Source organism: Patella vulgata, chromosome 6, assembly GCF_932274485.2.
Source record: "Patella vulgata chromosome 6, xgPatVulg1.2, whole genome shotgun sequence".
Taxonomy (NCBI): domain Eukaryota; kingdom Metazoa; phylum Mollusca; class Gastropoda; family Patellidae; genus Patella; species Patella vulgata.
Genome location: NC_065884.2, coordinates 26,162,121 through 26,284,016, shown reverse-complemented (window position 1 = coordinate 26,284,016; position 121,896 = coordinate 26,162,121). Strand labels below are relative to the sequence as shown.

Here is a 121,896-nt window from a genome sequence, read left to right as displayed (position 1 = left end):
GACATACTACGAGATAATATTCTAGAGAAAGCCAAATAACATTGAAAAAATGCATTTTAGCGTCCATTATGTCCGCCATTTTGAAAATCAAGATGGCGGAATTATGTCAGAACAAACAGAAAACCACATTTTTGGATTCAGCATCCCAGAAAACCTATAAATGGACATATTACACGACAACATCATAGAATAAATTAAAAAAACTTGGAAAAATTGTATTTTGACGGCCATTTTGTCCGCCATTTTGGAAATGGCCCGGTCCCTGACCGAAAAAGCGGCTTTTTGTTCCAGCCCCGACCGGATTCTCAAAGTACAATGTATTTCGCCTCTGAAAACACCGGTCACTTAAATTCGACATTATTTTCCCAACCTTAATAAAAATATATAATATAATATCATATATTGATTTATCTGCCCTTTCAATTTTGTATGGTAGCCCAAAGATAAAACGATGAAATAAGACTTAATGTGTATTTAAAGAGATCAGGTAAGGTTGAACATAGTTTTAATATCTGCCACACACAACCGATGGAAAGAAACAGTCTTTATGCCCAAATAAAATAATATTCAACAGCCAATTTTTTTGGTTTCTAAAGAAAGGGAATGGGGTGTACCGTGTAACGTGCTTCTTTTTCAGCCAACCCTTCTTGGAATTACAATTGACAAGGACTATTCTTTTACATACTTTAAGAATAAAATGACTTTATTTGATTTGTAGGACTACCAGAATCAACTACAACTGTCGTTTAATATTTGATTAATTAAAAGTAAGTAATGTACGGACATTTTACTATTTTGCTCGCTTTATCTAATCTCGTGTCAGTCAAGTCTTTTGAAGAATAGTTACAAATATTATCATATAATTACTCTAAATTGTCTTCTCCAGATTTATCAGTGAGCTGAAAATTCACTGTGCGGCTGTTACCGCTCTATATCCTACTTTAGTCGGTAACGGTAACTGCGTTGCTTTATTTGCGTCACTTCCGGATCCTTCAAATCTTTGTTACGGACCAGCGAGATCAAACATTGCCCTGTTAATATTATATCTGAATTTGTTTTTAACCAATGTTATAACACATGTGCTGCTTGCTTGAGACAAATTGACTGAGCACAGGGAACTACTAAAACAACGAAAAGAAACGTAATTTTGAAAACCCTCCAAAATACTTAAAATAACAATGATATCTGGTTTTAAATAATAAGTATTGTAAACATCCCTCGACGGTCATTGACTGAATTATCGCAGAAGAATTATTTATCCACCAAGCTCATCTTTCCTCAATTTATTTAATTGTGTACTGCAGGTTATGCCAGTGCAATGGCCACTCTCTATATTTAAATGTTATACAAATAAAAGGCAATAGTTGTGATGTTCAATATTATATTGATTCAGATTACGTTGGTTATGTGATAATTGTTACCATATGAAAGTGTTGGGTGATTTGAATTTATAGAAAATCTGTTTGGTTGCTGAAAAATGGACTCTGTAAAAGGGAAGATGCAGACACGAAGAGAAAAGTTAAAGTTATCAATTCGTTTACCTAATATCTCTTCAAATTCAGGTACATGCTTTTACTTAGATGAAATACAGCTATTTCAGGCACATGTAGTTCAAATTCAGATTTGTCAAATTGAAGCTAGGCAGGTATTTCTATTTAGTTTAAATAGTAATAAATACAGACAGTTATTTCGTTTAAATTCGAATTGAAAAGAAATAAATGGGATATAACGTCCTACTTTTCTGCAATATAAATTTTCCGGACAAATTTAGACAGCCACGAGTCATGCAATCTGCTACCGTTTAATGTTGAAAAAATTACCTATATATAGTCAGACCCAATACCTGGATCGCAGCCATTATTGATTCTGTATCCAGTCGAACGCCTCGGTTTAAATCAGAAATGAAAACATAAATATGTCCGTATGGTTAGCACGTGCGTGCTGTATCATAAAGTCTGTCATTGAATCAGCTGGCATGGTTTCGATTCCCCGGTTGTACATGACAAGGAATAGGGTCGCCTGTCCAACCTCGTGAGTTTTCCCCGGGTCCTCTAGTTTCTTCCCACTGCTAAAGACCCCTACGCGCAAGCAAATTTTTGAAATAAAATCGAACCATATGTTAGTCCCGAAATGACCTAGTTTGTGTCGATAGGGCGTTAAACCCCATCTCTCTCTCTGTCTCTCTCTATAGTGGATAGTCGCGTCAGAGGTCATACGAGCGGCTTTTTCTATGGGCTTTTGACTCTATGACGTCAGACATTTGATTAACCAATCAGCGTTGATGTTTCTAGTAGGTCACCCACAGTTCCGTGACCCTCACGCCAAAAATTCGCCGTAACAGACCGTTTCATTGGCTAATACCTCACATCATCCAGAACGCGGGCTATATAACAACTCTTCCAGATCCTACTGTAGTAAAGACAAGAACATAGAAATTTTGAACTATAAAAAACGAAACGAAATAGGACCTGTGTTTTAATCAGATTGTATTTTTAACTATCATAGGATTCATAGCGAGAACTATCAGCTCTTTGGGACGCTAAGACGCTGGCTCGCTAGCCTGGAGGTCGGGTGTTCGATCCCTGCATTGGCCGAGAAAGTTCATCCAGATTTTCCGGCGTGGTTCTCCCTTGTCAGTAATGCAGGACGGAGGGGCTGACAAGGAAAGCTGTCTAGTCGTTCGGATGGGACGAAAAACTGAGGTCCCGTGTACACATTTGCGTGCACGTAAAAGATCCCTTGACAGTTGGAATTCGATATAAGAGTAGGCCGTAGTGCCGCTGTCCGGGCAAAATTTCCCTCATAGCACACTGTGTGGCATATGCCCGTCTTCATTAGCCCAGTTCGGAGCAGAACAGTAGGACGTTAAACACCATTTCATTTCATTTCATATCAGCTCTTTATCTAATATTACCTAATGCCACTTTAATCTAACCATGAAAACAATAAAATCCATGTTAAAATATAATAATCCGGCTGACCAAATACTATTTCAGGCGGCAGCCCTAGTATATCAGTATGTAGCAGTCCTATAGGTCTGTATACTAGACAAGAGGTGGGTTATATATACTTTATCATTTCCTAGGATGTAATTCTGCCGTATTATTCTAATAACTATATTAGATATAAATGCTTGTCCAATCACTGGTGACCATATTAGATATAAATGCTTGTCCGAAGACTGATGATGATATCATATTATTACGCATTAAATATGGTTATGTGAATTATTAATATCTAAACAAGCTTTAACGTCCTTCTTTTCTGTTACATAAAAACATGGTCATTAGATGGTATATTATTTTAAATAACAAAAAGTCATGTGATAAAATTATTTTAGATAATAAGATATTCATATGCTGTGATATAGACATTTATATTATATAAATACAGAGAGGGTCTGATAAAAGATCTGGCAAGTTTTGTCATGCTACTTTTGAGGATATTAGTTTTAACACGAAAACAGTCATGATCTATGTTCTTATTTTAGATCATGAAATGGTCAGGTGATGAAGTTATTAAATGGTTGGCCAGTAAACATTTGTATAAATTTATTCCTTTATTTCAAGGTAATACTTATCTACAAGTATGTATCAATTTTTCTGCCAATTTGTATGTTAATAGCACCAATTTGTATATTCAACATAGCCAGTTGTATTTGAATTACTGTGAATATCACTAATGGCGGCATTATTTATTTCTCTTCGTGTTCGTTTGATTAAATGTGCGAGCCAAGATGATAAGTTGTATCTTACTGCAATGAACTATTTCCAAATAGGTTTTTCGATGTATAGCAATAGTCTATCTTGGGAATTTCACGGTGGGGATTTTCAGTTTTTCATTTGCAAGGCAGGGATTGACATATCATATCGTAACTAATAAATAAAATTGACTTCCTGCTGACCCGCGACCTTTTAATACTAAATCTGCTCGGAGAGGGTTGCGGGGCTTGAGTGGTACCCTCTCATTTCGCATACGTCCCATTTCGACTACAGATAAAACAACAGATTATATGGTCTGGTGGTTGTATTATCCCTACTTATATACCCTCTCTATAGCTGAAATAGATTCTTCCATAAAACATCCCATTTAGGCTACAAAAATTATAAACAAATACTTCTATTTTCAAATTCCCGAATCTGAAAATAAACACAATATTTGTTATAAAGGAATTCTATTAAGATAACAAAAATTTTGACTGAATGATAGTGAACTTGATGAATAGATGTACAAAATTTCGTTCGTTCGTTTCTAGAGTTTTACGTCCACTTCCACCTAGGGTGAAACAATTCATCTTATATAGATACGCAAGTATTGAACTCAATGTATTGTAATCTCCAAATATTAAAAATATTTGTCAAAACAAAAATGTACTCTTGAGTTGGTATTTTTGCTTTGATGCTAAAGAATACGAGCTATTATATATAAGGAACTAGCAGGATACCGGCTTCGCTCGGGGGTCATAACTCCGAAACCGGAAGTGGTAGACTAACGCCACCTGGCCTATGTTACTCCCCGGTCCGAGCTACCCCTATACCCCAAATTTCAGACTCGGGGCAGATGTAGCCGCCAACCCTGAACAGACAGACTTCGCTCGGGAGTCATAACTCCGAAACCGGAAGTGGTAGACTAACGCCACCTGGCATATGCTACTCCCCGGTCCGAGCTACCCCTATACCCCAAATTTCAGACTCGGGGCAGACCTAGTGTAGCCGCCAACCCCGAACAGACCGGCTTCGCTCGGGGGTCATAACTCCGAAACCGGAAGTGGTAGACTAACGCCACCTGGCCTATGTTACTCCCCGGTCCGAGCTAACCCTATACATCAAATTTCAGACTCGGGGCAGACCTAGTGTAGCCGCCAACCGCGAACAGACAGACAGACAAACGACAGTCACAAATATATATATAGATAAGCTATTTTAACAATAATCATTAGATTAATTACATCTCTTAATCAGTGGAACAGTTCAATGCTGATTGTTTGCGACCACTCAGAATCTAAGGCTATTCGCTCTCTGTCCGCATGTCAACATGTTTATGAAGTGAAATATTTAAAATTCTAAAATCTTCTCGTTATGAATCTTTCAGAAAAGGAAATAAACGGACAGCGTTTGGCAGAGGTCGGGCTAGGATTTTTAGGTAAGTATCAGTCAAAACTCGATAATACGAACGTCAGATCGTGTCATTTGTTTTTGAAGAATTTTCAACAGATCAAGCGGGAATGTATTACTAGCAGTTTTCTTGCAATTATACATAAAATTCTTTTTTTTTTCAGAACAGGACGGAATATCTGTTGACGAACGAGAAGAATTATTATCCGAAGTATATAATTTATTAGAGTTAGACTTTACACAAGACACTGGCAACGATGCTCTTGTTAGACTTGATGACGAATTAAAACGAGAAAAGTTCATCGCGGCTGTCCAGTTATCAAGGACTCGTGATTCGAGGAGTCGCTCGCCTTCCATTGTTTCATTTTCATCTCCCCTAGCAATCAGAAAAAAGGCACCCCTTGTAAAGCAAAGGTCAAGGTCAGAATCTGGAATAGAAGTACCAAAGGTCACATCATTTCATGTTGACAAAAAGTAAGCTTAATCTGAATCTTTTAATTTGGGTTTAACGTCCTATTTTTCTGCGCAAGATATACACTTTGCCGACCACCTGTTAAAACTGGTCGAGAGCGCCAACCCATCTGCATCCGACTGGGTTCTCGCATCACTGCAGACGGTGCTAATGAAGGCGGGCAGGAATTTGAATTGTTAAGGGTTCTTTTACGTGCACGTCAAAGTTCATGGGTCCTCGTCCTATCCAGGTTCACGTTTATTACCACTGATAAGGACCCACACAGTAAAGTTCGACGATCTTTCTCGGCCAGCACCGGTATCGAACCTCCTGGCTAGTGAGCATGCGCCTGACTGACTAAGCCACCGCGGCTCCCAGTTATAATTTTTCGACCTAAATAGCATTCAACAAAACGTGTTGCATGCTCTTGGGAAGTTGTGGTAATATATTTTGAAAGACATACAAACGGTCAACTTTCATGTAGGTCATTTAATTGTATCTGGAAAAATATGTTCAAAAGCTTCCCCTTGTTGGGGCGCCGCGGTGGCTCAGTGAGTAAGAGCTGGCTACCTAACCTGGAGGTCCCGTGTTCTATTTCATTATTAGCCTAGAAAGTTTATCGGGTTTTCCGGCGTGGTCTCCTTTGCAGTAATGCAGTACAAAGATATTCGGTTTGGACAAAAAAAAACGAGATCTCGTGTACACATTGACGTGCACGTAAAAGAACCATAGGCAGTTGGAGTTTGAAATAAGAGTAAGTCGTAGCGCTGTTGTCAGCACACCGTGTGACGTATGCCCGTCTTTCATGAGCCTAGTCGGAGCAGAATTAGCAGACCGTTAAACCACATTTCATTTTATTTCATACAGTCGCATTTATATGGTCGCTCAATAAAGAAAATGTAGATAATTCCTTATCTAATGATATTAAACTGTTAGTCATCAATGTTTACAATCAATGTTTGGAATACTATAAACAAAATTTAACGCACAGAAAATGTTATTTTTTCAGTAAATATATTTTATGGAAAATAATTTATCCCGTTGCCCCCGTAACCGTACATTGCGTACAGATCTGTTGTCACGACTACCAAGGTCAAGCCGGGTTTAATTTAAAAACGAATAAAGAGGGAATAACAAAAGTTAAAGAAATACAAGATTCAACCATCGGACTGCAAGAAAATGATATGTAACTATTTTTATATTTTATACTTCTACGAAACAATTCAATTTTATGTAAAAATGCCTTTTCCATTCTCTATGTGAATAGAACATTTAAACTCAGATACATCCAAGTTCTGTTTTTGTAATCTCAAAACTTCATCATATCTCGACACCATCGATTTTTTAAAAAAAAAATATTTAGTTCAACGAAAGTAATCTATACTTTTGTAAAACTTTTGTTATTTCTTATTTCATTTCTCAAAATTTCGTTACAATTTACGGTTGTATGGTTTTGGTGTGATTTTTATTTTTTTTAAATTATCTTTTTATATAACAAAATATTTCTTTGGTTTTCAAGAGTTTTAGAGTTAAATGGTCACCAGTTACACAGTGATGAAATGGTTCAAAAACATGTAAACAAAATTTTAAAAACAACGAGAGAAATCAAAATGGTTATATGTCGAAAATATTCCGCGTAAGTTTGAAAATTTCTGATGCCATTTTACCCGCTACTACACGCTACTATGTAAGCAAAGTAAGCAAAATTAAAATATCAATATTAGATGATCAACCTACTTGGATTCAATCGGATTAAAATCACGTCTATCAATTAAATTTCCGGAAAACATAAAGATGACGATGGGCTCTCGTGCTGTGTCAATATATTTATTACTTAATGCTTCACTCTAAACCCGCGGACGCCTACTAGTCCATGTGACAGACCTGGGATTTTGGAACATCATTACCAATTTGATGAATAAATTCAACCATTGTGGCTCACAATGTTCACAAGAAAATGCTTCTTCTGGTGCTATATGATACTTGTTGTTGAATGAATCATATATTTTCCAAATCAACAGATTATTCTGGAAAAAGCAATCTTTTGGCATTTTTATTTTCCCAGGTTTTCATGATTTATTTTATAAGTTTACTACCAAATCCTGTTCAGAGTAATTTTAGCCAAATTATGTGTGTGGTCTTCTTAAGTTATTCAATTAGCATAAATAAATACGCCCAGTGGTCCTCCCTATACAGCTGCGGTGGCCGCAAACTCAACAAAAGTCGTAAGTAGACTGTCAAATTTAAAATGTTGAACGTCGGCGAGGCAGAGCACAAACTTAGTGAACTTTTAGCTAGTGTGTCACAATCGAAACGATATTTGGGGACGGGTTGTTTCTGTGTCAAAATTTGTCCCTAAAGACAATTTTGAGATTATGTCACTTCTGTGACGTCATTTTCGGTTGGGGTTCTGTCCGATGTCCAAAATGACCGCAAGGGAGCTAAAGATGATCCGAACAATTATAGGCCAATCTCAATTCTCCCCACAATTTCAAAGATATTCGAAAGGCACTTGAGCACTCAAATTCAAACTTATTTGGAAACCTTCAATGTTCTTTATGCTTACCAATCTGGATTTAGATCAAATCATTCATGTGCTACTGCACCGATCCGAATGACAGATAACTGGCTTGATACTATCGATAATGGTGCGATGAGTGGTATAGTGTATCTTGATTTTAGCAAAGCATTTGATCTCATTGATCATAAGCTTATTATTGAAAAACTACATCTTTATCGATTTGATAATAATTCACAAATTTTGATTGAATCATATCTTGACTAACGGAAGCAAAAAGTATGTTTAGGATCAATTACCTCCTCAATTACTACAGTCAAATGCGGGGTTCCACAAGGGTCGATCGTGGGTCCTCTCCTATTCCTTATTTTTATAAATGATTTCCCACTCAATATAGATTTGTTTGCTGATGACAGTACCCTGCATTGTTCACACAAAGATATTTAATCCATCGCCAATAATCTCCAAAATTATCTCTATTTGGTTGCTAAATGGTGTGAAAACAATGGGATGGTAATCAATCCTTCGAAAACAAAATCAATGCTGATTTCATCAAAACACAAAAGAAATCAGAAAAACCTAACTTTATCACTCCATGGTGAGAAAATTGAGACGGTTACTACCGCAAAATTACTTGGAATTCAAATTGACCAAGACCTTAATTGGGAAGCACAGATAGCAGATATGTCTAAAAAACTTGCATCAAAAATATTTCTCCTAAATAAGATAAAAGATCATTTATCTTACGAGACAGGAATTTTGTTTTATAACAGTTACATACTACCAATATTTGATTATTGCTCTATTATTTGGGGAAATGCTACCAAAAGTAGATTAGACATTCTTTTAAAATTACAAAAGAGGGCAGCAAGAACTATTCTTGATGCACCGATTGAAACTTCGTCCACCTCTTTATTTACTAAACTCGGTTGGCTTACCCTTACACAGAGGATTCTTTACAATAAAATTGTCTTAGCATTCAAAATTATTACATTTAATACTCCACTTTATCTAAATTTCTATTTTATTGAAAAATCTCTTGTTTCCAAAACGGATATCTTGCTCCGTTCACAGACCAGTAAATCTCCTTTTCTTCAAAATTGCAAAACGGAATCCATGAAACGTACTTTTTATTATTCTGCATGTCTTTTATGGAACAATCTGCCTTTTGATATAAAGATGTGTAAAAATGTTGAAAATTTTAAGATTAAACTGAAAGGTCATTTATTTTGCACACTGAAGGAACCATAATATTCAACTGATGACATACTTATTATTTTTAACTTGAAAATGCGATGGCGGCTCCGAGGAACCTAAACCGGTATTTTTTCCGCGATTTCAGTTTTGCCCCCGCTCCCCCTCGCCCAAATATGGAATTCAAGTCGAGACAGATAAATAAGGCTCTTTTAGGCTATACTTTCTAGTTACAGTTGGCGGGCTGGAATGGCAGGAAAACGCGATTGCGGCCGTCTAATTTTCGGTTTACCACCGTGTTAAAACAACTCATCGGGCTCGTGCACCTACGGACTACCGTATGTGATGCTGACCGGGAAAGCGTGACTAAAGGTTTTGATGGGACGAAAAAATGCGCTAACCCGGTGTGCATATTGGGCGTTTGGGACAGTTTAAATTCTAGGACGTGTGGCAGAAAAGCCGTTATCTTGGAACAATAATTTGACACAGGCAATTAACTACTGTAGTTGTAATTGCAAAATGACCGATATTGTGTCGACGAAATGTTAACTCATATTCCTTTCTATATAGGAGACAATAGTATTACTAACCTCTCGTCCATTTAAGTTTTGTTTTTGATTTCCCTTCTCCAATTTACTCTTTCTTCTTTTACTCAGGGTTTCAAGCTGGGTGTCCTTCTGGTAGTGCTGGATTGACATGAAGGATTTCAAAGCTGAAACCAGCCGATGTTTGTGTTCCTGGTCGGCTGACTAAAGAAGCGCCGATATGATCTCCAGTTATTTCTCTTCTGTTTCTTACTATCTCTGACTTATTGTGTTTTTCTTTCAATCTATCTCTTAATTTTTTTAATATCATCTCTCTATTTTTTTCGGCGGCAACCATTTTGTCTTTTTGAAATTCTTGTTTTTCTATAATCTTTTTTTGTGCGACTTTTTCAAATACTGCAGTCTTTTCTCCGCATTCATTATGTAACCTCTCGATCATATGTTCTTTTATTTCCTGTTGAAAAAAAATATTTCAATGACGGGTTGTGCTTAATTCAACATTCATAAACTGTTCATAATTTTTGCTTACTGTTCGTGCTTTCCGGGGGCGAATCCAATCTTTTCGAAAAGAGGGTAGTGGGTGATTATTTAACAGCCCGTTGTCAAGTCATTATTTACTGGAAATAGCGCAGACCGAGTTAATATTTGAAAATCGTATCTAGATAAACTTGAGGCAAGAAGGGAGGAATATCGTCCGCACTTTTTTTTTCTTTAGCGACTCTCTCACAATGGCGAATATCCTTGCATGCGAATATGAAACTTTGAAATTCGTTGCAAAAACACCGGAAATGATAAGATTGGCATGAAGAAATATTGAAAAACAATGAGGCATTTCGGTAAATTTGCCACGAATTTCAAATTTTTCATAAAATGATATCCACAAAATTATGTCTTATGATCGCTGCTAGTTAAATCCTTACAAATGTATTACGATCATCACAAATACCTTACCGTCAATCATAATAGCTTGTGATTGCTTACGAAAGTGTTGCAGAAGCAACCAGAATATTATATCCTGGCGAGTGCCCAAGAACATCCACAAAGGTCTCTGCGAATTGGTGGCGGATTGTATTCGTAATCCCATTCGCCACTCTCTTTTATTGCAGTAGATGGGCCAGGTGGATTATATAGTTTGGTTGTTCTGGGGTTAAGATATTTCTTTATGACTAACCTTTCGCCTTTTCTCTGCTTTTTCTAACTTGGCTTTTATCTGTAATTCTGTGAGACCTTTAACCTCTCTTCTCTGTATAACTTTTGCTGGGGTTGTTTTCCTGGGATTAGCCTCCACTACCTCAAAACTTATACCGCCAGATGCTCCAAACTTTAGGTCGGCTAATCCACTCCTGTTGGTTTCTTGCTAGAGTTGGTGAAGAAGAGGTCTCCATTCTTCTATTTCTGGTTACAAGAAAGAGCTCTGATTTATCTGTAGGTCTATCTTTTCCCGGATTTTCTGTATTTTTATCTAATATTGGTGCAACTCCGTTGATAGGGTTAGAATAAATACATCCCATTTTTATGATTTTATCAAAGTTTTGATAAATCCGTAAAAAGCGCGCAACTCTATCTAGGCATAGATAAGACGTTACTGGGTTACCTATAGTGCATCATGGGATTGGACACAATAGTGTGACGTTATTTTGAATTTCGGGGTTGCGCGCTTCTCTATAAACTTCGCGTCTTATAGATCTTACGGTCATAATAAGAATTTATCGCGGGGTGTATTACTTGTCCAATACCAAGGCATATTTATGTTTTATTGAAGGATTACACTTGTATGACAAATAACAGGAGGTTCACACTATGGTCATTTATATTGTAAGAAATCCAACAGAAATCCAATAACTTTTATATAGTTTATGTTGAGTTATCAAGATCGTCCGCCTTTTTCTCTTTATTTGTCTGTTAATTCTTTAAATATTTTTCTCTTTTTGAATTTCCCCGTCTTCATTAGCCCAGTCGGAGCAGAACAGTAGGTCGTTAGACCCAATTTCATGTCATTTCCTCACGCCCACATTTTTCTAAAAATTATATTGTCGCCATCATTATCCGTTCGCGTGTCTGTCTGTCCGCTCACAATTTTGTAAACACTTTCGTGTCACTGCCTTAAACCAGCGAATGAAATAAAATGAAAACTAGGGCGTTAAACCTACTAAATCTGTTATGTTCACTTTGAATATAAATCTTTGTTGGATATTTATTTCAAAAATATATTTTTTTTTCAGGACAGAAACAGACCCAGCTATATTAGAAAAAATACAAAACCTCCAGAATCAGGTAGGTCGGTATGTATGTACTAACTGTTGTTTTGTCTTGGATATTTTGGGGGGGTTCATAATCCATGCAGACAACTGTGTCGCTTTAAAAGTTATTATTGATCATGTGTAGTGCATGTATATTATTTTTATAGCTTTAAAAGTAATTATTGACGATGTGTAGTATATATTCCGCAATGGAGTATAGTGACGGTGCATTAGGCGCTGTATGCTCATTCTTTTCTAGCGCGCCCAATACCACGTAGCTAACAAACTACTAATGAATATATTATATACTTTTAGTTATTTCTAGCTGAATCCAGGTGGTTAGAAATAAGACAACGTCTCTCTTTTATGAAAATCAACGATGGGTGGTTAGAACCTCAGTCTGTAGAGAAGAATCAGAAAACGCCCAACATTGGTCAGTATAAATATGGATCTTTAATTATTCTGTAATATAATATCTGAAATACAAGGCGGTAGGTAGTAATCTGAAACGATAAAAACCCTAACAATTTTAAAGTTAAATTCAGTAAATGTAAAGAGTTTCACACTTTTTAAAGCTTGTCCCTGGCATGTATGACAAAAACAATCCACTGAAGGAAAACTGCCACCCGGTCAGAAGAAAACATAATGGAGAGGTAACTATGTATATATATCTAAATAATATTGCTCTTGGCCTACCTCATTAGAATTTGAGTATAATTATACCCCTTTATATACCTTTATATATGATACTTACAGTTGAAAATCGAAACACAGAAAGTGGCTCGGAAGAAAATATAGAACTATTGAAAACAGACCAATTCCTCAAGGTACGTTATTATTAATTATATGAAATACATTGATTTAGAGTTTAAATAAGATATTGTTGTTGAATTAATTTCCTAATATACCATTATATTATTGTTATTATAGGATGACGTATTAAAGGTTTTAGTACAAAAAATGAGGGAAGCCAGGCAACAAAAAGAGTACCTGGATCGTTTACTAACAGTAGTAATTGACAAGGCACCCTGGTTACTGGCCAAGATGGAAGAAAAATTAGACACATCTATTATTGATACTGATAGAGAGGAATGGTGTTAGTTAATTGTGATAATAAATTATTAATACAACTAAAATAGAGCTTTTGCGTGTATTCAATAACTTCCTCATAATAGTCCAGGATTAGGTGAATGAAATGGTTTCAATTTAAGTCAACCAGATTATTGAGATTGATCATTGGCTGAGGCACTTTGGTTTGGTATTACATTTAAGATGACACTTTAAATTTCATTGATCTACAAAGCCATAGATTATGACAAGTGTCATGCATGAAGCAGTATATATGTTTCCCCCTACTGCAGGGCTTTTTTTTTATCAAGAAATGTATATTAGCATACTAACAAATCTAGCATCTAGATGATATCAGCATATTTTTTTCAGATTATATGCATACTCAGATGCAACAAATTTTTACGAGCATTTAAAAGACTGTTGTCAAAAATATATTATCTGTTTGGTTTACCTGTAAATATACGAAATAACTGAAATTCTTTGTTGTTTAGTAAATAAAAATAGTTTATTTAAAAATATTTATAACAACATTGCATAAACTTTCACTGTTTATGTTATACACAGACAAGTAAAACAATAACTACAAAAAGATTCTGAGCAATTGTTATGTCAAGATGTTGAGATATTAATAATGAGATCTTAAATGTTCTTTATAAAATACAATGAATGTACAAGTGTATAATTAATATGATTAAAATTTAAATATATATTATATTAATATTATTGTGCACAGTTATATATGTCTAAATTGTATATTCATTTTTATCAATTAATATGAGGAAATACTTTCAGTTTAATTTACAGTGGATTGAATCAGCTGGGAAAAGAACAAGATACAGCTGTAGAATCACAATCAGGATAAACTTTTAAACTAGGATTATTCAAAAGCTTCTCATTAACACAGGCACATCGTGGTGTAGTCTTTCCTGCCTTTAAATATTGCCTTGGTACACCCACCCATTTACGCTTTATACCTCCACTAAAAAAAACCAGAAAACATGATATCAGTCGATTTTATTTATCCAACTGACCTAATGTCTGTTTGATCTACAAAGGAATGGATAATCAGTTATCTTCATAATTTGAATGGAAGGATGATTCTTGAAGGCCGAAAATTTTTATTACAACAATTGTATGAACTGTACTATTGTTATATATTTATAAGAGAGACCACAGAATATCAGAACTTGAATAGCAGCCAGCTGTTAAAGTCTGTGAAACCTTCTTGGGATAAAAATCATCGCAGGGAAATTTTTAACATTCAAGCGTAATAATATATATAATTGATGTATATGATTCTGTAATATAAGGATTTAACTTTCTTATACACATAATTTAAAATAATCATCTATTTTAGTGAGAGTTTTACTATGTTATAAATAACTCTGTCTGAAATCACACTTGAACTGTGTAAACTATTGATTCTAGTTTGAACTGTATAATATTAACAGAAACACATGCACAAAGATATTAAAACTTGAGTTGAGCTAAAGTTGAAGAACTCACCTCCATTCAGTGCACCATAATCTCTTGCCTGCTTGTTCACTCCATTCTGAGTTACACGGTGGGAATATTTTCATATCATCAGCTTCTGCTTGTTTCTCTTTATATGCTTCTTTAAGGTGTTTATTAAAGGTTTCTAAGGTTTCTGTTGGTTTGCCTTTTTCATCATAAAATTCACCAATAACTTTACCTACAAAATACAAATCACATAACAAAAGGTTATCACTAACCAAGTGTTCCCAGGTTTGATCAAGTGTTGGCAGAGGCAGTTGCTTGTGATTTTCAAGCTTAGCTTCCCTTGGTCTGTGGTACAGAACAGAGGGCCTGACAAGGAAATAATATGTCTAGTCATTTGAATGAGTCAAAAAAATCCTCTGACGCATGGGAATTGAAATAAGAGTAGGCCATATTACTGCTGACCATCATTAACCTAGTTGGAGCAGAAATGTAAGACATAAAATCCATTTCATTTTATTTATAAAACTTAACTACTATCGTAACAACATTCAATATACATGTAAATATATTTAAAATGTTTTAAGAGGTATTCCCAGATCTGACAGCTTAAAGGATAACTGGGTTGGCATATCCAACTGAACACCAACATGTAAGGAAAGGGCTAACCCATTAACCATGTTGCGATACTTAAAGGAGCTAAATCGCTAACATTTGGGGCCTCGAAATTGACAAAAGTGGGTCGCAACACATATAATACTGTAATATGAATGCATATAAACTGATTTACATTCAATAGTTTCCGTTTTTACTCCAATTTCAAATCAGTTATGTTCTGCGAAATAAGCCAGCAGTCTCAAGCGAGTACAAATTTCTAGCGTCTGGTTAGTCCAGTCTACATACGCTGTTTGATTTGGTGCAATGTGTCTTCCCTCGAGTCTCTTGATACAACTGGGGCTGAAGCTCATTATGGTACACGATTCGTGTACCAATGGTAAAATGTTTATTTTGTCTTAAATATTGGATATCAAAAGCCCATCTTTTTCCGGTAAGATCACAACATGAATGTTGATTTAATTTGACAAATAAATCGTGTTTTCAATGTTGAAGATTTTGGATGATATTGAGTTAGAGACTTACCTACTTTAAGTCAGTCTAAGTATATATTTTGAACTGTTACCAATTTTTTTTTCTATTGGTATCTAAAATAGTTCTATACTTGCTATATGAATATACCTACCTCAGCATTCCATATGTATACTATTATTCATCATGATTGACTTACCAATGTACTTATAGTCTCTTTCATATAACTGTTGCCATTCATTAAGTCCTAAAAATTCTTGTAATGTAAAACCACGTATATCTTCAATCAAACCAGCTTCATCAAATTCTCCGGTAATAAACGCTCTTGTACCATCTTTTCCTGAAATTACAATCAATCAAAAAAATATTGTCTCGTAAAAGAAAATACACTATAGAAAAAGATGGGGATCATACTATAGAAATTTCTATTGATTTATTACTAATATTGCCATTAAAGATTTTGTCCTAATAATTGGATTCCTCAGAAGCTTAGTGACAGGCCATATGGCCGGAAATGGATAGTCTGAAAGTTATTATTAGATACCGGTACCTCTTAAAAAATCCTAGCATAGTAGGCCCTACATGTAGGTCAAGCCTATGCTTGTTAACAACCTTGTTACTTATAGGGCTACACAATATCCACATTGCTTGATAAGATTTTTGAGGGACAAGCAGTTTACTATAAAATTCTACTGTCTCTAGAAAGAGGCCCGGATTCAAACCAGAGCAAAATAGTTGAACTTTTTTTTAACTCACATAAATAGCCTACAGTAGGCATAGGCCAAGGACAAACACAAAGGATATTTATTGATGATAAATATGATAAACCGAGGTTGGGTATGTTGTATATATAAATATAGTGCTATAAATATCAACAGAATTTGAAATTTAATTCAGTCTGTTCTGCCCTAGTGCACGACACAGCCGTACACATACCCTTTCTCAGTTCCCACTTTTTATCAATCTCAAATTATGTATTTATATTTATCTTGAAAAATAAACATCAAACTACTCTTACCTGCAAACCCTTCATAAGAGCCACCTTTACCATAATGTCTCTTCCCTTTGGTGACATCATATACTTTTCCCAGTATTGCTAAATATACAGGTTCTTCAATATATTGAGCTAATTCAGCTTTTGTTAAAATTTTCTCTTTAAAGGTAAAAATAAAATAGTTTTTCAGTTTATCATTTAAACGAAAAAGTACTTTTGATAATCCTAAATTGTCCATATATTTTAAAAGTGTTTCTTTATACGGTTTAAAACTGTCAACAGTAAATAAAACTGCTATTCCTACAACAAGAATTGATAAAAATAACAGACATTTCGCCATTTTGTGATCGTTCCTCGATAGAATAATAGCACTTCGGACAAAGGGTGTTTTCGTTGTAATAACAGGTGTTTAATTTCACTCTATATAACCGCAGGTTACCCACTTTATCTAGAAAAAAAATTGCATTTGTTTACAATGATCAATCTAAGTTCCGGTTCATGGGCGCAGACATCTTGGTTTTTGTCAAATTCGCTGCTAGGATAGACAAACGAAATAGGATTGGCAGGAAAGCTATGATTTACTGGAAAAGAACTGACCAAATCTTTATTTCAAGATGTTTTTCTTCAAATGAACATAAACGTTTCATCAATTTCATTGAAAATCTTAATGATGTTTTAAATAGTCACAGACTGTAATAACTTAAAGATACATTATGGGAGATTAGATAAAGAGCTGGCAGATACCACTATATATTATTTAGAAACTAGATAAAGTAAAGGCAATTTGCTGAAAATTTCAGTCAAATTGATCCACTATGAACCGAGATTTTAGCGATTGAATTTTCGGCCTAGTCTCGATCAGCATTACTAAAGTCCGTACGATAAAAAACATAGTCTCGATTATCTAAAACCATTTTCAAAAGTATTGACATCTATACTAACGGCAGTTAAAAGGGTATTCAAAAATACTGTGACAAAATATACTCTCGTAGTGGTATTAATCAAATGTGGATATTAAAAGATTCCAAAGAATTACTTGATGGTTTGCAATCTAATAGATCACTTGCTTACAAACGTTTGGCTTTTCTACTTTGTACACTAAAATTCCCCATGGTAAATTAAATGCTCGGTTAAAAGATATTATTCACAGTGTCTTTTCATCTAAATCGGGAACTAGTTAGACATCAATATTTAGTTGTTAATTACAATTGCACATATTTCGTTAAGAACCAGTGATTCCAAAAATAAATTCACGGCCAACAAGATAATTCAGATGTTGGATTTTTTAATTGATAACATCTTTGTTACTCTTCCGGACACCTGTTACCACTGTTTGTCGTGTATTTTGTACACGGTGAACAGTCCATCTACTGATTACACTATTTTTCCTATACCGTTTTTTTAGGACTTCGAGTTTTGTCTAATGGTTTGGATTGTTGGTACTTGGTTTTATTTTATTTCATGATTAAATTATGAATGGAAGTCGAAAAGGAAATCGGAACCCAATCCAAGAAACATCGCAGGCTAGCGATGCCATCGAGAGTTGATTATGGTCTGGATAAGTTAATTAATGTCTAATTAATAATTTAGATAACATTTCAGGCCTAAAGAAAGACCTGCAATAGGCAGATTTAGCTCTTGCATAATGTAAGTTTAGATTGAAAATTACCCTGCTCGGCAATTTGGGTGTGTGGGAAGGGGGGGGGGGGCAAAATGGTATCAACAGTCCCAGTTAACATTGATCGTTAGAATTATGTAAAGCTTACATCATTTTGGTTCCATTCTTTCAAATTTTATGGGGTGGACCACTCAGTCACTACAACACTTTTTGGACACCACCCCTGCAATAAGGGGCGAGTCTCTATTGTTGATTCAATAGGTTCTGGGGTGCTGCACCGAAAAAGTTTTTAAAGGAGAGTCGGCATCACTGAAAGGGCTGCAGAGAAATTTGGTGGATGGGGCCAGTGTATGTGTGTGTATGAATATATCAATACATAAACACTGAAATCTATTAATAGTTCGGGCACATGGAATGCAAGATGTCTCCCACAAATTGATGAGAACAAAACCTTGTTCAGGTTGAACTATTTTTTAATATACATGTATATATATTGCTTTCAAAGCACAATGATACAATGTTCAATAATGTATATATTTACATGATTATTGTTTACAATACTTCATATAACAACAACACTATTTACATATAGCTCACAAAACAATAAATATACACAGGCACATGTTTAGATTTAATATACACATCAATACTTGTAAAGTCATATTTAATTTGAAGTATTAATTAACACCCTGTATGATTTGATATAATAAATAAATGCTTCCTGTATCATTGTTAATATAAAGAAATACTTATGAAAATTTAAGAAAAATGTAGAAAAGTTTGTAGATTAACTCCCCATGTAACATAACAAAAACTCTAATTTAGTCAGTTTTCTCCAGAGCTTTGTTGGCACATGAACCCTATAATAATGCCCATGGTTGGCAGTGGACACAGACTCAGTTATTGATACTGTGGATACATGTAATACCAAGTACATTATTATAATATACCTTACAACATAAGGTTTACATCAAATTATCATAATTCAAGCATAAAGCTGATCATAATGTCAATTACATGGTGTAAATGTACATTTTGTAAAAGACATTTGAACATGATTTGTATGATTTCAATATCATACATTGCATTTATTTACAAACATTTGATCAATAACTACATGTAATAATCACTGGAGATAAGGATTTCACATTAGGCACAGCCTCCTCCCTGTCACCTACTTAAATACACATATATCTCATACACATACTAAATTAAACAGAATAATCAATATTCTTTAATGATGAATTATGATAATAAATAATTATGAATATTCACTTGAATACTGTGATGTGATGTGTATAAATTATTTCCTAAATTTTGTATCATAACCATATGATATGAAGTAAATAATAAAAATAGAGTTTCAATAAAAAAAATATAGGGACACTGAGAATAAAATGACATGTTAATTAAACAGTAAATATTAAAGATACCTTCCCCGTGTACAAACTGAGTGATTTGAAGATATATTTGGACTAAAAACATATTCAAACTAATTAATCTATCAAAATTTTCTCAAAACATTGTATTCGTCAGGGAATACCCCTGACTTGGCTGATGCTGTACCTAGCAACGAGTGCGAAGCCAGAGGAGAATTCATTGCATATACAAGTCAATGTTGTCTTTAATTCCTATTTATTTATCATAAATATCAAAGCCTAATTAAATTCTCTGATTATCCACTGCCCGCGTTTATTTCTGTGGTTTTTAAGTTCACCATCAAGTTTATCAACATATACATCAAGTGCTCACTAATCAGACAATCTTAGCGCGCAACCTTTGATGTCACTTGTGCAGACATCCCTAATCGCCGGGTTGCCGGAAACCCTTACATCTTTGTCCTGTAGGTTCTTCATGGGTATTTTGCTTTTCATATGTACCAAAATTGCCATACTTTTATTGGAAATAACCACCCGATAAATACTTTTTTGAGGGAAAGTATCTTCAATGGTGCAAAATATTTAGTAGAAAAAAAAAAAAAAAAAATCGAAAGTATTATATACTATTTAGCTCTTTTCTGTATGCACTTGAAACTGATGCGTTAATAATACAAGAATACATTTAATTTGTAATAACTGATTCACCTAATTTTAAAATATTTTGAGATATGTAAATGATATGTTTCTGAAATCTAGATTTGGCCATTTTAATGTTTGTTATATTTATTGATTCTTACAGAAAGCTGTGCAATGCATCAAACTACCATTATGATTAACATACCAAAGATCAGATCTTAGACTTGTAATTCCTTTAAAAATATTTGATAGACTAGTCATTATCATCATTTTAGTTTCAATGTTAACATACACATAGGGTCATAAAAACTCTTGATGAATGTACGTAAATGTAAAATAAATATTTTTTTTTGGTGGGGGGGGGGGGGGGGTGTTCTGTTATTGCTAAAGAATGAATTTTTTGATATAATTTAATACATTTTAAATTTCCATTTATGTCAGACCCCCAGAAACTATCAGCCATTTGAAATAACATTGTTCAATGAAATTATATACTTATAACATTATACATGGAAAGCACATAGCCACATGAAAGCCTCAATATCTTATTAGCAATATATTTTTTTTTTTAATACAAAATTAGGTTATTACTTCTACTTCTGTTGGCAAACAATACACATACTGGTACATATCTATACTGAAATTAACCAATCACATATAACCATATGCAAGTACACTGCAAATTAGGGTATGGTTCTGTATGAAACATGGCACAGATGTTTGCAAGTTTTTTAAGCACAATTCTGTATACAATCTGACATACACTCAAAATACAAGTCTATCTTTGCTATACAAAACTAATAATTTAACAAACAATCATCATGATAAAGACAAAATCATTATTCATTTGATTTTAAATTAATTTTACTATTCCCTGTGGTAAGTTGTAGTGATTATATATATATATATTTGAGGCTTTTGTACATTTGGAAGCAGAATATTGATTACCAAGCTTCTGTAACCTACACTAACAATATGCATTGAATGGCCTGGGAAATTTCATCAGTATGGTCAACTCAAGATGAATAAACACTCAACTTTCTATTTCTCTTCTCATTATCCATCAGAATGAACTTTATATCTTTGAAAAGTTTATCTGAAACTGGATTTAATGATGTATAGTATTCTAAAGTTTATTTTCTATTTCAGTCACATAGAGTATAAATAACCTGATAGCTCTAAGATCAGTGTCAAAGCTGGGTCCATGACCCTGGTAAATTGTATTTACCACCAAAAGTATATGTTCACTAGTATAGTAAACAAAAGGTCTGTTTCATTGTGACTTTATAAGAACCAGAGACAATATTTACTACCAATCGGTTATCATGACAAGAAAATTGATGGAAGTAGACTAGGTCACTGATGCTTTTTTTGTGCTTAAAGTAAACCGGTCATAACTCATTGTAGTGGACATTTTGGGTATCCCAAAATTGACCTGACTAAAACAATATGATAAATTAATGATGGTCAAATTATAAAACACACTAATGGTCCAAACACTATGAAAACAATCTTTTAAAACCAGTCTTTTTGACTGGCCAGAATATTATACACGTCAAAGTATAAATCACAGTATGAATATTAATAGTTCACAAGAACAGTCAAATTTGTTCAAATTACTGACTTAACATCATCAGTCTTTTGTTGATAAGTTTCTTGATAAACATGTCCCAAATGTCTGTATGGTTAATTAAGTCACCACTTCGACTACTATAGTAGTTTCTACATCATATTTTGGGGGATATTCTATAAAATTTTAGTGGACAATATACTTGATTTTCAATAACAAACATCTCTCCTTTTTCCCAACTTGGCATATATATCACTTGTTAATATTATCCGATCCTCTACAACCCAGTCTTTAAATAATAAATAAACAACAATATGAATCAACACAGCTCCCATCACTTAAAATATAATTCAACAATTTCTGGTACAGAAACAACTAGTTCTATCTCTAGAGGTTTAACCTCTTCTGCGTTATTCTTGTCTCTTATCAGATTCCACTCTTGTAATATATGTGAATAATGACTGGTTTTCTCCTGATTGTTTAAGTTACTATAGAGACGTAATAGTCCACGATAATCATACTCTAATCCACTATATCCTTCACCAAATAACTTCTTACCTAAAAACATACATTATATTAATTATATCAGACAAATATTATGAAATATGTTTAATGTTCCTTTCATATATGAACCCTGCTACTGAAGATTGGCATGTTGTATGCTCTGAGGGAAATTTGGGTCAAGACAGCAGTGCTATGGCCTACTCTCATTTCATGGGATCATTAATGTGCTGCCAATGGCACACATGGTATGTTGTTTTTTGTCCCATCCAACTGACTAGATCCATTTTCTTCCCTTGGGGGGGGGGGGGACCAGACTGGCAAATCACGAGGAACTATCTTAGCCAACGCCAAGATAAAACCAGGGACCTTATTATCGTGGCTCACCCAATAAAATTATTGATATAAATTATGACAAGCAATAGGCATCTATCTTTCATCCATCAAGACAAGAAGAATCAACTTTATAAAGATCAACGGCCAGGTGCACAAACAACTGAAAATATTTTGAGCTTACTGGGTGTTCAATGTGAGAGTATAAAGAGGCTAGGGTAGATTCAAGTATCAGCATCACTCTGGTATAATCAGACATTAAATAAAACCATTCACCCGTGGTATTATTATACCTACATGAAATGAAATGGGGTTTAACATCCTACTGTTCTGCTCCTATACTGAGCTAATGAAGACCGGCATACGCCATACAGTGTGCTATTAGGGAAATTTTGTCCGGGCAGCGGCACTATCGCCTACTCTTATATCGAATTCCAACTGCCAAGGGATCTTTTACGTGCATTCCAATGTATACACGGGACCTCGGTTTTTCATCTTATCCGAAGGACTAGACAGCTGCCCTTGTCAGGCCCTCCGTCCTGCATCACTGACAAGGGGGGACCACGCCGGAAAATTTGGATGAACTTTCTCGGCCAATGCAGGGATCGAACACCCGACCTCCAGACTAGCGAGCCAGCATCTTACCCACTTAGCCACGTGATCCCCCCCCCCCTACATGAAATGAAATGAGGGTTTAGCATCTTAGTCTTCTGCACCCACCTGGTTAATGAAGATAAGTATTAACCATTTTAAAGATTTTGATATTAAACACAATCTTGATTCAAGTTTCCCATAATCCTTTCAAGAGGAAGTCACTGTCAAAGATCACATAGACCTGTGTGGACATTTTTTTACAAAAGTTTCCACAAAACAATTAGTCTTTTCACATTTTCATCGGTTATGCTACTCAAATAACCCAAGTTTACACAAAATATTAAGTTCCATAGGACAAAAAAAAAATCATTGACGATCCACTTACCACCTCAGTGATATGCCGCTGTAGAAGCAGGGGTTGAATAAAGAGAAACGCTATGATTATAAACGTATAATGTTTGAACTTACCAATAGCTATTGAACGTAAATACAATTTCTCTGCCTCATCAAATTTAGCCATATCATAATTATATAAACTAGCAAGATGACCGACAGATAAAGACACCTCATAATCTTCTGGTCCAAGTAATCGTTCTTTTATATCAATAGCTTTAAGATGCATTTCTTCAGCTTCCTACAAATATATTAATATAACAGTATATCAAATAATGAATAAAAGATACACAATGCTTAAGACTTTATATACTTTTTATAGATAGACATCATTTAAGTATTCAAAAATGTAACGATTGTTCTTAGGGAAGCACGTTTATAGAAAAACATTTGCTTGTTACTGCATCCTATTCACTTGTATTGTTAAAAGTGATAAATTGTAAATACCAATCTTCTCTTGAAAAAAATACTGTTAAACCGGCATGTACAAACTAAAATTGAGAAATGCTAAAGTAAGACTTTTATTTTCTTCTTGTGGATAGTTTTTGATATTTGTTAAGTAATCTTTGTTTTATTTTACATATTAACCCCATCTTACCTCAAACCTCTGCATTGACTGATATAATCTCCCAAGGTTACCGTAATGTTTGGCTGTTTGTACGTTATTTTCACCAAAAGCTTTTTTAGCAAGTTCTAAAGATTGTAGATGTAATTCTTGAGCTTCTTGTAAATAACTAGCTTCTGTTTCTTTATGATGACTATCGATAGCTATTTCTTCTAATATCAAAGCTGAAATATAATACAATTTTTTCATTAAAAATTTGTCAAGTACAAATTATCACACAATGTCTATACAGTAAACTTCGCATAAGTCGGATCTAAATGGACTGACCAATTTTATCCGAGTTACACGAAGATCTGAGTTAGCCGAAGACCTAGTTCAGCTCCGAACAAATGTCTCATTATCGGCCTGTACGTTCAGGAACCGTCCTATTGAATCCTTGTCGAAATAAAATCGGTTCACAGTCAATTTTACTCGCCAACTTTTTACTGCTAAGCGGTCGTGTGTCAGTCTCTGTGAACGTCCAAACAATGTAAAGGAACATTTTAGTGAGAAAATAAGACCTTGCATGCCTCACTAGAGTCAGTACGTGCAACACAACATGCTGTTAAAAATCTGTCCCCTTCTGCTAAACATTGAGGTGTAGATGTGGGGTGGGATTTACATGGATGCGAATCCGAATTATGCAAGGTTTACTGTATTTCTAAAATAAAATTTGGACAACCTCAACTCATGTAACTTCAATTAAAATAACTATAAGAAAATAGATCATACATGTACACTACAATATTGGCATTCTTTATGGCCCGTGTTGTGCAATATCAAAATATCAATGCTTTGATTTAAACTAGATCCATCAGGTTTCTCTCCTACTGATAAAAGATAGGGGCACCGAGTTATAGCGAGAAGCATTTGTGGATAAGTCAATCATTTGTTCTGAAAACATGGTTTTACTGTAGTCAGTAATTTCATATTGCTGTGAAGTATATATAAATTAATAGAAACTGACCTTTAACCCGTTTAGATGAAGATAATAACAAATGATCAGAAGGTAAAATATGACATAATATTTCTATAGCTTTCTCTGCATGCTCTCTGAAATAAAACAAAATAATTAATACAACCCCACATTAATACACCGAAAAGATATTGTTAAAATCAACAATTTCACCGCATTTAAACTTTTAACTCATATGTTTTTCCAACTTTAAAAAATAAAAAAATAATCTGTATTGGCTGCAACATTTCACAAACTGAAATTGTTTCAATAGTTACTGTTATTAACTATACCTGGCACCAGTGAATTTTCCTGAGCTATATTCATTAACATATGAAGCATAGGCCAGATCTTCATGAGAAGTAGCAACAAACAAGTTTTTACCACCAAAAACAGACTGCCGAATATCCAGTGCCATCTACAACATAAGATATAAATTTTAGATTGATACATTGAACATAATAAGAGTCATTTAAATATACATTGTTCTGTGGAACATATCTTTCATCATAACACATAATTTCATTCACTTCTGATCTTTTAAATTTGGGGATTCCTCCCATCAAAAATGTATTATGGCGTAAAGTCCTGTAAAACTGAAATTAGGAACACATCGATCAAATTACATTGATACCAATTGTATGAAATCAGCCAAGAAACTGGAAAGGAAACATAGGTATTACCTGATAAACATGTACAGCAGCCGGAATAGAATCTACATTGAGCAAAAAGAAACCATAATCTAATAGAGAATCAGAATATTTAGGATGCTTACAACCAAAATGCTCTCTGAAATATATAATAAATTCTAAAAGTCATATATTAAAAGTGAACTCATAAGAACAGTTGATATTGTTTTGTTAATATGATCAATGAAATAATATTTCAATAAAACTATTATTACTATTACAATATATTAACTTATCTGGACAACATTACTTTCATTCATGCACTTACCTGGCATATACTACAGCATGTTTAATTAACAAACCTGCTTTCTCAAACTCACGTTTTACAACACATGCCTGAAATATATCAAACATACTTTCATCAATAATAATTCCTTCTAATCTACAAGATTTTCACAGAATTTCATCTGATTTTTCATTATAGAAGACAAAAGTATGAGTTATTACCCTTTTTATAAATAGCTATTGTGTTTTAAAATGCAAATAACTTGAATGTTTGAAAATAATTTGTCAATATAATTCTCTTTCAAAATATGGTTAATGATTATGAAATTCGTGTTTACCTTAGAACACTGGCGTAATACGTCTACCACAGCCTGTTAATAAATAAAAATATACTAAAGATATATCACAAATTACACTCAACATGGATTATTCCAACAAAAATAATAAACAACAACAGTGTGAGACATGTGGCCATTACATTGCAAATGTCATTACATACAATACTATGCCATCAAAACAGTTACTTTTTTAATGTAGTTTGGGACGTATGCCTGTCTTCATTGGCCTGGTGCAGAAAAGTAGGACGTTAAAGGCCATTTCATTTCATTTCAAAAGGGCAATGCTGTTGATAAACAAAGCTTAGAAAGATGCACTTAGCTGTGTGCCAAAAATGCATTACGGTTTTTCTTTTCAATTATTTGATGAATATGCGTAAAAAAAAAGTGATTTTGTGTGAAATCAACATCTGACATACATCTCAACATATAGTAAATCATAATTATTCAAGCTAATTAATATTATGTTTATCCTAAACCATACCTTATGAGGTAATGAACTTGTAATTTCTTTTAATGCTGAAGTACAATTATTGAATGCCTGTAAAAATAAGAAATTAAATAATTTACAAATCCTGTTTTAGAATTAAATGCAATACATTTACTTACAAATTTCCTTTTCTGCATTGTCTATATTTTTTACCAATTAATATATCTTTTTCAGCTCACAAAAAATAGTCAAACTTCTACGAAATCGATTATATTATTGTACAGCATGAACTGCTTAGGACATGAAATAATTGTAATGGATATTCTATAAAGTAGGTCTATAAATGCTAACCAGTATAATATTTTAAGTTAAACAAACCTCATCATAATGACTTTTTGCAAACAATAAAGTTGAACATTCAGTAAATAACGTGGCCCTGCTAACAGTGATACCCAATTTTTTTAGATCATCAGCCAATTGAAAGGCAGAAGTACATGTCTTCTCTGCAGCATCATATTTACAGTTAGCATTCTGAACATGTAATAACCTGAAAAATAATAAAAACAAATAAAGTAATCAAACAGAACTAACATGTTTCTTTTACATATTTATACAATTCCTAGTTACCTATATAGAAATAACTTTTCCCAAATATTTCAAGACCCACGATTATAATATTAATTTTATTGAAAACTAAAATTTCAATACTTTGTTGCCAATAATCACAGTAACAAATATATGTGTAATTTGAGAGAAAGCTTTCAGATGCCTGTGCCTAGATGTCATGAATACATGTAGATGACCAAACTGGAACACATAATTAAATCTCTATTGTCAAGAAATGTATGATTGTATTACCTGACACTACATTCTAAAGCTCGACATAATGAACCTTGGGTAGAATCGACATGACAGATATTCAAACAGGCTTTATAAACTTTTTCACTATCATTAAACCAACCAGCATCACTTAAAAATCCACCTAAAATAAAATAGATATAATTAACATATAATCTATTCTTAGAACTGATTCTGTGAAGGCTAGGAAATGGAAGCATATTTAAGACACTAAAAACTGATCAAGTGATAATCAGTAACAATTTAATACAGACATTGGTTATCAGATGAAAACTTTAGCCAGATGAATTACACTATAGGAACCTATGAAAACAAACAGGCTTCTTTGTCTCATGGAAATCAACACTGTGTATGAAATTCAAGTCAATTAATTTCAAGTCAATTGTAAGAGAACTTTAACCTGGTGTGGCCACAAGAAATTTTGGATGACGAAAGGACGGACTGACCACAATATACAAGTAATACAAACACATTTCAATGTGGCCGTACAAAACTTACCTAGTGTAAATCCTAATTGTAACGTTCTAACACGTTTAAACTGATCTTTATAAACATCATCTGTAATTTGAAGAGCAAAGGCATCTGCTAATATTTCTGATATTTTCACACCATGATCCATTAAAGCTTGAAAACAATGATGGAGTAAATATCTGTAATCAAAAAAAAAATACTAAAATAAATATCCTTAAGCATATATTGATAAATAATAATAATAAAAGTGAAATCTTTTACAGCCTCAATAGACCTGAAGACCAATATTAAATTTTCCTTAATTACCAAAATCGAGGACCCAAATAGTGAAAAGTCTCTTTTAGATAGTAATTAAAGATACATTACGGGAGATTCGATAACAAGTTGGCAGTTCTCACTATAATAATTAAAAACTAGATAACATAAGGCAATTTGCTGAAAATTTCATTCAAATTGATCCACTATGAACCGAGAACTAAGCGAATGAAATTTCTGCCTAGCCTCGGTCATCATCACAAAAATCAGTACGATAAACAGCATAGTCTCGATTATCCACTTAAGCGTTTAATCGAGAAGGAAAGTTATGCAGTAAATCGGCTCTCAATCCACTTAAGATCGCAGGCTAGCGATGTCATCTAGAGTTGATTATGGTCTGGAAAGGTTAATTAATGTCTAATTAATAATTTAGATAACATTTCAGGCCTAAAGAAAGACTTGCAATAAGCAGATTTAGCTCTTGCATAATGTATGTGTAAGATGAGTAAAACAAAAAATTACAAAAGGCTGTCAAGCAACCTAGTTTTTGCCTCTACTCGACCAACTTTGAATAAGTCTAAATTGATAAAATTGAATGTTCATCGAAAGAAATTTATGGATTTTTCTAGGAGTGTTCAATATCAATCAGAATGTCTATATATTTGCCTTTTTGTCTGGAATATTGTATCTTTAAAGATACATTATGGGAGATTAGATAAAGAGCTGGCAGTTCTCACTATAACAGTTAAAAACTAGATAATCTAAAGGGAATTTGCTGAAAATTTCAATCAAATTGATCCACTCTAAACCGAGATTTTAGCTATTGAATTTTTGGCCTAGCCACGATCATCATTACTAAAGTCAGTACGATAAAAAACATAGTCTTGATTATCCATTTCATGATTAAATCATTAATGAAAGTTTAGCAGCAAATCAGAACCGAATTCAATAAATATCGCAGGCTAGCGTTGACATTGAGAGTTGATTATGGTCTGGATAAGTTAATTAATGTCTAATAACATAACATTTCATTTTCAGGTCTAAAAAAAGACCTGCAATAGGCAGATTTAGCTCTTGTATAATGTATGTTTAAATACATGGTAGCAATATGCTGAGCTTTGAAAAACATGTCATAAATTTTGAGGGTGTTTTCAATAACTATTCAGGCTACTGAATTTCCCCCACCACTGAAATTGAACTACCATGGTGTTATCTCTGTAAACTCATTTCTGCTTTTCAGCATTCCCAATTTATTTGTTTACCCCTTTCAATGTAAAAAAATTGTGAAGTCAATACAGTTTAATTTAAATTACATACATAAATGTAACATTACCTTTTATCATTGACTTTAAGAACCTTAGAAAAAGTTTCTAAATCAGAGAATTCTAGTCCCAGCTCACACAATCTTCCTTTATTGTACAACTGAAATAAAAATAGTATTTGATACACATCACTCAAACAAACAAACATTATGTTAATTGTTAATTAATCAATATTTGAGTAATTTACTACCTATATTTATAAATTCTATTTACATGTAAAGCCCTCGAACAATAATGATGTCATACATTATACATTTGGTGAATTTTGAGTTGGATCCCACAACAATAACCCCCAGCTATGTAGATAACAATTACTGTTCCTGTAAAATAACATCATGTCACCCACAGTGTATTATGTGTACTTGATAACAAGCTGTCAATGGATTTCTCAAAGCCAGGAAAGGTACACATGTAGGCCTATAGTTCTTCAGTCATTATCAGACTGCCATTATAATGGTTTTTTTTATTTAATATGATGACAGTAACACATTACGTCATTAGACTAGTCATACTCAGCGTAACAAATTATTTATACTTCATGTAAGCATATTTCTTTTTATTTCCAACTTATTTTATGATCTGAAATTTTTACCTGTGGCATCATTAGCTGTGTCAATTTTACCTGGGTCATCATTATTGTGTGTCATTTTTACCCGTGCCATGGCATTATCACAGTGCCACATGGCCACTTTTCATATCATATCCACCCCTAACCCGGATGACCTCCGAGACAATAAAAAGAAATATTCTGTGGTGGTTCTTCCGGATCATATAGGCCTATATCAGATTAGGAATAGGGCCTAGACTGGTTCCAGAGAATGACAATTGTCGTGAATTGAAAACAAAGCTAATTTTTGAGAGTGTAGATATGAATACTAGTGGGCAGGTGAAGTGTCGATTGTGTCGAGGTTGTCGTTATGTCTATTTTATATATTTGGTTCGTTTTAGTAAGTCATTTTTCCAGGCTCTTTTTGCTATGAATAATGGTGTTGCCAATCGCAAAACGAGAGACAAGCAGTAGGTCAAGCCAATACTAGACCTGCTCCACCTATTTCCATGTAGGCCTAATAGGTTTTAAAGCAGTTCACATACTCACCTTATAATAAACATCGAATTGAATATCTTCGTGTAATATCTTTATATCGCGTCTGTGTCTTCCATATGAAACTACAATGGCTGAAATTGCTGTATTATATAAAGAATCGGGTACCCATTTCAGGGCACAAGCAGTCGCCATGTTGGGATATACTTATGACGTCATGCTAAGAGAGGGTAACTCCTACAATACATGCTTTTTTCAGCAACCGGGATAATGAAGACGGCACAGAGTAAAAATACTCTGTGAAGATGGTCATACGCCATGTGTGCCACGCAAGAAATTTTTGCACGAACAGCTGTGCGCAACGACTACCCTTATTTCACTCTCCGACTATCAAATGCACACCAGGTAGAAGGCAGAACCAGACGGGAAATTTCTGCTTCGGCTAACAACGGGATCTATCATAATAAGACAAGACCTACAATAAGCAAAAGACAGATTATGTCAATTGAACTAAATTCACACAATTCCTTCATTCATTTGGCAAATACAAAACATTTTTCTTGAGCACTTGTAGCCTAATATGTTATTTTTGCTAGTAGATGGAAACTATTTGTATTCCTGCTATTAAAAATATATATATATATATATATATATATATATATTTTTTTTATCAAGATTGTTATTGTTATGTCGTCGGTGGTGATAAATATAAATAGCTTCTCGGTGGTCGTCAGCGGCGAAAAGTCATACCGCCTGTTTAATGAGCCATATTCAAAGTGCCACATATGCTCCATCATGAATAACAATTTAATAACGTTATGTCAAAATGGTAGAAAATACGGGGTATGACCTATCCTGACTACTATGTCCTAGGCCTATCTTTCGAATAATTTGCTCTTTATAACAGAAAAAATATAAAATAAACAGAAACACGTATTGTAGCCTGTCTACATATGGAAATGAAATGATAACCGTGATGACAAAAATGAGGGAAATGACGCCCGGACAACTGTCAAATAATCTTTAACGTTTGCCAGTATAGTATAGTCTACACGGGACATTGATTTTTCGTTCCATCCGATATTCCAAAGGACTCGTCGGATTATAACGGCCAATAACGGGCCTCTTTTTTCATATCAAAACAAAACTGAAAAATCCCGAGGACCTATCTCGGCCAACACAAGGATAGAATTTTAGTAAGCCCGCGGCTTGCTCTACAGAGCCGCCGTCGCTCCCCTGCCAGGTCCTTCCGTCCGAAACTATAACGGTTATTCTTGGTCAAGTTGAGGAGGCAGTTTTGGACTAATAAAATCTTACAGAAGACATTAAATAAAAGTAGGCCTAAGTATAAGTACGCTAATCAAATATGAGAACAGATAAAAATTTTGTTATCTCGGTGAAAATGCTTATCCCGCAAATCAAACAGGTTAAACGGTTTCTTATTATTTAAGGATCTGTGTAAAGCTAAAAACACGGGCGTTTCAGCGGCTTTTATCAATTGATATAAAAACTTTTTTTTCAAATTTGACAGAATTTGACTATAAATTATGGCGGGGTATCGATTCAAAAAGCGATCTTGCGCTAAAAGGAGTATATTAAAAGTAAACAGTAGAAAATCTAAAGGGAAGTTTTATGGTGGAAACCTAAAACTTTATGCATTTAATCTGGTTTTCACCTTAAAATCTACATCCATGGACAGAATTTCTACTATCTACTGTAAACTTTTAACTTTCTACTGTCAACTTTATACTCACGATTTTCTAACGCAGATTTTCTCGAATAGTATGGTTCCTAGCTGATAGCATCTTCAATAGAAGGCTTAATCTCGCCTTAACTACGTACATCTTATCAAGATGTTGTAAAACTCGCGATCGTTGCTTCAGGAACATGAGCTGATAGGAGCAATGTAAAATCTCGTCTTTTTCATAACAAGACATACGACAAAGCAGACTTAGATATTATCGCGTGATTATTGTTGTAATCTTGTGTTATCATCGCCTTATCACCTTATATTCTGGTAGCCAAACCCAATATTTCGAGTGAACCTGGAAATTGTATACAAAGTTTTTTTTATGATTGATTTTAGTAGACTAGGGTGTCCTCTTTCAGAATCTACCGGATGAACCTCGATCATGATGAGCGTTTTGAGAAATTCAAGATGGCGTCCAAGACGGCCGCCAATTCAAATAATCCCCTATAACTCCATAGTATTTAGTCTAGGATGATAATTTTGGTATCTAAACGTATGTTTCTGGGGTCTAGGAATTTACTGAAATCATTCATTATGTTATAGGGTTATTAGATGATAGTAAAATCCAAAATGCCAGACAATATGGCCCTTTAACTCGAGCGGCGGTTTCGGGCCATTATTTCACCAAACCAAACTATGTATAGAGACAAAAACTATAAAAACCTGAATAAAAACCTGGAGAAAGCCCTGGAATTGGGCTTACCGCATCATGTGGCATAAAATCACCCCAGCCTCACTGGAATATCGCTGTCTCTAAAAGCAAAAAAAAAACAAAAAAAAAACCACCCAAAACCATGAGCCTTTTGAGAAATTCAAGATGGCGTCCAAGACGACCGTTATTTCTTCTAATCCCTTTAACTTCCATAGTATTTAGTCTAGGATGATAATTTTGGTGTCTAAACGTATGTCTCTGGGGTCAAGGAATACACTGAAATCGTTAAATAAAAAGAAAAAAAAAAGCAGCAGCTAATAAAAAATGCTTGCCCACACCATCCCGCGAACTAAGTCCAGATATCTCACACAATATCATGTTGAATAATAATTATACTTCTATTGTTGGTTTCAATTGCAACGTTATTTGTGAGAAATATTAACGGGGCATTATGGGAGATTAGATAATGAGTTGACAGTTCTCGCTATAATAGTTAAAAATAGTTTAAAAAAATAGATAAAACTATAATATATATATAAAAAATCTATAATATTAAAAAAAATAAATAAATAACGTAAATAGAATATGCTGAAAATTCCAGTCAAATTGCCCCACTCTGAAGCGAGATATTAGCTTTAGGATTTTAGGCTAGCCTCGATCATCATAACTTAAGTTGGTCTGATAAAAAAAAAACAGTCTCGATTATCCAATTTTACGTTTAATTATTTTTTTTAAAAATGAATTCCAATCCACTAAATATCGCATGATAGCGATGACATCGAGAGTTTAATATGGCCTGGATAAGTTAATTAATGTCTAATTAACAATTTAGATAACATTTCAGGCCTAAAGAAATACATTTCAGGCCCTGCGGAGGGGGGGGGGAATTTACCCACCCCAATAATTCGGGCACACGTACTCTTTTCTCCAGTTTATTGCACGCAAGTAACTATTCAGTTAGATACAGTTACGTAACTGAAAGAGACCTGAATTTATTATTGAAGTGAGACATCTAGAAGTAGAACGTGGACTTTCAGAAAAAAAACCCCTGCTATTCACTATACTAATCCTGCATTAAGACATTAAGACCCCCCCCCCCCCCAGTTGCGAGGGTCGCTATAATTAGTTAACTTTACTGAGCAGTCGATTATTTTATTCCATCTCATTTCCGTTGTATCTATGGACATAATTGGCTAATTAAAACACAACGGGATAGAGTTTTTCTAATATTCTATAGCAAGGGCTAAAGCTCTAGAATGTAAGATTTCATGCGTACCAAAGTGAAACTAATCCAAGAACTATTGATCCTCAGCACATAGTTTAGTTTTCATGTCATGAATCGGACAAAAATTATCGCCTCTGGGACAAACTTGAACTGACCCAAGAACTAGTGATACTTAAAAACTCGTTGTGAGTTCCATCCAAATCGGATAAAAATTGTTACAACCTTTGTATTACATACTTTTACACTATTTGCGTAAAGGGGAGCGGCCATTTGACGAGAAGTTTCAGGTCGATTTTCAGACTCAACCATAATTGTGGTATAACGGTGATACACGCTAAAAAAGTGATTTTTCGTACAATCAGGATTTATAATCCAGAAAGTTATATGGTTTGATAAACGCAAATTGGAAATAAATAAAATGAAATGAAATGGGGTTTTAAAGTCCTACTGTTCTGCTCCGAACTGGGCTACTGAAGACGGGCATACGCAATACAGTGTGCTAATGTGTACACGGGACCTCGGTTTTTCGTCCCATCCGAACGACTTGACAGCTGTCCTTGCCAGGCCCTCCGTCCTGCATGAACTGTCTCGGCCAATGCAGGGATCGAACACCCGACCTCCAGGCTAGCGAGCCAGCGTCTTACCCACTTAGCCACCGTGATCCCCAGGATAGAAAATGAAGTTGAACAGTTGCCAATAATGTCTCCCACACACCTCTAAAATTCAGAAAACAGTTCTTCTATATTCTTCAAATCTTCTGGAATCATTTATAGACCTGTGAGCAGGCATATCAAGTTACCCTAGAAACATATCGTAAAACTATAGTTGTTTACTTAGAGAGCACCCGACTTGGATATCCAGTGCGATGTTAATCCGATGGCCATAGGGCTCAGTACAATGAATTCTTTCGACGAATTTCGATTATCAATTACCTATTGTTGTACTTAACATTTATCTATGTAACGTATTTCGCTTTCACTCAGTGATGTTCTTTATCTGGGTTGGGGTGCGTAGGGATCGGGGATGGAGTGATGGGGGTGGCAAAATATAATAGGGCAATTAAATGTAATGCTCTTGAAATTTCTCTGCACTTTATCCGTGATAATAAAAAAAATAATTTAAGTTAATGTACCTGATAGGTCACAGTAGGGCCTACTCAATGCGTAAAGTTGGGCCATTTACAAATGAATTATTCCCATATAATGAATGAAAATAAGAAGTCGGCACTTTTCCAGAACATGCATTAACATTTGATTAGGTGCACCAATGAATATGTCAGGAAATATTTAATAAAATGTTAAGATCATCGTGAACCGTTCTTATCCCTTTGACATTCAAACTCAAATTCAAGCACTTGACTTCAACTTCAAGTAGTATTGTGTCTTGATGAACGAGAGCAACTAGTAGTCTTTGAGGTCATGTAAAATATTTCAGGTGAGATCCAACCGTGTTGATTTTCATAGATGTTATTTACAGGTATAGTAAATACGTACTTACTTTTTCTTCAAGATGGATAGATATGATTTAATGATTGTGTTTATTCTTCTTACTGGTGAGTTTGTCTTGTTAATCTTTTTTTTTATTTACCCCCCCCCCCCAAAAAAAAAAACAAACAACAAACAATTAGACACAAAACTTCATTAAAATGAACTTTCAACCAGCCCCCGTCAAACGCAACGTTTTCTTGTGTACATTATTGTGCAAATTGCAGATTTAGATGTTTAACGCAGAACACATTTGAAAGATTGGTAGCATAATAAGAAATAAAGTTGACCCATACCAGAGGGTTCCATGGGTGTAAACGTTTTGAGTTTTTGAATGAAATTACAAAAAAAGCACCCTATTTTGAACAAATGTAGGCTCAAAATATATTTAAACACCGTTAACCTATACCTAATAATTATATAATTTATGTTTTCAGATATTTATGTGGACGGACTACAAGGAATAGGTACTGTGTTTAATTATTTGTGTTATACAAATTAGTTTGATTTTATGGGTTATAGACAAATACAACTGTATTAATCACAAAAATAACTCAAACTGTTTTATTCGTTTGTTTTGTTTATAGGTATAAATTATATTAGATTGGTACCCGTCCGGCTATTGTAAAATCACTCGACTGGCATAAAACACTCGTCATTTAAAAGTCACGGGATATTAACTTCCATAGTGGGGCTTAGTCTATTACATAATGTAAGTTTATGCAATTTTGAGATGTTTTAAAGATACGTTCCCCATAGGGTTGATTAGGTCATTTAGTGCAACCTAAATGTATTTTTATCTAAAAGTATATTTCTTGTAGACCTAGAAAGAATAAAATTATAGAAATATTTCTTTAAAGATACATTATGTAAGATTTAGATAAAGAACTTGCCATTCTTGCTATACTAGTTCGAAAGTAGATGATGTAAAATGAATAATTTGAAAATTTCATTCAAATTACTCTATTGCAAGCGAAGATATTAGCCATTGAGGGTTTGACAGACGTGTGCAATAATTTCAACCACCGTACTGGTCGATCGAAGCTAAGTCTCGGTCCTCCATATTTGATTAAATCAAAGTATCGCTGAACCATTCTAATCTATTTAATATCGGAGAAATCTGATGCCATCGAGAGTTGATTAAGGCCTGGATCAGTTAATTAATGTCTAATTAATACTTTAGAAAACATTTCAGGCCTAAAGAAAGACCTGCAATGGGCAGATTTAGCTCTTGCATAATCCCAGCGGGCACGCAACGTTGTTACAACATTGTGACAACGTCAATATTGGTCGTGACGTTGTACAACGTGTTTTCGACCAATATTCGACGTTGTATTTACGTCATATACAGGTTGTTGACACAACGTTGTCACAACGTCATCAAAACGTTATCAAAACGTCATATACAGGTTGTTGTCACAACGTTGTCACAACATTGTCACAACGTCATCAAGACGTTATTCTAACGTCATATACAGGTTGTTGTCACAACGTTGTCACAACGTTATCAAAACGTCATATACAGGTTGTCGTCACGGCGTTGTTACAACGTTGTTACAACGTTGTCACAACGTTGTAACAACGTCTTCAAAACGTTATCAAAACGTCATATACAGGTTGTTGTCACAACGTTGTCACAACGTCATCAAAACGTTATTCAAACGTCATATACAGGTTGTTGTCACAACGTTATCAAAACGTCATATACAGGTTGTTGTCACGGCTTTGTTACAACGTGGTCACAACGTTGTCACAACGTCTTCAAAACGTTATCAAAACGTCATATACAGGTTGTTGTCACAACGTTGCCACAACGTTATCAAAACGTCATATACAGGTTGTTGTCACGGCGTTGTTACAACGTGGTCACAACGTTGTCACAACGTTTTTTAAACGTTATCAAAACGTCATATACAGGTTGTTGTCACAACGTTGTCACAACGTTATCAAAACGTCATATACAGGTTGTTGTCACGGCGTTGTTACAACGTGGTCACAACATTGTCACAACGTCTTCAAAACGTTATCAAAACGTCATATACAGTTTGTTGTCACAACGTTGTCACAACGTTATCAAAACTTCATATACAGGTTGTTGTCACAACGTTGTTAAAACGTTGTCACAACATTGTCATAACGTTATCGAAACGTCATATATAGCAGTTCGAACCTTGACCTCTGATTGTCAAACCAAGGTCACCACGAGACTCCCAGGGGTCAATTTAGTTTAAATAGCCACGACCTCAAGGTCGTCGGATCCGATTTGGGATGGGCGAGTTATCTGCCCTTAGACCACACCGCTGTAATGCTCGGCTATTTCACTTTCTAGGGAAATTTGCCCCAAAAATGTCATCCGATCGCCCCGGGGTTTGGTGACCCGATAGACTGACCCAACATGTGTTCTTCATTTTTTAAAATCGCCAACCAAAAGTCGTGACCTTGACCCGCTAGGGGCCCCGGAAGTATTTTGGTTTTTGAACCCTAGGGGCCCATCTAATAAAGTCAGGACCACTGGACCTTGACCTTCCAAAATGTCATCTTGGTCCACATGACCCCGGTAGGTCAAGGTCATCAGAAAGGGTCAAGGTCACCAAAATATCTACTGAGTTCGATGCTCCCGGGCACATGGTGGGGCCCCTGGTCTGCGCGGCAAATCAAAGGTCATGACCATGGATAGGCAACTCATTGACCTTTCGAATGGGGCCTTGACCTTTGACCTGACCCTTGACCTTGGGATCGAAAAAGTCCCAAAACTTCATGAACAACCCAGATATCACGAATAAATCTCAAGGTCAAAGTCGTGACCCGCACCCGCAAGGTCAATTTTGGGGTTGTAACCTGAGTCAAGGTCATGACATTGCCTGACATTCCCTGTTCCCGGCAGCCATTTAGGTAAAAAGTCACATTCAAAATCCCGAGAGAAAGTGAAAGCGGAACTTTCAGAATGTTATTTGGAAGAAAATATTTTGCTTTCTTGTCAGTCAAAAAAAGATCCCCAAATTCGATGATTTTTAAGTATAATAAAACATTTTCACTTTCTTGTCATTGAACACGGCGAATTTGTACTGCATTGATCGCGGATTGAAACATTTCGTCGGGTCCCACTCGGCGGTGTGCGACATCGGTCAGTTATTTGTTTTATAATTTTTCGGAAATCATAATTTCCTTTAATGCATTAAAGTTATTGGTGTACTAAATAGGCAATACTGGCTTGCTTTCATGTTGCTGAGCACACGGGTTGGGAAAGCAAGAAAAGGCGTTTGCGTCCGTCAAGTATTATAAAAATGTATTATGAACTTTAAACGAGATGCCTCTCCCGCACCTAAATGTCGCTGTTTTTACATCCGGTGTTTATCAATTGAAATAATAACACAAAACACAGAAAATGGTGATTAATGCATATTGTGTAGTGTGCAGCGTTTGCTACACAAATTCAGTGCATAAAACAGGAATTGCAATGCGCTTATCTATAGAAATTGACGTATGATCTTGGGTACAGTTGTATTGGTTAACGACGTAGATCGAGATTTAATAACACAATACAAACTATAATACATTTTATTTAAGGCTTATTGTAAAACAACTAGAAGCTGACAAATATTCCGGTTAATTCTTCAGTAAATTATCTGGTAACACTAGCGGTTTTTTTTCCCGCGGAAACTGATAACGTGACTCTAAATGTTGCCGCGAAAGATGCTTCTGGGACGCCATATTGGTTTTTTGGTTCGTGCCGAAGGTAAGTTCTATTATTTTAACTCTCAACCGGGTATGTGGAAGGGATATAAAAATCGTCAATTGCTTCTTCTAAGGCTAATATAAGATCAGATAAAATTATATTGTATCTTAACACCCCATTAGGCTATTAGAGACAGCATACAAATACAAACAAAACATTAGGCTACCTACGCAACAGCATTATCAATGGCTATAAAACAACAAAAACACCAACTATATTTACATGTATGTAAAACACGCGCACCTATACATACATCATGTAGTAACAGAGACTATTATTATTAAGTTGAATATGAAAGCCCCTCGAATTTGATTACCGGCAATGTAGGTTTGGACTTTGTTGACTACCGCGATGTAAGTGGCGACGTTCATTTCAAAACACACTCAGACTGCAGCTGTGCCGAGTGAATTTCATATTTTTAAGTTATATTTTTAAAATGTATTAAAGTAAAGCTTTAAAATAGATGGTATCTATAAACAGTCCTACCTTGTTACAGAATAATCCTATTATTCCTATAATTCACTATTGCCAGTTGAGAAATTGGCCAAAATATCATTTTCAACTTCTAATTCAAATGTTGGCAGATAGTTTTTCCATGGGGGGGGGGGGGGGGTAGAACAACAAAGGTGGTAATTGTGTTATTATTTCCGGTGTGAATGATTTTATAAGTGCCATAATGATACCTATGATCCTATAATATTGAGTTGACAGCCTATTGAGCAAAAGATATAGAAATAATTATGTTTTGACTTTCTTAAAAAATATGAAATTCTTGCTTTAACTTTTAAAACTAGCTGGACCAGCTGCATGATTGTGTCAGTCCGCTCAGAATACACGAGTCTAGGCCAAGCGACGTAGAATTTAGAACCGACGTGATCTGCACTTGTCTAGGCTAGACATTTGCGTTGATGTGTTGCGCAAGTAGATCTAACTAAATTAAATCTCTCATCATTAGTTTTTTCATATTACTCATATACATTGCCGTTAAACGAATAATTTGCGACACATAGCAAGCCATTTGATCTATTCTACACGTCACTGGGCTATTTGATTTGACGGAGTTTTGTTACCCACGGCAAAATCTCGATCGACGTAGACTTAACGCAATTTTTATCATTCGGCTTCACTAAACAAATTATTAATAAAAACAGCCGTAGATCGACATCTAATAGTGCTAATGTAAATTTAATAATACTATTCCGGTATAAAAAAAAGAAATAATAATAAAAGAATAATGAAATCAATTCAATCTCTTTTAAGTATTCAAATGATCATTTTAAGTAGATACCGTTATATTACTGAGCGCCATGGAAAACGCATCACTTTTTTTCCCAAATATTTTATTACTAGTTGGTTTTGTATGTATAATATTATGCAATACTATGAACTATTGTTTCACACAATGCTCCCAAACGCAAAAAAATTCGGCCCGTGTGCACAAAAAAAAATTGCATGAGATGCACATGAAAAACCCAATATTCACCTGCAGCATTGTGTGTGAGCCCTTTAAAAGCATGTTTTCAACTTAATGTGCTGTACATGAACTGTGAAACGTGAATTTGTCGTAATTTGTTGTTGGACGTGTGAAGGAATCGAGCTAGAGATGCCGAGACTTACTGAAAATCAACGGAATGAAGCCATGGGAATGTCCAGGGCTGGCATGTCTACGCGTGCTATTATTGCCAGACACCTCAATTGTCATCAGTCCACTACTGTAAGGTTGGTGGAACGTATTCGAGTTACTGGATCAACGCGTGACCGTCAACGTCCTGGTCCACAACGCGTTACAACCCAGGCTCAAGACCGCTACATCCGGGTCACTCATCTGCGTGACAGATTCTGCCCAGCGACTCAAGCATGTGCGGCAGTCGTCGAAAGAAAAGGACCAGTAAGTGCCAACACCGTAAGACGTCGTCTAAGAGAAGTAGGACTCGACGACGACCTTATGTTGGAGCTATCCTTAGGGATCATCACCGTCAGCGGCGTTTGATATGGGCTCAAGGACACACCAGGCATGGAGAAGAGTAGACTGGCAAAGTGTGCTCTTCAGTGATGGGAGTCGCTTTCATCTTTATCACGCTGATGGCCGTCAACGTGTGTGGAGACGTCTTGAGGAACGTCTTGCAGACTGCTGCGTCTTCGAAACGAATCGATGGGGTGGGGGAAGTGTAATGATGTGGGGAGGCAACACATTTCATCACCGGACCGCCCTACACATTTGCAGGGGTCGCGTTAATGCTGTAGCCTACCGTGATGATGTCTTGCAACCAATTGTTGTTCCGATGTTTCGAGCGCACCCACAACTTCAGCACTTCCAACAGGATAATGCACGTTCGCATACCGCCCGTTTTAGTATGGACTTCCTGGCTGCTAACAACATCAATGTCTTGAACTGGCCAGCCATGTCTCCGGACATGGCACCAATAGAACATGTCTGGGATGAGATTGGACGCCGTCTGTATCGGAGACCACAGATGCACACCATTGCTGCTTTAGAAGCTGCTCTTGTCCAAGAATGGAACAATTTGCCCCAGGCCTTCTTTCAAACATTGGTTAATTCCATGCGACGTCGCTGCACAGCGTGCGTAAAAGCCCGTGGAGGACACACGCGCTACTGACATCTGTGTCGTACTTTTGGTTTTGACCCCTCTGACTTTGTACCGTTGATTACAGATTAAACATCCATAAGTGTACAAATGTGTTGTTATTGATGTGTTCCCATTTGAATATTGTTCACAATAAGAAGCAAAATAAATAAGATATGTTTACAGGATCATTTTGTTATACGAAAAACTAAGTGATGCGTTTTCCATGGCGCTCATTATATATAAGTGTGAAACCTGGCCATTATTTAATTCATTACAGTTCTAAGTGAATCCCAGCAAGCACAAAATATTTCAAAAACGTTTTTTGTTTTTGTTTTTGTTATTTTTCTTGTTTCTAAAAGGTTATGTAAAAAAAAAAATATTTATTAAACGTTTTTTAAATGTTTTAAGTGTAAGTTTTTCAGAAGTTTTCGATAAATATTGATAAAAATGTTTAATATAATATGTTTAGATAACGTTCATAATTGATGTTTTCTTACAAAATTTTCCATTAAAACGTAGTACCGTAAATATGATTTTTTTAAACGTTTATGAACCGTTTATAAAGAACCCGCAATGAATAGGTAACAATTACCTATACACGCCATTTGAAAAAAAATATTTTTTAAAAAACATTTATTAAACGTTTATTACACCTTTAAAACTTAATTACGTTCTTAACTTAATTGCAAAATATCTATATTTAATGTACCGGTATATAAAAAAAACCCAATAAAGGTCAAGATTAATTATCTTATACATATTTTATTTTAAAACACACCCAAGGTTGACAGTTGGCCCAATCAAATTTAAACATCTTTCCGCCAAAAAGGAATCCCAGCCAAACCTGCATGGCTGCTTTTATAGAGCTGTGATAAACTGTCGAGTTTTATAAGTTGCTAGAAGGCGTAACAGTTGAGAATTAGGTATGTTACGATTAATTAATATTTTGTGTCCATTTAGAAATAATTATGATATAAAAGAATTAATTGTTTCGGTAATTGTAGATTATTTTCTACTGGTGCCATTTCCACGTAGTCGAACTTCTATTGTCATTTCATTATTGAACCCTCCTTGCAAAGTAAATTGAGTATTTTAAATATGTTTTATTATCTCTTAAATGATTTATTTTAGTTCTGAAACTTTAGTGTTTTTATTTTATAATTGTATTGCATTTTAATCATTTAGTTTTTGGTCATTTGCTATGTCTGGATTTGGAAAGAGCTATTTCAATCTATGTCTGGAATTGGAAGGGGCCATTTCAATATTTATAGTATTGTATAATGGACTTTCCCATTATCTATTATCTTTAAATTTATAGGGTTACCAATTTCATGAATTGTTTAGATAAGTTGATACTACCCCAAGCTTTGCAGGGAGTGTTAATAATAATGTAACGTGTACAAAACTTCGAGCGGGAATTAATAAGACATTAATTTCCCGTGATATATTACAAATGACAAATGCTATATGAACTTTGTGCTGTATGAACTATTTATATAGTCTTTAGTGAATGAAAACATTTTGGCTACCATTCCTGGTTTTGAATGTCAAATATGATATGAAAACGAATATCGGTTTGTAATTTTTTTAACCGTTTCACCAGTAGTAACCGATGAACGGTTAACCAAGTCGCTGTATACATCTTAATTATTAGGCAACCAAGTCTACGATCTTAATTAAAAAGATAGGTTGACACGCAACAAAACATATATGCTCTGAAAATTAAATCTTGTACTTTGTCGATCTACGGACAGGTGGATATAATGCCGGGCTAGTGCGACTGTTAACACCACAGCTCTTTAATTACATGCTTGTGGGTTTTAGATTTAATTCAAGTGAAGGGTAATTTTATTATTAAATGTACAACATCAATATCCATGAGCATACACCTGCATAATTGAACTGACATTGATTGTAAATATTACAGTGATTGAAATATAATAATATACTAGATGTGTTTCATTTATTTCATGTTATAGCTATAGGTAACCCATCTGATGAGCATTGGTGGTTACCAGTTTAAAGTCGTATTCTTTCTTTTGAAAACAAATTGATAAAATAATCGTACATTCGTTTTCCAATCGTCTTCGTCTTAAAGGAGTCAAGTCTCTAACTCAATATCATCCACAGTCTTCGACATTGCAACCATGGGACTCATTGTTTAATTAAACCCAACATCAATGTTGTAACCGTGAAAAGATGGGCTTCTAATGTCCAATATTTAACACAAAGTTAAAGTTTTGAAATTGCCACACGAATCGCGCGCAAGAATGCTTTCAAATTTCATTTGTAATAGAGAGACTCGAAGAATGAAGTTAAATATACCCAAGAGAATACTATATGCGGGTGTAAACTTGAATAACCAGACGCCAAAGACTGGCATTCAATTTGGACTCTTCGCGTATGGGGGGTTGGATGGCCGAATGGTTAGCACGCGCACGCTGTATCATACGGTCTGTCATTGAGTCAACTGGCGGGGTTTCGATTCCCCGGTTGTACGTGACAAGGAGTTTGGTCGCCTGTCTAACCTGGTGGGTTTTCTCCGGGTCCTCCGGTTTCCTCCCACTGCTAAAAAGACCCCTATGCGCTAGCGAATTATTGAAATAAAATTGAACCATGTGTTAGTCCCGAAATGACCAAGTTTGTGTCAAGTGGACGTTAAACCCCATTTCTCTCTCTCTCTTCGCGTATTTCGCCGAACATAACTGATTAGACATTACAGTAAAAACAGAAACGATTAAATGTAAATCAGTTAATATACAAACATATTACATTATTATATGCGTTGCAACCCATTTATGTCCATATCTAGGTGTCAAGGAATGGAAAGTCAAAATTCGTGGTATTGTCAAACGCATAAACAGTATGTCTTTTTATTTTAACAGGTTGATGTCTAATTCCCTAATGGCCCAATTTAATTTAAAGGGAAATAAAGGGAGGCGGTCCATAATGGACTTAGAAATTTACAAAGTTGTCCGAGGTTTGTTTTTATCATACTCAATTTACGAACATATCCTTAAATATCTGATAATCAAACATGGTATGGGCATACACGAGTTTTTATTACTTCATCGATGAGTGTTGATCTTTTTATACGCCGACATTGAAATGTGGTCGTATATTGTCCTCGCCCCCGTCCGTTCGTCCGTCGGTCCGGCGTCCACAATTGCTTGATCACTTCAAAAAATCTTGGGGACGCTCTAGAGGCCAAAGTTAATATCCGATTGACTTTAAATTTATACACAGTGTTTAAGGTCATGAGACGAAGAAGCCTATTGATTTTCAGCGATTTCCGATAATTACTGCCAGAGTTATGGTCCTTGGTCACTTCAAAAAATCTTGTGGACGCTCTAGAGGCCAAACTTAATATCCGATTGACTTTAAATTTATACACAGTGTTTAAGGTCATGAGACGAAGAAGCCTATTGATTTTCGGCGATTTCCGATAATTACTGCCAGAGTTATGGCCCTTGATCACTTCAAAATATCTTGTGGACGCTCTAGAGGCCAAAGTTAATATCCGATTGACTTTAAATTTATACGCAGTGTTTAAGGTCATGAGACGAAAAAGCCTATTGATTTTCAGCAATTTACGATAATTACTGCCAGAGTTATGGCCCTTGATCACTTTGAAAAATCTTGTGGACGCTCTAGAGTCTAAAGTTAATATCCGATTGACTTTAAATTTATACACAGTGTTTAAGGTCATGAGACGAAGAAGTCTATTCATTTTCAGTGATAATTACTTCCAGAGTTATGGCCCTTGATCACTTCAAAAAACCTTGTGGATGCTCTAAAGGCTAAAGTTAATCTCATTGACTTTAAATTTATACACAGTGTTTGAGGTCACGAGGCGAAGAATCCTATTGATTTTCAAAGATTTCTGATAATTACTGCCAAAGTTATGGCCCTTGATCACTTTGAAAAATCTTGGGGACGCTCTAGAGGCCAAAGTTAATATCCGATTGACTCCAGATTGATACACAGAGTTTAAGATCTTGAGGCGAACAAGTATATTGATTTTCAATGAATTTTTATGACTTGAAACAGCTAAATCCATGATACAGTATTAAAAGTTTTGTATACAAAACGTTAGCATGGGGCAGAACTTTATAAAAACCTAACAAATTCTAATGGTTTTCTGAGTTGTTGCTCTAAATCAGATTTTAGTGTATTATAAATGTTTCATTACCGAAAAAAGTAAAAATATGTGACAACTGTTGTTGACTGCCTGGACGATTTAGCTACTGTGGGCGTATGTTTCGTTGCCTGGCAACCTATCTTTATGACTTGGACAGCTAAATCCATGATACAGTATTAAAAGTTTTGTATACAAAACGTTAGCATGGGGCAGAACTTTATAAAAACCAAACAAATTCTAATGGTTTTCTGAGTTGTTGCTCTTAATCAGATTTTAGTGTATTATAAATGTTTCATTACCGAAAAAAGTAAAAATATGCGACAACTCTTGACCGCCCGGACGATTTAGCTGCTGTGGGCGTATGTTTCGTTGCCTGGCAACCTATCTTTTTTGTAATTTAACACGTACAAATTTATGGAGAATATGAAAGTAATAACACAAGCGATGTCTCATATAGAATGTGTTATTGGGTCATATATAATATAATTCATATGGGGTTTAACGTCCTACTGTTCTGCTCAGACTAGGCTAATGAAGATGGGCATGCGCTATACCGCGTGCAATGAAGGAAAAATTTGCCCGGGCAGCGGCACTATGGCCTACTCTTATATCGAATTCCAACTGCCAAGAGATCTTTTACTTGCACGTCAATGTGTACACGAGGCCTCGGTTTTTCATACCATCCAAACGACTAACAGTTGTCCTTGTCAGGCCTACTGAACTTTCTCGGCAAATGTAGGGATCGAAAATGCGACCTTCAGACAAGCGAGCCAGCGTTTTACCCAATAAGCCACCTTTGGTCCATAATTCATGGGATGCAGAATTATCTGTTACAGCTTCAGGACCACCTTTTTGATCGGACTGAATTATATAATTTACAAAATTTGACAGAGTAAATATACAGTTTTTTGTATTCTTCAGATAGTGTAATGATCAGTCAGCCGAGCTGCAATGAAGCCGAGATAATAACAGCAGTTTCGGCTCATCTAAAATATGAGCCGGACAGAAGAGGGACCAATTAAGTACATGTACAGTTTAAATTTGTTTATTACATGTCATATTTTATTATAATCTTTATAAGCCATTTTAAGTTCTTTTATCATCCATTTAATTTTATTTTATTTTCTATGTGTGATGTCCACAAAATGTTAACTGCGCCATTGAGCATTGAGTGTTTTATATTGGTAATAGGCGCATTATAAATAATAAATTATTATTATTATTACAGTACCAATTGCATTAAAATTACTTTCTCATTTTTAGCAATATCATTCATTACCCATTACATTGAAAGTAAATAATTACATTTTATTACTATTTAAAGATTAGTGCTAATTTAGCATTTAATCAATCAGATTTAAAGACATGCATACCATTGGATAGTTCGCACTGATGTTTATATATATATTCATATCTTTCTCATTTTATTTATTTGTGTATATATGCTTGAAAACGACTTGTGAAATCTTGTTGAAACGTTGCAGTGAAATAAACCATAGTAATTGTTATTCCATAAAAGTGCGTTATTTGATTATGTTCTAATTACTAAATGCCATTCAAAGAATGCGCCATTAAATGTAATTGAAATGTAATTGACCATTACATGATTTTCGGAATGTAATTAATTACATTTCCATTACTCATTACTTTTGAAATCTTCCATTACTCATTACATGACCATTACTTAAAATTTAATGATCAGATTCTATTACCTTTACCCATTACTGCAAAGTTATATGACTCTAGCATTAATATTGTCTGTAATATAATCGTTTGAATTGAATGTTTTGAAACTACGTACTGTCCTATTAATTGATACTGATTTTATTCAGAAAGAAGCAATTAGATTGGTTGTGATGGGACACAATAACTTTGATTCTAATTGAGTGAGAGTGTTGAAACTTCGCGTATCGTTTCACTATGTCAAAACCGTGGCCCAAATCTGTCGGGCATTTAAGCCCCCCCCCCCTTCCCCGCACACACACCTAATTTAACTTCCATTCTGCCCGGCCGCCTATTCCCGTCTTCGTTAGTCCAGTAGGGGCAGAACTGTAGGGAGTTCGGATGGGGCTTATACTGGGTTTTATACAACCTCAAAACAACAAATTCTGACGTCGTGACAACTTTTCGCCAACCACCACACAACGTTGCAAAACAACAAATTCTGACGTCGTGACAACTTTTCGTCAACCACCACACAATGTTGTGACAATGCTGCTTGAACGTCCGTACAACGTTGTCACAACTTTTCGTCAACCACCACACAACGTTGTGACAATGTTGCTTTGACGTCCGTACAACGTTGTCACAACTTTTCGTCAACCACCACACAACGTTGTGACAATGTTGCTTTGACGTCCGTACAACGTTGTCACAACTTTTCGTCAACCACCACACAACTTTTCGTCAACCACCACACAACGTTGTGACAATGTTGCTTTGACGTCCGTACAACGTTGTCACAACGTAAGAGTTTGTTGCAAAACAACCTACAGCTGACTTATTTCAGACGTTGTGATACAACCTCTGAAAAACGTTGTCACAACGTTCTGTGCCCGCTGGGATGCATGTTTAATGTATGCCAAATAGGAAATTGGTTTCGTTAAATCTCTTCTTTGTTTTTTTTTAGTGAAGACATTGCCTGTGATATCCAGACAAGAAGCCAATTCCTTCATGCCACCCTGTCCACCATTTATCCGTAAGAGATTTTACAAATACAAATATCAAACCACGAACATTGTTGATCCTGCCAATGTAATATTACAAAACTCCATACAACAACAGACTGTTCACACAGAACTTATCTCTTAAACCAAGTTATAGACTAAAAATAATAAAACGAATGACAGACACACTTATGGGCGAATATAGATAATTACAGACAACATTATAAACACAGGCACAATGGGCGAAAATTTTAATAATGGATCGGTCGATATTCAGAATGCTGAGGAATGCTGCCGAAAATACGCGATTGTTTCCGCCGCAGAGTGGATGCAAAGACATTGATCACATTGTGTGTGTTACATTACTAATTATTAACACAGTTGTTTTGTTTACCTTCCAATCGCAACAAAGCCACTTTATATGACAGACGTGTTCCTATGAGACATGGCCGAAAGACGTGAGCTTTATAATGGCGGATCAATTCAAAAGAAACTTGTTTGTGTTTTTGGATCGCTAAATTCTACATGAAAATAGCGTTGGATTATTATAAATTTGTGTTGGATGTGGTAAGAAATGATTCCTTTCCGCGAACAAAGAAGAATCACGGTGAAAAATAGAAGGCAAGGATTCCAAAATAGCTTTAGAACCTAGGTGGGGGGGGGGGGGACCTTATTTTCATATTAGTTGTGTATAGGATCAGGCAGTAATGGATAGAGGACAGAGTCCGATAAGAATCCGTTACTAAATTAACTATAGTGATATCAGTGGTGCTGATCATAAAACTATTATTACAATGACATTTTGTATTGTGTATAATGTAGACGGAGACTTTTTTCAGGGCAGTATAGCGCCGTACCTCTGTTGGAAATGTCTCGGGATACTTCGAGTCCGCATATATGTCAATTAACTTCATCTCTTTATAAAAGACCTTCACATGTTAAACTTGCTTTGCATGTTTGGACCATTCTGTGAACTCAGACAATTTTGCGCATCTAGTAAGTATCGTTGACAGTAAGATAAATATGGGTCACCTATAAAGATTGAAGAGATTATATGTCATTCTTGTTTATTCTACGAGATGGACCAAGTTCGTTAATTAGCCTCTCTATCTTTCTGTACCAGGATCTTAATATTAAAATTTATTATGATTTGAAATATTTCAAAACAAGAAGACATTTTCTCTATATCCTATAACTTGATGATACTGTGCCCTACTTTTCTGCATTTATTCGCCAAAAATAAACTTGAAATATGAACACAAAAACAAAAACCGAACAGGAACTATATGCCGCGATGTATCGTGTGACCCAGAGTACAATATGGATGTTAGACTTTACTCAGAATTGCAGATCCACCGCTCAAATGGCTTTACATGCAACGAGTTTATGTTTTTCGTCTTGCTCGTAGACATGGCACGAAAGCACATAAGCTTATTTATGCCAATTTTAACCGAATTGTGTAAGTGACTTCATTTTGGATACTAGTAGTTTCGTGCGTTTTTATACGCCCACATTGAAATGTGGACGTATATTGCCGTCGCCCCCGCCCGTCCGTCCGTCGGTCCGTCGTCCACAATTTCTTGTGAACGCTCTAACGCCAAAAGTTATCATCCACTTGTTTTAAAATTGATATGTGTTGTTTACATTAGTGAGATGAAGAACCCTATTTAATTTCAATAATTTCCGTTTATTACGTCTAGAGTTATGGCCCATGTTTCACTTTGTTGAACCTTGTGAACGCTCTAATGCCAAAAGTTGACATACGATCTTTGTGAAATTTATATGCAATATTTAAGTTAGTGAAACGAAGAAGCCTATTGAATTTCAACAATTTCTGTTTATTACGTCAAAGGTTATGGCCCTTGTTTCACTTAATTGAACCTTGTGAACGCGCGAACTCCAAAAGTTATCATCCGATCTTTCTGAAATTTATATGCATTATTTAAATTAGTGAAACGAAGAAGCCTATTGAATTTTGGCAATTTCCGTTTATTACGTCTAGAGTTATTGCCCTTGTTTCACTTTATTGATCCCTGTGAACGCTCTAACGTCAAAAGTTATCATCTTTACTGAAACGAAGAAGCCTATTGAATTTCAGCAATTTCCGTTTATTACGTCTAGAGTTATGGCCCTTGTTTTACTTTATTGATCCTTGTGAACGCTCTAACGTCAAAAGTTATCATTTGATCTTTCTGAAAATTATATGGATTATTTAAATTAGTGAGACGAAAAAGCCTATTCAATTTCAGCAATTTCCGTTTATTACATCTAGAGTTATGGCCCTTGTTTCACTTTATTGAACCCTGTGATCGCCCCAACGTCAAAAGTTATCACCCGATCTTTCTGAAATTTATATGCATTATTAAGATTACAGAAACGAAGAAGCCTACCAAATTTCAGCAATTTCCGTGTATTACGTCTAGAGTTATGGCCCTTGTTTCACTTTACTGATCCTTGTGAACGCTCTAACGTCAAAAGTTATCATTCGATCTTTCTGAAAATTATATGCATTATTTAAATTAGTGAGACGAAGAAGCCTATTGAATTTCAGCAATTTCCGTTTATTACGTCTAGAGTTATTGCCCTTGTTTCACTTTACTTATCCTTGTGAACGCTCTAACGTCAAAAGTTATCATTCGATCTTTCTGAAAATTATATGCATTATTTAAATTAGTGAGACGAAGAAGCCTATTGAATTTCAGCAATTTCCGTTTATTACGTCTAGAGTTATGGCCCTTGTTTCACTTTACTGATCCTTGTGAACGCTCTAACGTCAAAAGTTATCATTCGATCTTTCTGAAAATTATATGCATTATTTAAATTAGTGAGACGAAGAAGCCTATTGAATTTCAGCAATTTCCGTTTATTACGTCTAGAGTTATGGCCCTTGTTTCACTTTATTGAACCTTGTGAACGCCCCAACGCCAAAAGTTATCATTCGATCTTTGTGAAATTTATATGCATTATTTAGATTAGTGAAACGGAGAAGCCTATTGAATTTCAGCAATTTCCGTTTATTACATCTAGATTTATGGCCCTTGTTTCACTTTACTGATCCTTGTGAACGCTCTAACGCAAAAAGTTATAACCAGATCTTTGTGAAATTTATATGCATGATTTAAATTGATGACAGTTATCATCCGATATGTATGAAATTTATATGCATCATTTAAATTTGTGAAACGGGCCTATTGAATTTCAGCAATTTCCGTCAATAATTTCTAGAGTTATGGCGATTGTGAACGTTAGAATGACAAAAGTGATCATGTGATCTGTATGAAATTTGTATGCATTATTTAAATTAGTAAAACGAAAAAGCCTGTCAAATTTTAACAATTTCTGTAGATTACTTCCAGAGTTGAGAACCTTGTTTCAGTTTGTAGAACCTTGTAAACCCTCAAACGACAAAATTTATAATCTGATCTGTGTGGAACTGTCTTGTAAAGGCCCCCAATTACCTACAAAGGAATAAATATATGCAACAACCCTTGACGACCGCTCGGACGATTTAGCTGCTGTGGGCGTATGTTTTGTTGCCTGGCAACCTATCTTTCATAAACTTTTTCTGAGAGACTGTTCCAGATGGCGTAATATATAAAGTCTTGGGTGACCTCATTGGTGGATTAATGGATTATTACCTGATTACCTGGGAGCAAATACTTGTGAACGAGAGGATCAGAAATGGGACAGAATCTAGAGATCTGCCTGTTTAGTGAGAGTTAGTATAAGACCGTAGCGGGTTTGAAGAATGATGGCGCGAGACAATCACCAGTCGTTCGGATGGGAGGGACAACAATAGTTTAAACAATATTTGATTCAACAGTCTAAATCGGATTGAACAACAGGTAAGGGGCTACATGGGCGTAGGGGGCCAATTCATTTGGGGCGAGGTGGGGGGCTTTTGCCCGAAAATTTTCACCCGAATTTTCTGAATGAATCACTGGTTGTTTATTTCTAATTAAGGACGCAATTATACAATTATGTTTCCATGATGTACGGACGCAATCTCCATTCTCTGATATTTATGCCCGAAACAGTGAAAAATACATTGCCCGAAAAATAGACGGTTCACCGAATCTGAGAGTAGAGGTGGGGGTGGGGTGAGGGAATAACTTCTCCCAAAACAGTATTTCTACTTATATATCTGTAAACCTTTAGTTCAGATTACATTTCAGGCTAAATTCTTAACAATTATTTGAAATGAAACAAAGCATCTATAAATATGTTATTTTCTCACTAGAATAGACACATGGCAAAACCCAAGTAATACTGTAAGGGAGTGGCAATAAATGAAGAGAAAAAGTAATCAAATAGAGTTTAACGCCTAAATTTTCTGTATCAACCGGGATAATGAAGATGTAAATACGCCATACATTATGCTATAGGGGGAATTTGGTCCAAACAGCGACGTTATGGTCTACTCTTTATTCCGAATTTCGAGTTCTTTTACGCGTACGCCAACGTGTGCATGGGACACCATTTTATATTCCATATGAATACCTAGACGCTGCCGTCATATCCCCCGCCCCTTCCTGCACCACTGACATTGGGAAACAATAGCATATTCTTTGCATAGGATGAAGGCATCGGGGTTTTCGCCAATATATAATTTTATGTCAACTTCACAATTGTTATTATAAATGTAGCATTTACTTGGCAATTATATCAATTTTAATCTGGCCCTAAATCGAGTTATTGCAAACAGTTTGCGTGAAACTATCTGGATTTGTGTTCCTGGTGTTATAAACTTTCCAAAAAAGTATAGTTTGTTTAGTGGGAAGGACCTGGTAGCGGAACTTCACACTGGAATTTTGGCTGCAGGCCTAATTATGCTCATTTGACATTTACTAAAGTCATGCTTTCACTTTACAATAGATTAAGTTGTAAATGTTGGGGGGAGTGGCGGTGGTGGGGTGCGTTTGACCATAAGGTCTGTTGTCAATGATTCGTATGACGTGGTTTCGCTTCCAGGCGTGTACATGGCAAGGATCGGGGTAGTCTGTCCCTCGTGGGTTTTCTCCGGATCCCCCGAAATCCTCCCACAGCTCAAGACCCCTACTCGTAGGCAAATTATGGAAAGAAAATATCGAACCATGTTAGTCCCGAAATGACCTAGTTTGTGTCGAGTGGACGTTAAACCCCAACTGTGTTTGTGCCATATGTTAGTGTCCCGAAATGATCTAGTCTGTGTCGAGTGGACGTTACCCCCTCCCCCCCCCCCCACACACACAGACCCGTCTCTTTCTCACTCAACAAGACGCAAAATACGGCGTAATTTATGTCAAGGCTAATATCAAGTGATTAGTTAGCTAACAAAACAATTCTAGATCCGGGTAGCAGACTATATAAGCAACAGAGCAAACAACTTTGGCGAGACATCACTACCGTGGAAGTAGACGTTAAATATCAACAAGAACAGAACATAGGACGCGGGCATTTAGCACAACAGGAGATATAAAGTTTACTTACAGTATATTGTTGTTGATTGTTTAGATACGGTGACACAATGGTTTCTAAAGTAAAAGTAGTTATTTCGCCCATCTTTCTAGGTAAGTGGCAGTCTCCCTGTTTTCCGGGATTTGTGCATGTTTTACCTTTATACTTAAACTTTGCTATAATTTCATTTATGTACAAAAGTTAACCGTTTCTCGTTGAATATGATTACCGAATAATTCTCTACGGGTTCGTATTTTTCTAACATTAAAATTTGTAAAGGCAAAATTGGTATAAATTGTTTAATTTCAAAGGTTCATAAATAGATCGGTTAATAGGCTATAGTCTGGAGGCTCAGCGTGGGAGGGGCGTGTCCATCAAATGGGCACAAAACCAGACCCAACTTTTCTAGAGTAAAATTTTGACCCCGAATATCTCGAAAACGCCCCAACGGCGGACTGATTACCAGTTGTGTCTGGTTTTGTGCCCATTTGATGGACCCCCCCCCCCCCCCGCGCCCAGCCTCTGGTCTACTAGTGATCGGTGAACAGAAATCCCAAGATTTTTTTTTCACCAGTCGGCGAAGTGTTGCCTTTTGAAATTATATGATGATATTATATTTTTCAGGCTTATTAGTCGTTAGTTTAGCTTTGGCTACAGTAGAATCAGGTAAGCTTATTGCTTGTAAATTTCAATATAAAACACGTGTCCTTAGTGCTATCACTATTGTCTATAGACAATTTCAATTTACTTTTATATCGTGGTAAAATTCCATTCTGTTCTGGAATGGGTTTATTCATCTCAGTGGCCATTTGTGAATAGTGCAAAATTTAAGAATGGACCTGATCAGGACCAACATAGCGAATTCGTCGTGTAATGATCCTGGTTAAACATGCATTTGCAAGATCTAATCTGCCTATTGCAGGTCTTGCTGTAGGCCTGCAACGTTATCTAAATTATTATCCAGACCATAATCAACTGTCGATGCCATCGTTATCCCACGATCTTTAGTGGATTTGAATACATTTTGTGATGGATAACTTGACGTAAAAATAAATAGACTTTGTTTATTATCGTACCAATGTTAGTGATGATGATCGAGGCTAGCCTAAAATTGAATCGTTAATATCACGGTTCAGATTGGAGCAATTTGACTAAAATATTCAGCATATTCTGTTTTCATTAGCTATAGCGAGAACCGTCAGCTCTTTATCTAATCTTACCTAATCCCCATTTAAGCTATTCTTAAGCACAGTTCAGGGATTCACACTTCGTATTCCACCAGATTAAGATTCCGGTCTTCTTGCTGCAACTGAGGCAATTAAAGCACTGACAAACAATTAGTCTGGTGTCTCAAGGGGAAGTATCGCCACCGGAGATGATAATATGAGGTTTTCGACACAAACTCGGTTATTTCGGGACTAACATATGGTTCAATTTTATTTCAATAATTTGCGTGCGCGTAGGGGTCTTTAGTAGTGGGAGGAAACCATAGGGCCCTGAGAAACCCACGTACTGGGTGGGAATCTAAACCACGCTACTTGAATCAATGACAAGCCTTATGATCTAAAGCGCACACGTTAAATCATTCGGCCACCCAACTCAGAAGACGAGAATTGAATATAAGAATCATAATGGATTAGAAATTACAATAAAAATTTTAAGAATTGAAAATAAATCGCTTTATGCACATTCATATTACATTAAGATGTGCTTTTAGACACGTTTTCATCTATTTTAAGGTTCCAAAGAATAGAGCCATACACCCTTTAAATCAACTCATGTAATAACAAAAAGATTTTTTTTGTAGAAAAGGTTTTTCTGGACAGTGAATCGGCCAAATCATTTCACCGAGACAGAAGATATGTAAATATTGTTGATGAATTAAGAAGGGAAAGAGCTGAAGCTAACAGAAGAACTGCTGCATATTGTAGAAGTATTGGAAAACGACATTGCCCTTCTACATATGGTGGTAATTGCTGTTAAAATTTGGACATTGTCTTATAAATAAGTGGCATGACCCAGATACCATAAGATCCAAATTTAACCCAAGACTAATAAAACATATTATGAGTTTCTAATGAGTTGTTAGTTACATGTAATATATGATCAAAATGATATAATTCTGTTTGTTATTTTCCCAGCCAATTAAAGATAACGGTACCGTATTAACTTGCTAAAGAGTCAAGTAAGAGCGAATATGTCGAAATACAAATACATAAAGTGCTGAGGCAAACGAAGTCTAATAAAACATATGAGTTTCTAATGAGTTTTTGGTTGCATGTAATCCAAATGATCTAAGTATGTTTGTTATTTTCCCAGCCAATTAAAGATAATGCTATTTAACTTGCTAAACAGTCAATTAAGAGTGAAAATGTCGAAATACATTGGTATTTTGGCTGGTGTCTTTTTCACGTTTTTTGCTGTCTGTCTTGTTGCTTGATGGTTTGTTATAGAGCGTTATTGTTACGTGTGGATGTGTGGGTGTGTGTGTGTGTGTGTGTGTGGCGGGGGTGCGGGGGCGGGGGCGTTCACTTTGAGTTAAGCGGCGTGGTTTCGATCCTAAGTTAAGCGGCGTGGTTTCGGGTCCACCAGCTTAAACTCAAAAGTAGTCATCACAAACTAGATAGGAAACAGACGGTTCTAGCATCTTTTATACAGCAATAACCAATTTAGTAGTGGAACAGTATAATCGACGACATGGCCAGTGACATTATAAATTGATTATTAAGGTGACCGAACACTTGTCAATATTGCCAGTACCTACCATCACCGTCAATATTGCCTGTATCACCATTTATCTGCATCCATATATAGGTTTTGAATTCTAGCTTTAGCTATTATATAACTTTTATATCTGTGTTACAGCGATACGATCAGTATGATTTGTTTCAATGGCATTTGGTAATTGAATTCGATTTACGTACTTATTATTCGACTAGGCAATAATCATTATTACTTTTTCAGGATTTATTGCCCGTTCCGTTTACATTTTTGCTTGTAAGTTCAACTCCCAGGAAACAGTTGAAAGAATTCCATTCAAACTTGACACAAAATAAGGGGGCCGTTTAAATTGTTGATGTGAATGAAGGGAGATAACTGAAGTCAATTCAAATTTGAAACCGTAACGTGTGGGTCTCTGCGCCGATATTAGTCCATTCTGTACAGCTCCAAATGTAAAATCCGTCTTCATTATAGAGCGGGAGCCCAGGGTGTTAACCTAGCTGAAAAGTGTACCAATTTTCTCCTATATGGTATCAATGTATGTATATCTGGTATCATCTGCCGGGTTTCTGGTGGTGGGTGTGGGATTCCCCGCCCAAAATGCCATGCCGCCCAACTAGTCTAGATTAGCTCAAAAGTGTACCACATGAAAATCGCACAGCAATGTACCGTACATCTTCAGGTATTACAAAAACACACTGACAGACATTTCTAGTGGTGGAGTACCCCTGACAGAGCTATGTAATTGCCAGACATTTGTAGTGATGGAGTATCCCTGACAAGAGTTATCTAATTTCCAGACCAAAGCTAGGCTAGATCAGCTTAAATCTGTACCACCTAAAACAGCTTTGGAGTTGTTCAGTACCACGAGAGGAATCATGAATGACCACTGCCGGACAGTTTGTGCGGTGGGTTACCCCTAATAGACACGCCCAAAATGTCACACCCTCCAACTAGGATAGATTAGTCGGCACTGTTCCCGTGGTCCAAAAATTTAAAAATTGTGCCAGGATGCGTAGATTACTAATACCTAGCACGTATTGAAGAGGCGTTAAACTGCGGTTGCAGGAACAATTTTTTTTTCAAAAACGCATTTTTAGCCCCATAAAACGTTTTTTTCCCCAAAAATCAATTTCTTGCAACCGCAGTTTATCGCCTCTTCCATATGTGCTAGGTATTGGTATTCTACGCATCCTGGCTAAAAATTTAATTTTTTTTAAACACGGGAACAGTGCTTGCGAAGTTAGCCTAGTTGGGGGCGTGGCATTTTGGGGCGTGTCTGTTAGGGGTAACCCACCGCACAAACTGTCTGGCAGTGGTCATTCATGACTCCTGTGGTGGTACTGAACAACTTCAAAGCTGTTTTAGGTGGTGCAGATTTGAGCTTATCTAGCCTAGCTTTGGTCTAAATATTAGATAACTCTTGTCAGGGATACTCCACCACTACAAATGTCTGGCAATTACATAGCTCGGTCAGGGGTACACCACCACTAGAAATGTCTGTCAGAATGTTTTTGTAATACCTGAAGGTGTACGGTACACTGCTGTACGATTTTCATTTGGTACACTTTTGAGCTAATCTAGCCTAGTTGGGGGTCATGGCATTTAGGGCGTGGAATACCACACCCACCACCAGAAACCCGGCAGACTTACATTCTGATGATACCAGATATACATACATTGATACCATATAGGAGAAAATTGGTACATTTTTCAGCTAGGTTGACCCCCTGGGCTCCCAGTCTATTAGCCCAGTTCTGAGCAGAACGGTAGGACGTTAAACCCCATTTGATATAATTTCATTTCCAAATATAAATAATCTTAAATAATGGGGAAGCTAAACAGCAATTTTTTTTGCAATCAATTTGTTACATTACCTTCTCTAATGTTAATCCGATTTTATATATCGGTGAGCGGTAGTTGGTCATAAATAATCTGCTTACTTCACTGTGATATACTGAAATGGAAGGGTGGGTTTTTCTGTTCTTATTTTCTAAAACCACAAAAAGACCATTAAAATTTTTTAATATTATTTTCTAATTTCTAATAATTGTTAATATGATCATTTTTATAATTTTGAAACCACATACGCCGCTTGTAGACATTTTAAACGTGACATACCCATGATGGCGTGGGCTAATAGTGCTGGCTTAGGTGTCAATGTTATTGAGAAAAAAGCTCATAGTGACGAAACACCCCACATCCCCCGATTGCTTCCGCTGTCCAAATTTCAAGTAATAGGCTGTGATACCACGTTGTTCAAAATGCAGCATGGTAACCTACTTTTATATCACAAATCATACCTTGCCAAGAATAGACGAGAGATATGCTTAGGTTGTTTCCATAACCATTTATTATGTTTTCGAATAATAGCGGAAATGAAATGAAACTAGAACTGCGTAAGAGCAGTTCTGGCGTGTTTCGGTAGGTCAGGTCACGCCAACAATCAAGTTACGCCCTGAACTATTGAGTGTAGGCTAGTAATATCCATAACCTATTAAAGTGGAAAAACCTGTCATTTTGAAGTCTTAATAAAACCGGAAGTTAATATTAGTTGTTCGAAGAAGTCAGGGTCATCATAATATATATTCAAAGGTCAAGGGTCATTGAACGGTTAGGTCACCAGATAATAGGTCAAAAGTGGGAGGAAGAGAAATGGGGTTTAACGCCCACTCGACACAAACTAGGTCATTTCGGGACTAATATATGGTTCAACTTTATTTCGATAATTCGCTTGCGCGTAGGGGTCTTTAGCAGTGGGAGGAAACCGGAGGACCCGGAGAAAACCCACGAGGTTGGACAGGCGACCCTACTCCTTGTCACGTACAACCGGGGAATCGAAACCACGCCAGTCCACTCAATGACATTCCTTATGATACGATACGATTCGGCCATCCACCCATTGGCTCCCGAAGAATTGTTGCCATTTGGAGTAATTTCAAAATAATATTTTTTTTTAGAAAATCTGAATCACAATGGCGGCTGAATATCGATAGGAAGGTTTTTTGTAAATTCCAATATGGCGGCCGAACGGTTGAAAATGTTATGGAACAACTTCGCTGAAAATGAAAGACGATATATGGGGCCAACACCACCATATGTCAGAGACTTATTCATGTTCGGGGGAAAAATCGAAAGAAATCGGTAATTTAAAGAAAGTCTCTGGAAGTCATCACAAAAATTTCTAATATACCATTTAGAAGGCATTGATATGTTCTTTATTCCTGCAAAGTTTTACCTTGAAACCTCAAATACTAACGGAGATACGCCATCTTGAATGTCGCAAAATTGCCGAAGAAAACTTTCGCAAATCTTTGATGCTAAAACTAATTTGGAAAACCAGTCAGTCAGAGCCCATATGGTATTCGTCCAAAGAATCCGAAAATGAAACCCCGACGAAGATCCGTTGAGAAATAATCAAGATATGGACAATCTGAGATTATTTTTTGTCCCATCCATAAATCAATTCCTGTTAGTTAAAAATGGCCCAATTTATATTTAATAAATAGTTCCACGGAGGCCACCCACGTGTACGTTGGTAGAATGTTTGCACCATGCACAATTTTGGCTGCAACTTGTGACTAAAATACCCCCCCCCCCCCAAAAAAAAATAGATAAAAAAAAATAAATAAATAAAAAGTCTTACGAAAACATGCAGTTGGTGTTTTGTGCCGAAAGACGTAATAAAAGTGTTTTAACGCCCCACTGCTCTGAACCAACAACGCTAATGAAGACGGGTATAGGTTCGTTCGTTCGTTCCTGGAGTTTCCCGTCCACTTCCGCCAAGGGTGATATCGCGGGTATATGCCATGCAGTGTGCTTCTGAGGGAAATTTGCCAAGAGTTCACTTATGTGCAGGCTAACGTACATACAGTATCTAGGGGGTTCGTCCCATCGGAACGACTAGATGCTGTTTCTTACCAAACCCCCCGTCTGCACCACTTACAAGGGGAAACCATATTTGAAAATTTTGAGGTACTTTCTCGGTCAACACCGGCTAAGCTACACCAGACACCCCATACGTTGCGTTGGAAATAAGCTTGATCAAACATTGGGGATACCACATGGAACCAACTTGAAATGAACAGGTATATTTCATCGAGTACAAAACAGGCACCGTCAGAAATTTTTTCCTCTGCATAAGCCCCACATGGGTCCCGAATTGTGGGCTAGATTAGACATTGGAGGTACCACATGAACCAAAGCTAAAATAAACAAATAAACTTTACTGCGTATAAAATACCCCATGGCAGACAAATTGTCTGCTGTAAAAGCCCTGCAGGCTGTAAGACACGGACAAAGATGGGTCCCGTGGACATTGCGTTGGAAATAAGCTTGATCAAACATTGGGGATACCACATGGAACCAAATGGAAATGGACAGGTACATTTTATTGAGAGCAAAACAGATTCTGCCACAACAAAGTTTCCTCCATAAGCCTCCCCACCAATCAACCTCAAGAGGTCCCACGATCTTACAATTCATCGACCAATGGTGATATGTTATAATGAAATGAAATTAAATAAAACTGGGTTTAAAGTAATTACATACATCTTATCACGAACCGTTTCTGTTTACGCTACGTTTATCTCGACTAGAAAACAGTTTCACGTTCGTATTATTTCATTTTTCTGGACAGTGAATCGTCCAACTCATTTCCAACATAAGAATTGCTGCATAGCGTAGAAGTATTGGAAAACATCATTGCCCTTCTACATATGGTGGCAATTGTTGCTAAATGTTTGTCAAACCATGTATAGCGAGAGGAAATAACCAGAGGCATATTCCATCAATGCACCTTATTTCTTTAAGTATTAGAATGTGTGTATTGTGTTGCTTTTGGGTGATTGTAACTATGTTATTTATTTGTTAATTTGTTAGATCCATGTTTATATACATATTTGATACATATTTGTAAATACAAAACACCCAAATACGTTTTTATACGCCCACATTAATTTTGAGTACCCATCGGTCAACGATTGACTTGAGAACGAGATAGACCATAAGCTTCAGTTTTTGACGGATTTCTTTTTAAATTTGAGAAGACAAACCAGACAGAGAGAGAGATATTTATTTAATATCCACTGAACACAGAATAGGTTACTTTAAGAGGAACCAGAAGAATAGGCAGGCGACACTACTCCTTGTCACGTATATATGGAGGATCGAAATCACGCCAATTAATTCAAGTCCAGACCTCAAAAATAAAAACTCAATTCACGTGAGGCAATCTCCTCCATTCCAGCCGTCTTCATTGGACAAGTCGGTGCAGAACAGTTGGACGTTAAACCCCATTTCATTTCATTTCCTCCATACCAGGAAATGAAAGGAAATGAGTTTAACGTCTCGTTAACAAAGTTCTTTGATCATTTTGAGACTAACAGGGTCATTTTATTTTAGGGGTTATCACGCCGAAAGGAGTGAAATTAATCAATGAAATGAAATGATATGGGGTTTAACGTTCAGTACTGTTCTGCACCGACATATAATAATATTATGTAAAGCTACTAAAAATCAAAAGAAACTCATATGTTTTATTTAAGACTTAGGTTAAATTTAAACCTTATGGTATCTTGCCATGTCGCTTTATATATTTATTCGGTTAGTCACACATTTTAACAGCATCGACCACCATATCTAGAAGGGCAGTGTCTTTTCCCATAATTCCTACAAAGTGCAGCAGTTCTTCTGTTAGCTTCATCACTTTCCCTTCTTAATTCAGCATGAATATTCACATATCTTTTGTCGCGGTGAAATGATTTGGCTGATTCGCTGTCCAGAAAAATGTTTCCTGTAAAAGTCATAGTTTAAAACAGTATATTGAATGACAGATGTACACAAATAAAAACAAGTTTTCTGTGAATAAAATGGACATTAGCACAGATAAAGAAAATCAAAATTAACCACAATTTTTAATGAGATTTATCGTAAACATAGAAAATAAACTATTTATCATTCTAGTCGTCATTTGTCACGACTCAATACAAGCTATTATATGTATTAAAATTGTGATTATTTAACATTTAATTAAGAAAACAAAATGTGCTTCCTTCCTATGCTACCGTCAATTAAAGAACGTGTGAGCACGTTACCAACACTACATGGTCTTTCAATATGGCGTCACAAGCTTAAAAATTGTAATTTGTTTTAGTAAATCATAACCTCGTTTATTTCGTGTATCCAGATTACACGTCAGGCCATAATTATTCTATTTAACAACAGCGTAGTGTGATGGTATTGGTAATGGGAAGGAAATGCATGATACAGTCCACCAAATCATGTATTTCGCGGAATTTTTGAAACTTTTAATTTTCACTGTGAGACCGCCACTGCAATACTATTTCTATCAGTAATTACTTAACATTCTTACCAGATTCATCAGCAGCAGTGTTAAGATCAGCTATCATGATACCTGTATTGAAATAAACAGAGTATAGTCATGATAATAGCTCTACATTCTACCTTTTGACTTCCTAAAGCAATCTGATTAAATTCAAATCTATATTTCGTTTCGTATTTTTTTTATACTTTCGCGGGGGGGGGGGGGCTCTACTACTTGAAGATCTGACCAGTTGTAGAGTGAGGTCGCGTCATTGGTCATACGGACGGCTTTTAACCCAATGACGCCAGACATTTGATTAACCAATCAGCGTTGGTGTTTCTAGTAGGATACCCACAGTTCCGTGCATCGCACGCCAAGAACTCGCTGCACCGAACGTTTCATTGGTTAATCACTCACATCAACCAAAACGCGGCTTATATAACAACTCTTCCAGACCCTAGTGTAGTAAAGACAAGTAAAACGAAATTTTGAGCTATAAAAAACGAAACGAAAAAGGATCTTTTTTTTTATTTCACAAGCAGAAACAGTATACTTAATATTAGATTCCAATGTAGAATCACACCGGGCATTTCATTTATGTCTAGGGCATTCATATTAGTTTACATGAAGACATTGTAGTTTTGCATTATTGGTCAAACACTACTACAAACGAAACAATATCAATAATACACCAACAATTTCACCTTTGCTCTCCAGGAAAGGGGTATTTACATGGAAAGAGCGCGAATTCTCTTTACCAGATGCCCAATAATCCCAAGGTGTACGTTGAAGTGGACATACTAATGAGAAAAAGCAAACTCTGTATTTCGATACGTTTCCTAATGGCCAATGGAATAACCTTAGATTGTTAACCTACTGGATTATATCTACATTCGTCTCGTGAGGCCATTGCTCTAATTTTCAAGATATTGGTCTGACAGAGCGTACACAAATGTTTTCCGAATAAACTTTTCAAAAGGGCCAAGTATTGGTTGACATGTAAATCCAGTTTAGTAGAGGAACGGGTGTGTAAAAAGATAATTCGCAACTCCTATCCCAGGCACAGTCGTGTCTATTGAGATCTAACATTTACTGTAATATACTATTCAAAAAAAGTAGGGGATATTTGATTTTTAAGTGTTATTAAAGTCACCTAATGAAACTGACGAAGAAACAAATGACAAAATGAAATGAAGTTCACATTCATCGATTTATTCCAAATGATCGTTAGACTAAGTAAGGCACAGACTGACCATTATAAGGGTAAAATGATACCCGGGGTCAAACAGCAAAGTTACCACAGCATCACAACCAAGTCAGTAACGGGTAAATCCTCCTCTGTTTGCCAAACAAGCATTGATCCGACGTGGCATACTCCTAATGAGACGTCTAAGGTCATTTTGGTCCAGATTGTCCCATTCCTGTTGCAACGCAGCAGCAAGTTCTTGGACATTGGCAGGACGTTGTTGACGTTGACGTAACCTCTGTCCAAGCATGTCCCAGACATGCTCGATGGGGGAGAGGTCGGGACTCAGTGCTGGCCAAGGTAATGTGGTGATGTTCTGTTGTTGGAGGTAACCTGTAACGATCCTGGCCCTGTGACATCTTGCGTTGTCATCCTGGAAGATGAAACGGCGGCCATGACGTCGTGCGAACGGCACAACATGGACTGCCAAGATGTTGTCCCGGTAGTACTGGCCTGTAACACGCCCTGCAACAACATGTAAAGCCGTTCTTCCAGCAACAGTGATGCCTCCCCACACCATAACAGAACCACCCCCAAATCGACCATGTCTGATGACGTTAACGTCTTGGAAGCGCTCGTTTCGACGACGCCACACCCTCCTACGTCTGTCCAAAAAATCAACAGTGAACCTTGACTCATCTGAAAACATCACATTGCTCCAGCGTCGATTATCCCAGTGTTGACGATCCCTACACCAACGACGTCTTGCCTGAATGTGATGATCTCTCAAACAAGGGATCACGCGAGGACGTCGGGCGCGAAGGTGACCCCTATGCAGTCGATTCCGAATCGTCTGGCCACTCACTCTCACACCAGTGTCTGTTTGAAGACGAGCGCTGATCTGATTTGCTGTGATGACACGATTTCTCAAGGCCAAGGTACGGATAAATCGATCCTGGGCTTGAGTTGTCGCCCTTGGTCGACCTGAGCGTGGTCTGTCCTGTACAGATTGTGTATCACGGTATCTGGACTATAGCCTGCTTATGACAGATTGAGAAACATTCATCGTCCGCGCCACAACCGCCTGTGTTGTGCCGATCTGTAGCATGCCAAGGGAACGTAACCTTTCATTTTGGGTAAGCCGACGCATATCAAAATTTGTTTTCTGGTCACTAAAACAATTAAACTGATGTTTCCACCCTGGAATTCAATGCCACAATGACTGTAACATTCAAAGTCAGAGTCGTGCAAATCTTGGGTTGGACCCCCATGATGATCCCAAGCATCACCTGCATTCCATGCGGTAGCTATTAGTGCGTTTGGGCGTCACATGTAACTGGAAATGTTTCTTCTGTTAGGTTCTATATGACTTTTTTCGTAGTCATTTGCATATTTTAGTATTATGCCCCCAAAATCAAATATCCCCTACTTTTTTTGAATAGTATATTATCATGACCGATCTAGCCAAGGTTTGATATATAAAACTTGTTGGGAGCTGACTATCAGTAGCGTGTTGCGGGCCTTAATATTGCCTTTCTGACTCCAACCTAGCGTGATGCTTCTGGGTACAATGTCGGTGGGGGTGGGGTCATGGTCAACAAAATAAAATAACAAACAACAACAGACAAACCGACGCCTTATTGTTGTGATATATGATCCCGCCTAGTGTCGAAGTAAACATTAACTCGTCACACAGTAGACCTTTTGCCATCAGGTAGTTTAACCTGTCATATCAAGCATGCCGATTCCACACAAGAATCTAAATGTTCATGTATTTGGAATAGTGAAACTCAAGATAAGGCCTGTCTAGATACATACAAGCATTAACTTACTCACCCATAAGCAATAGAGACGCAACTATTTTCACTTTAGCAACCATTTTTGGTGATTGTAAACAAAAACTTGGCTTTCCTGCAGTAGACTGTTTTTGTTGTAGTCGTCGATTATATTATGCAACTGTTATGTCTAAGTGGCTTTTATAATGTCATACCCGGATCTCAATATTGTTTCATATGACATTTTGGAAACAACTATCATAAAAAATGCATCCACAGTAAGTAATTGGCTATTATAATTGTTATTCTACTGCAGGAAAATTATTACAACACCGAAAAAACTACGACGGAATTAAAATATCATCTATATTTAATCGACTTTTATTAGTTATTATGACCATTGATAAACAACTTGAACTTTCCAGTAGACTGGTCATAAAATATAACTAGGACGGAATTAAAATATCATCCATATTTAACCGGCTTTTACTGGTTATGACCATTTATAAACAACTCGAAAATAACTAAAATAAGGCACGAAGCTGATTTTTAAAGATAAAATATTTTTGGTGTTTACTGTATAGAAAGAGCATACTTATATACGCATGCCAGTTTATAAGAATTCAAATTTGTGTAAAAGACAATGACTCTTTTACCCGAACATTTTCATTAAATGCATTGTGGATACTATATCGTAACGTTATATTTCTAGGATAAGCATTCATACTTATAATTACTTGCCTTGGACCTCTCTCGTAAAGTACCAGTCAGCTACCCGCGTACTTCTTTGTATTCTTGCACCTCTTATAAACTCGAATACGTCATTGCCTTTTATTATTCCGACTAAACAGTGAACAAAAACAATGAAGCAACAGGATAAACCAGTTCTAGACATTATGGACCTGAGTGTCCATTCAACACAAAGTTGGATTATTTCACGGCTTAAATATGGCATATTTGAATTTCATTAAGTCATTTGCGTAGCCAGCCGATGGTTAGGCGGCGTCCGCCAAGACAAAATAATTGAGCTGTTTCATTTCCTCTAGAAACAGCCCCCTCCATCAATAAAGTACGAGGGCTGGCTGAAAATGCCTAAGTCCATCTGCATAGTCAACTTCGCGAGGCCTGGATTCCGGTCAGGAAGGAATCAATTTCTTCAGCCCCCACCCCCCAAAAAAAAGTCGTTCACAGATGACGTCATCATTACTAGGAAAATGACGACCGACTAGTTCCTTTTTCATTTTTGGGAACAGATCTCATCCATGGTTACATATCTGGCCAAAATATTATCAGGATCTACTTTAAAACCGCGCAGATTGTCACACGGGACGTTACGAATCTGACACATTTCTGATCCGAAGTCAAGAGCTCTGGTACCCATCTTGCAGACACCTTTGTCATTCTTAACTCGTTGGCGATAATGTGCTCAACCCCTCTGAGTGGCAATATAGTTTAAACAATATTTTATTCAATAAACTGAATTGGATTGAACAACAGGCAAGGCCTATATAAGTTCTCTCCAAACATATAAAATAGTTAAATCTTATGTTTACAATACAGTGGTGACATATGTACAGACAGTGAGTAACAAACATATATACATTTTGAAGTGTAATTTTAAGTTTTAAATGTTAAAGTTTTAAAATATCTTGGTGTCTTTTATGTATTTTTGCACTATTTCAAATATGTTGGAATTGGTATTATCTGAAAGAGAGGGGTTGCCATATAGGATCAGGTCAATTGTAACATTTTGATTAAGGTGGTGTAGATTATTTTTTAGAATTTTTCTTGGGGCAGAGTAGGCTGGACATATGAAAAAATAATGGTAATTATCTTCGTCTGCAGAATTACACCTAGGGCACATCTTTGTGTCACTAATAAAATGGTAGAATAAGTGATTATTTAAGTTACTAGCTTTATTTCTTAATTGGCAATGGATAATATTCTCTTTCCTATTTCCAGTATTATAATATAGTAGTGGTCTAATTAAAGGATACACGCGTGAAAGGCCTAATTTGAATGTACTTAACGTTTGTGAAGTTTTAATATTTTCAGGTAAGTTGTTCCAAAGTTTAATTGTGCAGGGAAAGAAACTATTAGAATATGAACTCGTTTTACAAAATGGTAGATTGAGGTTCAGATTTTCATTTCGAAGGTTATAATTTGATACAGACGGTTCAAATTTTTTAAAGGCTTCAGATAGATAAGTGGGACTTAGGTTATTCTTTATTTTGTATAAGTAAATTAATTTGTGTTTTATTCTGCGATTAGACAATGATTCCCAACCAAGCTCTTTGTATAAATTGTTTTTAGATGAATTTCTTCTAAGGCCAGTTATTATTCTACCTGCTTCAGTTTGAACACTTTCTAATAGATCAGAATCCTTCTTTGAACAGTTATCCCATACAATATCGGCATATTCTAAAATCGGACGAATAAAAGCAAGATATATTTTGTTAAGTGAAATTCTGTTAATTTTGTATTTCAGTATACGCAAAATATTTAGTCGACCACAAGCTTTCTGGTATATATTTGAAATGTGTTTTGACCATAATGCATTAGACTGAAATGTTATTCCCAAATGACAATGAGTAGTTACGTTTTCAACTTTTGTATTTTCAAAAATAACGTCTGGATGGATTGTATTTTTCCTAGTAAAAATAATATCTTTAGTTTTATTGGGGTTAAAAGTTATACACCATTGTTTAGCCCACGATGAGATAATATTCAGATCTTCAGTCATAGAGTTCGCGCTACTTAGAGGATCATTATGAATAATGGTAAAAAGTGAAGTATCATCGGCGAATAGCCTTATGTTGTTAGTAATATTATCGGAGATATCATTTAAATAAATTAAAAATAGGAAAGGACCCAGCACACTTCCCTGGGGGACTCCAGAATCAGTATACAAATAGTTTGATTTGAAACCTTCTAAAACTACGCATTGTTGTCTATTACTTAAATAGTGTTCAATCCATTTACATAATATTTCATTAACTCCATATTGTTTTAATTTAGACAATAAGCCTATATGCCAAACTTTGTCAAACGCTTTTGATACATCACAAAATATAAATCGAATTTGCTTTCCTTTATCAAGATTACTAATTATAACATCATAAATTTCTAAAAGTTGGTTTATTGTAGAATCGTTAGGTTGAAAACCAGACTGATACTTATATAACAGGTTATTTTCTTTTATAAAATTATAAAAGATTTTTGAATAAGATTTTCTCTAGTATTTTACACAATGAACATGTTAATGAAATTGGTCTATAGTTTTCAGGGAACTGCGGATCACCCTTTCCTTTATACGCTGCAATGATATGTGAAGTCCTCCAGATATCAGGTAATAATTAGAGTTCTAATGAAAGATTAAAAAGTTTAGTGAGAGGGCTTGTGATTGATGGAGTTATCTTTTTCAATACAGCTGGACTGATTGGCAATATGTCGTGTGGTCAATCGTAGATCAGTCATAACAATGTCAAGCAACCGGATAATGTTTACTTGAATGGTTGCTGTTGATGGCCTTCCAGGACGTGGGTCATCGTCAAGGCTCTCTCTGTCGCGCTTAAATTCCGTAGCCCACCCACCTCTTTACTTTGGAAAAGGAAGGAGCATCATCATGGTGTAACATCTTGTGAATATGCATCATGTCCCTCATCTTGCTTGATACCCAAAACTACTTGAGAAATTAGATGACTATTTGAAATGACTATTTGAATAAAGTGTATTCATAACTTCAGTGTCATGTATAGAACATAGCATCATTCGTGAGTATCTAAAAATTAAGCAATGTATTAATACCAATATTTATTAAAATAGTATAATAAAAGGCTACACATGTACACAAGTTTGATTAATGATAGAGTAACTTTATCTGATCGACTGATCACCACCTAAACTTTAATCTTTCGGAATGTAGTGACACATGAACATCTATATGATGCATGTAGGCCACATTAAGTTTTTGTGACCCCAATCAATTTTAATTATTCAAAATATACTGCGTGTACATGAGCTACCGCTACCAAACTTGAATTTGTGTAGGTATAAGTAGCAAAACGATCAACGTCCGTGTTCCAAACGCATCGACTTGCATTCTGCATGCCCTGGCCTAACTTCTCCATTATAGTTACTGTACACACATACTTATATCGAGGAAAATCTAAGGACTTAACTTTAGATTTGATAAAGGCACTAAGATCGACGGACAATTTTTTACAGATAGCAGCATTGTATGTCATATCGTGTAGCCTTGATTCGAGGATATCTTTTAGCATATTGGTAACTTTTTCTGGTTGAAACTTTTCATCTTCATTAGGCTCTAGTCTATACGTGTTTTCCTGTTTAATTATAGGCCTTGAGTTCCGTCTTGAATTAAGCCTAGCTTTTTGCTGCCACGCTCTAGCACCAGCGACAAGCCTAAAGATAGACAAACCAGGATTGGACCTGATTTGCGTTCTGCCAGAATTTGATTCTGTCATACTGATCAATCTGGACCGTCTTCTTATGTTTAAACCCCCCTCATCAGGTTTACTCACTTGACTTTGCTGCAAAGAGAAGAATGACCCATCAATTCCAATAACGACTTCAGTTGATTCATTTATAGTTGAACAAACAAAATGTTTATTTAAAGATACACTATGTCGACCATTTTTGTTATAATTGTTGATAATTAAATAATGAGAAATGAATGTATTGAAAATCTCAGTCACATTACTCTATTTTAAGCGAAGTCATTAAATAGCCTTAAATTGATGATCATTGGCAGATGGAAACTCCACAGCTGGTATTTTCGACTGTCATGTTCCATTGCCACTATAATAAACGAAATTTCGATTGTTAGTTTAACACAGATATGGCGGACATAGTCTAATCCATTCAATACCTAAGACACCTGATTGTCTAGAGAGTATGTCATTTGAAGCCAGAAAACACCCTGCATTAGACGAGTTTAGTTCTCGCATATTTATTTTGTGGGAAAAGCTATACGCTACGTGAACAATTGACACCCATGAATTAGACCAGAGGCAATTTGTACGAGAATATATATATATATAAATGTATATATACATACATATAATATAGTTTGCGCCGTGTACAACACCCATTAGAATTTTATTGTTTAGAGAGGGACCTGTGTTCAAACGTATTTTAAGTGTCTGGCACTAAACGTGTATTGAAGTCTATTAATGTTTTAATTAAGCCTACCCTGAGAGATTCGGCATATAAACTTTTCCTAGTAGTAAGTATCTCCAACATATTCAGAGCTTTATTTCATAACTACTATAGTCCGATGGAATAAGAGATGCTAGCAATAGCATATAACTTTAAAACAATTAAAACGTCAAGAATACAAAAAACGTCAGATTGAAAATCAGTCAAATCGGAAACAGAAATATGATCATGTATAACACAACTAAAGACTGGGTAACACTGGAGGCATTTACAATCAGATCAACCAAATAAGAAACTCCATCACATAATTATTCGTTTACTTCCTGGGAATGAACACATTAATAGAACCATTACTTCCTATATCGACATCACAGAACTAATTATCTATCGCTTCATATATCTCAACATATTTTGTTTGTCATCTACATTGAAAGGATATAAGCGAAATACATATCCACCAAATGGATACGATCTCTAATAATGTAAACAAAGATTCAATTTTGTCTGCCTTAGAAACCAAATCACCTATAAACAAAAGAAATTCTCAACCCTGGCATTTCTACAACCGCTATTAAAAATAAAAGTAGATCTGGTCGAGTATATTTTACAACTTTGTATTTATCAAGTACCGATAAGGAAACGATAAAACTGGTCCATTAGACTACTTAAACATTACTTACCATTTTATAGTATTCATAAACTCCTTAAAGAATAAACATATCACAGACACACAACTTATTTTCGAAAAGCAGAACAAACATCGATACTGTCTAGATCGATTATTCGTTCATTGACATTAACATCGATTAGTGGCGCATCACAGTTCTACTAAACAACCTGAATTTGACATCCATAAAAGATATACTCATCAATGGATTTTAGATTATCTATAGTTTACGACCGATGATGATACGCCTAACACACAAAGAGATAATATTGATGGGTACTATTGTGGCACCATGTACATACAATAAACCACAAAAATGTTTTATTCTGAAAATCACCACAAACTAAATATTCTGCGAAATTGTAATCCAAGGCTATCACTTAATGGTTGCATTTTAAACAACAGTTATATCCTATTACTTATACATGTACATCGTCCAGGGCTTATACCTAAAGGTGTACTAAGAGGTGTAATATTATGCCGTTAGGTCCAGGGTTATCAATTTCACTCAAGTAAGTCATCAATGACATTCAATAGAATACTACTTCTAAGGTGCACTCATTGTGTTGAATAGTTTATAAATTACCTATCAACGATAAAATGTCCACACCACATATACCATTACAGTCAGTTAAATGATACTCATATCGAGAAACATACCTATTGGTCTACACTATCTTATAGAGATATACAATAGTATACAAGACGGGATTAAGGAAGAAAAAAAAAGAATTCCAGAAACTTTGATGGCTAGGGCTTTTAAAGATAATAATTGTTGAGCTGGTTTCTTCTATGGGTCACGATAAGGACAATACGATTACATAAAATACAATACGGTTTAGGCCCATATTGGACATATGATTTGACACCAACATTCAAACAATCAACCTTTCCAAATATTTATATATAAGATCTTTCTACAACGTACAAACTCCCCTAACTAATTATAACAATTAATAACAAACCGAATTTACAGTTTGGACCTGGAATTTGAAGACAACGGTTATTGGTTTAAAGACACATCAATCCCTCCTCCCACAACTTTAAAAAAAAATAATTACCGATCTCTGTCTTGTCGGGGACAGGGAACTGGCTTTGTATGTTGGGTGGATATTATCATGCTGTTTTACTGCTTGTTCTGTTAATTTATCTGTAGACATTTTAGACATCTTGAATGGCAGTAACCTGTAATATAATACCAATTATAGTAAACATATAACATACTAAACGATAATAAAACAAAGTGCTAAATTATCATATTAAAGGGCATAGTCTCTTTGAATTATGGGGAAAATGGAAGAGTTTGTTTAATTTAATTTGTTGATTCGTTTGTCATTTTCTCTTTAAAATGTTTAAAACGAAATTTATTATCGACTCGTGTTCACATAGGTGAATATCTTCAACTAATGGGGGAGTTGTGTTACCGAATGGTCTAACGCGTGTAATCGTCTTAGAACAACTTTTTTTACAAGGGTTATCAAGGGTATGTGTGCTATGAAGAATTTCGACCAAACGAGTCAAAAGCTTTAAAAACTTTGTTTAACGTTTCTTTTCCAACAAATAAAATCAAATGAAATGAAATGGGATTTAACGTCCCACTGTTCTGCTCCTACTGGGCCAGTGAAGAAGGGCATACGCCATACAGTGTGCTATGAGGGATATTTTTCCGGATAGCGGTGCTACGGACTACTCTTACATCGAATTCCAACAGTCAAGGGATCTTTTACGTGCGGGCCAATGTGTACACGGGACCTCCGTTTTTTTTGTCCCATCCGAACGACTAGACAGCTGTCCTTGTCAGGCCAACTGTCCTGCACCACTGACATGGGGAAACCACACCGGAAAATCCCGATGAACTTTTTTGGCCAATTACGCCGGGAGCGAACCCGCAGTACAGCGAGTCAGTGTCTTACTCACTTAGCCACCATGGCTTCCTTTTCCAACAAGTATGGTTTAAAATGACAGTGATCAGAGGTGTATGAGCCGAGGGTGAGGGTTGTTGGGTGTATGGCCCTCAACATTCGGGCAAGCAGATTTTTCAGGCAGACGAATAAAGTGAAAGAAAACAAAATCCGCTGACTATTTGGTCTGCAGTCACTCTGAAGGCATTGTGCGACAATTCTCGAGCATCAATCATTATTTGTTTCATCAATTTTTCGGGAATGGAAATTTATTTAAATTAAATTAAAAACATTTAAAAGCAGTGTAATAAACCACTTTATATGCAACGTTTGTTTCATTAATTTCTCGGCAAGTGAAATTTCTCGGGTTTTGTGAATGCAGTTGCAGCGGTCTGATTGATTGGTTGACTTTGGTTCACGTGGGCATTGAGTAAGATTACGGTTGAAAACTATATAAATAAGTTTATATTGGACCACTTTCATTCTAACCCATAGTAACCCAATACGTTTTAAAAAATATACCAACGGAAAGCTATCGAGTTTTGCAGGATATTACCATGTCTTTATTTCCTCTTGCCAAGTTTACAAAAGGTATCGAATAATATCCTTTAGACATGAAATGAAATTAAATGAATTGGGATTTCAAGAACTACTTTTCATGGGTAATGAAGACGGGTGGAAAATTAGAGATGAGCGCCCAGAAAGAGTTCCGTTACGTCCACGAGTCTTGTCATTATTTGGAAATCTATTATCGTAGGGAAGTATAGGACTATAATTTGATGATCTGACAACTTTTTGTTTTACCGCCAAAATTAATGGCTCGTCAGTCATTATGTAAAATAATTATAACTCGATTGGTTGAATATATTATACGAATGGAATGCGCCTCACTTTTGAGCAAATTTACTATGGTCCGCCTAGTCTTCATGCCATCGATTCCTTAACATGTACACCAATATGTACACGCTTTGGCGTCTTTTGTTCAATCTGAAATACTGGGCAACGCTTTCTTGGTCAGTATGGCATGGGCTGGACCTAACAAGTCGGAATCGGGATTAAAATATTCGTAGATTCTTTAGGTCTAAAACTAGAGACAGTCGAGAAACCGTTGCCCTAATTGCTCGATTATCACTCCCTCCGAAATAAACCATATGAAATATGAGTAAGATTAGCTATTATCTATGTGTGAATTTTATAAACTAATTTATTAAGAGTTAATTGACCATCTCAACTTCCTTAATTACACCATCATTATCTACTTTCACCTGTATGCGACCTTAATCTGACCTTCTAGTAATATCAGTTGAGCGTGATGACAACGTTATTTACCATTGGTAGATTACACCCGAACAATACATATATCTAGTAAGTATATGGCCTTTTATCTTAGAGTATACTGTATATCAATATTAGCTCTATAGTCCTATAGATACCATTCTTGCTTATCAATAGAAAATGTAGCTAACATGCAAGGTATAAATATGATGAAAACTGTAATAACAATGAACATGGAAGACAAACTACCATTTCTCTGTTGGGTGACTCTCATAAAATTGTTTTATTACTAATTTCTGGACTGGATTCCGCCAATAAGCAGACAAGGTCCACTGCATGCAATGCTCGATATATATATATATATATATATATATTGTAGTATGATGTATTATATTGGACAATAAACCCGTACTTGATTCTAATATACAAACCATATTAAAGATGTTGAGCAGGTAATATAGAGTTATTAAAATTCATATTAACACTTTATACTGTAGATGTAAAGTGTTTTATTCACAATTTACCTTTCTTATAAAATCTCTATATGAACTTGATAATGAATTAAGAGAACAGTTTTATACTTTATTACTTCTCAAAATCTGCGTAACTCTTGTATTTTGTTAATGTTCGTAAATCGCCCAAATAATTAAACTTGGAAATAAAAACAAATTAACAAATAAACTATAGTCTGGTTTAAAAGAATTAAAGGCTTCCCCGTCTATGTCAGTTGATTTTTTTTTCTTCAGGTCTTATTAATAAGATGTCTTGGGTTTTTTTTTGAAAACTCGCTTTAATAACTCCCAACAATGTGGTATATATGGCACGGTAGACTTCATCTTCCTCGATAAAAACGCCATCAAAGTGTATTCCGTCACGTCATGATTGCTGGATCGTATTGACCAGCACCAGCTTCTTACTAGTTTTCGTTACAGTCTACCTTTTGCTAAACAGATGACCATAGTTTATATTTCAGTTCTCTTATGACTTGACTTCCACGGCAGGAAGGCATCGCATGGTTCTAACGACTGTACCGGACTGGAATATTTCCCTGGGTGTGATTCCTGCTGTTACAAAAGAGATCTTTTCGTTGAATTGTGAAAAAATCAAGAACCCAGATAATTCACGTCCTATTGAAATTATGCCTTTTGTCTTCCGGTTATAATCGTATATGATCTCACTGAGTGGGGGTAATCTACTAGGATTGCTGTCACTAGATTTTTTTGGCAGATTTAAAATCATTTGTGGTTCGAGCTTAGACGTGTATTAGACTTAAAAATGGCCGACATTCGCGTTTAGGATGTGGTGTACTAAACTGACGTTTAATTCGACACTAAAAACTGATAGAAATAGAAAGTAGCAAACAAAACTGTTCAATGAATACTTGTATTGTGTATTGTATACCTGCATTTTCTGCTTTTACGTACTGAGGTCAATGGTAGGCATGTCATAAAATACTATCTAGTTCATTTTTTTTTATTATTTCTATTGTGTTTTGTCTATTGTGAGAATTTAATATAAAAAAATCCATATGATTGTATTGATAATAATAAACGGCTATTTAATACAGGCTACACTACATTGGGTTATTCAGCTATGGGTTTGTTGTGTGTTGGGTTTAACTAAATGATCCCAGTTCAGTTTCTATTTAGTATATGATTTGGATTCAGAATTTCGTTAAAGAGCAACATGTCAGAATAAAAGTCATATGCCTATATAGAGTTTATAAACACAGCACTCCAGGACTACAAATCAATTGTACTCAAACCAAAAACATTTGTGCACGATTTATTCAAATAACATCGACGCCAAGAGATTTTTTAAACTTGAAGTTTTGTTAAATTTTCGGGGAATGCTCATTAATCCGCGGGTGCACTAGTCCGCCGATATCTATTATTGTCATTTTTACGATTGATGATCACATGTAAATGCACACTCGTTACGAACTCTGAGAATAATACTAACGCACATACCCTGACAATGAAATGTAACGCACCCACACTGACAATGAAACGTAAACCACAAACCCCGACCGACAATGAAATGTAATACATCAACCCCGACAATGCAATATAATGCACCAATCCTGACAATGGTATGTACGCAATGCACCCACACTAACAATGGTATGTAGCCATTTTTCCAAGAATTGATTGCATTCAGTATAAGAGTAGGCCGGTAGCGCCGCTATCCGGGCAAAGTTTCCCTTATAGTACACCGTATAGCGCATGCCCGTCTTCATTCGCCCACTCGGAGCAGAGCAGATGGACGTTGAACCCCATTTAATTTCTTTTACTTTTCCTACTTTTCTGCACCAATCAGCATACGCTATGCCGAGTGCTACGAAGAAAATATTCTTGGGACAGTGGCATTTCTCCATCGAATTCCAACTGAGAAGGGTTGTTTTATGTGCAAGCCAATATGTACTACCGAAAGGGAGAAACCACGCTGAAAATCCCGGGTAATTTACTTGACCAACAACAGGACCAGTGTACATAATCAAACTGTATATTGAGCGGAGGATGGCCGACAACCCGACATCACGACATAGGAAAATACGACATGTCGTATTGTTGGGTTAAAATGTCGAGATGTCGGGTTGTCGTGGTGTGGGGTTAAAATGTCGTGATATCGGGTTGTCACATTATGAATGACTACACAACGACATCACGACATGATACCAATCGGCCACCATACCTGCTGATTTTTTTTTGATACCCATATACTATTTTTTTTAAAGAGGCGGACTAGTGCACCCACGGACTATAGTCCACTCTCGGACAAGTGAACCCCTCTCAAATTTTCTAACATACTTTTTAAAGAGCACTTTTCATTTCTCTTTATTTTAGAATTTTTTTCCCCTCATAACACACGGCATGGCGTATACCCGTCTTCATTAGCCCGGATGAAGAAGAAGAGTGGTATTATAGACTGGCGCAGTCGGGGTGTGTCCAGAACAATCGAGGACAACAGCTAACTAAATTAAATAAAATCAAAATACATGTACTATAATAGCCCAAATTTATGTTGTGGTATTTAATAAGGAACTAAACCCCTTTGATGTAGGTCAAATAAAGTAGTCAATTGGGTTAAATTTATGTGTTATTTTTTTTTTATTTTGGGGATTCGAAAGACTTCCATTACAGATTAAAATATCAACATTCAGATATGGATATAAAAACTTTAAAAATAGAATTCTATCTATTGTTTAAAGCTACACTATGAACCACAGTTAGTAGGACGCTATACCCTATTTCATTCATTCATTTATTCTAAGAATTGGAGGGTGGTGTGGATAGGTGATAGGGTGCTCCTGGGTTAGGTTTAGGATCATCATGTCTCAAAAAGACCTGGTGGCAGGAGGGTTCTATAGAGTATACCTGCCTATTGCACTAGTCTTTATACATGTACATGTAGTCCAGACCGTCTAATATGTACAAAGATCGAAGACAAGTAGCGCAAATACATGTTTTATGTTGTAAATATAAAACAACAATGGTTATTGTTGATCGTGTGAATCTATATTAAACTATATAGAATCTGGTTTTAATATTGTTGTGTTTGAACTATTAACATGGAATTAGATTTTAATATGTAATAGATAAATCACCGACAATATTAGTTTGACAAATCCATTCAGTCATAGAAATTTATGAAACTCGTTCATATATTGTTTGACTATTAAAAGAAATAAGAAGACTGCCCGTGTGAGTTTTCTCTTTATTGGTGTTTTTTTGTTTTTTTTTTGTTTGCATATTAAAATGTTTTTTGTTTGCATATTAAAATGGTTTTTTTTACATGACAACTGTATTTATTATTCCTTTTTATTTACAATTGTATCTATTGTTTGACATGATTGTTGACAGTTTGTCACCTGCCAAATCACGCCCGTGTAATATACACCCATTACGACACATCATAACATTGTCGACATCTGAAATGTTTAAGTACACGAGAAGACTAAGTGGTATCGTGCGTTCCAGAAACTGTGTGCATAACCCGAATCGCGCACGACGTTCAGAATTCAAAACTATTTTTAGAGGGCCGATGTCTACCAGTCATTTTAGGTCTAATATTTAAAATAACGATATTATTAAGTCAGAATGAATGCCACCTACACCCTCCTCGAAACAGGACTTACAATCAGTCAGTTCCCATTACAGGAACAACCATAGCTCACCCTCCCGTCTTTACCCGTAGAATTATAGAATTACATGTAATTTACAGAAAGTGTCACTCTGTCACTGTCACACAGCACATTATCCCAGTCGGCGCAGAAAAGTAGGACGTCAAACCCCATTTCATTTCTATAGTTTACAGAAAATGTTACGTTGTGTGATTCTTACCTGTTATTCAGTTTGTTCCAAAAATTTCACAGTTCAGAAAGCTGTCTGTAGGTACAACAATTGTTTACTCTCTGTAGATTGGTGTACGGTTTTTGAGTTTAGTTTTCATTTGAAAGTTCAGATTATAAAATCATCGTATTCCTGAATTTACTTTGTTCACAAATTTTTGAATATTTTGTTTGATCTCTTCATATAACGTATTAAATAATGTATTTAAAAAGTTTTTTCAACACAAGAGTAGGTTCTTTATAAATTATTCTTTAGATTCGATCAAATTGCAAACTGCTCTTCATATTCTATACTGCCGTCGATATTCACACCCCTCCTTCCGTTAATCCGCCTAAAATCTATCTGTTGGTAATCCGCCACAAGTATGAAGTTGAAGTACTTGAGTTAAGTTTGTTAATCTTCAGTTAGTCTATTGACTAGGTTAATACAAATAGACATTGTATCTATCACTAAGCTAACATACAACCTACCATACACAATCACTATTCACTTTTACGCAGAACAGGGATATAGTAGCTGTATGGGGGAGAGACTACGCCAAAAATAATTTCCTATAATTTATTATGTGAAAACTTTACGTCGACATTAAAATTTTGAGAAGAACAAACAAAAGTAAAGCATTGTTAATGAGTGTTATGCCATACAGGGCTATCTGCATTGTCAACGAACACCGTTCGTTCTATAGTGATGTATTTTCACAAAAATACTTTTTTCTACTCCTCTGTCCGCATAATTGAATTATTCGATAGAATGTCGTTTAATGCGTTTGAAATAATACAGATGTGATGTGTGCATTTCAAAGTCACAGCTTTGTCTATAGGCTAAAACATTTTTATAGTCCGGTAATCACATCAATTCACGTATGGAGATAGAGATAAAGGCATTATGGTTATTCGATACGAATAAAGTTCGTAACTTTCAGAGAAAAACTTACCCTAAGAAAAACTTATGACCCCCCCTTCCCCAATTCCCCCCACCCCCCACCCCCCAAAAAAATACCCCCCCCCCCAAAACCCCGAAATATTTACGCCTGTTTCACAAAGGCCGACGTAAGTTTTTTTTTTCAATTTTTTTCGTATAATATACGTCTTTAATAGTCGTGACGTCATGTTGCATCACTTCATTCATAATTCTGTAAACATTCCCATTATCTGAATTTTGACAATGTCTACATTTATAGCCGTTAAGTTTGATTTTATCCCCACCTTTGTGAACATTAACTACCAAAACGATATATTCCTTATATATACTCTTACATTTTACTGTCAGTTGATGGATAACATGCTATTTCCATGCATGCCTTTTGTTTCCTAGTTTTGTGCTCTACATGCGGGGTGGCATGGTGCCCCACAAAGAAAGGCGTAAACAAAATTGAAATTCTGCAGCACCCAATTGAAGGCGTTAAGGCAAAATTATAGAATTTTAAAAGGAAAACTTTTTGACCACATCATCGAACTACAGAGTTTAGAAGAATATTTGTGAACGAAGTACGGGTCGGTAGTCATAGTGTAATGAAAACTAGCATATTGAGATTATTTTAGTTGAAGCCCCTTTTAAATACTATGTTGTAATGTAAATGTTGGCTTTCAACCGATATTCAACCATTGCTCGTGGCCCTAGAACTATTATCTCAGAGCTTCTGGTTTTATAAAATTCTCGGGTAATCCCCACACCTCACGCTGTCACGCGACTGTCTCATTATTATTATTATTATTATTATTACTCAATCTTGGACCCCCCTCTGCTCAAATTCCTGAAAACACCCGCCGCGTATTCCACTGCATGATATTAGCATGGGATATTTCTAACCTTACAGACATTGCTAGTGTAAACAATGGAATTAAAAAATGTCTCTACTGATAATATGATATACAGGATGACATGAGTCAATATAATTTTATTGATGGAAAGCTTTGGGCACACTGCAGATTGTATGCTATAAAGAGACACTGTCTGATTCTATGACCTTGTAGATTTCAGGCCTTCTGAAAATAGAAACATTAACTATTTAAATCTAGAGAGTTTTGTGAAAGGGGAATCTGTAATTTAAAATTCCATCGATCTTGCCATAAACCAAATTGACGGGCCTGTTTTAAATCAGTAATTTTAGACAACTGGTAAATGCTATAAACTTTGCCAGGTTAGTGATATTTAGCTGACGATGTGCTGCCATTGAAGTACAGTTTCTAGTGGATTATCTGATTTACAATATGCAAATTCAGAAAAGCCTATCAGAATGGTCAAAACTGTTGAATAAAAGAAAATAATACACAAATTACTGTAGCCAACAATTGTGTAATTATGTGGCAGCATCGCTTTAACTATGCAGAATGTTTACCATGTTGATTACATTCTGTCAATCAATAACACAAGTAATTGGATTTTATTATTTTTAGATCTCATCTTGCGTTATATATATATCGGTTTAATAAAGGAAAATAAATATTTTTTATTTCAATATAATTCACTGAGAATAGCAAATCACCTTCCATAAATTGTAATAGAACTCGTAAGTAGTACTTTGTAAGTAGTACATTTCGGCACTGCAATTTTACTCAAATTTTACTTTTCACACCATTTCAAACATGATTACGCCATTGTCGCCTACAAACTTTCTGCGAATTAGAGTGCATAGATCTTTATACGTTCAGAAAAATCGCCGCCTGTACCGAATAAATAATCATATCTGTAAAACTATGCTAAATATTGTATGACATTTTATGGCGTAAAATGGACGATAAAACTTATGAATGAAAATTCAACTGAAGGGAGATAAATCCACCGATATACCCATCACACTTTTCTGCACCAATCGGGCTAATGCAGACGGGTATTCGTCAGAACAGCGGCGTTACGAGCTATTCCAAGTTCGATTTCCAACTGTTAGGGGATCTTTAACGTTTAGCCAATGATATACACGAACCCTCACTGACAAAGGGGAACCAGACTGGAAAGTGATCTTTCTCTGCTTAGAGTTCTGGGCTCGTGACCCAGCGATCGAAGGATCTCTTTTTAACAGTACAATCGCGACTATGGGACGAAGGTTTACTTTAGCTTCTTAGGTGGAACAGCCACATCTAAAATTTGCTGAAGTGCCGTGGGTTCTTTTGCTCCTTCCTTATTCATCTTCCCAAAGAGTACGAACGAAACGAGCTTTTAGACAGTGCGGTGCGCCTTCTAGATATCTTACACAACGCCACCAAATCGGGTAGATACAACTATAGATACACATAACACATATTTACTATGGTTCTGTCGTTTCATTAAAGTTTCCGGTGAAACAAAAGAAAACAATGTTCTATTGATATTGGGCGAACATTCAGCGCACACAATAATAGATTTGGAGTATATCCATTTGGCCCGTAATAATGGCGCCACCCTTTTATTATACTTCCTCACTGCTACTCACGAAGGGCATGGAGACTTACACAATACTACCCAATACCACTCCGGTACTAGCTAAATATAAGCAAATATCACCACATATTACCTTAATATTGTGAAAAACTAGCATAATACTTCAATTATAAATATGAGTTAATTCGTGGAAAACCTGCAAAATATGTACGGCAAAAGTGATTGTCAATGTCTCGCTATTCCAGTCACCTCACTTGATTCCAACACTGACAACTATTAACCCATACTATCAACAACCAATCCATTTCTGTAAAATAATGAGCCAATATTACCCCAAAATGATAAAAGTAAAATTATTTGATTAACAACACGTTTGTTTTTGGAAAATTATTTATTCAATGTTTAGCCGTTCCATTTATCACTGATACACTATAAATACGTGACCCAGAGATGCATTCTCATTAGTTCAAGACCCTATAATAATAATACTAATAACTTTATTTCAAAAGGGTTGAAAATTAGGCCAATGGCCTTTCTTAGGAACACTGCCCTACAAAGTTCAATATCCAACATGTTCAGGTCTTGTCTGCGATATCACCTCGGTGGAAGCGGACGTAAAATACAACTAACACACACACACATGTTCAGGTTTTTGTCTGCGATATCACCTCGGTGGAAGCGGACGTAAAATACAACTAACTCATACACATGTTCAGGTTTGTCCAAGCTTTTTCACAGTTGTTCAAATTCCCATACACACGATAGGCCATTTTCCTGCGAATGTCATCATACAAATGTTGGATGGTGTTCTTGAACAAAAGTAGGAGCGTGTAAAATGGTTTTAACATGTGTTTGTATTTTATAGTTTTGTTCAGACAATGATTGGTATCCAAGCCCAGGAATCGTGGTTAAGGAATATTCTCGGTCGCACTTTACATGAAAAGTCAAATGAGTTCAGTAAAACTTGAATTTATCCTATCGTCCGGATAATATTTGGAGATTGTAACTTTGAGGAAACGTATGTGAAGAAATTCGACCCTAACAAACGATCGACTTCACACCTACAACATTATAGGCCGACCGTTTTAATCAGTCTACTGTAGGTTTTTAATGGAAATTTGCCAGGTGTACTCTAATTTCGAGTTCCAACTGTCAAAGGTTCTTTAACGTGCACGTTAATATGTAAACGGGACTTTCGTCTCATCCGAACGTTGTCCCTTACCTGGCCATACGTCCTGCACCAGTGACAAGCGGGAACCACACCGCGAAATCACCATGTCAAGTGTTGTTCATCACCATATTATGTTGTTTATTTGGCGAAGATCACCTAGGTAGGAATGTATATTGTATTTTGTATAAAAAACAAAAGATTGTCCTGTATCTACAACAGATTTTAACAGGCCTATAGGGCATTTGTTTCTATTTGTGTCCAATACGTATATTCATTTTCTATTTGTATATAGTACATATCGAAATAACTATGGCTGGGGCTATTTGCCACATGTGGTAAGACAATCCGGAGACTATTTGCCACATGTGACAAGTCTCATTTCATGTGGCACGGCTACAGACCACAATTATCAACCGATTTCAATGAAACTTACAGATTATAATAAGAGTATTAATATCTCAAACTAGCTTTCGGCCACTTCCGGTTAACGGTTTCCGAGATATTAGGTTACCACACATTTCATGTGGCACGGCTACAGACCACAATTATCAACCGATTTCAATGAAACTTACAGATTATAATAAGAGTATTAATATCTCAAACTAGCCAAAATTTCGGCTACTTCCGGTTAGCGGTTTACGAGATATCAGGTTACCACACATTTCATGTGGCACGGCTACAGACCATAATTATCAACCGATTTCAATGAAACTTACAGATTATAATAAGAGTATTAAGAGCTCAAACTAGCCAAAATTTCGGCCACTTCCGGTTAGCGGTTTACGAGATATCAGGTTACCACACATTTCATGTGGCACGGCTACAGACCACAATTATCAACCGATTTCAATGAAACTTACAGATTATAATAAGGGTATTAAGAGCTCAAACTAGCCAAAATTTCGGCCACTTCCGGTTAGCGGTTTCCGAGATATCAGGTTACCACACATTTCATGTGGCACGGCTACAGACCACAATTATTAACTGATTTCAATGAAACTTACAGATTATAATAAGAGTATTAATATCTCAAACTAGCCAAAATTTCGGCCACTTCCGGTTAACGGTTTCCGAGATATCAGGTTACCACACATTTCATGTGGCACGGCTACAGACCACAATAATCAACCGATTTCAATGAAACTTACAGATTATAATAAGAGTTTTAAGAGCTCAAACTAGCCAAAATTTCGGCCACTTCCGGCTAGCGGTTTCCGAGATATCAGGTTACCACACATTTCATGTGGCACGGCTACAGACCACAATTATCAACCGATTTTAATGAAACTTACAGATTATAATAACATTAATAATATCTCAAACTAGCCAAAATTTCGGCCACTTCCGGTTAGCGGTTTACGAGATATCAGGTTACCACACATTTCATGTGGCACGGCTACAGACCACAATTATCAACCGATTTCGATGAAACTTACAGATTATAATAAGAGTATTAATATCTCAAACTAGCCAAAATTTCGGCTACTTCCGGTTAGCGGTTTACGAGATATCAGGTTACCACACATTTCATGTGGCACGGCTACAGACCACAATTATCAACCGATTTCAATGAAACTTACAGATTATAATAAGAGTATTAAGAGCTCAAACTAGCCAAAATTTCGGCCACTTCCGGTTAGCGGTTTACGAGATATCAGGTTACCACACATTTCATGTGGCACGGCTACAGACCACAATTATCAACCGATTTCAATGAAACTTACAGATTATAATAAGAGTATTAAGAGCTCAAACTAGCCAAAATGTCGGCCACTTCCGGTTAGCGGTTTCCGAGATATCAGGTTACCACACATTTCATGTGGCACGGCTACAGACCACAATTATCAACTGATTTCAATGAAACTTACAGATTATAATAAGAGTATTAATATCTCAAACTAGCCAAAATTTCGGCCACTTCCGGTTAACGGTTTCCGAGATATCAGGTTACCACACATTTCATGTGGCACGGCTACAGACCACAATTATCAACCGATTTTAATGAAACTTACAGATTATAATAACATTAATAATATCTCAAACTAGCCAAAAATTCGGCCACTTCCGGTTAGCGGTTTACGAGATATCAGGTTACCACACATTTCATGTGGCACGGCTACAGACCACAATTATCAACCGATTTCAATGAAACTTACAGATTATAATAAGAGTATTAATATCTCAAACTAGCCAAAATTTCGGCTACTTCCGGTTAGCGGTTTACGAGATATCAGGTTACCACACATTTCATGTGGCACGGCTACAGACCACAATTATCAACCGATTTCAATGAAACTTACAGATTATAATAAGAGTATTAAGAGCTCAAACTAGCCAAAATTTCGGCCACTTCCGGTTAGCGGTTTACGAGATATCAGGTTACCACACATTTCATGTGGCACGGCTACAGACCACAATTATCAACCGATTTCAATGAAACTTACAGATTATAATAAGAGTATTAAGAGCTCAAACTAGCCAAAATTTCGGCCACTTCCGGTTAGCAGTTTACGAGATATCAGGTTACCACACATTTCATGTGGCACGGCTACAGACCACAATTATCAACCGATTTCAATGAAACTTAGAGATTATAATAAGAGTATTAATATCTCAAACTAGCCAAAATTTCGGCCACTTCCGGTTAGCGGTTTCCGAGATATCAGGTTACCACACATTTCATGTGGCACGGCTACAGACCACAATTATCAACCGATTTTAACGAAACTTACAGATTATAATAACATTAATAATATCTCAAACTAGCCAAAATTTCGGCCACTTCCGGTTAGCGGTTTCCGAGATATCAGGTTACCACACATTTCATGTGGCACGGCTACAGACCACAATTATCAACCGATTTCAATGAAACTTACAGATTATAATAAGAGTATTAATATCTCAAACTAGCCAAAATTTCGGCCACTTCCGGTTAACGGTTTCCGAGATATCAGGTTACCACACATTTCATGTGGCACGGCTACAGACCACAATAATCAACCGATTTCAATGAAACTTACAGATTATAATAAGAGTATTAAGAGCTCAAACTAGCCAAAATTTCGGCCACTTCCGGTTAGCGGTTTCCGAGATATCAGGTTACCACACATTTCATGTGGCACGGCTACAGACCACAATTATTTACCGATTTCAATGAAACTTACAGATTATAATAAGAGTATTAATATCTCAAACTAGCCAAAATTTCGGCCACTTCCGGTTAGCGGTTTACGAGATATCAGGTTACCACACATTTCATGTGGCACGGCTACAGACCACAATTATCAACCGATTTCAATGAAACTTACAGATTATAATAAGAGTATTAAGAGCTCAAACTAGCCAAAATTTCGGCCACTTCCGGTTAGCGGTTTACGAGATATCAGGTTACCACACATTTCATGTGGCACGGCTACAGACCACAATTATCAACCGATTTCAATGAAACTTACAGATTATAATAAGAGTATTATTATCTCAAACTAGCCAAAATTTCATGTGGCACGGCTACAGACCACAATTATCAACCGATTTCAATGAAACTTACAGATTATAATAAGAGTATTATTATCTCAAACTAGCCAAAATTTCGGCCACTTCCGGTTAGCGGTTTCCGAGATATCAGGTTACCACACATTTCATGTGGCACGGCTACAGACCACAATTATCAACCGATTTTAACGAAACTTACAGATTATAATAACATTAATAATATCTCAAACTAGCCAAAATATGTCGAAAACCGCTAACCGGAAGTGGCCGAAATTTTGGCTAGTTTGAGATATTATTAATGTTATTATAATCTTTAAGTTTTATTGAAATCGGTTGATAATTGTGGTCTGTAGCCGTGCCACATGAAATGTGTGGTAACCTGATATCTCAGAAACCGCTAACCGGAAGGGGCCGAAATTTTGGCTAGTTTGAGATATTATTAATGTTATTATAATCTGTAAGTTTCATTGAACTCGGTTGATAATTGTGGTCTGTAGCCGTGCCACATGAAATATGTGGTAACCTGATATCTCGGAAACCGCTAACCGGAAGTGGCCGAAATTTTGGCTAGTTTGAGATATTAAGACTCTTATTATAATCTGTAAGTTTCATTGAAATCGGTTGATAATTGTGGTCTGTAGCCGTGCCACATGAATTGTGTGGTAACCTGATATCTCCGAAACCGCTAACCGGAAGTGGCCGAAATTTTGGCTAGTTTGAGATATTATTAATGTTATTATAATCTGCAAGTTTCATTGAAATCGGTTGATAATTGGGGTCTGTAGCCGTGCCACATGAAATGTGTGGTAACCTGATATCTCGGAAACCGCTAACCGGAAGTGGCCGAAATTTTGGCTATTTTGAGATATTATTAATGTTATTATAATCTGTAAGTTTCATTGAAATCGGTTGATAATTGTGGTCTGTAGCCGTGCCACATGAATTGTGTGGTAACCTGATATCTCCGAAACCGCTAACCGGAAGTGGCCGAAATTTTGGCTATGCTGAGATATTATTAATGTTATTATAATCTGTAAGTTTCATTGAAATCGGTTGATAATTGTGGTCTGTAGCCGTGCCACATGAATTGTGTGGTAGCCTGATATCTCCGAAACCGCTAACCGGAAGTGGCCGAAATTTTGGCTAGTTTGAGATATTACTAATGTTATAATAATCTGTAAGTTTCATTAAAATCAGTTGATAATTGTGGTCTGTAGCCGTGCCACATAAAATGTGTGGTAACCTGATATCTCGGAAACCGCTAACCGGAAGTGGCCGAAATTTTGGCTAGTTTGAGATATCATTAATGTTATTATAAGCTGTACGTTTCATTGAAATCGGTTGATAATTGTGGTCTGTAGCCGTGCCACATAAAATGTGTGGTAACCTGATATCTCGGAAACCGCTAACCGGAAGTGGCCGAAATTTTGGCTATTTTGAGATATTATTAATGTTATTATAATCTGTAAGTTTCATTGAAATCGGTTAATAATTGTGGTCTGTAGCCGCAGGGCTATTTTGACATTCTTGCTTACCACATGTGGCAAATAGCCACTGCCAATAACTATTTTATGTTCAAGGTCCATTTCCAGTGGATTTCACGGAAGAAAGTTATGAATCCTTTACTTATTTTAACTAATAACTTGTGTCATCAAGTCCATTCGAAACGGTTTTTTTTGTTGGTGGGGGGGGGGCGAATGGTTAGCACGTGCGCCCTGTATCATAAGGTCTGTCATTGAGTCAACTGACGTGGTTTCGATTCCCCGGTTGTACGTAGGGTCGCCTGTCCAACCTCGGGAATTTCTCCCGGTCCTCCAGTTTCCTACTAAAGACCCTTACGCACAAGCACATGATTGAAATAAAACTGAATGATGTGTTAGTCCCGAAATGACCTAGTTTGAATCGACGAAACGTGCATGAATATGGTTTTATAAATGTAACTGGGATGAAAAATGAGGACCCGAGTGCACGTAAAAGAACCCAGTTGGAATTCGATGAGTAGGTCGTAGCGCCGATGTCCGGGCAAAATTTCCCTCATAGCACACTGCATTGCATTTCAATATAAATGTAACCACTCGGAATTCATTAGAAGCTCAATCCACTTAACCCTAGTCTAGATCTTATATCGCGAACCATGCTCTATCGCAGCTTGCGGGGATGACGTCAATTATTAAGCTTTGGTAACCGAGTCTCACGAAGCTAAATGCAGACTCATGATATATCAAATTCAATTCGCCTCATGATCTCTTCAGCATATATGTACATCATAATCACCCTAAAGACTTCTTCGACTTCAGCGAAATCATGAATAAGATTGTCAAAAACACTAGTTTTATATATATTTTTAACGGTGTTTGTTCTCTATTATTCCGACGATCTCTTATGATAAGCGCGGAGGGTGGTGTTTTTATCCGGGAGATAAGCCAGAATGCATCAATTCACGTCCACTTTTACCCCAGGCCCACCACTTTAAATGCCTTAAAATACCTTGCAAATGAATCATTAGTGGGGTGTATTTTCGACAGGTAACATATTAAGCTAACATCTGAAACCAATGTGGTCATTATGATAGCAGTTTGTTGTCACTGACAATCTAACTTACGCGGGGCTTTAATGTTGAAACAATGATAGCAAAACAATTTTGTTCTCAAATTTTCGTTTGTCTCGATAATCCAGTCAGATCATCCTGTATAGAAGTAATATACTACCTAATATTCCCATGACCTATATTATACGCTTTCGTAGCATATAGCTATTTTTCGGTCTAGACGCACACAGGCGTATTTTATAATTCATTTAAAAAGAAAATTGTTTAAAATTTGGAATTGAATTCCAAAATCTTCAGAAATGCTTATTAGATCTACTTGGAATTTCCAAAAATCTATTCAGAAAATCTGTGTCTATTGAAGTAGTTTCCCCTAGTCAGTGGTGCAGGTTGAAGGGTCTGGCATGGAAACGGTTACTACCCCAACCAGTCTTTTAACTTGAATTTGTGTTTAAAAACCACCAGAAACAACGTGTAGATTTTATCCCATATTTTCTGATTTCGTGGAAAGTGTGAACAAGAATATACCTATGTCTTTAAAGATAAAAACTATTTTCAAGATTTCAATTAATTCGTCCTGCCAGTCTGAAAATGTTTGTGACAGTAAAGTGTTGGGTAACATTCCTGTATCTCTATATAAACTATACACATATATCAACATGTATCTATATTTACTAGAAAAATCATATCAATTTTAATTACATTAATATAAACACTGCCACAATACAAAATAGATTTATTGTTTGAGATAAGATGAGTATGCTTTACTCGTCTAAATATAGCCCGTTCGATAAAAATTGGAACAATAACCTCTTTTGCAGAGATAAAGAGAACGAAATGGAATTAATGTCCACTCAATACAAACTAGGTCATTTCGGGATTAACGTCTAATAAGCTTGTGCGTATCTGTCTGGGGCAGTTCACGCAAAGAAGAGAACCCGGTGAAACCTCACGAGGTTGGTAAAGTGACCCTATTTCTCGTCATTTGATTCAATGTTATTATATAAAGCAAACGCGTTAGATAACTCTGTCTATGCTTAGCTGAAAAAGTCCGGTTTCGTTGAAGAATTAAACCTGACGCACATTAACATGATGATATACTAAAACCCTGTCCCGTGTGGCGACTCCTCCGATGATGACCGATTACAAGTAATTCGAATACAGTGGGCTATGGGGTAAATTTTGTCCGGACAGCGGCACTACGGCTATTCTAATTTCGAATCCAAACTGTCCAGTGTTCTGAAACATAGACGCCAATGTGTACACGGGACCACGGCTTTTAGTCCCATCTAAACAACTAGACACTATTTCTTGTCAGGCACTCCTAGTTAGCGAACCAGTGTCTTACTAAGCTACAGCGGCTCCCGCGATTTGACGAACCGATTAACGGACAGAGGGTGACGATAATATTTGACCTTGTTCAATTCTGCTGGACACGAAAATTACCTATTTGCCTAGGGCTTGAATACTGATCAGTCAAACAGCTTCCAATAATAAACACGTACTTTCTAAAAAGATTAGATCTGATTTTATTATCAACTAATAGCAATTTTAGATCATTTTATTCATACAAATATTAATTTGGGGCACTTTTTGAAATACTGTAATATTCTGAGAAATGCCCCAGCAACATAAAAGCCTAAATAGATAAAAGCAATGCAATGTTAAGATTAGAATAAAGAGGCGCAATGTTGACGCAGTAGGAAGAGAAATAATCGTTATCGGATTATTTTATCGCTATGTAGGACGGAGGGAATAACAAGGACTATGCCTAGCCGATCAGATGGACCCCCCCCCCCCTTGGTTCCTCGTACAAGTTGGCGGCACGCAAGATAACCCTTGACAGTTAGAATTCAATGCTGTTCGAGCAAAATTTCCCTCACACCGTATGGTGTATCTTCAGAGGGCCTGACAATGACAGCTGTCTAGTCCTTCGGATGAGACGGAAAACCGAGGTTCCTTGTACACATTGGCGTGCACGTAAAAGATCCCTTGGCAGTTGGAATTCGATATAAGAGTAGGCGATAGTGCCGCTGCCCGGGCAAAATTTCCCTCATAGCACACTGTATGGCGTATGCCCGTCTTCATTAGCCCAGTATAGGAGCAGAACAGTAGGACGTTAAACCCCATTTCATTTCATTTCTTTAGACCGGTAGGTGTAGAAAAGTCAGACGTTTCATTCATTCGTCGTTGTTTGTTGTTTGAACATATCTTTAATATAATCTGTTGTAAAATATTCAATATAAATGTATTTTAATGTATATTAATTTTATTAATATAAAAATATAAAAATTTACTTCTAAAATATATTTATCTAATCAAAAGTTATTTATCGATGAGTTAAACATCTTTTAATCTATTTTAAAATATCAAATCTATATGTACATTGTATATTAATTTTTATCAAAATATAAATATACATACAAAATATGTTTATCTCATCAAACGTCGTTCTGATAAATTAGAACATAAAATTAAACATCATGAAGACATAAAAGTACAATAATAATATATATTTACATGTTTTCGTTCTATTAAAACAGTATCATTGTTTGCAATAAATATAGTTACATTAATCCTGGATTTACTCCAATACTTTACAATTGTTGTTAGCCTTGGTATAAAACAATATAAAAAAACATTTATTAGCATAGTATTGGCTAATATTGTGTTCAAAACAGAGTATGCTTATTCTTTCTGAAACGCACACTTCTTCACTGCCGTGAGATCAGTCAGACCAGCTGCTTCTTAAAATATCATCGATTTAAATATCCATTATTTAACTCACAGAAAACAATTATCAACGTCTCAGAATTGCCAGTAGACTTCATTTTATAAATAGAGCCAATTATAAAAAAGGTGCAACATAACGCTATGTATAGGTTTACCGGGTGAAAACAGTGTCAATTTTTAAACTAACCACAGCACTTTTAATCCGAATCCAAAAGTTTCACAGCGGCCATAGTGGCAAATCCTACACCAGCAATAAATATGTTCCATATACCACGCCCGTGTGTAAAAGCCTCTTTCAATATTTCGAAGAAAGTCACATATAGAAATGTTCCAGACGCGACTCCTTGTAGCACTGCTGCTGTCATAGTTTGTGCTGCTTCATTTATATTAGCTGACGTAACCAAAATTCCAAGACCTATCCCGATTGGGGACATAATAGAAAACAGTGCGACAAGAATTGCAGCTGTTCGGAAACGTCGTGTATATGCCTGGAACAGTTGAAGACCAAGACAGAATGCTACCAAAGCTTTGTGTATACTGATAGCAGCTAAAACCTGCCACACGTCGGTATCCATGTCTTGAAGACCAATTGCCAAACCGTCAAAAATTGTATGGAAGGACAATGCGACCAGCAACAAAACTGCACGTACGGTGGATGTTTTTGCTAACTGGTCAAAGTCATGACCATGCTCATGGTTATGTGCATGATGGAGAATATTTGTTACGTTAGGGGTAACAACTTCCCCCGTTCTTGGATGAGCTGTATGATTATCACTGTTGTTGTTATTATTGTTTGTGCTAATATCTCCTGTGTACGTATGATTAACTAGAGTTATCCCATTTGATCTAGGAGCCTGTTCGACTACGGGGCGCTTTGATTGGTTTTCAGTAATAGCACCGTAAGCTAGTGTACTCACAGACGGGTGTGCATTTGGATCCATAAAAGCTCCGTTTACCTCTCCGTCTGGGGCGGTCACCGTTGAATTTTGCTTCGGTTTCCCGTCTTCCAGAACGATGCTAGTTGATTCGTGAAGACATAGCTCAGCAACAAAATCCACCAACACAATGGCAAAAAATCCCACAGCGACTATTACTTCGAACAAAGGATACTTTATTTCTTCCAGATCGTACAGTGTGAAGGCTTCCTCGAGTTCCTCTCTACCTTCATCCATGAGATGTAGCAGACATGCTCCCAAAAATACCCCCCCAGAGAAAGCATTAAACACTGATAGGATTATGTCCCCTCGTCTCCCAAGGCCTTGGGCCCTATTTCTACGCCTAATAATGAAGTATGGGAGACTTCCTAATATTAAAGAAATCACTAGCACTATAATCAGAGAAATCAATTTAGCGACTAAAATTGCCTCCATATTTGGTGTTAAACAATATTAGTAAAAGTAGATTTTACCGAAACTATCCTCGTAGTAACTGTCCTAATGTATGATGGACGTTTTAGTTTGCTCTGTAGATACGTTCGCTATACCATTGGATAGTCTGAAAGGGAAAAAAAGATCGTATTTATGTACCTTTTATACAACCAACCATGAAAGCTATTAGTGATGTTGGTATGACTCGAAAGATAATAGAATGTGCAATGTGAAACATACATATCTTACAGACTTTGGTTGGTCAAGTACATGTGAATCATGTGAGATAAGGGCAATCTGATATCATGTTAGACTCAGTCTTCAAGTACATTGTATCTAGATTTGACAACCGCTTTAATGACAGATTGTAGGTATACATTTAAGAAATTCACCATCTAGATAAATGAATTGCACAAGAGATTTAAGATATAAATTTAAGAAATCCAGTCAGTATGTTACAGGTAAAATTAGTGGTACTATAAATTTAAATTTACTTCCACGGTAATGCGACTCTTTATTTTTCTCTTTTCCAATATTATAGCAACCACCCCAACCTGGTATCTCGTCAGGCTGTTAGCCGAGTGGCTGGATCATCTGGTCTAAGTTATAGCAAACATAATCTCGTTTTCACATAGCAAGTTTTCAAAATATGACAGTCAACATGTGAAGGCACAGTCAGGGGTGGATCCAGGAATTTTTGCAGGAGGGGGGGGGGGGGTGCCCGGTACCTGAGACAATGTATCTTTGGGGAGTGGGTCCCCCGTCCTTGAAACTTTTTGAGAAATACATGGCTACTATCGTCATTTTGGCGTATATACATCCAACACCCCGTTTTTATTATGAATTAATACCAGGACATTGTGATTCAATTTCATTGATGCAAAGCATTAATTGTGGAAAATGAAATGGGTTTTAACGTCCTACTGTTCTGCTCCGAACTGGGCTAATGAAGACGGGCATACGCCATACAGCTTCTTACCCACTTAGCCACGTGATCCCCCATTAATTGTGGTATCACATATCATTACTTAGCACTTTGAATACCACTCCCATCCCACCATATGATGATAAAGGATAAAGCACACGACCGTGACATATTTCTCATAAAAATTTTAATTTTACAAATTTTTTATGTAACAGAACCCCCCCCCCCCCCACTTTGAACCGCCCCTGACATCTAAAGTACACAGGCACGTTATCTTCCGAAAGCTATTTCTAGATAACACTACGAACACATTACAGAGTTGTTAAGTAACTTATATAACTCAAGTTTTATATTTAATCCGTTTTCTTTTCATACATAATGTTTCTGCCAATAATTCGTAACATTGATTTATTATACTCGGACAACTCATTACGGGGATATATACCTCTTATGGGTCGCATAAATAACGTGTGGTAACAATGTTATCAATATTCAAATTAGAATGTATTCAACTCCGACAACCCATTGCTGGGATACATATATACCTTTTATGAGTCACATAAATGACGTGTGGTAACAATGGTATTTTAGATGAAAAAAAACATATTCTAGCACTATATCTGACTTGAAAATATTAAAGTTCTACAGTGCGATAGTGTTAACGTTGGGACTAAAAGCAATTTGCATCGTCACTAGTCCCAAGAATACAACAAACATTTGCTAACCCTCCGAACTCTACAAATAATCGGTGATGCCATAATATATTTTATAAAGAGGGTTAGCATGCCCTACCCCATGCCACTTCTAGCTATTATCCGGAAGAACAGGTTTACCTTAGTAAATAAATATATACAAAATACTTACACAATATCAGTAATAATTATTCCACTATGTAAAACTATAAAACCAATGCCCCAATGTTGTTCGTTGACAGTGGAAATCATGCCCACCAAATTGCAATTGAAAGAATCGTGGCTACATTTTCAAATGTATTAATCCGTGTATTGTTCAACAACAAAAGAAAACTTGTAAATGACAAGTAAGAAACAAAACACAGAGTGTTATAATACATAAAGACGGAGCGATTCACATGACTTTAAGATAAGTAAAAAGCCTTAAGTGTCGTTGCACAGCACGCACCTAATCATCACTGTCTTTATCATTAAGACAGGTTCACAGTTTACTCCACACACAAGTTGACCTTTATGGCAAAAAATGGCCGAGGTAATTAGATTCTAACGTGTTTTGTGACCCCAAGGTATATATACATGTACGTAGCTAATTACGTGTACAGCTGTCAATCAGTAATTTTTAAAAAAAATTTATTAGTGGATATTCGTTTAGTACATACTAAATCACAGTAATTAATTTTTACTCATCTTGTTATGAATATTTTAATCTATCAGTATATAAATATACTTATGATATGGATCTCTATAATTTAGCTGTCTGCGATATATCACCCTTCAGTAGAAGTGGGTATTAAACTCTACAAACAACCTATAGTTTAGATTAAAATAAAATGTTGGATTGGGTCAATTCGATTAGTGGTAGGTCAAACCCGACCTCTTGACATGGCAATAACCTGTTTCCTTAGGGCTAAGGTCCTAATCAGTAATCGTCTTCAACAGCAAGGATGGAGCAGAAAAGTATGGAAGTCGAGAGTTAACAACGAGAACGCAAGAGATAATAATTGCGAAGCCATGAAGCCGAATCACTTCCTATTAGCCTTGTGCCTTCGTGCATAGCGAAGCGATGCCGCAACAGGATGAGATTAGAACGATTTGTAGCTTCTTTTTGGCTTCGCCTTCGCACTGATTTAACGCGGAGGCTTCCATACTAATCAGTCACATATAACATACCTGTATTTTTAACGCGTGCAGTCAATCACACGATAAGATACCTAAAAAAATAAAAAAATAAATAAAATAAAAACAAACCAGCAAATAAATCAAAACTAATAACTCAATGAAATGTTCAAATAAAAACAAGTACTACGTTAACCCTGTAGAAATAAAACCAGATTTGATTTCGTTATCATTGTAACAAATCAAAACGTTTTGTATTCATCTTATCATTCGGCATAAATTAGGCACTACCCCATTAATCATGTGTTATTCAATGAGATTATGTTGAAAATTTTCGCCCATTTTCACATTTAGGAACGTCTTTGTTGTTGATAAACGTTATCTATACAATTACACAGCTCTTACGCAACGTCTGTATGCTTGTAATCATGTGATCTGATACACAATTGATTAAACGATGAGTTAAACATCTTTAATTTGAAATATCAAATTTATTTCTTTTTTTCAGAATAAAGATATCCATATAAATATATATTAAGGTAGATAAAGTACGCGTACTTTTATGTTTACGGTAGATAAATACATAAATAAATAAAAAAAATACACTAAGTTAAAAATATCAACCACTTTACTTCATTCTGATATACATCAAATCATAAATTGGCTATCTGCTCTTTATCGAGCGTCATCAGATGCTATAATGTATGTGTATAATTTATCAATATAGAACTATACTTATAAAATGTATTTATTTTATATATACAAAGACATTTGGATTAAAAATGACATTAAACATGAAAGTTTTTACGATAAAATTTTTTTTATTATTCCGAGAGTTCAGCTTTAATCCAATACTTTACAAAGGTTGCTAGCTTCGGATGTTTGTTTCGTTTCAAACCCATGTTTTATTAGCACATATTGGCGAGTCTTGCGTTCTACACAGAGTATGATTATTCTTTCTGAAACATCTGATGCCACTCCACTACCTATTCAGTATCTATTTCATATATTTGTTTCATGCCAGAGATGTTCACTCAGTTGTATTAATATCCACCATTCGATAAAAATAACGACTGTATTTAGAAAATTGGTTAAAACTGTAACTGTAATTTGCAAATATCGTAACGTAATTTGTGTTAACCCCATGTAGTAAATTTGACTTGGAACGAGAATGCTGCCTGTCAGGTTGGCTATTTTTATCACCTACAGAAATATGTCAACCACCTTTGTTACAAAGGTCCAGCGTATGTAAAATGGCCAATTTTAAATTACACTACGACGGCACTTTTAATCGGAATCCAAAAGTTTTACAGCGGCCATGGCGGCAAATCCTACACCAGCAATAAATATGTTCCATATACCACGGCCGTGTGTAAAAGCCTCTTTCAATATTTCGAAGAAAGTCACATATAAAAATGTTCCAGACGCCACTCCTTGTAGCACTGCTGCTGTCATAGTTTGTGCTGCTTCATTTATATTAGCTGACGTCACCAAAATTCCAAGACCTATCCCGATGGGGGACATAATAGAAAACAGTGCGACAAGAATGGCAGCTGTTCGGAAACGTCGTGTATATGCCTGGAACAGTTGAAGACCAAGACAGAATGCTACCAAAGCTTTGTGTATACTGATAGCAGCTAAAACCTGCCATACGTCGGTATCCATGTCTTGAAGACCAATTGCCAGACCGTCAAAAATTGTATGGAAGGACAATGCGATCAGCAACAAAACTGCACGTACGGTGGATGTTTTAGTTAACTGGTCAATATGAGCATGGTGGAGATTGTTTGTAACGTTAGATCTGGCGACTTCATCTGTTATTGAAGGAGCTCTATGATTATCACTGCTGTTGTTATCACTGTATATGATAGCATCACCATTGTACGTATGATTAGTGAGAGTTACCCCTTTTGATTCAGGAGGGCGAAAAACTACGGGGTGCTTAGATTGGTTTTCAGTAATACCAACACACGATAGTGTACTCACGGACAGATGTGTATTTGGATCCACAAAAGCTCCGTTTACCTCTCCGTCTGGAGCGGTTACTGTTGCATTTGACTTACGGTTTTCGACTTCCAAAGTGATGCTAGTCGATTCATGCAAACATAGCTCGGCAACAAAATCCACTAATACGATGGCAAAAAATCCCACAGCGACGATTACATCGAACAAAGGATATTTCATATCCACTAGATCGTACAGTTTGAAAGCTTCCTCGAGTTCCTCTCTGCCTTCATCCATTAGATGGAGTAGAGATGTTCCTAGAAATACACCCCCAGAGAAGGCATTAAACACAGATAAGATTATGTCCCCTCGTCTCCCAAGACCCTGGACTCTCTTTCTACGCTTAATAATCAAATATGGAAGATTCCCTAATATTAACGAAATCAATAGTACTATAACCAGAGAAATTAATTTAGCGTCTAAAATTGCCTCCATGCTTAATATTTGATGTTCCAGGTTGTTAGTAGACTGGCAATTTGTAGGTTTCTCCGAAATCTATCCAATTTTTCTATTTCCCCATAAATCCAAAACATAAAGTTCGCTATCTTTTACGTTCGTGTGTATGTACTACATTTTGTCTTGCTCTTTAGTTTTTTCTTCTTAATATCTGCTTCTGAAAGGAAAACATTCCAGGTATAAGCATTGATGGTATGACCGAAAGATAATAGAATTTGCAATGTGAAACATACATATTATACATATCTAACAGACTTTGGTTGGCCCCAGACTTACTAACTACCCCCCCCCCCCCCGACGGTGTTAAGGAATTATATGATCTTAACAAGAACAAAAAGGAGATCACCATAATACCATTTTCAAACTGGTATGATGAGGACATTAAGAAAGTCAAGATAGAACGCAGGGTTGTAAAACGCCGATGGCGTGGGTTCAATCTGGAGGTTCACAAGTAAAAAAAGAAACAACTTTTTATGGAATGCTTAAGCCCCTTGTTGTATTGACTGCATTTCTTCTATTGGCAATGCCTCTATGAATTTCAATAGGTTTATGCAATCTCTGCTCGATGTTCAGTCAAACTCAAAACATCCTGATAAAACTACCTTTTCTAATTTCTTTATGTCTAAGACTTCAAAAATAAGAAGTTTGTTGGGCAATATAAGTAATAATTATTAAAGTTAAATAAATACAGAATACTTACACAATATCAGTAATAATTATTTAATATTTATAAATAAATGTATATAAATATCAGTAATAATTATTCTACAAAGTAAAACTTATCCTCGAATACTGTTTGACACTGGTAATATTCCCACCAAATTGCAATTAAATAAATTGTGGCTACATTTTTAAATAAATTATTCCGTGTATTGTTCAACAACAAAAGAAAACTTGTGAATGACAAGTAAGAACGAAACTAACAATGTCATAATGCTAAAAAAAATGAGCGATTCACATGACTTTAAGATAAGTAAAAAGCCTTAAGTGTGGTTACACAGCACGCATCAGAATCGTCAGCGTGTTTAGTATTAAGACATGTTCACAGTTTACTCCACTCATAAGTTTACTGTTGTGGCAAACCATTATATTATGTTATTATGGCGATACTGATATCGTTGTACTATGCCATCCCATTATTTTAAACTAAACGTATTATACTATACAAATCCATGTTTGTGTAAGATTTATTACAAGAGTTCCTACGACAGTTTGTAATATGCCATTTTTCTAATAGTTTTTTAATTTAGTCGAAAATGTCAAGAGAAATTTATTACTTAAATAAATATATGCGAAAATAAAATGAAAATTTTGAAGCATATTATTGTCCTGCATATTGTCAGTGAAGCATGTAACATAACTACGACACTTGGAAAGCAGGAACCCCCTGCGTCATAAAAGCATGTTTGGGAAGTCAGAAAAGTTTTAAAATCAATATGTTCACTGTCTGTATTTCACAATGTGATCTGGATATCGACAATTCACTACAACAAGTTTATGACGCGGGGAATGATGGCAGATTGTATGGCAATTAAGTCCAATCCCTTGACAATAAGTGGATTACTGCAAAAACATCAACATACTAATGGCATAAAGGACCGCCAACGTTGTGATAGACCGTAAGGGAAGATGCAGCACTACTGAGACACGTGCGACGTCATCTTTTTGCGCCATGCAAAGCACTATGCTGAATTACCATGTCCTATGTAACTGTTCGTAATTGGCTCATATCGTCTGGATTTGAAGCCAAAAGACCTCTATCAGACGCCCTATCTTGTCACGTGACCATAAAGCTGTACGACTAAAATGGTATCGAGCACGTCAGCATTGGAACATGGCGTCGTGGCGAAAAAAATCACTTATCTGAGTAAAGTGGCGTTCTCGTGTTTATGACGGATGGTAGAGCACGGGTTTGGCGAAGTAGGAACATGGCATATGTACATTATGGGGTTGACTTTCATATGACTGTAAGCTTCCACAGTTAGAGGTGATATCAATGGCCAACGGTACCAAAGAGATATCTTTGACAATCATCATCTTCTCACAAGGCCACTGTCAACCAGAAGCCCTAACCTGAGCTCAATTAAACATATCTGGGATCAACCAGTGCAGAATTTTGATGGTTCAGTGTTTCCCCGAGATTGTTCAGGGAGATTAGACACCTTTCACAACGTAAAAGAGCTAAAATATCAAATCAAACACTATATTCAAATAGGGGTGTTGTGGTAATTTTTCTTTTTGTATATTATGGAGAATGCTACCCTTAATAAATGGTATATTTAAGCAAATTAATATATAACATTTTGAGAATGCTGCCTTTTTTGCTTCAACGTCCGTTCTTGTAGCAATATTGTTATATGTTATTGAGACGTGTTTTGTAAGAACTTTAGTTCAAAGCAAAGAATGGCCGGATTAAGTTTGCAAACGGCCTCTGGCTGAAGATATGTATTATAACAATGTTAAAACATTAAAACTTTTTTCGTAATAATCTTATTTCGCGACAAATTTGAAATAATTTTATTCTAAATTAAATAATAACGATAGGCAATGTTTCATCCCCAATTAGATATTTTTTAAAATTAAAAACTGTAGCCTCTATCGCATTAACAAGCCAGTTGTTGACAGACGGACCGACAGACATTAGTGACGACATAATACGCACACATTTGAAATATGGGCGTATAAAAATGGCCATTTACTTGTTACTAGCAACATCCGATTATATTAGTTTGAAAATAATTTATTTATTTACTAGATATTAAAAATGTCGGGTTTTTTTAGATTTATTGATTAAAGTAATGAAATATACATGATTTATTCTTACTGATAAATCCCAATTTATTGATTAAACTCAATTTAAGATAATCTATAGTCTAGTTATCTGAGTTTATGGATTATTTACTCAATAGAATAACCATCGACTACAGAATAATACCAGTTTATTTGACAACCACCCCGGGAGATTGGCGTAACTGCTTGATGTTAACGTATTCTTAAAAATGTTTAAACACTGCTAAGTTTCTTGAAGGCAAAATTTTCACATAAGATTAATATCCTACCGTACAGCCAGGCCTATTCGAAAGAGCGAGAGAGAGAGAGAGAGAGAGAGCGTTTACTTATTAAAAATATATTACGTTCGTCTACTTATTCAAAATATAATACTTTTGCAGTGGAAGAAAACTGGCGCTCCCAGAATAAAAACTACAGGCCATCCCTTTGTATGTCACGTACAAAAGTGGAAAAGAAACCACGACGATTGAATCGATGACAGATCTCAACGTCTAAAGCGCAGCAGTTGAACCATTTGGCCACATGACCCTCTGCTCCAATATTAGTACTAGATGAGCGCGTCAACATGTCCTTATAGCAAAGCAAAAGTTTCTAAAAAAATGTCCCGAAGCAAATGATATTTAATTAAATATATTTATTTTTTTTACTGTAGAGGAATACGCCCGATGAAACACACCTTTCTATTAATAAACACAAGATTCAGAAAAAAATAAAACACACGCCAATAAAAATATTTATCTTGTTAAATTTAATTTCAAAATATGAAACAGAAGCACGTAATCTTGATATATTTCAATAATAAGAAATCGTCCAATCATTTATTTCAATTTGCAGCAAATACATTCATATTAACTTTTATGATTTCGATATATAAAAGAAATAACCCAGGGCATTTATTTTTCGATTTGGCGATCACGTTATCTTTAATTTTGTTTCGTACTATAAGAAGTAAATCTAAATCAAAAGAGTTCAGCATTAGTGTTAAACTAAACCACACTCGAACGTCGTACATTATGCTAGTCTGGTTTGAATGCATTGATGTTATTAATGTTAAACTAGACCTCTCTAGAACGTCGTACATTATGCTAGTCTGGTTTGATTTTATATTAATATTAAAATATTAAACTAGACCACTCTCTAACGTCAAACATTACGCTTGCCTGGTTTGAATGTATATTAATATTAAACTAGACCATTCTCGAACACCGTACATTGTCATTACATTAGCCTGGTTGGAATGCCCTTTCTCTTCATAAGTTATGAAGACTATTAACGGAATGCGCGACTGAAGAGAGTCTAGGTACATCTTTCTATCTAAGCACCTATATTTTACACAGTCGTCCATTATGAGGCTAGACCCGGATATTTGTGTAAATAGAGGTGTATGTATATATGTGAACAGTGAGAAAACGTGATCATTTTATGTTACAGCCATTAGCATATTGACATTTAAAGGTATTGTACGAATCTTTAAGACTATATAGAGTTATTTGACCTTTGAAATTGACGCCTTTCTGCTAAAATAGGGTATGTTCATTGCTAACCCCACAATAAGCTCACTTTACAAAATTTAATGTGAACATGAATAAAATGCAGTAGGTACTCCTCAAGGTACTGCCCTGGGTCTATCTTTGTGTTTATAAGAAAAGGACCTATCACGAAGTCTTAGGCAGTTGTGTTGTTAAGATTTCGTGATAAATTAGCATTATTCAGGAATTAACTATCATTTTTTTTATATTATATATTCATTTATTAAAGGGGCATTACGTAATATTAGATATTAGATATTAGGTTTCGCTATAATAGTTGAAACATAGATAATGAAAAGGGAATATGTTGCAAATTTCAGTCAAATTACTTCAGCCTGAGCCTAGTTATCGACAATACAATAACACTGTAGCCTCTACTGCCATTTCTACCGTTGTTACGATAATGAATAGTCTCCATTATCCATTTTTACGGTTATTTCATCAACGGCAAAACGTATTCAAATCTTTTATTTATCGGAGCCATTCGCTGGCATAGTTAATTAATGTCTAATTAATAATTTATATAACATTTATGGCATAAAAATACCTGCAATAAGCAGTTTAGCATAATGCATATTTAAACTTACTTACATGCAAATACATGTAATATATTATCACATTTACTTAACCTAAACATTACCCTTTAAACACTTGCTGTATTGCTGTATATTGTTGTAGATAGGAGTGTATTGATGAAGTATTCAAGTTGTAATTAACCTCTTATTTTAATTATATCAGTCAAAAAAGTATAAATCAGTTTTTTTTCAGATAAGAATAGCCTTTGTTTTTACAAATTTGTCTTTTTACATGATTGTTTCTAATCACTTCCTGTATTTTTGTTGTCTAAGTTGTTATTTAAAAGTTAACAAGTCAACCATTACGTGTCATATTAACACTAATGAATTTGCATGGTTTAAAGAGACAAGTCACCGAAGATGAAAAATTGTGTCTGTTTGATAATATTCTTATTACCAGAACAGATTTTGTAGCAGACTATCCCTTTTCTTTGAAAACATATTTCCCTAATCTTCAACATTTCCGCCATTCTAACGTCACGTAAGCTTGTAATAAGACATCGTTTCGTATCTTGTTAGCTGAATTAATCCTTATAGCTTCCGAGCATGTCACGTCTTCAACTTCCGATTAACCTTTGATATTAAGAAGAGACTGATCGACATCGCTTTGTTTTAGATTTACAACATCAATTAAACATGTACAAATTATCTAAAGGTATGAGACTCAATTCGTGGGGATTAACGTCCGCTTACACCGATGGGGATATCGCAGACAAGTGGTCTTATATTAGTATATTCCACAGGGGTGTTTCCTAAGGGAGAAAATCATGGAGTATTCGAAGTAAATCACAAGTTTGCGACGGTAGCGCTGTCTCCAAACCACAAGCGCTTAAACCAGAGATCGAAACCACGAGCTCGCAAGCCAGAGGTGACCGGCTAGATAGAGCTCTAGACTATAGACCAAACCCCAAGACTCTTTCATTTATATTTGCCGGCTCCACGGATTTCATTTTAGAACGCAAAGATATATTTAAATATCTACCACATTCATGAATTGTTAATCTATATGAAAAGAATAAACGGATATTACATATTTTTTTCTACTCTCGTTTAACTAATTAACAAACTTAAATCGCCAGGGTGCAGCACTCCATAGGATGTGATACAAAAATTAATTATTTAGTTAATTAAATGAATAAATAATTTATGGTCTCGAGGGCGATCTGAATTATTAATGCTAGATTCAAATGTACGGTGAACGAAGGGATGCTAAAGAGTGTCACAAGTAAGAAATACTAAACTCTTAAGACACGATATTTATTTTTACAATTGATAGTAACTACCCACATTTGTTTCTAAGGGGTGGGTCTTTTTATGATGTGAGATTACTTTAAGACAATCAAGATGTCGATCTTGTAAGTCATTTAATGTTAAATCCATGACATTTCTTGGTTTGGCTTTGAAGAGGGCTGTCCATCTTGATATTTTGATATGCCCGCTCAAAGCAATCTATAGGCTCTGACGTCATTTTTGTACCTAGTATTCTCCAAAATCTGCATAGATAGTAATTGGGTTTTTTTTTAAAAAAGAAATAGTGGTCTTTGTATTATAATGCAGGTTTCCTAAAATGTTCAGAAAAGTTCCACGAAACCTCTGTCCTCTATCGTGCTGACAAGCATTACAAACAGCAAAAATGGTGTAGCCTCTATTGCGCCGACACAAAGTGTGGACAATTTTCTGCAAAAAAGGTGCACAAGATGGTCAACGACATAAATGTATTATAGTTCACCCAGGTGTCAGGACGTTAAATATTCTGGCAACCAATATGCAAACAAATAAGCACCAGCACCTGGCAAGTGGAAACCAGGCCCGAAGATTGAACCATTTAATAGACAAATTATGTACGGAATTCACACCATAATAAATAAGAACAAACAAGAACATACTTCATTATATTTATATTATTTGAACGATTTGTATCGAATATTTGTGATCTCAGAAATAACAGACAATAATATACTGAAGAAATAATAGAAACAGGGAGATGGTTGAGTATGCATATATTACATGTCAATTTTTCTTGTTTCGAGAAAATCGCATTTTAAACTTTTGAATTCCTATTTCAGATCAGGGAATTATCCGAACATGATATACTATATATATATGTTATATATTGGTTGGTACTACACAAATCGAGATGATCATTTGAATGAAATTGGTTCCTGACTTCTGGCAAATTGGTTCCATATGGACATATCGTTTATGCAAATTGAACTTTTAAAACAGGTCCACATTTTGATGGACATAATGCCATGTTAGTTATATAATATGCACAGGAATGAGTTCAATTTTAAGAAATATTGAGCTATTGTGAACTCTGTCATGTAATGACAAGATGTTTATTTAGTATGCAAAAGTACTCTGGTCAGTTGTACAACTAAAAATATACCAAATTAAAGACTATCAAATAACATTTATCAGCCAAATCAAAATGAACAAAGTACACATAATAAAATGTAAGAATTTTAACAAACAAAAAAAGTCAAGAGCACCCAGGCGATCTGATTTATTTTGGAATCAAAAAAAAAAATTCAAAACACATTGATAATGATAATGTCAACCGTTAGAATTCGAAGATTAAACTAACATAACACAGGAAATCTGATAATATTACTCTTAGTCCAAGATTTCGTTTTCTTCATCAGTTGATGGAACAAGCTGGCGGTTTGATACTGTCAAGCTCTGGTAAAAGTGCTCGTATGTTGAAGTCACAACTCTTGTCTTAAGAAGAGACATCAGATATTGGCAAGAAAGATTTATAAGCCTTCTTAAGAGGGATGCTGTCTATATTTGTTCTATTACCTCTCTGTACAGCTACATTTAGTAATTCAAATTCTGGATCTGAAAGATTGTATTTGAATTGAATCGTGTATGGGTGGGTGTTTAGGAACCGTAACCATTATTTTGATTTTTAACCAGTTTATCTTGTCTCCTTCTGCAGACGTTGTTCTGTTTTTAATAATATTTTGAGCCAAATCTTTCAAGTTATAAAAGCTTGTATGATCCAAATGATACACTTTATAAGGTCTTGGAGAACGTCTAGCACTTCGCATTAGAACTTCCCACTCATTTGGTGTATAAAGAACTTGGTGTTTAGCAGCTCGCTCGATTACATAATGCATGGAGTCGACCTCCATAAAACTGTGTCCGGATTCCATAAACTTTAGATCCACAGTTTCAAGATTTGGGTTTTTCTGGACTGCATATAGCATTGCAGCGGAAACGTACTGATTTCTGTTCTGTCCAGAACAGGTATCTGAAAATGTAGAAACGTGTTTAACATGATTTCCAAGTGAATCCAGATAGTGAAGTAGTGCAGACCCTATCTCCGATGAGCCTCTCTGTCCTCCCGTCTCATCCCAGACGTAACAATATCCATCAGCAGTTGCAGCATCATAAATTGTGAAATTGTAAAGACTCAACTTTCGTTTGTAAAAGATTTGAGCATCTCCAGCATGAGGTAGATTAAGGACAGCCTGTAAATCAAATGAAGCCGCAACAAATGACCTATCAACTTTAGACCTTTCTTTGTCTTCTGCTTTACCATCCAGTGATTCTTTTCCTCTAAGCTTGTGATTGTCCCAGTTTCTTCGCATAGTCTCTTTATCCTCACCAACAACAATATAAAAAGCATTGCACATCGTACATTGGTCCTTTTTAGGCTTAAAAAAACGGAGGATGAAATTATTCATAAAAATATTTCTATATTTATGCTCTTTAACAGGCTTTTCAATTTGTTTTCTTTTACAAAAATCATTGACATAAAGCCAATACATTTTACTTACGGATAGATCGCTTTTCAAATATTCTGATTTTGTATGTTTACAACTATAGTGGGACTCGACTCTTGGAAAAGAGTTGATGTGTTCCTGATGTGTTAAGGGCTTGATCATCTGTCGTAGTTGGTGGCTGTCGATTTTTACGTTTATCATCCCCACTATAGGAACCTGAAGCATCTGTAGAAGCGATTGAACTTTCAACAAATGAATTACTTATATGGAGTGTGGTAAGAAAATATTTTTTACAGACCCGTTTCTTCTCATTTTCTTTAATAAAATAATACACACAGTTTTTACTTTTTCCCTTCAGTTGAACATTCTTTCTACTTCTTCGCTCTACTTGCAGAATTCTGACCCAATGACAAATAAAATCTTTCTGTCGCCTTACGTCAGCTAGTCGATAAAACTCCTCACATATTTGTTCTCTTTTAGATTCTGGAAAATTATAAGAACAATTATAACTACATTTCTCACAGTTAACGGCTGTGGTTTCTTCCCCTCAATACGTTTACATTTTCTTGTAGTGTAAGATTTTCCGGATATCCTATTGGTATGACGAATGTTGCACTTCCATAAATCGGGGTCTCTTTTTCCGTTTTCTTGAAGGTCTCATTTGATTTTTCTCTGTAGTCTCACCTCCGTGCTGCACAGGTAAAGTTACAACAGGTTCTGCGTCTACAGTATCAGCACTTAATTTAGAATTAACCTGCCCATTTTCTTCACCATTCTCACTACTACTTTCTGACCCAGGATTGTACGTAACATCAAGAGGATCATCTATTCCTTCTTCAGCAATTTCAGTTTCTTCGTCAGTGTTGATGATGTTTGAACTATTGATTAAATTTAAACTTTGCACAATAACTTCTTCTGCTGGTTGTAAAGTAATTTCAATTTCTTGTTCAAAATCTTCTTCACATGTAGGTTCATCCTCTAGCATGTCCAATACATCAAATAAACTGTATTTTGGATCCATTTTAAAAATACATTTACACAAACTTTAATGTTTAGACCCCTGACAACGTGTTTTGTAGGCGATATGTCCACTGGTTCCTGTTTAGTGTTATGAGCTTTCAGTAGACAAAAGTAACATGTCCACAAATATCACTTTTGCATACTAAACTTTTGCTGAATGGGGACATGTGCTATATCTTTTCATGGCAATAACATGATACTCTAATTAATCTGGACTAACAGCATTTACACAGTAGAAGGGCGCATGTTTATGCTAGTCGAAAAGGTCAAAATATCATTTTGACCAAAACTGGACATGTAACATTTGCATACTCAGTCATCGATTAGTGCCAAGAAAGATACATACTGTAAAATGGAAGATAATGATTTATCTAAGAGAATGACGATGTGAAATCATTATAAACCAATGCTGATTGATTACCGTCTTAAACTCTCTTTTTAACTGCTATTCTGACATGTTGGAGCTTTAATTGATTATATTATTGCAATACCTATTACAATAAGAATAGCCTCAGACAGTGTTATATTTGTAGCTATTCCCCCATAAGGGCAAACGAAATACCAAATATTAACACAATACTATCACATTACTGTGAAAAATTGACAGAATGCTTCAGTTATATAAACCAAAAAAAAGTTAATTTACGGAAATCTTGAAAAACAAAATGTACTACAAAATGGATGGTCAGTACTAACAATTTACTAACCCATACTACCAGAAAACCATCCATTTATGTAAATTAATAGGACAGTGCTACCAAAAACCAGAAATTGTATAAAAGCCCTAGTCACACTAGGGTCTAGCGGGAGGCGGAATGAGCCGTCGGAATGAGAGAGAGAGAGAGAGAGAGAGAAAGAGAGGGGAGGGGTGTGTGTGTGTTAACGTCCACTCGACACAAGCTAGGTCATTTTGGGACTAACATATGGTTCAACTTTATTTTAATAATTTGCTTGTGCGTAGGGGTCTTTAGCAGTGGGAGGAAAACCGGGGGACTCGAAGAAAACCCACGAGGTTGAACAGGCGACCCTACTCCTTTTTACGTACAACCGGGGAATCGAAACCACGCCAGTTGATTCAATGACAGACCTTATGATACAGCGCACACGCGCTAACCATTAGCCCCCCCCCCCCATACACACACACCCACACCCAATCTTGTGGCCGACCAGAATGTTTTGCTCATGTTCGAAACTTTCTAGGGGCATTCGAAGTGGAGAAATATCGAACGGCATTCGAAGTGAATTCTGAATGCACTCTGGCTGCATTCTAAATATTCTTACGGCATTCCAGCAGCTTTCAAAATGTTTTGATCTCATTCGAGGGATAATCGAAACGCTAAGCCACTTCAAATACCGCCAAAATGTTCCGAATGTGCCACTAATAAGTCGGAATGCACCTCGAATGCATCTCGATTGTTGGCGGAACCTATTCGTCTTACATTCTAAGTGCATTCGAAGCTCGTTCTAAGTATTCGAGCTGCATTCCGTTTAAATTGGTATTCGGGGGCCATTCTGTGAGCATTCTGGCTACATACGAGGTGAATTCGTATAGCATTCGAGAGACCTTCCAACCAGACCTTGGGCGGTATTTGGATGCCATCGAACCGCATTCGCAAAGCATTCTAAATATTCTGGCTGCATTCTAACATTCTAACTAAATATTCCAAACTGTGTTCCAACTACATTCGAGCTGCGCCCGAGAGCTAATACATCCGGAATGTGCAAGAATCATTTGAGGACTTTCTTACGTACACAGCAATGTGGCACTGGTGGATGTCGGTTTTTCGCCCTATCCAAACGATTAGACAAACTTCCAATGCCAATCCCACAGACGTTCCCCAAGAAAAGTAAGAATCGAACATGAGAAACCCAGAATTTATTCTAGGCCCACAGTAGGATTCGAATGAAGAGCGCAGTTCCCTAATTACATGTTATATTTTGAATTCATCAAAATATTGCCTCAGACTGAACATTTTGACACCAAATGATAATTTCATAGTGATATGGAGAGACGGTGGAGCAAAGTTAAAATAATTTTACCATTAACACATCACTGTAATATATAAAGGAATCGGGTATTGTTTAAAAGGTTAAAACCTTTTACTGCCGATCTATCATTTACCTACTCAGGTCGTAATCTTGATTTATTTGCATAATTCCAGGGACCAGTTACTTTGAATTTTTTCCCCATAACTGTGATTGCAGATTCGTCTGTTCATCACACTTCTAAAAATGTAAAAGGCTAAGAATTAAGATATGATTGTCTACTAAAAACGCCCGTTTTAAATTATACTTGCCTATGTAGTAGCAAACAGCTGTCCTCGTGCCTTATCTTTTGGACAATCTGACTTTTCGGGCAGACGGGTAAAGTGAAAGTGAAACACTATAATTTTACTTTTCTTTTTATAAAATACTACGAATCTGTACTGAATTGACTATGGTTTAAAACATTATGTCGGGAGGTACTCTAAGTTGTGCGACATTTTTCTGACATCGATTATTATTTGTGAATGCAGCTGCAACAGTCGGATTGGATGGTTGGAGTTCAGGTCGGCATAAAGTGAGATTTCGGTTACAAAACCAATGGACAACTTTGGAGTTGCTTAACTTACGAAAAAAAAAGAAAAAAAAAACAACAGAAAAACGCATTTACGGCGGTTAAATTTTCAAAAATTTCTCCGGGAAGGCGAGGCCCTCATACCCTGCGACGATTGATTAGTTGTTTGGGCGTCAGGCTATATTGGACCACATTGTTGCTATCCGATCGATAATTTGAAATATATTTGGGACTGAACATACAAAATGTAAAGATGAAAATACAATGTGGTCTGCAGTATTACCGTTATAGTATAGAGTTATTTCCCTTGATATAACATTAACTTGAAAAATTGGAAACCGAAATGCATTCACAATGAAATATATTTTCTATATATGGAGAAACAATCACATTTATAATATATTTTGTATAAATGGAGAATCATTCACATTGGTTTTATCCAGAGATATAAAAATGAAATGAAATAAAATGGAATGGAGTTTAGCGTCCTACTGTTCTGCTCCAACTGGGCATACGCTATACAGTGTGCTATGAGGGATATTTTGCTCGAACAGCGGCACTATGGCCTTCTCTTATATCGAATTCCAACTGCCAAGGGATCTTTTACGTGCACGCCAATGTATACACGGGACCTCTTTTTCGTCCCATCCGAACCACTAGACAGCTGTCTTTGTCAGGCCCCCCTTTCTGCACCACTGACAAGGGAAAACCATGTCGGAAAATCTGGGCCAATGCAGGGATCGAACACACGTCTTACCCACTTAGCCACCGGGGATCCCCCACACATCCCGTATTCATTAGCAGAGTCGGAGCAGAACAGTAGGACGTTAAACCCCATTTCATTTCATTTCCCCCACACATATTAAAAGAAACCATGTTAATTTACTGAACAAATTTATCTCAACAGCGGCAGTTACACAGGTCAGGTGTTGTTATGATATTAATCATACTAAAGTTTTTCAATTAACGGCACAAGACATGGCTTGATGGGCTTAAAGGGCCAATCTCGATATTTTTTTGGAGAATAAAACTGCTTAATTTTGTGTTAAAATCCCTTAAAATCCTCAACCTAAGGGCCGAGCAACTAACTCAATATTTGTGATACGTTTTCAAACAACTTAAACCCGCCAGTCTTCATCTGGAAATGGAGACCGGTGTCCCAAGCTGTATTAGGCGGTGTCTGGATAAACCAGACTTTTATTTTATAAAAATTATGTGTAGGTGAAATTTACCTTTCGTTATCAAGTACAGCACATGGGTCATTCACTGTATAGGCCTCTCAAGGAACGGGAATCGATTATCCGGTCGCCCAACGAAAAAATTTACCCGAAATCGTAAAAGGGTTACGTGTCCGAATAAGCAGTTTTGACGTTCACGTCCAAACGACTCAATATTTTGAGCTGGAATTTTGAGACAAGGTAAATACACCATTCCTCTATATTTTGGCGTTGAAATTTTATACGTACTCCGACATTTATGTTTGAGACTCTGTTCAATCGGGATAGTCCATTAAGTAAAGTTTTATATTTTATTGATTTGATGTTTTGTTCCAATAAGCATAAACGTGACATATTTATTTCGAAAAATGGATTAACTTACAGCACGGACGTTCTATTCTAAACCTAGAGAGATACAAAAGTATGCGAACTCCTTAATAAGATGTACTGTTTCTTCTGGCGAAAGGGATCATATACCGCCTGGTGCTCGACATCCATCGCTACTATAAGGTAATTGGAGTGATAATTTCAGAAGCCGAGGTGATTCACCAAAACACTGCACATCATGCGAATTCTTGAAACGATCAGTGGTTATACCTGTTCTGGAAACATATCTCACCCCAATCTCCCAAACAGAGTTGTCTTCCCTTGCAGTTCATGCTGGATAGCGAGACTTGTGTGGAGAATGATCTCACCCATGACACCCGCCATTACTTATAGCTAAATTAGACGACATTTTCATCTCGACGCTTACTCAACAAAAGGTCGTCATGTCAATTTGCAACGATTTGTTGAATACTATTAGCAAAGTATATTCCTGCTCATAATTGAATTGATAAATCAACTCAACGCTTTTCCGGATCATTATAACGATTTTAGGCTTTTGGTGGTCATTGAAGATTGAACACCACAAGAAACCCCTGCGAGATAATGTACACACTGTTTAGTCATCGTTTTATGCATCTCTTCAGAACATCAAGGGATGGGTTTTTTTTTAAAAAAAGAAGAAAGAAAAATGCTCTACTTATCGAAAATAAAAGTCATTGGGAGATTTTGGTGGCGTCAAGTATCTTATAAACTTGTAAAATCAAACAGTGACATATACAAAGACATTTGCTGCACACAGCGTCTGTGAACTTGGTTCCATCAATACCATAGCAAGATATTTATCTTGAGATAACAACCATTGACACATCTCTATTCATCAACATGTTAGATAGGAACCTTGGGTTTTCAAAGAAATCCAGGAACTTATAAACACAGTATAGATTTAGGTGACATATTCAAGTAGATTTATGCAACACTCAAGATTATTGGGTAAATATTTAAGCTGGAGAATTCTGTATTTACAGTAAATAGCTCTTCATTGATTAAGGTCAACTTTTTCCAAGACTTTGAACCTTGATTGATTTCCTACAAAAGATTCATATTTCACAATTCGTTTGACTAACCCTTTTATTAAGATATTGATTTTAATATAGGAAATTTATTTTATTTGAACAGTTTGTCACTTTTCTGTATCTGAACAGAAATATTCTTGGTAGTCTAAACTAGGAATAACGTCTGGTCTATTTTCAGAATAAGTTAACTTTAGTAAAAACGTTTCTTCATCGTGTGGACATGCAGGTATAATTTAAAAAGATAATAGTAACCATTCCTTTTGGGCAGCTTATATTTATATCTTTTGCAAAGTCATCTAATTAAATAAAGGAAATTGTGAATTTCTGTGCGTCTTTGGTTAGGAGGCAATACAGCAATTATTATATAATTTATCGTCATTAACGTGGACAGAAAAGAAAGTAGAATTATGAAATCGAATGTTGGTCCTAATGTCACGATCGGTAAGTGATTGTTAGATTGGCTGGTATTTATCTCCCCATAATGCCCATATCATCCTATAAGATATTTTTAATCTTTTATTTGGAACTTCATGTTCGTCATAACCTGCTCCGCACTGTATAAACAAAATTCATACCCACGTTCTATTTTCTTCAAGGAAAAATGTTGCATTTTCTTTTATGGTCTTAATTAGTTTCGTATTTTATCCTCGAGGATTTTCTTTACTACATCTTATAGATTACAGAGCTGACATCAAAGAACTTATTCCATTGATATTTACGGCTAAGTTTTTGTCATCACTTTTCATCTTAGAAATAAATGAAATATTTTGTATCCGAAATACAATAATTTTACTTTTATGGATTAAATGATGAATATTAAAGTGTGATATCAAAGAATAATGCAGGCAATAATTCGATATCCAGTTAGATACATGATTGTGCATACAGTTTATGTCAAGTAGATTTATCAATGTCAAACCGCTCGGATTCATCATATTGTGGATATGGAACAACCTGCCCCTGGTGATTATATACATTTGTTTTTATTCCTTTTTGTAATTCTTCCAGCAGCACATCAGTGTAAGAGACAGGCATATTCCAAGCTTTTAAAATGGGGATCACGTGGCTAAGTGGGTAAGACGCTAGCTTGCTAGCCTGGAGGTCGGGTGTTCGATCCCTGCATTGGCCGAGAAAGTTCATCCAGATTTTCCGGCGTGGTTCTCCCTTGTCAGTGATGCAGGACGGAGGGGCTGACAAGGAAAGCTGTCTAGTCGTTCGGATGGGACGAAAAACCGAGGTCCCGTGTACACATTGGCGTGCACGTAAAAGATCCCTTGGCAGTAGTGCCGCTGTCCGGGCAAAATTTCCCTCATAGCACACTGTATGGCGTATGCCCGTCTTCATTAGCCCAGGTTAGGAGCAGAACAGTAGGACGTTAAACTCCATTTCATTTCATTTCATTTCATTTCATTTCCAAGCTTTTAAAGAGATAGACGACAACAACACGAGCAACATATTAACCATGAATTTGATACCCTCTGTTGCTTGCTGTGACACCTCACGGTTAGTCTTGATTTTGGTATGATACCTCCGCCGTTAACTTTGTTTGCTGTGATCTTCTCCGAATCAGAACTTACCAAATTTTAATGAAATACCGGAAGTCGGCTCGTATACATAACAGTTCTTACGAGGCAGGTGGAAAGGGGATTTTCGGATCTAAATATACTGAGCGCCATTGAAAACGCATCACTTAGTTTTTCGTGTAACAAAATGATCCTGTAAACATATCTTATTTATTTTGCTTCTTATTGTGAACAATATTCAAATGGGAATACATCAATAACAACACATTTGTACACTTATGGATGTTAAATCTGTAATCAACGGTACAAAGTCAGAGGGGTCAAAACCAAAAGTACGACACAGATGTCAGTAGCGCGTGTGTCCTCCACGGGCCATCATCACGGTAGGCTACAGCATAAACGCGACCCCTGCAAATGTGTAGGGCGGTCCGGTGATGAAATGTGAAGCCTCCCCACAACATTACACTTCCCCCACCCCATCGATCCGTTTCGAAGACGCAGCAGTCTTCAAGACGTTCCCCAAGACGTCTCCACACACGTTGACGGCCATCAGCGTGATAAAGATGAAAGCGACTCTCATCACTGAAGAGCACACTTTGCCAGTCTACTCTTCTCCATGTCTTGTGTCCTTGAGCCCATATCAAACGCCGCTGACGGTGATGATCCCTGAGGATAGCTCCAACATAAGGTCGTCATGCACTGAGTCCTACTTCTCTTAGACGACGTCTTACGGTGTTGGCACTTACTGGTCCTTGTCTTCCGACGACTGCTGCACCTGTTCGAGTCGCTGGGCGGAATCTATCACGCAGATGAGTGACCCCGATGTAGCGGTCTTGAGCCTGGGTTGTAACGCGTTGTGGACCAGGACGTTGACGGTCACGTGTTGATCCAGTAACTCGAACACGTTCCACTAACCTTACAATAGTGGACTGATGACAATTGAGGTGTCTGGCAATAGCACGTGTAGACATGCCAGCCCTGGACATTCCCATAGCTTCATTCCGTTGATTTTCAGTAAGTCTCGGCATCTCTAGCTCGATTCCTTCACACGTCCAACAACAAATTACGACAGATTGACGTTTCACAGTTGATGTACTGCACATTAACTTGAAAACATGCTTTTAAAGGGCTCACACACAATGCTGCACGTGAATATTGGGTTTTTCATGTGCATCTCGTGCAATTTTTTTTTTTGCACACGGGCCGATATTTTTTTTGTTGGGGAGCATTGTGTGAAACAATAGTTCATAGTATTGCATAATATTATACATACAAAACCACCTAGTAATAAAATATTTGGGAAAAAAAAGTGATGCGTTTTCTATGGCGCTCAGTATATATTGGTAACATAATGACTGATTTTCATTAGATTTTTTTATGTCAGATTTTGTTGCATTATCTGCGGTCCCACGAACTTATCATATATGTGACATCATCCCAAATTTTAATAAAATACCGGAAGTCGGCTCGTATACATATCAGTTCTTTCGAGGCAGGTGGAAAGGGGATTTTCGGATCTAAATATATTGATAACGTAATGACCGATTTTCGTTAGATTTTTTTACGTTAGATTTTGTTGCATTCTTTCTATTCGTTAAAATAAATTATCGTCTCAGATTTATCTTTAAGTTTTATACACACTAAGGCTATCTCGTTTTCATATAGATTGTTAAATTACTAGATGGCGTATAGAACGACTACACATATTACAATGATGTTGATGTCGCATACCGGTATTTGTTGCCAAATAAATTTGCAACTGACCGTTGGAAAGGATTGTTTGCATTTACGGTCAATAAATTTTATAATTCTCATTTCGTTGAATTTTTTGTAGCAAATCTAGCTTTCTTCCATGAGCGGCATTTAGCAATTAACACACGTGATAAACACAAAAATATAATATGGAACACAAGTACTATTTTAATTAAAGCGACGTTTTGTTGAGGGTTCTCTCAACGTTATCAAGCAAATGGTGATGATAATATACAGAAGGTTTATATACAAAAATAATTCATTAACCATTAATCAATAGCTTTATAACTCAATTCTTCAAATAATTGTTTTGTACTTTTGATAGTAAAAACTTTAATTTCATCTTGTTCTTTTTTCCCTTTGAAGATTATAACAACTTGTAAAAAAGCTGAGCACGAAGAATTTAAAAAAAAAAATCAATCGATTTTATGTTTCATAGAAGTAGAACACGCACATACGAATCACAGTATAATGTTACTCTCTACTCTGAATAACCTATCTATACTAATGTTTGTCTGTCTGTTCCGGGTTGGCGGCTACACTAGGGCTGTCCCGAGGCTGAAATTCGGGGTGTATTGGGGTAGTCCGGGCTGGGGAGTATCATAGACCCGATGACGATTGCCTACCATTTCCGGTTTTGGAGTTTTGCTACTGCCGGTTTATGGCTATATCCCTGCTACACCAGGTCAACCGCTGGTATGGTAATAATTTATATATTGATGTCACTCAGATTGTTATTCCTTCACTATCGATGTAACAAATGAGGATTTGGAACAAATTCTCTCATTCCATATTTATTATTAAAATGAAGGTTTGATCAAAATCCACCCACTAGGAATATGTCATTGCTAAACCACAATGATAAACACATACGAGACAGATATGAAATCATGTCGATTTTTCCTTCACCAGATCCATTCAGTCTGAAAATTCAAATTCGTTTTTTTATTCTTTTACAGTGAGTTATAGAAATTTTCAGATTCAATTGATTAAGAAACAGGTTATTTTACATCGTCAGATTACATTGTGTTAGAATAAGCAAATAACAATTTGATTTACATTCAGCATTCTTAACACGAATTTTCTTATTTTACCAAACACGGGGTCTTCAATCAGTCGAAGACCGGAATGTTTTTATGCGTTTCCGTGTCAAATTTTAAAAAAAATGAAAAAAAAAAAAAAAAATGTAATCTGATAAAAGAATTCTAATCTGATCTGTACAGCAGAATCGAATCGCATTGTAGTATCCGGACTAAAAAAAATCCTGCAAGTATAGTTACTGCGTTAATCAATTTACTTTTAACCACATGAAATTCTCGCAATACACAATTCCACGATGAAATGCCACGTAACTGTTTGATCACCCCAACGATTTATTGTCGTACTGCACGCCTAGTTCACTAGGTCCGATATCCACGCTGACGTACAAGTAAAGTAAATAGGTCGAAACGCCGCTGTCTGGGCAAAGGACAAAATGTCACTCACAGCACATTGTATGACGTATACCCGTCTTCATGATATATTATAGTTCGCATCGTTTTATTTGTTTCTGTATATACCCAATGCATGTTTTATGATGGAGTGAGCGAGCGAGTTCTCTTTGGAAATGAAATGCCATGGGGTATAATGTCATACTGTTTTACCCTGATGCTAGCTAAAACTTGATTATATTCTTCCTCTAATCTTAATACTCGATATATATTGATAATTATAATATATGTTAATATCATTTATTCATCTTGCTTTTGGTACGCTGATTTATATAAGCCTTTGGCTTGTTTCGGTATCCTGTGAATGAAATAAGGTTTTAAAAAAAAGAAATTTGCTCGAACAGCGGCAGTATGGCCTACTCTTATTTGGAACTTTTACGTGTGCACGCCAATGTGAACACGGGACTTCGGTTTTTCGTCACACCCTTTTTCGTTGTCCCTTGCCAGGCCTTCTCCACCTGCACTATTGACAAGGGGGATACCACGCCGGAAAATCCCGACGAACTTTCTCGGCCAACGCAGGGATCGAACACGGGACCTCCACCCAACGTCCTACTCACTAAGTCACCATGGCCCCAGCCCCTTTTAGAATCGAAAGTACTGTATTTTACACCACGTGTGTTAATAAAAGTATATATTATTAGTTACAAGGTCGGTTCCCGGATACCATATAAATTAATAAAGACGGTTAAAATTCCCCCCCACTGCACATTGCTTGGTGTAAGCCCGACATGGAATCCCGTTTCATTTTTTCCTTACCATCGAAAATAGTTAGAATGTTGCATAGTGGGCTCATGGAGTGGAATTAGAACTGCTATTCACAGGATACATAAAAGAGGGCCTGACATGGAACAGCGGTATTATTCCTTAACTTCACTAAATCAACTCGTCCATAATATCATGTACAGTTTATTGGGCGTTAAATTTGTAATAAACAAGGACCAGTGTCTAGTCGTTCAGATGGGTTCCAAAACCGAGGTGTCGTGTACAAGTTGGTGTACACGTAAAAGAACACTTAATATTTGAAATTCGAATTAAGAGTAGATCGTAGCACCGCATAAAGCGCCCGACCGTCTGCTTTAGCGCGGATGGTGCCGAAAAAGAGGGTATAACACAGGGTATAATCGGTATATTATCCGGAACATACATAATAATATACATTATCATATACATGTGCGTAACTACCAGACAGGAGGGCCACTTCCTACGCAATCGTCCACCGTCTCTCTTATGCATTAAAGTAGCTAAGTCTCTTTACTCAATATCGCCCAAAGTCTTCGACATTGAAAACACGAATTATTTGTCAATTTGAATTAACATTGATGTTGTGATCTTACCGGGAAAAGATGGGCTTCTGATATCCAATATTTGAGACAAAATAAATGAAAATGATCTTTTACGCCAATGTATACACGGAACCTCGGTTTTTCGTCCTATCCAAACGACTAGACAGCTGTTCTTGTCTGGAAACCAAGTCGGAAAATCCTGATGAACTTTCTCGGCCAATGCAGGGATCGAACACGCGACCCCCAGGCTAGTGAGCCAGTGCCTTACCCACTTAGTCACCGTGCCCCCCCCCCCCCCCACAAAATAAATATTTTACCATTGGTACACGAATCGTGTACCATAATACGTTTCAGCACCATTTGTAACAAGGGACTCGAAGAACGAGGCTGGACGTATTCCACAAGTTATGTCAAACGGTGACCTCATATTCTTATCTCGAGAGCATGCGCAATAAATACTTTCGGTGTAGACTGGAATAACTAGCCGCTAGAGATTGCTATTCGATTGAGACTTCTGGCGTATTTCGCCGAACATAACTGATTTGACGTTAGAGTAAAAACGGAAACGATTGAATGTTAATCAGTTTATATACACTCATATTATTACATTACTATATGCGTTGCGACTCATTTGTGTCAATTTCTAGGTCCCAGATTCTAGCGATTTAGCTCCTTTAAGGTTCTTATATTCATATCGAGTTGGAAGTTGAAATTACATTCAAACAGCAAATGGATTGATAAAATTTTCATCAGATGCCATTCATTAAAATGTCTGCACATTATGGAAATAATACCAACATTATAGTTTATCATGTTTTAATTAAACACACACCGATAAATCTGATATTTCACCGAAAGATGTTTTTAAACGTAGCTATTGACTTTCACTGTGACATAATATCAATCACCTTTAAAAGTGTCTATGATTTATTTGTACAATATATTTTAGGTATAATAATAACATCTAATTCCTGCCATTGTGTTTACATCCATCTTTCAAAACCAATAATTGAGTTTTGTATCCATCTATTGTTTATTTTGACACGTATTCTGTTCGCTTTGGATTTTAACAAAAAAGCTTTATAGAATACTTCAACAAGCCCTCTAGCAAGCTAAAACACATTTTAATACAAACTTATTGACATTAATTCTTGTCCAAATACCTCCATTCGTGTACATAGGAAACACCAACTTTTCAAAAGCTTCCGATTTTACACAATTTGTTT

The 121,896-nt window shown here is 36.1% G+C and overlaps 6 protein-coding genes and 3 long non-coding RNA genes across 12 annotated transcripts; 3 read left to right on the top strand and 6 right to left on the bottom strand.

Moving 5' to 3' along the window:
* The first annotated feature begins 518 nt into the window (after positions 1–518).
* Positions 519–13,616, top strand: LOC126823255 (uncharacterized). Of its 2 annotated transcripts, none has more exons than XM_056101700.1 (12): positions 519–767; positions 1,394–1,562; positions 2,997–3,055; positions 3,491–3,569; positions 5,092–5,142; positions 5,279–5,588; positions 6,575–6,751; positions 7,085–7,201; positions 12,045–12,096; positions 12,378–12,495; positions 12,819–12,889; positions 12,993–13,616. In XM_056101700.1, exons 2-12 carry the CDS (start codon positions 1,478–1,480, stop codon positions 13,161–13,163), a joined length of 1,290 nt encoding a protein of 429 aa, XP_055957675.1. In that variant the 5' UTR covers positions 519–767; positions 1,394–1,477; the 3' UTR covers positions 13,164–13,616. The 2 variants fall into 2 exon arrangements, with proteins under 2 accessions (XP_055957675.1, XP_055957676.1); XM_056101701.1 differs by having other exon boundaries at positions 685–767; positions 1,455–1,562.
* On the bottom strand, positions 13,610–17,108 carry LOC126823256 (neuferricin). The gene is made up of 4 exons (XM_050551961.2): positions 16,696–17,108; positions 15,877–16,017; positions 14,640–14,826; positions 13,610–14,112 (listed from the first exon to the last, which is right to left on the bottom strand). Exons 1-4 carry the CDS (start codon positions 17,009–17,011, stop codon positions 13,947–13,949), a joined length of 810 nt encoding a protein of 269 aa, XP_050407918.1. The 5' UTR covers positions 17,012–17,108; the 3' UTR covers positions 13,610–13,946.
* Positions 17,109–20,661: 3,553 nt separating this feature from the next.
* LOC126823949 (amyloid protein-binding protein 2) lies at positions 20,662–31,076 on the bottom strand. The gene is made up of 14 exons (XM_050553016.2): positions 30,936–31,076; positions 29,851–29,939; positions 28,290–28,441; positions 27,792–27,915; positions 27,312–27,480; positions 26,988–27,044; positions 26,507–26,539; positions 26,212–26,279; positions 25,938–26,043; positions 25,548–25,672; positions 25,267–25,352; positions 24,294–24,484; positions 23,771–23,936; positions 20,662–22,432 (listed from the first exon to the last, which is right to left on the bottom strand). The coding sequence occupies exons 1-14, from the start codon at positions 31,074–31,076 to the stop codon at positions 22,209–22,211; spliced, it is 1,731 nt and encodes a 576-aa protein (XP_050408973.1). The 3' UTR covers positions 20,662–22,208.
* Positions 31,077–36,045: 4,969 nt separating this feature from the next.
* On the top strand, positions 36,046–56,632 carry LOC126823739 (uncharacterized). Of its 3 annotated transcripts, none has more exons than XR_007681288.2 (7): positions 36,046–36,060; positions 36,430–36,459; positions 49,087–50,582; positions 52,469–52,968; positions 54,451–54,672; positions 55,184–55,225; positions 56,367–56,632. It is a non-coding gene; the product is annotated as an uncharacterized LOC126823739 (long non-coding RNA). The 3 variants fall into 3 exon arrangements; XR_008788525.1 differs by adding an exon at positions 36,580–36,704 and having other exon boundaries at positions 49,087–52,968; XR_008788524.1 differs by having other exon boundaries at positions 49,087–52,968.
* LOC126828431 (uncharacterized) lies at positions 39,433–47,932 on the top strand. The gene is made up of 3 exons (XR_007683051.2): positions 39,433–39,728; positions 45,202–45,296; positions 47,379–47,932. It is a non-coding gene; the product is annotated as an uncharacterized LOC126828431 (long non-coding RNA).
* A 6,171-nt stretch (positions 56,633–62,803) lies between the features above and the next one.
* Positions 62,804–66,752, bottom strand: LOC130013201 (uncharacterized). The gene is made up of 3 exons (XR_008788561.1): positions 66,628–66,752; positions 63,654–63,695; positions 62,804–63,074 (listed from the first exon to the last, which is right to left on the bottom strand). It is a non-coding gene; the product is annotated as an uncharacterized LOC130013201 (long non-coding RNA).
* Positions 66,753–70,278: 3,526 nt separating this feature from the next.
* Positions 70,279–80,423, bottom strand: LOC126823919 (dynein light chain Tctex-type 5-B). The gene is made up of 3 exons (XM_050552988.2): positions 79,934–80,423; positions 73,476–73,599; positions 70,279–71,119 (listed from the first exon to the last, which is right to left on the bottom strand). The coding sequence occupies exons 2-3, from the start codon at positions 73,581–73,583 to the stop codon at positions 70,559–70,561; spliced, it is 669 nt and encodes a 222-aa protein (XP_050408945.2). The 5' UTR covers positions 73,584–73,599; positions 79,934–80,423; the 3' UTR covers positions 70,279–70,558.
* Positions 80,424–92,054: 11,631 nt separating this feature from the next.
* Positions 92,055–96,812, bottom strand: LOC126823776 (zinc transporter ZIP1). Its single transcript, XM_050552751.2, has 2 exons — positions 96,397–96,812; positions 92,055–94,734 (listed from the first exon to the last, which is right to left on the bottom strand). The coding sequence occupies exon 2, from the start codon at positions 94,608–94,610 to the stop codon at positions 93,438–93,440; it is 1,173 nt and encodes a 390-aa protein (XP_050408708.2). The 5' UTR covers positions 94,611–94,734; positions 96,397–96,812; the 3' UTR covers positions 92,055–93,437.
* A 1,138-nt stretch (positions 96,813–97,950) lies between these two features.
* Positions 97,951–100,626, bottom strand: LOC126823777 (protein zntD). Its single transcript, XM_050552752.2, has 2 exons — positions 100,501–100,626; positions 97,951–99,957 (listed from the first exon to the last, which is right to left on the bottom strand). Exon 2 carries the CDS (start codon positions 99,777–99,779, stop codon positions 98,628–98,630), a length of 1,152 nt encoding a protein of 383 aa, XP_050408709.2. The 5' UTR covers positions 99,780–99,957; positions 100,501–100,626; the 3' UTR covers positions 97,951–98,627.
* Between the last annotated feature and the right edge of the window lie 21,270 nt (positions 100,627–121,896).

Bases quoted from the DNA above. Each gene is read 5' to 3' on its own strand.
- LOC126823255 (XM_056101700.1), top strand. From the start codon at position 1,478: ATGGACTCTGTAAAAGGGAAGATGCAGACACGAAGAGAAAAGTTAAAG. The intron at 5,143-5,278 runs GTAAGTATCAGT...TTTTTTTTTCAG, and splicing joins GGTCGGGCTAGGATTTTTAG to AACAGGACGGAATATCTGTT. The intron at 12,890-12,992 runs GTACGTTATTAT...TTGTTATTATAG, and splicing joins AAACAGACCAATTCCTCAAG to GATGACGTATTAAAGGTTTT.
- LOC126823256 (XM_050551961.2), bottom strand. From the start codon at position 17,011: ATGGCGAAATGTCTGTTATTTTTATCAATTCTTGTTGTAGGAATAGCA. The intron at 16,018-16,695 runs GTAAGAGTAGTT...TTGTAATTTCAG, and splicing joins CTCTTATGAAGGGTTTGCAG to GAAAAGATGGTACAAGAGCG. The intron at 14,113-14,639 runs GTGAGTTCTTCA...GGTTTTTTTTAG, and splicing joins TTATGGTGCACTGAATGGAG to TGGAGGTATAAAGCGTAAAT.
- LOC126823949 (XM_050553016.2), bottom strand. From the start codon at position 31,076: ATGGCGACTGCTTGTGCCCTGAAATGGGTACCCGATTCTTTATATAAT. The intron at 28,442-29,850 runs GTAATGTTACAT...TTTTGATTACAG, and splicing joins CTTAAAGTCAATGATAAAAG to ATATTTACTCCATCATTGTT. The intron at 23,937-24,293 runs GTAAGATGGGGT...ATATATTTGTAG, and splicing joins AGTCAATGCAGAGGTTTGAG to GAAGCTGAAGAAATGCATCT.
- LOC126823919 (XM_050552988.2), bottom strand. From the start codon at position 73,583: ATGTCTAAAATGTCTACAGATAAATTAACAGAACAAGCAGTAAAACAG. The intron at 71,120-73,475 runs GTAATTATTTTT...TTCTCTTTGCAG, and splicing joins CCCCGACAAGACAGAGATCG to CAAAGTCAAGTGAGTAAACC.
- LOC126823776 (XM_050552751.2), bottom strand. From the start codon at position 94,610: ATGGAGGCAATTTTAGTCGCTAAATTGATTTCTCTGATTATAGTGCTA.
- LOC126823777 (XM_050552752.2), bottom strand. From the start codon at position 99,779: ATGGAGGCAATTTTAGACGCTAAATTAATTTCTCTGGTTATAGTACTA.